Source organism: Prionailurus viverrinus, chromosome B3 (genome assembly GCF_022837055.1).
Source record: "Prionailurus viverrinus isolate Anna chromosome B3, UM_Priviv_1.0, whole genome shotgun sequence".
Taxonomy (NCBI): domain Eukaryota; kingdom Metazoa; phylum Chordata; class Mammalia; order Carnivora; family Felidae; genus Prionailurus; species Prionailurus viverrinus.
Genome location: NC_062566.1, coordinates 115,921,080 through 116,064,271, shown reverse-complemented (window position 1 = coordinate 116,064,271; position 143,192 = coordinate 115,921,080). Strand labels below are relative to the sequence as shown.

Genomic DNA, 143,192 nt, shown 5'->3' with positions numbered 1-143,192 from the left:
AACATCAAAAGTAAGGCTCACAGATGCGAAGTGAGTCAAGTTGACTACAGGACCATGAAGCTATGGTCCGCCAGTCCCTTCTGACCAGGAGAGAAAGCCCCTCAGCCTCTTCAAACAAAGCCTGGGGAGCTGTGAGGACAAACTCGGCTACTCATCTGGTGTAGTTTTTTGGGAAAGGATTGATCTACACCAGGCCAGCCGGGTCCTGCATTCAGGGCGGGGGCTCTGCCTTCCCTAGAATCACTGACCGGAGGTCCTAGCACCTGCTGTGCCCTCCACCTGGAACTCCCCTCTCCCACGCCCTCCTCGCCCTTGAGGTTGTAGCTCTGGCCACAGACCCCACCACCACCATCACTCTGAAACACGTCAACTCACGAGCCATCCATGCGCCGGGGACCTCCGCCTTGTAGCAGTCACCACAGTTGTGCCTTTGCATCATTTGTGTGGTTTTTGAGAGAAATGAATGGCTGTCTCTCCCGGTAGACCGTGAGGTCTATGGAGGCAGCCGCCGAGGCTGGTTTTGCCCACTGCTCTTTCCCTAATGCTAGCGTTGTGCCTGGCGCATAATAGGAGCTTAATAAACATTCGGAGCCTGACCATATCAAACGGACAATATTCAACCATTTTTGACCTGTAGAATGGCAGTTTCACAGGATTCACCCTAATATTAATTGAATGGATGAATACATTTCATTTTTTCTATGCACTGTTTGCTGCAGCATGGAGTTCAGTGCTCAGAGGGTCCGCGTTGGGCCTGTTCCAAGGGTGGGTTTTCCTGAAGTTATAAAGAGCTGAGTATCTGGTCCCTGGTCACGGTCTAGGCTTAAGTGGTGGTCTCCACACTTCAGTGTGCATTGGAAGTAGATTCTGATTCAGTAGCTTTGGGGTGGGCCCCAAGATTTTGCATTTATAACAGGCTCCCACGTGACGCCCATGGGGAGGCAGCCAGAAGGAAGGAGGCCAAAACGCAGACTTGGGACTGATTGTTTGAAAGTCCTCGGGGCGCCTGGGTGGCTCGGTCGGTTAAGCATCCGACTTCGGCTCAGGTCGTGATCTCGCGGTCCGTGAGTTCGAGCCCCGAGTCGGGCTCTGTGCCGACAGCTCAGAGCCTGGAGCCTGTTTCAGATTCTGTGTCTCCCTCTCTCTGACCCTCCCCCATTCATGCTGTGTCTCTCTCTGTCTCAAAAATAAAATTAAAAAACGTTAAAAAAAAATTGAAAGTCCTCTGTGCCCCCCCAAGGAGCCCCCTGCTAAGCTTCCTCTCTCTTTTCTTTTTAGCCAATGCAAAACTCAGAAATTCACTTGAAATGAAAGGGGACTCCGGGTCACCACCTGTTATCCCCATTGTGTAGAGCAGAAGCTGAGCAGCTATCGTGTATAAATGAACTTTCCAGATCATTGAAACTTAGCCCTCCAGGTGCCCAAGCTCTTTTTCTTTTAACTGTCATTGATGGAACTGTTTCTACTGTGATTAAATGCTACCTTGCCTTCTCAAGCCGAGTCAAGTGGACAAAACCTAACTCTTGCTGTCTTTTCTTCCTTCTTTTAAAAAATTGCTGGTGATGGGGCGCCTGGGTGGCGCAGTCGGTTAAGCGTCCGACTTCAGCCGGGTCACGATCTCGAGGTCCGGGAGTTCGAGCCCCGCGTCCGGCTCTGGGCTGATGGCTCGGAGCCCAGAGCCCGTTTCCGATTCTGTGTCTCCCTCTCTCTCTGCCCCTCCCCAGTTCAGGCTCTGTCTCTCTCTGTCCCAGAAATAAATAAAAACGTGGAAAAAAAAATTAAAAAAAAAAATTGCTGGTGAAATATATCATATACATACAAAGAAAACATGCGTATACAGTTTAAAGGATATAAATCAGATAGATGCCAATAGACCCACCACCCAGATAAGAAAAATAATATTACTGTAGTAAGTCAGGAGGTAAGCACATCAGAGGTAAGCAAGACAGCAATTTATACCTTAACCCTGTCCTTGCTTTCCTTTATTTTCTTACCACATATGAATGTAGCCCCAAACAATATAATTGGCTTTGTCTGTTCTTCAGCTTCCTATAACTTGAGCCCTACTTATGTATTTTGTTGTGAGTAGTTCCTTCTGTTGAACATCTACCATTGTGTTTTTTAGTTTCGTGCGTGTTGCCGTGTGTGGCTATAGTTTGTTCGTTTTCTCTGCTGTACAACATTCCGTTGCAGACCATATCAGTGCATTGATTCATTCTACTGCCTGATGGATGGCTGAGGGATTTTGAATACCATTTCAAACAGTGCTGCCGTGAGTTTTCTGGCTTTGTGTCTTCCATGACCATGTACAAAGGTTCTTTCTGTACAGATCTTCCTCAACTTCCAAAGGGGTTATGTGCAGATAAGCCCATCATAAAGACAAACATAAGATAAATGGAAAATGCACTGAACCCTCCTAACCTACCAAGCATCATAGCTTAGCCTCGTCTCGAGTGTGCTCAGAACACTCCCATTAGCTTGTAGTTGGTCAGAAATATCTAACACAGAGTCTGTTTTATAACAAAGTGTTGAATATCTCAAGTAATGTATTGAATACTGTACCCAAAGTGGAAACATAGAACGGCTGCAAGTGTTATCAATTGTTTTTCCTTGGGATTGCGCAACTCACTGAGAGCCGCTGCCCAGTATCAGGAGAGAGTATCGTGCCACAGATGCTAGCCCAGGAAGAGATCACAATTCAAAATTCAAAGTACGATTTCCACGGAGTGTATGTGGCTTTCAAACCATCATACATCGAACTACCGTAAGTTGAACTACCGTAAGTCAGGACTGCCTCTATGTAGTAGAGGAACTGCTGGGTCAAGGATTCTGTTCGTGCTGGGCTTCACCTGGTGCTGCCACACCAGTTCCCTACGTGGTCATTCTCCCATCAGCAGATACTGGCCCACTTTTTACATTTTTCCTAACTTTCCGTGGTGCTCAGGGTTTTCAAGAATAGCACTGTCTTGGTCCGTTTGGGCTGCCATAACAAAATACCAAGGACTGGGTGGTTTATAAAAACAGAAACTTATGTCTCATCAGAAGGTCAACCTCCGGGCAGCCTCCCCCTCCCCTTCTTTTATTTTATTTTTTTAAATTTGTTTATTTTGAGATAGCACAAGCGAGGGGGGGGGGGGCAGACAGAGGGAAGAGAAATCCCAAGCAGGCTCCGTGCTGTCAGCACAGAGCCCGATGCAGGGCTCGAACTCACAAACCATGAGATCATGACCTGCGCTGAAATCAAGAGTCAGATGCTTAACCGACAGAGCCGCTCAGGCACCCCCGCCTCGCCCTCTCCTTCTAAGGTGTTTTTTCAAATATGCTCCAGAATGGAAAGTTCTTCACCCAAATTTTCTCTGGAATTGTGTCTACACAAAGACTAATACTGACTCTGAAGGCGGGTCTGACTGGCTTGCTTCTGCGTAAATAACATAAACTGCGAGGGATGAATTCAGTGACATTTATTTTGGCTGTGAACGCTCTTTTTTGTTTCATTTTGAAGGTTTGTTTCCTCATCAGCTCTTGGTTTTTGTTTATTTTTGCTCCTTTTCTGTCTCCTGAAAGTGTCCCAAATAATTGAGGTTGCCGTATAAATCTCCTCTGGAAAAGTGAAACGCTACTGCTCTTTGAATATGCTTCTAATTTAATTTTATATTAAATGTAATTAAATTCATATTTAATTTTGGCTGCTGGTATGCTCATGGCTTCAACTAGCAGATGGCACATATCCTTGTGACAAGAGGCACCAAATATTCAAAAGAACCTAATTCTGCCCCCACCAGAGGCATCTTTAGAAGCAAGTGTGCTGGAAAAAATCTGACTTTTAAATGAAATTCATGCTTCTCGTTGAGTCTGAGTTAACACATTACAGACGCATCGATGGACTCCTTTGATGGCAAAAACCAACATTCTTGGTGAACTCTTACCGCTAAACAGTATTTTGACAGGGCTAAGACTGTGGGTTACTGACCAACGCTGACAGAGGTGAACAGAGAGGGAATTTATTAACAGAGTATTGGATAATTTCTTGGAAGAGCCGGCCTGAAACCGTGCAGCCAAGAACAGTACCCACAGTCATAAGGCAGGGCTGGCCTAGTGAGGACCTGCCTGCCCTCACCAAGCACAGGGCCTCACTGTAGGAACTCTAGCTGCCTGCTGAGGCTGCCTTGACCAGAGAGCCTTTCCTGGGTACATCCCGGTATATGCTGTGCCCTAGCTGCAAGATGGGCTGAGAAGACAAATACATTATTTACCCTTGGGTTCCACACTACATAATAGAAAACTCAAAATAGTTGTGGCTTGATCAAAATAGAAATTTAGTTCATTCTGTGTAAATAGTTTGAAGGCAAAAAGTGCAAGGTTACCGTTGAGGCTCCTTTGACTGCCTTTGTATGCTTCCTTACGGACAAATGTGGCTGCTTGAGCGCCGGCCATCAAGTCCACATTCCAGCTACCAGGAAAGAGAAAGAATGACCCCCCTCCCTCCCTTTACAACCACTTCCTGGAAATCGCACGCATGGCTTACATCTCAATGGTTGACACTTGATCGTTTGTAGCCGAAAAGAGTCTGAGAAATGTGGTCTCTGATCCAGGTAGCCATCGTCCCCAGGTGAAAATTGGGGGTTCTCTTACTAAAGAAGAGAATGGGTATCACAGGAGATGCCTGGTAGCATCTGCCATAGCAAATTCTTAGCATTTTCGTCCTCTGTCCTGGGATGTGAGCTCTGTTCCCTACCAAGTCTCATAAAAGTGTGGGTGTGTGTGTGTGTGTGTGTGTGTATACACGCACAGGCACATGCACATGCACATGCATGCACGTGCCCACACAGTATGGGGATATTTCTCAAGCACAGAAAGGGGGTTCGGAAGCTAGACAACCAAAAGGAATAAACGGAGAACACAAAATGGCCGGCAGTCCATTACCGCTACCCTTGCTGTAACTATGGGAAGCTACGTGAGTCGCATCACATTGCAGCCTTTGAACAAAGTCATTTGCCAGAGGAAGACTGGGACGTGGAGGAAAAGACATTTGGAGGCACGGCTGGAAATAGAGGCATCCGTGCCAGGCAAATCTTTTCTTTCCTCACAGGTCTGTGGGACCAAGGCAAGAATTCAAATAAAGACCCACATACTGTACGTCTAAATATTTAAAAGCTATTAGGCGGGCTAGCAAATTGTGTAATAAAAGATGTCTTATCTCCTACCCTACCCTCACAAATGTACCCTTGTCAACTTCTGGAAGGCCAAGAGCGAATTTAGAATTGTCAGACTGCTCACGCCAGAATGTGGCAGCACGGGGACAGGCAGTCCCAGATCGGGGCCAGTCTCCCTTTTGTTCCTACCCTCGGTGAGGGGCCTGTCCCCCTGCATGTTCCTAACACCAGCCCGCACCTCCACCCTCTGTCCGAGTGCCCCAAGCGGCCACCTCTGGGCTACTGGCCGCACAAGCCACCCTCGGGAGGACAGATCGTGGTGCCAGGCCCACATGGGCCCTGGAAGCAGGCGTGGGCCTTGTGGGCAGAGATTCTAGGGTCCCGAGGACCAGAGGAGCGAGGTTTAGACCAGGGTGGGTGTGAGCCTGGGCCTTGGTCTGGTTGGGCCTCTCCCCTGGTCCTGAGGATGTCTCACTCCAGGGATGCAGAGGGGCCAGGCAGGGATCTCCAAAGGTCAGGGCTCTCTTCCCTGCCTCTCGGGGTTGTACTAAGTCATGCAGTCGTGCTGGCCCAGCAAGCCTCTCCATAAAGTGAATTCAGAATAATGAAAAGTTATTTTGAGAGTTTTCCCTGTTTGATCTGGGGACTGGAGATTGCCTCTGGATTACAGACCATGGGAGGGGATTTCTTTAGCTGTGACTCTGCACTGGGGACACGATTCAGCACTAAATGTATGTCTCCTCACCTCCGGAGACGAACCCAAACTAAGACACCACAACCAAATTAAATTTTTTTTTTTTCAACGTTTATTTATTTTTGGGACAGAGAGAGACACAGCATGAACGGGGGAGGGGCAGAGAGAGAGGGAGACACAGAATCGGAAACAGGCTCCAGGCTCTGAGCCATCAGCCCAGAGCCCGACGCGGGGCTCGAACTCGCGGACCGCGAGATCGTGACCTGGCTGAAGTCGGACGCTCAACCGACTGCGCCACCCAGGCGCCCCTGCCACAACCAAATTAGAACAAAACAGGAATCCCTCTTCCGCCCTTGACACGCTCAGACTGTTTCTCTCTGCTTCCTCCTGCTCTGACACCCTCCAATCAGGCTCTCTCCCATCATCCTCCTGCTTTTCCCTGCTCGCTTTCTTCCCTCCACCCTCCTTCCCTGGCTCGAGTCTTAATCCCTGCCATAGCGACAGGGAAAACAACATAACAGTGGGGCAGATGAGAGCCGAATTTCAGAGCCCCGCTAGGAAGTGTGGGCTAGCGGGACCAGGAATTTCCATAATGATACACACCAGGGCAAGAGCTTGGAATCTTGGAGAGGCGATGAGGAAAACTTGGGGGTTGGAGGAATGAGGGACATCCCAGGAGCCCAGTGGAGGTCGATGTAAAAGGGAGGGATGGTGCCCTGCAAAGTTGGTAAAAAAAAATTAATCTTGTTCCCTCAAAGGCCGTACAGCCCAGGACCACCCCCAAATACAGTCAACACTCTATGGGATGAATTATTAGCCGAGGGAGGGACGGTGGGGCGCAGACATCGGGAAAACCGAAATCCCTCTTCAGAAAGGAGCTAACGTGTTCCGATCCCGGGAAGCGGAACCCCAGCATACCGGCCTGGCAGGGCGGTAAGGGGTTAACACTCCCAGGGCACGGAAACCCGGGCTGGATTGGGAGAGTGTGGCCCTGAACTTGATTTATTTCAGAAGCACGGCAGGCCAACGAATGTACTTCTGGCTGCAAGACTCGACAGGTGAGAAAAGAGAAAGGAAGGAGGCCTGGCTTCTGCTTCCTGGAAAGGGGGTGTTGTTTCTGATCTCCCGGGGAGCACACGCACTCCTCTCGTAAATGTATATGAGGCCTGATTCCTTGGCTCGCTCTTGTTCCTAGTGGCTGCCTCCCCGGCGTTCTGGCCCTCGGGCCGCCAGCACCTGCCAACAACAAGGAAGCCGGGGATCGTGGCTGCAGCCTTTGGAGGCTACTTATGAAAGAGACGACTCAGCCCTGGGGGCAGGGGGACGGCGCAGCAAACACCCAGCTCAGCAAGAACCGGCGTGCTATCAACTCGATCCAGTTCGGCACTGACCAAGTGCCAAGCCTGTGCCACATCCTGGAGATGGGGAGGCGGCGAGGCGTGATGGGGAGAGGGCGGGCGTGCCCACAGGGAACCGGAATCAGAGGCATGGACCCTACAAGGGAGGAGACCGAAGGGTCTGGCGGTGGAAGCGATTTCACGGGGGGTATGTCGACGGAGGCAGGAGGAGGAAAGAGTGTCTCCATTCCCACAGTCAGGTGAAGAGGCTGAGTCTGCCTGCCCTCGCGGCCTCTTATCCAGCCAGCCCAGCTTCTGTCACCTGAGTGGCCCTCCCACTTGCCCCTCTTCTCCTGTCTTGGCTCAGGTCCTCACTTCTGGCCTTGGTCTAGGGTCTGCACTCGGCATCCCAAGACCACGTCCTACAACAGCGGGCTCATCAGCTCACGCCCTGCTTGAAAACCTTCTACGGGAAGAGAGGCAGCAAATGAGGCTGTAAGGGGGCCGGAAACCGAAATGCAATTATGGCCATAGAAATATGCAGGTCTCTGCGGTTGACAGGTGGAAGAAAGGAAAATAGAAGCTACAAAGCAGCAGGAGATGAGCACCTGAAAGGAATGACCAAATAGAGGCGTAAAAGAAGCCCAAAAAAAGTCACCAAAAAAACCCACACCTATTTTCTTTCCCCTTATAAATAATTATATGAGATAAAGTTTGCAGGAACCATTTAAGATTACTTACAATAGTAATATCTGCCCATGTGAGTCTTTAATAAGCACGTGATGTCAAAAGAAAGAAAGAAAGAAAGAAAGAAAGAAAGAAAGAAAGAAAATCTTCTATGCTTTCCCCCTGCCCCTAGAATAAAGGCTAAGCCCCAAGGTCTCTCACACTGTGCCTAAACCACCCCAAGCCCTAGGAGTAGAGTTTGGTAAGTTTGGTTCAATGGCTCAACAATGCCATCAAAGCCCCAGCTTCCTTCTGGACGTTCCCTCTGCCCTCCACGGTGTTGTCTTCATCCTTCGGCAGGCTTCTCTCACGGTGACAAAACGGCTGCAACAATTCCTGGCCTCACACCTGCACTCCACATCATGTAGAAGGAGAGAGAGAGAGAGCTTCTTTCCCTGAAGCTGCCAGCAAAGCCTTCTCCAATCTCTTGGGTTAGAATTGGGCTCATCCTTAGGCAAGAAGCGATTTTTGTGGCTGAGTCTATCCTGGGACTATTCACCTCACTTCTAGGGCTAGGGTGGAATCAACTTCCTCAGAAGCATGTGGGAAGTGTAGGGAAGGTGGATGCCCAAAGGCAAATGGGGTACTTACCAAGAGGAAATGGATGTTGAGGGGGCCACCACAGTGTCCACTGCAGCACCCTTCAAATCCCCTCAAATCCCACCCAGCTATGTCCTACTCCCAAACATGTCGTGTTCTCCAATGTCTATAAACCTCTGCACATGCTGTACCTTCCACTCAGGGTGCCTTTTCATTCCTCTTGCTCAGTGAACACCTACTCATTTTTTAGCCCTGCCCACCATCACCTTTAGATACCCTGATCACCCCATGGACAGAATCCAGGTTCTTATTCCCTCTCAGCATAATGCAATACTTGGCACCCAGTAGGTGCTCGATAAATGCTTGTTGACTGAGTGTTGCTGATGGGACAGTAGCATTTCCAAAGTCTACAACGAGGGACTGGTGTGCCTTCAAACTCTCGCCCTCTCAGTGCCTAAACTGTAACGAACGTCAGCAGAGTTGTACGATGCACAGCAACCACGAGGAGATGATAGAACCTCCGAGAAGCTCAGGTAAAGAACCGTTGAAAGAGTTTGTCCAAGGGTCTCCAGTGTCATCCAAGAGAGAGGGCTCCCCCAGGGCTGGCGGGAATGTTCTTAAATGGAAAGGGCCATGAGAGCCTGATCCATTAATCTTCCAACCACTTAGATTATCCTACTGGGAAGAGTTTGCAACAGTCAGCAGACCCAGGCACTCCCATCTGGCTGGCAATTACAGTCTCGTTAGCTCTTAATAAATTGGCTTTCCGGTTTACCATTCGAATCTGCATTTCTTCAGTGTGAACTGATCTGAGACCAAAACAACCAGTTGATTCTCGATATATGCCCTCTGTCTCTTCTTTGGTGACAGAATCCTCAAATTTTAGCTGGTCACGTGGTTACTTAAACCACAGCCTATGCTTCTCAGGATCCCTTGCAGCTAGTAGGGCCATCCGACTAAATTCTGGCCAAAGGCATGTAGGTGAAAAGTAATATATGTGAAACTCCTTAGAGTATCATTAATAAAGGGTTTTCTTCTCCTTCCTTTTTCCCTTCCTGCTGGCTGGAATGTGGATGCCCTGGCTGCAGCTGAAGCAGTCATCTTGGCCTGTTGAGGGATTTGGAAACAAAGCCCGGCATGGTGGGACAACAAGATGTGAGATAAAAGCAGCAAGAAAGAAGCCTGGGTTGAAGACTACCCTTAACGCCTACATAAGCATTTGTACAAGAGAGATGCGTTCCTGTATTAAGTCACTTCCGACATTAGCAGTCACCCCGAATTCTAGCCTCATACCATCCCCTGGAGCTGTCCTGTCCTGTACAGGTGGCTACTGAGCCCTTGCAATGTGGCTAGTACAAAGTGAGAAGTCCACACTGCGTTTTGACCTCATACCGGAAAAAAAGAATGTGAAGTATCTCATTAATACTTTTATACCGAGCGCTTGTAATGGTAACATTTTTTTTATTTAAAAAAAAATTTTTTTTAACGTTTATTTATTATTGAGAGACAGAGACACAGAGCATGAGCAGGGGAGGGCCCGAGAGAGGGAGAGACACAGAATCCGAAGCAGGCTCCAGGCTCCGAGCTGTCAGCACGGAGCCCGACGCGGGGCTTGAACTCACAGACCGCCAGATCATGACCCGAGCCGAAGTCGGTCGCTCAACCGACTGAGCCACCCAGGCGCCCCTGAAATGGTAACATTTTAAATATACTGGGTTAACCCATCCTTTTTACTTTTTAAAATATTACCTCTAGACAATTTTAAATTACACGTATGGCTCAGCCATGTTTCTGTGGGATGGTGCTTCCCCGGCATTCGTCACCTTTGTCTGAACCGATAATATCAAACTATTGAACCACATAAAGCTGGGAGATGATCAGAAACTGAGCCCATACTCACTCACCAAGGCCCAGACGTTAACTTTGCCCTGGCTTTGTCATCTGTCGGTCTGTCTTCTGCTCAGGGCATCCCATCACCCCATTTGCTAAACTCCCTTATCTGCAACGAGAACAGATGTTAAGCTTGGCCCGGAGCATGGCTAGGCCTGGAAAGAACGAGATGAGAAAACAGGAGGTGATCAGAAAATTTAAAAGACGTGACTCTGGGATCCAGGCTGCGGTACGTGGCTAAATGTTCCCACCAGTTTATCACTCTAGTAGCTGCTTCAGGTAAGCCGGTGCCAGCCGTGTTTTCCTGTATTCGCCTGGCTCTCCAGATTGCAGGGCGCTGATTTGCTCCGCAACCCCAATTCTCTGGCCAGTTCAAGAAAAGTCACGGATTTTCAGTTTGTACAGCCTTTTCTTGTTGTAGGGACAGGAATGACAGAACCCATGCTTTTTACGTGCCACAGCTGCATCTAGGATTCTATTGCATGGTGGGGTTTTTTTTGGATTAAATTCAAAATTCATAATAGTCCCGGCCTGCTTGGCATGGGTTCCAGTCAGCCAGTATACAAGATCATAAGGACAACAGGGCCCAATGGTAGGTACCCTAAGTCATGTTCTAAATACTCCTTTAAACAAAGCGAAGAAGCACACGTACGTGTTTTAAACCCACCAAAATGATTTAAATTTAAGTTTGGGCACCCAAGTTTTAACCCTTCTGAACAACTCATCCCTCTGGGGTTCCAAATAATTGAGGTCTTATTACACAGGCTCAAAATAACTGAGTGAAGAGCTTCTAAATCAGGTTGAAGGCTTCCTTTCTTTTCCTTAGTTATTGTTTAAGAAACTCTAATTTAGAAATGTATGCATGAATCATGTTCTATGTTAATGACCCCTGGGCCAAACTCGTCCTGGTGTCAGGAGATTGGGCCTCAGTCCCCTACTTTGGGAATAGGCGCCCGGCTCCTACTCTGACCTGGAAATCTGCTCAGGTCCTTCTGTCTCTAACAGGCAAAGCGGGCCTCACAGAATTCCCTCACGTCCTCTGGGAGCTGGGATTGCTAAAGCAGAGTTACCATAGCTAATGTGCTAATGAATTCACGAAGCCGCCTAGCGGAATGAGGTTATAGGGAGGTGTAGGGAAAGTTCCTTTCTCTGTTTGTTTAAAAAAAAAAAAAAAGGCTTTTTGTGAGTGAGTACACACACACACACACACACACACACACACCCTAGGCCTCTAACCTGGAAAAAACTTTCCCTTCCAACTGCCCCAAATTACTCAAGGTGATTTTCCCACCTCTGAGAGCTCAGAGTTGTCAGGTTCTGGCCTGATTCTGCTCTTCCCCTTCTGGGATCCAATTCCCTTTCTCAAAACGCAGGTTTCTTTATTGGTCTCATTTGCATGGCGTTCCTCCCTTTTGACATCAGTGCCTTCTCTCTTCTCATAGACTGAAAGCATGGCAAGAACAGGGCCCGTGTCTTATCGACTCTTGTATCTTCCACAAACCTCACTCAAACGCTCAACAAATGTTTATTGTTTTGACTTACTCCTCCAATAATAATAATAGCTACCACGGATAGAGCCTTTATATTCTAGGCACTTCACGTGGGCTAGTTCATTTACCCCTCCCAGCCAACCCTAACGTCACCCCCACTTTAGGGAATCCTGGCAGACAAATTGGTTAAGTATCTGTCCCCGGGTCACAGAGCCGGTAAACCATGGCAGAGCTGAGATTTGAACCCAGATCTTTATCTGGCTCCGTTGACTATTTCCTAAACCATTTGGCTACATTGCCCCATGCGACGTACAGAAAGACCTTGAAAGGGCTTATCAGCGTAGTCCCCCGAAAGCTACTCTTGGCTGTCATAGCCACAGAACCACAGGCGAGGCTTAACTTTCCGCTGGGTGTTTGCAGCTCTGTCTCTTGAACGAGCTCCGTGGTGTTGCTCCCAGCCGGGCGGCCCCTGCACCGCTGGGAAGGCCTAGGACTGTGTGGAAGGAAGGCATCGTGGGGATGAGAAGCTACAGCTGATTCCTTTTCAAATTTGTGATCCAGCGGGGAAGAAAGCAGACTTACGACACTTGCAGAGCAACGACATTGTCATGGTTAATCGTACGTGTCAACTTGACTGGGCCATGGGATGCCCAGAGAGCTGGTTAAACATTATTTCTGGAAGTGCCTGTGAGAGTGTTTCTGCATGCGATTAGCATTTAAATCGGCGCGCTCAGTAAAACAGATTGCCCTCTCCAGTGCGGGTGGACGTCATTGAATCCAGTGGGGGCTTGAACAGAACAAAAAGTGGAGAAAAGATGCATTTGCCCTTTTTTTTTTTTTTTAATTTTTTTTCAACGTTTATTTATTTTTGGGACAGAGAGAGACAGAGCATGAACGGGGGAGGGGCAGAGAGAGAGGGAGACACAGAATTGGAAACAGGCTCCAGGCTCTGAGCCATCAGCCCAGAGCCTGACGCGGGGCTCGAACTCACGGACCGCGAGATCGTGACCTGGCTGAAGTCGGACGCTTAACCGACTGTGCCACCCAGGCGCCCCTATTTGCCCTTTTTTTTCTTGCCTGTCTGAGTTGGGACACTGGTATTCTTCCGCCCTTGAACTGGGCTTTGCAACATTGGCTCCCCTTGTTCTCGGGACTTTCTGACTCCAGCCAGAATTCTACCCCGTGTCCTTGAGTCTCCAGATCGTGGTTTTGTAGAACCATGTGGGGAGAAGCAGGACACCCCAGGCCTGCAGGTCACTTTGTTTTAGCGGCCACCATCATCTGTTGGTCCTTTTCTTTTTTTTTTTTAAGTTTATTTATTTATTTTTGAGACAGAGAGAGAAAGAGTGAGCAGGAGAGGGGCAGAGAGACAGAGGGAGACAGAATGCCAAGCAGACTCCGCACCGTCGGTGCAGAGCCTGATGTGACGCTCCAACCCACGAACCGTGAGATCATGACCTGAGCCAAAATCAAGAGTCAGATGCTTATGGGGCACCTGGGTGGCTCGGTCGGTTGAGCGCCCGACTTCAGCTCAGGTCGTGATCTCGGGGCTCGTGAGTTCAAGCCCCCGGTTGGGCTCGGTGCTGACAGCTCAGAGCCTGGAGCCGGCTTCAGATTCTTTGTCTTCTTCTCTCTCTCTCTGCCCCTCCCCTGCTCGCCCTCTGTCTCTCTCCCTCTCTCAAAAATAAACATTGACAACCAAAAAAAAAGTCAGAGGCTTAACCGACTGAGCCACTCACGCGCCCCCATCTGTTGGCTCTTTAGAGTTAAGTGCCTTTTGTCCTTGTCGTGAAGTGTACACATTTCCCAAAGAAAAGTCATGTGTCGTGTAAGCAAAAAGATCTTTTCATATGAGTGGGGAGACCTGCAGTCTAGCCCCATCCCAGTCACTATCTCTGTAGATAACAGAGATCCCCAATCCCCGGTTCCCCTCTGAAATAAAAGGGTTGGACTGGCTATCTCTGAGGACCTTCCCAGCTACAAGAACCTGCAGTCTTTCATTACAGGTAGGCTCCCTGGACAGCCTTCCTCTGGGATCTTTGGATCCCAGATCCAAATGGCAGATGGCACCAAAGCCCAACCCGAAGACTTTCACAGATCTGAGTTTAAATCATCTCTGCCATAGCTTTACCGGCTCTATGACCTGTGGGCAGTTATTTAACCAACACGCGCACCAGTTTCCCCATCGCCTGAGCACTAGTTTTCGCCAAGCCGGCTCTGGCCAAGGGCAAGGAGAACCTGGGCCTGTGGATTCTGCCAGGACTCCACCAGCTGCCACAGGCCCAGAGCTCCACATTAGCAAAGCTTTGTTTTGGAAAGGTTCAGGGAGACATTTATTGATACAAGCTGGAAGTTGGTTGGTCACATTAAGAACTCAGCTTCCCCCTTCCCTTGGTCCCACTGGCTACAAAAGGAGCTTTGTCTGCCGTGGGGCAGCCAGTCCAGGATGTGACCACCAGACAGAACTCAACTTTAATAGGCTTCAATGTCTGCTCAGAAACACACAACTCCAAGCTTCTGCGCCTCCAGCCCCCTGCATCCAGCCGGGTCTGGCCTGGCTCTGAACGGTAGGACCTGGGATGAACACCAGCTTGGTCCGTCCATCCCATGCCTCCCATGCTTATCCTGAATATGAACAGAAATGGCCGGGAACACAGCCGGGTGAGTGGAGGGACTTTCCTTTCTCTGTGGTTCCCTCGAAGGTACTGTTACAACGGCTGCCCAGGGTCTCGCCCAGGTCAGGAGAGAGAATGGTGCATGAATGGGATGGGTAGAACGCTGTCCTCAGAGGCTGCCTCATCTTCTCTTCCACCCTCTCTCAACCTCCTGCCTCACCTGGTGCCCAATCGGCCTCCATCATACCTGAGGGCTAAACTGTGAGATAGAGAAAATCTGTCTCAGGCACCCCCCTACTCTGCGGATCCTCTTCGCCTCAGGCCCCTCGGGACCTTCACACTCTCTTCTTACACCATTCCAGCCCACGTACCCAACCAACCCTCTACTCGCCTTCAGATACTCCAGTATCCTGCTATCAGGTAGAGCTCATTGTTGGAAAGTGATCTTAAATCATACTGCGCTTGGGCTCCTGGCCGGCTCAGTCGGTTGAGCATCCGACTTCGGCTCAGGTCACGATCTCACGGTCCCTGAAGTCGAGCCCCCCCCCCCCCCCCCCGCATCAGGCTCTGTGCTGACAGTTCAGTGCCTGGAGCCTGCTTTGGATTCTGTGTCTCCATCTCTCTCTGCCCCCCACTCTCAAAAGTAAATAAACCTTAAAACATTTTTTAAATCAAACTAAGCTAGTCGTGATTTCCCTGTGGGCAGGGATCATGTCTCTTCCCCCTGCGTCCCCAAGCCCTCCACAATGCCTGGCACACCAGAGTCATCTAATACATTTGAGTGAGTGAGGGAGTGAATGAGGGCTAACGTTACCAAATTAAACTTAATGTGATACCCCTCCCAGAGGTATGTGCATTTTGTCCCTCTAAATCCCAGCGGAAGAGACATTTGATGACAGAACACTTTCCCACGGCCATCAGACCTCACCCAATAGGTGGCTGCCCTAAAAGTAACATTCGCCCTTCCGTGGGGTGGGGGTGGGGGTGGGGAGGGGCTGTTTGGGGCGGTGGTTGGGGGGAAGCTACACTGGCAGGAGAGAGGAAGGAAGCAGTAGTTAGTTTTTGGCTCTCTGGAAACATGGCCTAGAGGCATCCTGGATTCTGCCCAGCCGGCAAAAAGAGGATTATTCAACACTGTGGCTGCCCCAGCTGCAGAGAGAAATTGAAAGAGTTTGGTCCGTCCATAGGCAGCCGGCCAAGTCTGTGGCCACAACAACTCTAATAGCCAGTGGAAAGGGGTAAAAGCCAGAGGAGAGAGTGGGATTGTGCAGAGCTGAGATCAGGGCAGGATGTATGGCAGAGGGAGCCCTTGAGAAGGGAAATGGGTTTGTGCACACAGACACTATGCCTAGAAAGCCTTTCCAGGCGGGGTCAAGGCCTGATGGCTGCAAGACACAGGTGTGCTGGAGTAGAGCTTGGCAGGGCATAAGGTACAGGAAGAGAATAATAGGAAATAAATTTGAAAAGGTCAATTGGGATCCAATTATGGAGGGCCTTGGGACATGCTAAAGAGTTTGAACTTTCTTCCACAGGCGATGGGAGCCCTTTAAGATCTCTTAGCAAAAAAAAAAGTAACTTAATTAGGAAAATAAACCAAAAATTGCTCAGCACCAAAGATAGGGCACACGACCAGTGTTATCATATATAATCCTCACGGTGATTCCATGACGTAGGTGACATAATCCCCATCTTGTAGTTAAGGAAATTGCAGTACAAAATGGTTAGGGACTTGCCCAAGTCACACAGCTAAATCCTCATGCAATTACTTGATATTTCCTTCTTGTGCATGCCTTGTGGATAAGGGAAGTGAAAATGTACTCCAACGAAACCAGAATGAACATAAAAGAACAAAAGGGCAATGTGAAAATACAAGAAATGGTGGAATTAACCAAAGGGTCCGATGGGGAAAAAAAAAATCCCAGAATGATAGCTGTTTAGCAAGCCTCAGAAGAAATTGGTCTCCAATAAAATATCAATAGGTTTCAAAGAGAAAATCTTTTAGAAGATTACAATGGATCCCAAGAAACAAATAAAATGAGTAAAAAGCTAGATAATATTTGGGACATGAGGGCAAAGACCTAGCAGAAACAAGAAAGTAAGAAAGGAAAAACAAAAAACAAACAAACAAACAAAACACTCTGGGAAAAAGCAAACCAAAAAATAAAAAAGTCACGATCCAAAAATGAAACGACAAAAGAGGTAGGATGACTTTGAGCAGACGATGGCACATAAAACAAGAATATCTATTTGATCTTGGGGCTAAGAACATTGTCCTTTGAGTGACACAGCTGTCTCCCCTGGGACACACGGAGAAAGAAGAAATACAATCATAGACCATCACCAGGCCCTATGACATTTACGCACACAAATGCATTACTCTGGTTGCCAGGCACAGGTCTTCACTTTTTAAAATGGACCACGAACAAAGAAGGGAAAGTTTCACTATGATTTTTGGACAGGATATAACATGACTATGCTTGACAATGTAGAAATTAGAAAACAGCTGATAGAAGCACTTAGCAACCTAAGTGTCCATCAGTAGATGGATGGATAAAGAAGGTGAGGTAGATACGTACACAATGGCATATTAGCCATAAAAAGGAATAAAATCTTGCCATTTGTGACAACACGGATGGACTGGGAGGATATTAGGCTAAGTGAAATAAGGCAGACGGAGAAAGACAAATACCATATGATTTCACTTTATATGAAATCTAAAAAACAAACAAATGAGCGAACAAAACAAAACAAAAGCAGACTCACAGATACAGGACACAAACTGGTGGTTGCCAGAGGGGAGGCGGGTGAGGGGATGGGCGATATGGGTGAAGAGAATTAGGAAGAACCGACTTCCAGTTATAAAATAAATACGTCGCAGAAACAAAAAGTACAGCATAGGGAATATAGTCAATAACATCGTAATAACTTTGTGTAATGACAGATGGTAACCAGACCTATTGTGGTGATCATTTCATAATGTGTAGAAATATCAGATCACTACCTTGTACTCCTGAAACTAATATAGTGGTGTATGTCGATTATAGGTCAGTAAAAATTAGCTGAGGGGTGCCTAGGTGGCTCAGCTGGTTAAGCATCCTCTTGGTTTCAGCTCAGGGCACAATCTTGCTATTCGTGAGTTCGAGCCCTGCATCAGGCTCTGTACTGACAGTGTGGAGCCTGCTTGGGGTTCTCTCTCTCTCTCTCTCTCTCTCTCTCTGCCCTTCCCTGACTCTCTCTCTCACAAAATAAGTAAACTTAAAAAACAAAAGCAAGAAATTAGCTGAGAGGGCGGGAGGGGAGGAGGACAGGGTGGTGATGCTGATGTCCTGCTTTATGGGGTAAGGAGTCAAGTACAACCAAGAGCTGATGAAACAGAGTCATCAGGAGAGGAGCTAGAAATGGCGACCGTATCCATTAGAATTCAAGGAAAAAGGAGTTGTTAGGGTGACTAGACCTTACGCGGTTATAGGAGCTGCTTCAGTGGTATATGTGAGCCCACCGCCTCTGTGCCCGGTGTTGGGCCTGAGGTCAGTAGCACTGGCAGTGGAGAGGAAGAGATAGAACCCCCTGGAACCCACAAGGGCAACCAGAAATCCACATCTGTCTCTGTGCCTCCCGTCTCCACGGTGTGGGTGAGCTTCTGGATAAGCAGGTGCCCCCCTCATGGCGCTGCGTGTGCACCTGGCCCAGGACACAGAAGGGCAGAAGGGGGAGAATGAGAAGGCACTGGAAGAGCCCCGGGCAGCGCGCCAACGAGGTGAGCCGGGTGGCGGTGACGGCATGCAAGCTGCGGCCGCATCTGGCCCAACGCCAACCCTCCGTGAGCAGAAATGGCTACTGCTTCGTTTCTGCCTTCCAGTTTTTGCACAAACGTCCCTTCTAGCTAACCCTGACTTGGAGCCACCTCGGGGACGGAATGTGGGGGGGGGATGTAGTTCTTATTCAGTTAAGTTGACACAGTACAAATCGATATGCTCTGAAAAACTCCAAGAGGGACTCGGGTGATTGTTGCAGGGTGGCTTTCCTGGAAGCGGACACCAGGCTGGTTTGGGGTGCATGATGTTTACGAGGATGGACGCCCGTGAAAAGAAGGGGAAAGAAAAAAAAAATGGACAGAGGGAGAAGTCAACTGTGATGCAGACCGACCCGGCCCGAGCACTGGAGTGAGAGTATTCGCGGTGAGAGCCCCCGTTTGGGGTGAATGGCCTTGCTCCCTCGCTGTGCTCGGTCGCTGGAGGCAGGCTGCCCCAGAAAGGGTGTGACCCGGGGCCAGGTGGCTCTCCGTACCTCTGAGGCTGGCCCTGCGTGAGCTGGCAGCTGGTGGCCATCTGCTGACCACACTCCCCACAGCTGGGCAGCAAGTCCGTTTTTGAAAGGAGGTCTGGACGGTGCTTTTCCATGTCCCCCCAAGTGTACATACGAGCGAAGTCCTGCTTTATCAGAGCAGGGAGACAGCACATAATGTCCCCACAGGGCCCACCAGAACACGGCAGAATTGGCGTATGACCTAGAGAAAGGAAGGTATACTGGCCGAACCCAAAACCAAAGCAGTTAAAAGCCATAGCCTCTGAGAGGCAAGACCGCATTCAAGGAATGGAATGGAAATCTGTTTTTAACTATAGGCCCTTCTCTACCCTTTTATTTTTTCTAACCATGTGCATGGAGTCCTTCGATTAAATATGTGTAAAGTTTTAAAAAATGCTTGTCTCTCTGATTCCAAAGCCACATCCCAGAGTCATGCCCCAAGCAGGCCTATTCGGAGGGGACAGACAGAACCTTCATTTTCTCCAGGGGAGGCAGGCGAGCTGTGAGCGCCTGGCCCGGGCTCGGCATGCGATGCCTGGTCCATCCATTCCCAGGGCGGGAAGCTGGCCAGCTCCTTCATCTCATGCCCCAAATGGACAAGCGCCCGGCCCCAGAGTCAGGGGAAATACCAGCCCTTGCATCGTGCCGGATCGGGAGCCTCTCCGTTTCCACTGGCGAGCCGCTGGGTTTGTGATCGCTGAGAACAGGGGTGCCCTTTGGCATATCCGGGCCCCTCCCGAGCTTTAACATCTTTGATTCAAACTCCAAGCAGCAGAGCCCGGCACCCGGAGAATGCCAGCAGCCAGGTTGGCGCAGGAGGATGGGCTTGTCCAGAGTGAAGTACTCCTCGAATTCTAGCTGAACCGGTGATTCATGTAGGAGGGTCAGTGTGCCAGGTGATGGCCCTTCTTATTAAAAAAAAAAAAAATTTATTTATGAATGGAATACAAGTATAGCACAGAAAGTTAGGGGAATAAAGGCAAGTTGGTCTAACTCCACCACCCTAACAGTCATTGCCTGTTCGCTGTATTTCCTCTCACTTCCTTCTCTGCGTCTGGTTTCTTTTAACCTGGTTGTCATCACACTGTATGTAAATGTTGACCCTTGCGTCTTCTGCGAAATAAATATCATACGCATTTTCTGTATTGTTGCCTGGGCTCCAGACCTATCATTTTATTTTCTCTTATTTTTTTTTTTTTAACGTTTATCTATTTTGGGGACAGAGAGAGACAGAGCATGAACGGGGGAGGGGCAGAGAGAGAGGGAGACACAGAATCGGAAGCAGGCTCCAGGCTCTGAGCCATCAGCATAGACCCCGACGCGGGGCTTGAACTCGGACCACGAGATCATGACCTGAGCTGAAGTCGGACGCTTAACCGACTGAGCCACCCAGGCGCCCCTTTTCTTATTTTTTTAAGTTTATTTATTTATTTTGAGAGAAAGAAAGAGAGAAACAGCATGAGTGGGGGAGGGGCAGAGAGAGACGGTGAGAGAGAGGATCCCAAGCAGGCTCTGTGCCCCAGCGCAGACCCCAACACGGGGCTCGAACCCACGAAGCCATGAGATCGTGACCTGAGCCGAAACCAAGAATCGGACGTTTAACCGACCGAGCCACCCAGGCGCCCTCGGAACTGCACGATCTGAATAGTCGCACGATCTGAGGTCAGGGATTTTGTCCCAGAACCTAGTAAGTCACACAGGACCCTGGCACACGGTAGAAAATGAATACACTTATCTTTTCGATGAACGGAATGGGTGGACTGGGCCGTAATTTGTTTTACTTTTCTCCTACTGTGAGGTATTTAAGGAATCTGTTTCTAATTTTTCAAACACGTTGTCTTTATTGCTTTCCTGGACGTCCTTCCTTTTTCCCTTGTTCATTCAATTTCCCCTCCAAAGCCCTGAACTCTGCCCTTTGCCTGCCTCTCCCAAATCACTCGGTCCTTCACATACCCTAAGTCAGCCAGGTGCGTGCTGAGCGAGCCCTGTGCTCGCTTCTGTGAGAAAAGGCAGATCGTGCTGACGGGTGGGTCGCGCAGTGGGACCCCGGGGCCATGTGAGCGGCGCCCTCCGTGTACTTCGGAGTCCGCGTGCCCTGTCGACACCGCTGTCACCATCAAGTACCCTTCATCTTGAAAGAGTGGCCCAGACCCTACCAGTTGTTTCATCTCGGTGCTTATGCTTTTCGTCTGAATTTAAACATTCAAACATCATGAGCACGAAACATAAACACTCAACGCGCCGTGGCATTTTCATGAGGTTCCACTGGGTTCAGTGCGTTCCATTACTTACAATTGTGTAAAAGCTTTTTGACCCAGATCACTTCCTTAGGTCTGGCCCGTTAACAGCCAAGACAAACTTTGTGTTTTCTGAGCACTTTCGAGGTTGGGGAGAATTATTCTGGGCAGATGGTGAGCCCGGAGGGCCCCACCCTCACCCCAGCTCTGATTAGCTAGGCCAGCAGTTTAACTGAGCCACTCAAAAACTCTTGAAGAGGAAAGCGCCCTCCGGTTCCCATCATCTGCCCCCGTGCACCAACTCCCCCCATCCAAACAGCTCACCACGTATCCTCTGAGCATGCCAGGCACACACCTGCCTCTTTCCTTTGTTCCGCTAGTCTAGCTCACGTACCTCTTATCAAGAGCTCCCTGAATTTCCCCGAACAAAAATTAGTCCCTTTTATCTCTATAACCCCAAAGCACTCTTCATATACAGATCATATCACTTGTACATTGCGTGTGTTACGATCAGTTGGGCATAAATGTGTCATCCTACCTAGAGTAACAGTTTCGCCAAATCGTATACACTCCATGCTTACCACAGTACCTGGGAAATAATGAGGGTTAAGTGAACGAGTGACCCTTAGAAAGGGAGACTTGTGTCTTACTTATCACCGTACACAGCTGGTGCCCAATGTATGCACAAACCCTGGCATAGAGTTGGTGTTCAATGAATGGAGCTTGACTGACTTAACCTGAACTTAACTAAAGAGAAGTGCAACCAGGCACAGCCAAGACAGGCCCCAGAAGGCATGACTCACCTGGTGCCAAGCCGGTCCCGTTACACCAATGGGATTTTCAGAGTCTGTCGATCCCATGTGGCCAGCTAGGCCTGCCCGGCAGATGCGAGGCTCCTGGGACAGTTGGCAAAGATTGTCATGAGCTGGGGGCAACCACACCGCACGTTGGGCTCCCACCCCTTTCCTCTCACCATACGCCCTCCCAGGGCTCGACTCTGGTTCCCAACCTCCGTCCACTGACTCAGCCCCTCAACAGGAAATTACTGGATCGCTTTGTATTTGGGGCTCCTTGCGTGCTAAGCACAGGGCTTGTCACTAAGGTAGAGCAGTCAACTAGACGGGTAAGGTCGCTGCCCACACGGCACATAACGCCTAGCAGGGGACCACACTAAGGTGAGTGACCCCAAAGTGACCTGCTCGGGCGTTTCTGTCACCCTGAGTGTAGTGTCTGCCTTCAGGACACCAGTGTATCTTCTCTCCTGAACTGGGATTCAGAGAAAGTGAGTACCAGTCCACCACCCGAGTCCCAGACCTACCTGCCCCTGCCCGCCATGAGCGTATCGTTTCTCCTCTCCACACTTGTCCCTCATCTGTAAAATGATGTCAGGGACAACACCTGTTCTGCCTGCCTTTCAGGGTTAGATGAGGACTAACAAGATATGTGAAAGGGCTGCGTAAGCTGTAAAGCCATAAATCTCATTACTGTTAGAGTTAAGATTATTATTCCTGTCTAACACTTCCTCCTCATTTTCCCTCCGATCGTCCGTGGCGCCAACGTTCTCCCAGTCCCCAAGCCTAAGGAGAGCTGTTGTTTCTATCTTTCCGTACTTTTTCTCCCCTTCCTCAGACACCCCAGCTCCTTTCCCCCGTGGGCAGTGCGTTCTATGTGGCACACGTTTCCGGACTCGCAGGCCTCCATCCACAGTGTTTGGCTCAGAGACGGGCACATGACCTAAGCCCACTCGTTGGAGTCCTTCTGGGCTTTTCTCACTAAAGATACGAAAGAAAATTGTCCCCTTCTGCTGAGAGAGTATAATTCTGTGGCTCCGGCAGCCACACACCCCATCATGTGGTATCAAGAGGAGGAGAAAGAGAAACACTATCCCAGATCAAGCTCTTCCTAAAGCCCGCTCTATCCCCGGACTTCCAAGGCAGCCAAATAAAGATAAACTCTCCTTGGGGCGCCTGGGTGACTCAGTCGGTTAAGCGTCCGACTTCCGCTCAGGTCACGCTCTTGCGGTGTGTGAGTTCGAGGCCCACGTCGGGCCCTGTGCCGACAGCTCGGAGCCTGGAGCCTGCCTCGGATTCTGTGTCCCCCTCTTTTTTTTTGCCCCACCCCTGCTGGTGCTTTGTCTCTCTCTGTCTTTCAAAACTGAATAAACATTTTTAAAAAATGTTTTTTTAAAGATAAACTCTCTTTTACTCAAGCTGCATTGAGTTGGGTTTCTATCACTTAAAAATGGAAGATTCCCGAACAATGCAAGGCTCCAAAGTTAGGTAGTGTGTTCCATTTGTCCTTCAAGTCCCAACATTTGATCTATTAGAGCTTGTACCAAAGTCCCTTCTGCTACGTGTTTCCCCCACTGTCCCGGACAGGTTCCCTTTGTCTCATACCTTGGGGTGGCCTGGTGGGGAGAGCTGTGAGATTAGAGCCAGACAGAGCTGGCATGAATTCTCCTTCTTGACTTACTCATCGGGCATGTGATCTTGGGCTTCTCTGGCCCTCAGTATCCTCATCTGCAGAGTGGGACAAATAACCCCTACTATGGATGGCTGCTGTATAAAAACTTGTCCATGAGGGTCCCACAGAGGCTCAGTAAGAGGTACCTATTATTGCCATAATAATACGGTGGTCTCCTAGCTCTGTCAGTAGGAGAGGTAATACATTCATCCTGTTTTCAGCTGGGACCTTATTAACTTTCTCAGCTCAAACATAAACACATGACGATAGCTCCGTCTGGGAAGAGGCCCAGACAGCTGAGGCTAGAACAAGAGATACATGATGCTTAGGCAGGGGTGGTCCCAGCACCAAGGAGAGGGGTCCTGGGTCACCAAGTTCCAGCCACCACAGCAGCCGACCAGAGGCGAGTGCCCGGCCAGGGAGAAGTCCCGCCAGGTCAGGACAGGGCCAGGATCAAGGAGAGTCCTCTGCTGGTGAGGTCGAGGGTGGGGTCAGGGCCGAGGAACTTGGTATTCAGGAATGACTCTGAGTGTGTAGTTTGTAGGCGGTCTGCAAAACCCCAGACTCGGAGCCCACGCTTTCTTTCCTCTTCTTGACCACCGGTCTGGCTTATTGTTCCCGAAGAGAATAGAACTAGGAGTCTGGTGCCCGGATTCCAACTTCATTTGCAGTTGGTGAGCTCTGTGACCTTGGAAAGCGGCCTGCCCTCTCTGCGCCTTGGTGCCCTCCCTATAGGGGGGGACGGAAAGGGGTGGCAGATGTTCTCTGAGGTCCCTGAGAGAGCTAACATTCCGAGTCCAGGCTGCCCTCGAACCCTAAGGGGTTAATCAGGCTGGACATGGCCCCTACTACCCCCGACTGCACCAAAGGCTTTATTTTTTTTTTCCAGGGTGCCCAAGACAGGGCATGGGGAGCGGGCAGCCTCCCAGTTTCCACAGATATTTATCCTCAGAGAAGCGATGGCGTGTATGCTGAAGGTGGGTGACCCTGGGGCCCTCTCCCCTCCGGACTCTCCAGCACTGGACAGTGCTGCCTCTGTGACACCTCCACGTGGAGAAAGGTGAACCAGGAGCTAGGGGGTGAGCGTCCCCGCTTAACAGCTTTCCATTTGTTTACCAAAAAAATATTGTTCCACCATAAAAATTCCCAAAATAGTTCCTTCCCTGGCCAGACTGACTGGCGGGCGCCCAGCTTGGGAGCCCAGCCTCGCTGGAGACAGGCTCTCAGGGAGGTGAAAGTCGCTGGGAAGGTTGGGGGCTCCCATCTGAGGACCACCAGCCCCGTACATCCTGTGGGGTGGGACCCAGAGGGTTAGAGCCACAGAGTCGTCTCTCTGGGGACGCTGGGCAATGATGGGATTTTCCCCCCCCAAAGGCTCGGCAAGTTTCCTTTCAGCTAAGAAGGGTACCCTCTGCTCTGGGGGGAGAGCGAGCGGTCTCCTCAGCTGGAGGTACGAACAAATGCTTTGCTCCCTGCTGGAACATTCTCTCCCTCACTATTCTGGCTAGCAGTCTTCTCATCCTATAGCTCTCGACTCAAATGGCAGTTTTTAAGAGAGCCGTCCCTTAAAGCCCTCTCCCCAGAATGACCCAAATTAGGGCCTCGGCTACACAGTCTCCTAGGATTCTTCTTTTTCTTCTTTTCCCCTTTGGAGCACCTGCCATGGTTTGTACTTAACAAACATCGGTGTCTTTCCCACAGCCTGTAAGGTTCCTGGGCAGAGCACCGTGGTGCCTCACACATAGCAGGTATTCAGTAACTATCATTCCCATTTACAGACTATTTCAATAACTTGCTTGAAGCTCAGAAAGGCCCAATAACTTGTCCAACATCGTGCGCTCTACGAGTGCCACAAGTGAGATTTGAACCCAGGTCTGCCTGACTCCAGAACCCACATCTTAACTCCACTGACCCGCTCCACACGATCAGCAAGGCTGGACAAGTCACTGGCTGAGAGGGCACCGAGCAGCCATGACTGTGTCTTCTCTGTCACCTTGTTCCTGCTTCCAGAACAGGGAAGAAGGAAGGTGTGTGGGCTGCCCCCAAGAAGGCTGGATCCTTATGCCACACGCCCCACATCTCACAGATGCTTCATAACCATGTGCTGGGTGTTCGGTGAATGTTCCCTCTGCCCGGGCCCCCAGACATCTCTCGGTGACATACCAGTCTTGTGGACACCTGTTTCTATTTGGGGATGAGGGAGTGAACCAGAGGGGTACCTAGAAAGGATTCAGTTCCATACCTCCAACCTATCTCTCCTCCTGCCCTCCGCCCCAACCCAACAAGAGCAGGACCCCAGTTAGGAAAGTGACCCACGTTGAAGAGTTGTCCTCGCAGAAGCCTGTTGCTGCAGAATCCCAGAGCTTCCTAGGCTGGGCTCCCCAGCAAATGAGGGCAGGAACCTTCAGCACCCTCCTAAAAATCCCTGCCTTTGTAATCAGACCCACCCCATTCCTACCACCCCATACCTTCCGGCTTTCTCAATCCTAGGCGCGGTGGCCATAAATTCGTATTAGAATCTAATACATGACATTTAATTTATTAAATAAGTCTACCTTAAAATATAATGCTGATTTTGTTGATCTACAGGATGCAATCTGGGTAAATATAATGGATTGCCTTACAACCCCGGGTTTAAGATAAGCCCTCACACCACATTGTGGGAAGAGAAAGAGAGAGAGAGAGAGCGAGAGAGTGAAGAGTGCAGATGTTTCCTCAGGCCCCATTCCGCTCGGTGAGTACAGGCTCCACAAGGTGAGGAACAAGATGGCAGATATTTCCTCAGTGACTGGCTTCGGTTCTCACTCGACCCCTGAAGTGGATTCTGATTGTAAATATGTGCATCTTTTCATGCATCTTGGCCCCTGAATGCAAAGCAATTAGTGTGTGATGCACAAAGCCGTGTATACCCTACCTTAATAGGGGAGCTATCTTCCAAAATAATTTTACTGGGCATGACTTTCTTCTTTACATACTGACTCTAGTCAGTAGGCAGGTGGTCACCTGCCGCCACTGGGCACCCAACCATATTGTCATTCACATCTGTTGTGGGGAAACTGGATCTTAGATCTAAACAGGAGAAAAACAATCTTCTGGAATCCCACCACTATCCATTTCAGAGGGTCTTTTCGTAAGGCAAATGTATACAAATGAGTATTTATTATATCCTTATCTCATAAAGAAAAAAATGGGAAACAAGATGGCCTTTTGAAATTTACAAGTTGAGGGGCACCTGGGTGGCGCAGTCGGTTAAGCGTCCGACTTCAGCCAGGTCACGATCTCGCGGTCTGTGAGTTCGAGCCCCGCATTAGGCTCTGGGCTGATGGCTCGGAGCCTGGAGCCTGTTTCCGATTCTGTATCTCCCTCTCTCTCTGCCCCTCACCCGTTCATGCTCTGTCTCTCTCTGTCCCAAAAATAAATAAACGTTGAAAAAAAAATTAAAAAAAAAAAAAAAGAAATTTACAAGTTGTGATTTTTTTTTTCTCAAAGTCTTTTCTTTAAGGACACAGGGGACTTGATTCTCTCCTTTTCAAACTCCCCTCCATACTCTGGGCCAATTTTTTTGCGCTGTTAATATTTGTACCAGAAAATCTCCTTGACCTTCAATTCAAAGCAGGTAAGAGTCAGAATCAGTCCCAATGGAAAAGGGGCCACACTAATGAGGCCTAATCTTTTCTTTCTTTCCAATTTGGCCTCCAGTTGGTCCTGGAGGGGAAGCAAGCCCACGAAGACTGAATCACTTCCATAAATGACACGGCTGTTCTGCTCACCTCTAGGATACCGAGCTGTACCCAGTACTTGAACCATGTGTGAACAGGTAGGCTCATTACCATTCCCTCCTGTGACCAGACAACACAAGGAGAACCAGAAGGGATATTTAGAATGAGACAGACCCATTGAACAATGTGGTGTTAGGGGTGACCACCCCCCACACAGTTGAAAATCAGCATATAACCTTGAATTCCTCAAAACTTAACTGCGAATAGCCTACTGTGGACTGGACCCCTTACTGATAACATGAACAGTCACATATCACATTATTTTGTATGTTATACGTATTACATACTGTATCTTTACAATAAAGTAAGCTAGAGAAAACATTATTAAGAGAATCATAAGGAAGAGAAAATACATTTATAGTAGTGCCCTGTATTTATCTGGAAAAAAAAAACCCACGCATATACGTGAACGCGTAGAGTTCCAACCTATGTTGTTCAAGGGTCATCTATATTTAGAAAATGAATACCCTTCTTTACCCCATTCAAACCATTGTTAGCTTCAGCTTGTTTCTCTTCCCAGCGGAGAAGGAAGATAATTTGAAGAGTAACAAGGTTCAGTGTTGAGTGCTAAGAAAAAAAATGTTCAACACACTACGTATTTTTAAAGGGCCTGGTCCCATTTCACTTTGCTCTCCTCACTACTTGGTGGTTGCACATCTAGTCCAAGACTGGCTGAGGATTTGCAAAATCCGTGGTTTTGATTAACTATTTGGACTTTGATCTTTGAATGGAATTAACCTGAAAAAGAAAAGAGTACTGCTTCGATGAAAGAAATCACCAGTCTCTTGCTTCCCTGAGTGTAGAGGTACTTCCATGCTATGGCCAAATGACTACTGAGGAATTTAATAATTACCTTTCCAGTTAGAATGGCACATATTCACCGTGCAGATTCAAGAATTTGTTTAAAAATGCAACTATAAATAGTGCAGGTACTTCCAGAGTTTCTAACATCAGTCTTGCAAATTTCCTGTGCTTATGAATAGCCTGTTGTTCAAGCCACCCGACCACAGTCAGCAAATGGACTCGCGTGAGCTAATGCCCCTTCACTACCTTTGTATTTATTTAACCATCTTGTTCCCAAAATAGTTCAAGATGAATACACGCAAGATACATGCAAGACAATGAAGGCAAAACAATAGGTATGTAGGGAAATTAAAGAAAAGAAGGAAACAAGAAAAAAAAGATGGAGATACTCACAGCAAGCTTTTAGCTCTGTAGGTTGTGAGTTCTGTACACTTGCTCAAGATTGCTTGAAATTTTAATATAAGCAATAAAAAAGGAGACATGGTCAGTTGTAAGATCTCTAGCATCCACAAAATAAAATCCAGGTATTTAGGAGAAAAACAACTATTCCTAGAACAAAGACCTAGGAGAAATTTCTTCCACAGCTGCTTATAAAGAATGTTGTATTCCTTATAAGGAGCTCCATAATGGGACAAAGAGCTCCATAATTTTGTCTCTTAAAACATCCCTCAATGTAGGCAGACAGCTTCTTAAGAAATCTGAATTTTTTAAAAGCATTTCCGCTGGAGACCGAAAGCACGTGGTTCAGAGCCACAGCTAGTGTGATTCTTGGATAGATTTTAAGAACTAAAAGAATCGACGAACTTTATGACCTTCAGGCCATCCTCATCAAACCTCATTTCTCTAACCCAAGCATTCGCCAGCACCATGAGCACGATGAATTTATGGTCGCTTTCTCCCCCACCAGCACTCATGAGGCCGGGCAAACATTGTTCTGCTTTCACATGAACCAAGCCAGGCGTAGGGTCAATGTCGCTGGTGGACAGTGCAGGGAAGTGACTTCACCTCATCCCACCATCCCCTTTCTTCTCTTACTGGGAAGACTTGAAGTGTCAATATCTCCCCTTTTCTATTGCCTTTGCCATTCAAGGGCTATTTGAGCGCATCTCAGGACAGCTTCTCCCACAGTACTGCCTTTAGACGAGTGAGACTCATGCCCCACTCAAAGTCTCCCAAGTCCCCCTCTCTTGCCCCGAACCCTATATCTTCTTTTTTGGATGCTCTCCAATCCCTCTATCCACCCCCTCCCCTGCCCTGTTCCCACTCCCCAAATGTATGGTGGTGACCAGATGTCCCAAAGGGCTCTGGACTTCGTGTCTATCAAGTTGTTCTGGGCTTCTGGCTGGGTTCAGGTTTCAGAAAGACATCAGGGAAAGAGGATCACTCCTACTGGCTAGCAGGACTGCATGGGATTTAGCTGCCAGAATGGTGCTGACACGCTGATTTGGGGTGACTCATTCCCATTAGACACTGGGAGAGTTCAGGCCCTGGGCTACCACTGACCCTTGGGCTCGAGCCATGTGAGTGGGTTGTGCATTAGCTCTCTCCTCCTCCCCTCCCCCCCCAAAAATCAGTGCCAGGGGACCCATGCACTGTAGGGTGTCCCCGCTCACATACACGGGCAGTTCATTTGCCCACTTTCTTCTATCTCCTCTCTAGTCTCTCAAGAGGGAAAATGCCCTAAACATGCCTGATCAACTTAAACAGTGGGGCTAACAATATCTTGGAGAAGGAAGAGAAAGTCTAAAAGCCAAGTTAACCATATTAAAAAATCAGGACCATCACTCCCAAAGCCCATATGTAAAGGTCCCATCCAGAATCCTCACAAAGTCTTCATCTATCTCCACGTCTAATAAAACCACTCACCCCTACCACCAACATTCATGATAATTAAAAAGGAATTCTTATTTGGTTTTATAGTTTTTCTATTTAAGCACTGATGGTGAGAAAGTAGTGTTTCATACCTACATTAATTCCAAACGGGCAGCATTTCAACTATATATGAAGTTAAACAAGTTTCAAGGATTAACGAAACCACATAGCCATATATAATGTTGTTTTTAATGAGAAAATATATTCCCGGTTCCCATAACCACTTTATAATTGAACTTCTGGTATAGACATTTGGGTGCTTTCTATCCAGTATCGCCTGTACATGCAAAAAAGCAAGACTTGGGAACACTCACCACCACTGGCAATGACTTATTCCCGAGCATCTAAGGAAGATTCTTCCGTAAATGATTCTTCCAAAAGATGGTCACTTCTAGAAGAAACGAGTTCTTCCAGAAATTCACTTGAGATATCTGATGAGACAAAAACTATTACCGCAAAAATTTCTTTATAGGGTGCATGCACGTGCCCACACACAACCACACGGATGCACACACACCACCCCCCACCGCCAAAGATTTCCGAGATGTGGGAGTTGGATCAGGTGTTAAAGTAAAACAGATTCAGGTTCTGTGATATTGACATTTGTACAGGGGCTGTAACGTCCCTCCAGGGAAGTGACACAGGCATGGGGGAAAGTTGTATTCTTTTTTTTTTTTTTTTTCAGGCTCCTGGGAATATTTAAACCTCTTACCAAAAAATAAAATTAAAAAAAAAAAAATATATATATATATATATATATTGCTTGTACTTTTGATCATGAAAATACAGGCCTTTATCTGCACGGCATTGAATTACTATTGATGGGTCAAGTATAAACAGGGAGCAGAAGAGCAGGGAACTAAAGGACAGGCATCCCCAATTCCAGACCAGTTCTTCCACCCGCTGTGTGACCCAAGGCTAAGGTGGTTGGAAACCCTCTTGGAAACCCTCAGTCTGCTGCTCTGGGAAAGGGCAGGGGGAGGCCAGATTCATGTCAAAGAGTTCCCCATGCTGAACGCCCAGGAGTGGGCCTCTCGGCCGGCCCCGAGCCATTGTGAGCTGTCGTCGTGACGGCTCAGTCCAAGGCTGGGCACCTCGGACCAGTCTCTTAGACAAGAAGGGAATCCAGCTGCCACTTAGGCAAAGGCCTGCACCCTCTCACCTCACTCCTCCTGCTCCAGACCGTCGGTGGCCTTCTGTGTCCACAAACCCGCAGAGTTTCGTGCTGCTGAGGATAAACAGAGTGATGTCGCTACCCTGAAACTCTGAGGATCGGCTGATGGTGTCATAACAAAAGGCAGAAGAAAATTCAGGAAGCTTGTCCAAAACACACAGCAAATCCACGGCATGATGATCCCCACTGCAGGGCGAGCTGAAGGCATTTACTGAGACTGATGATTCTCTTTTCTCACCTGCCAGCGCTGTCCTCCTGGAGGCCCGACAGCTTCCACCTCCTGGAGCAGCTAGCGCTTGGCGGCCCCTAAGAAGGTTTGCTGGCTGTGGTGTTGGCCACAGAGCAGTCAGAAAAAACCCCTTGTAGGTACTGGTGTTCGTGGAACCAAAAGGCAGCCTCCAGGATTAAATAGGAAGAGAGGGGAGCTGTGTGAGGTGGCGTGGATGGGGGGGTGCGGGTCCTCTGGATGAACTGAGTTACGTTTCCACAATTCTAATAAGCCATGGATGTGTTTCTGCCGCATACAGGCCACACCAGGACTAAGAACACAGAACTAGGGGCGCCCGGGTGGCTCAGTCGGTTAAGCATCCGACTTTGGCTCAGGTCATGATCTCACGGTTCGTGGGTTCGAGCCCCGCATCGGGCTCTGTGCTGACAGCTCAGAGCCTGGAGCCTGCTTCACGTTCTGTGTCTCCCTCTCTCTCTACCCCTCCTCTGCTCATGCTCTGTCTCTCTCTGTCTCAAAAATAAATAAACATTAGAAAAATTAAAAAAAAAAAAAAAGAACACAGAACTAGGCCTACATCTGAGGCCAAATAAACTACTCTGCCCTGGACTATAAACCCCAAGAGGGCCAGGGTTTGGTCTGTCTTACCCACTGTTGTGGGCATAGCATCGCCTGCAAGAAGTCTTCAATAAGTATCTGTTGTACGTTTATTAATTAACCAGAAAGCAAGTAGCATCTGCATGAGAGGAAGTCTATTTTATTTTTTTTTTTTTAATTTTTTTTTCAACGTTTATTTTATTTTTGGGACAGAGAGAGACAGAGCATGAACGGGGGAGGGGCAGAGAGAGAGGGAGACACAGAATCGGAAACAGGCTCCAGGCTCTGAGCCATCAGCCCAGAGCCCGACGCGGGGCTCGAACTCACGGACCGCGAGATCGTGACCTGGCTGAAGTCGGACGCTTAACCGACTGCGCCACCCAGGCGCCCCGAGGAAGTCTATTTTAAATGAACAGTGAACGGGGAGCATCGGGCCAGAGCAAAGGACACTACCACAGTCACGATTGAGAAGGAAGTGGAAAAAGGAGTACTTTTTATGGCAGATCAGTGTTGCCTTCCCAGAACCATAAACATTCACCCCAGAAATCTTACGAGCCACCTTAGGCTGCTGTTGGCCCCCGGGAGCTCTAAATACATTATATAGTATGTAAGCTATCAGCTCTTGGGGTGTGACAATTTCCCATACTCTGGAAAGGCCCAGCCTAGGAAAGGAGCCCCTCACCAGCTGAGGGCTGGGCAGTTCACTCCAGTTGTCCTTGGGGCAACTTCTGGCCAGGCCTGAGCCCTCGTTCTCCCTGAACCCAAGGCAGTGGAGGGCAGCCGCAAGAGTGGAGGAGACGAGGAGAAGCCCAAAAAACTTCCCTTTATCCACTCCAAGCTGTCACCCAACCCCACTGTCCTGAGTACATCCTCCCCAGGGTCAACAGGGGGCAGGGACAGAAGTCCCCCCAGATCATCCATGGATGGTTCTCTCCTCTTTGGCTTGTTGCTACTTTCTGGAGAGAAAGTTCTGGGAGCTGTGATTGTCCTGTACCCTTAGAGACTCACACACCGAGAGAGGTGTGAAGGTGCTGGCATCAGCTGGTGCCGGTCACGGCAAGCAAGCACGCTGAACCCCCAGCCTTGTGAATCTCACAGCCTGTGAAGGCTGGTTGGTCCGGCCTTAGGGCTTCTTACACCTAAGAGCTGCTAGGAGGCTGCCAGGAAAGGGTGTAGGGGAGAAATATCTACTTCACTATCTCCTGAAATGGGTTCCAGGGCCCAGTGTGGGCAAACCATAGACCTTTGAGGATTCAATGAGATAATGCACGGGCAGAACTCAGCGCAGCGCTTGGGAAACAGGCATGCATTCAATAAATATTTATTAACAGTTACCGTGTGCCAAGTACTGTTCTAGGCACTAGGGATGCAACTCTGGTCAAAGTAAAACCCTGTTCTTCTGGAGCTTCCATTTCACTAAGAGAAGCAGATACTACAAAAACGATATACGTCACATGCCACGGGAAATATAAAGTAGGGTGAGGGGCTGAGAGGCTTCCGTCTAGGTAACTACCAGCGCACCCAGCGTTAAGAGGGCTGAGACTAGAGTAGGACGCCCTCTAGGACAAGTGGCTGTGCCTTAACGCAAGGTGGGAGGTGATGGGGAGGGGAGGAGAAGGTGGGTGATCGTTATCCGTTCCTCTACAGAAAGAGGGTTTGGTAGAGTTCAGATGAACTTTCCAGAAGCCCTTCCCTCACCAGCTGCGAAGGAGTCCTTGGTTGTCCTGAAACGCTTCCTATTAAAGATCTCCAGATGCCTTAAACCAACACGGCAATCCCCTATGTGTAGGGAGGGGAGGAGGCTCCTCCCCCAACAGCCGTATTGCCCAGGTGCTGCCTCAGTTTCCCCAGGATGATCAGTCCTTGGAAGTCTAAAAACGAAACCATTCAGATCAAGTTCTCAGTCTGGCACTTGCTGACATGTGTCCTTGAATGGGGAGATTACTTAATCTCTGTGAGCCTGTTTTCTCTTCTGCAGTGGGGAGATTAGCACCGGTGCCTATCCTGTGAGGTGTCCATGAGGATAATGAAACGTGATAATCCAGGAAAGCCCTTGGCACAGAGCCTGGAGCGTATAATGGCCTCAAAATATTTGCTACAGGGGCGTCTGGGTGGCTCAGTTGGTTAAGCGTCTGACCGGCTCAGGTCATGATCTCACAGGGTCGTGAGTTCGAGCCCCACATTGGGCTCCGCGCTGACAGCGTACAGCCTGCTTGGGATTCTCTCTCTGCCTCTTCTCCACTCGTGCACGTGCTCCCTTTCTCTCTCTCTCTCTCAAAATAAATAAATAAACTTTAAAAAAAATGTTTGCTACCGACTCCAGGCCCCATCCTTCATCTCACTGTATACCAGACCCTGGAGCTTTTAACCTCTCCGGTGCCAAGGTGGCTGTAGCTGTGAGATTTTCCAGCTCCTACCCAAGAAGCTGAGATCCAAAGACCCACTAGCCGTGCATCCCTGTACTAGAGGAATAGGAAAACATATTGGAGAACCAGACGGAGACCCTTACCCTCCTGGAAAGGCACTGACCCTCAAGAACACCAGCTGGTTTTGCCATCTAGCTTCTATTCATGCTATTTTCGAGAATAACTCCCTGATTTCCCCCCTGGAGAACCTGCTCCCACACTCCCAGTCCCAACACTTCAGATGGAAACTCCTCCAGGCTCCACTGTGGGACACGTGACCTGGGTCTCAACCAACCAGCACATTCCATTCTCTTCATCACAAGGATTGCTCCAAGGACTGATCATGGCCGCACAAGAACTAGTGAGTGCAGGCCTAGACCTTGGCTTGTGGGAGAACGTGTGTTCTTTCTGCTGCTTTCCTGCTGAATCGAACCTCAGAAGATGTGAATTAAAGCCAATGTAGGTTTCTTCTTCCGTAAAATCAGTGTGTCTCAACTACTGAATCTTATTTTTTTAAAGCATATTTATTTATTTTTGGAGAGAGAGAGAGGGAGGGAGGGAGAGAGCAGAGGAGGGGAGAGAGAGAGGGACAGAATCCCAAGCAGGATGCTTGGGAGAGAATCCCAAGCAGACTCCATACTGTCAGCGCAGAGCCCGACCTAGGACTCGAACTCACAAGCCGTGAGATCATGACCTGAGCTGAAAACAAGACTCAGATGCTTAGCCAACTGAGCCACCCAGGCACCCCTCTACTACTGTGTAATTTTAAATAAGGAATACAATCCACAAGCCAAAGGATCATTTGCTACAATATGTGTGAAAGCCTTTTGCACACAGCAAAGTTAGACGCAAAACGTCAGTTAATGATATTATTATTTCCAACCCCCCTAAAGTCAGGCAGGCTGTGAGATGAGTCTAAGCTACCATTTACTGACTCTCTTCCTCTGCATCACGTGGTTCACATACATGACTGGGTGTTACGGAATGTAATAGCACCAATGGTCCTTTGGGGTAGGAATTACTTAAGGCCCATTTTATGGATGAAGAAACTGAGGCTTATTCATTTCAGATGTGCCCAAACCCACACGGTCAGGGCACCGTGCAACAGCTTTGCTTTATGTTACACACTCATTTGACTGGAGGAACCGTAGCATATAACTCATGTAGCCCCCCAAGACCTGACCAGATTCTGGGTACAAGATGAGGTCACGTTAGCAGTTATACCCAAAGTTAGCCGAGTCCTGGCCCCTTTCTGCTCACAGGAACCTCACGCTACCCATCTTTTGTCCTTCTCCCTCTCCTACCCCAGACACCTGTATGAAAAAGCAACTCCCCATTCCCTGTCTCCTGGTGCGAATCACTCCAAGGGATTCCAGGTTTCAGAGATGGTTGGTTTCTCTTCTCAGCCCCTCCCTGCCTCCACCCTCACACTGTGACTTTCCTCTCAGCTCGTCTTAGTCCGTGGAGAAGTAAGGTGCTTTCTGGCTCTCTTCAGTATATGAAGTATAATACCTCTGGTATCTTCCTCCACCCTTGGCCTTGAGTGTCTCTCTAGGCAGCTCCTACCGTTCTGACCACACTCTTCCTCCTGTCATCTGCTGACTCTGGAAAACCACAAAGATTCTGTGCTGGACCCCCTTCTATTCTCCCTTCACAGGCTCTTCCTCAAGCAAATCACTCCTCTCCTGCCTCAGTGACCACTTCTGTGAGGACAGGTTCTAACCAAATCTCACGCCTCTTTTCAACTTCCCATTGAACTTCCATTTGGATATATATCCCCGTCACCTCACAGCCTTCATGCCGAGAAGGGGTCCAAAACCTCCCTGACGATCAGCTCTCTCTCTTCCAACCCTCTACATCTGTGGGCATGTCTGTCTGCTGCCAGCTTATGGGAGGACAATCACAGCCAGGACTCTCCCCTTACTGGTGATGCTGGTTTCCTCTCTCTCCCTCCCCAGATTCAAATGAGGTGTTTTCTGTTTTGTTTTGTTTTCAGATGAGGTGTTTTGCAATAGGGTAGCCAATGGCCACTCTGTAGCAATCCAACAGCTCAGTGACTTCACGCGGTATCGGCTTATTTCTCACTCTTGCTCCAGACCAGTGAGAAACTAAGGGTGAGGAACTCTGTCCCACACAACAACCCAGGGACCCAAGCCCCCTTCACCCCAGTGGCTCTGTCACCTGCTGTGGCCTTGGAGTCCTCCACTGCATTCTCAGCATCCCGCTAGCAAGTGAGAGACAAAGGCGAGTGGGATTCGTCACAGGAGATCTTTTAGGGGCCAAGCCTAGGGTCCCACATTCCATTGGTCAGAGCTCACTCAGGCCCCCACCTCATTGCAGGAGAGAATGGGAATATAGCCTAGATGTGTGGCCAGGAGGAGAGAATGTGGGGTTGGTGAGCACACAGCTGTAGCCTAAAAGTAAAGGCTCTCACCTTACCACCTCCGGCCCCAACTGCTATGGTTGCTGCTGAATGTATCTTCTTGGAATCCCTCTCTCCAATGTATAATGCACACTGCCTCCATGGTATTTAATCTTAATGGAAAAACGAAGCATGTTTTGCCACCCATGGGTTCAGGAAACTCTTTCACTGTTCTTCACCGCCTATAAAATTCAATTCAGTGCAATAAATATTGTTTTAGCATCTCCTGTGCACCAGATTCTGGGACCACCTCAGTGAGCAAGCTATGTCCTTTCCCTGAAGGAAGTCACTTCCCATCCCTGAGAGGAAGTAGTCAAATTATAAGAAGGAAACAAAAAAGGCCCAATCTTTTGACCAAGGGAAGTTGACATCCATTGTCTCTGTTTACCCGGTATCCATTCCCCTTTACTCTGGCAACGGCACTCTGTTCTTCCATTGGGGAATCTCTTAGCTTGGGTTTCTGCAAGAGCAGACGCTGGGTGAGCAGATTCGAGGGTGAGTGGTTTACTTAGGAGGCCATCTCAGGAAACACCAGCAAGCAAGCAGGAAAAAGTGAGGGAGGCAAGGGAACTTAATCCCACTGGGGAATTCTGAACCTCGGAGAACACGAACCTCAGGGCTTTCCCACCCAAGAGACAAGAGGGCTGGAGTGTGTAACACCAACTCCATCACTCATTGGTTGAGGGCTGCTCCTAAGCGGTGTTAATTCCCTGGCACTTCTGGCCAGTCTTGAACGTGTGAAGGTGGACCCCGGTGGTCACGGAAAGCCCTCAGGCAAAGAGAAGCAGATGTCAGCTGGAAATTGAACCAACATCTACTGAAATGGGAAGGGCCAAAGGAATAAGGATGAGGCACCAACAGCATCTGTGACAGTGATCATCCTTCCCATATGGTCACTGGTCAGTGACAGACCCTGTATTCCCCTGGTATTAGTTATGGTTCTGATGGGGGTAGGGAGTGGTTGCTCATGACCCAGGAGAGCCAATCCGCAAGACTCAGTCCTGAGAATTCTGAGCATTCTGCTAGAAATGTTGGGCAAGAGATTGCTGAACCAAGATGATGTAAGCCTGGAGTTGCCAGGAGCCACCACATGAAGAAGGCCTGCTGGAAAGTGAAACCAACACGAATGAACCCAGAGCTGAGGCCTGACAACATCCAGCCACGTCTCAAACTCATGCCTTGGGCTTTTTAACTCGATGAAACAACAAATTCCCTTTACCTTAAGTCAATTTGAATTGGATTTCTACCACTGGAAATGAAAAGTAGTCCTGACTGATACATGGGGCAATCGAGATTCTCCAAAGCAGGGTCCCAGTTCAAGTTTCTATTGCTATATCTCCCACAATTCTCCTACTCACCCCTGCACGGCCTCTGGGCTTATAACTGACCATTCCTCCCACGGATCGTGTTGACCTACATACTTTGTACCCACTCTGAACAATGTTCACCTCATCCCCACCACCAGGACTGTCTGTCTAAATCCTACCCGGTTTTCAAGGCCAAGTTAGGGTCGTGCACTCTCCAAAAAGCCATCCTGACTGCCCAAACCACAGCTCTCCTCTGAGCAACTTCATTGCCATTGTCTGCACCATCCGTTTGGTGCTTTTCATAACACGGCTATTTCCATAAGGTTGAAGTGAGTCTATTTTTCCTGGCTCCCCCATCAAGACCAGCAGCCGTGTGTTTAACTGTTTATGTCTTTCATAATGCCCGACCTGGACTAGTATTGTAGGGTGCAAAGCAACACCCTGGTGATTCAAATCCCTTTTTGGAAGTATCTTAAAAATAAATGGATGGTGAGGACAGTTGGCTGTGTGAAGAATCTAGAGCACAAGCATTTCTTACTTCTCCATTTTGCCAAAGACCAACTGAGTATAATTCTACGGAGGGAGGCCCACTTCTCCCACACTGTGGGGCTCTTTTCTCACGCTGCCTTTTCCTGAGCGTCCCAGGCCACAGCTCGCAGACCCCTTGCAGCCGATCCCTCCCATTCCTCGCTCTTTGAAAGGTTTTGTTATAATCTCTCCATGTTTTAAGGATATTCACATTGATTGTGCGTGTGCTTGCCTGTGAGTGTGCATGTGTGTGTGCGTGCGTGCGTGTGTGCACGCGTGCGTAGGCATTTCTCAGCCTCCCTTGCTGCTGGGTACAGACACGTGGCTTACATTTTGCCATTTCGATGCACACACATGGGACTTCGATTTGGAACAGGAGGGATGCAGGCAAATATTCTGTGGGCCCGGCAGGTTTGCCGAGGGCAGCAGCTTCCTACCAATCCAATCCTGCAGTGTGGCTCTGGGAGGTGTTCGTAGAGGTTCAGCCTAGAGCCCGCTCCTCCCGCCCTTCTGACAATTCTGCGAGCTTCCCAGTGTCCTCAGCTACCTCCCTCCCTGCCCAGAGCAGCTACGGTGATCTCCGTTGCCTGCAACTGTGCACGCCAGCTGATGCAACCTCGATGGCTTTCCCCACATCCCACGCACGTATCAAAGTGATGCGGCCTCGTCTGGCCGATGGCCGGCTTCAGTTCTTCCAGAGGTCAGAATCCCTGGAGCATTTGGATTTATCTGCTATTTCACTCTTGGAAAGAAGAGAAAGGGGGTGAGCAGCGAAACCAGATGGCCCTGGAAAATCTGCCCAGGTTCCTGGCATTCCGGAGGCTTTTCCTAGTGTGAGTGGGGATTCTCCCACTCACCCAAAAGGTGACTGTTAGTTGACTGGAAGGTTTAGCTAAATGAACGTAAGACCACTGTGTGTCTCCTACAGTTTTTATGGCATCAGAAAGTCAAGAGTTAAAAAAAAAAGTGGAGGGGGAACCCCACCTCCCTTTCCTAGTGTGAGGCTGCCTCTGGCTCTACTCGCCAAGTTCCTCTGGTTCGGTTTCCTCTTGCTGGCTTCTGACTCAGCTAATTTTCCCCTTCTTTGGGCCTCTTGAAGACCTTTCTCAGCTCTCTCACCCCTGCTCCTGCATGGCTGCCTAAATCATATTTTCCCCCTGGAGTGCCTGGTAACTTCCCAATAAAACTTGACCATGTCTGCGAGGTCTGGGAGTCTGGGGCTGGGTTGGGCTGGGCTTCATCCTTCATAAATGCCCTTTCTCTCCTCCCTGACCCTGAATTCTAAGGAAAACCTTTCCTCCCCCCGCTTCGCACTCTCTACTCCAGCTGGCTCCAGACGAGGTCAAGAATTCCCCAATCGGCAAGATGGGCTGCCTGTGTAAACTTTATGGCTTCTTTGAGGGGTGCTGCCGGGGATGAGGGTAACAGGCCATGGGGATTCCTCGATTCTTCTACTGCAGAAGCATGTGCATGCATGTGGCCACCAAAGATGCTCCACAGAAATTCTCACCATCGCCCTCCTAGTTATTCATTCATTAACATTTATTCCCTGGAGAAACTGCTCTGGAGTGAAACCCTAAAAGAGGGCAGGTCCGGGATGGCTTGCCAGGGTCTGTCATAGATAGGCTTTTGTAGACAAGTCCTGGCCAACAGCTTAAGGGGAAACAAGGTCTCGGGAGGCCCCTGGCTGTCTGATCATGTGACCCCCTTGGCTTCGTTACAAGGACGTCCTGTTCCTCTTGGAGTGATGGCTCTATTGGGGAAGTGACTGTGTCATATCTGGGACAGGAAAAAAAAGCTATTTCAAGTCCTGAAGTAATCGCTCAGTTAGTGCAGCCTTTTCAGGAACTGCCTGGACAGTGGAGAAAGACCAGTCCTGAGGGAGGGTAACCAGAAGCCAATGTTGCTATGGCAAAGGCAGACCACCCTGAAGGGAGAAGAGGAGACAGACTTGCCACATCACTCCTCAGCTGAGACACATTTCTGGAGGGCCATGAAGTGATGACAGGTGGGCATCAATACACATGACCCCCAAACCAAGATGCAGAGGCCTCTCCACACTTCTAGGTCCAGGGAAGGATGGGAATGTCCTCATGCTCACAACATCCTTGGGTTTCAAAAGCATACGGAGCAGCAGGCTGGCACCTGAGGGCTGGGAAGGTCTCTTCTGGACTGGTTAGTGTCCCCTGTGTGCAATGAGAGACTCAAAAAGCCCTATGGGTATATTTTCTTCAGGAATCCTGGGAGTTAGACCCAAAACTTAATCATTTCCTTATCGCTAGGGTAGACTGAGGGAAACACGGGTTATATTCAGAAAGTTCACAGGCCCACACCTAATGACCAGTGGTTTGGCCACCACTCTTTTGGAAACTAAAAGGGGGAAAGGCTGTACTTCTGGAAAGATTAGCTGTGTTTTCAGTTTCATGCATTTGTCTGAACACTGTAGGTGCTCGACACGTATTTATGGGAGGAATGGGCTCGTGTTTACATGTAGCATTTTTATGTTAGTCTACGTTCTCAATTTCCTCGAGAACAGAGGCCCATACATCTATGAGTCTCCGGTTGGTAGAAAGATCCTGAATCTAGATTTCACTTCTCAACAATCAATTAATCAATCAGGTTAATTTGCTTCATGGGCCTGACAAATAAAAAATAGAAGCAGTGGAAGGAAGAAGTGATTTACTACAAGTCTATAGAGCTCTTGGTTTATTTACCTCCAGGAAACTCTGGCCTCACCCAAGGGGTCTCTACATTATCATGCAAAATCAAGAATAACATTGCTGTCAGAAATTCCAGGGCAGCTGCCATTTTGAGCATCTAGGTTGGAGACGGTAGATATTTGGTATGATTGCTAATGCTTTGTATCCTGTGCCCATGACAGACATCACTAATCAATCATTATAACTCTATACCTAGAGGCCTTCTCAGCACCGCATTCCAAGCAGCCACAACCAATCAACTAGAATTCACACAGAAAAAGAAATCAACTTGTCATCCTTATTCTCTAGCCCATGATGGTTTATGATACGTTTATATCCTAAATCTATCTGGAAATTCTCACGGTACTCTTTATATAATGACAGTGAACACCAAAATTACAGAATTACAGATCTGAAAGGGACCTTAGGGATCATCTAGTTTAATTCAAAAGACACGATGAGCCTAGAGCATCTTATACGGCAAAGTGGGCCACTGAAGTCCAGAGAGGTTAAGCAACTTGCCCAAGCTTAGAGTTAACACCTTAAATGTTAACAAGCTTAAATGCTAACATCATTAACAATCCCTTATGTCTGTACAGTGCTTCAGAGATGAAACAGTACTTCTACCTGAAACATCTCAGATGATCCTTAATTCATTCACCCAATAAACATTTATTGAATTCCTATTGTGTTCCATTGTACTGGAGATCAGGAAATCGGCACTTAGCGGGGCCTGGGTGGCTCAGTCGGATAAGTGTCCAGCTCTTGGTTTGGGTTCAGGTCACGATCTCAGGTTACGATCTCATGATTCGTGAGTTTGAGCCCGACGTCAGGCTCTGTGCTATCAGCTCAGAGCCTGCTTCGCATTCTCTCTCTCTTTCTGTCTGCCTCTCCCCTGCTCACGTGCACGCCTTATACACTTGCACTCTCGGTCTCCCCAAAAATAGACATCTTTTTTTTTTTTAAAGAAAACCAGCAGTTAGTAAAGAAAAAGGAAAAACGGGTTTGCTTCATTTGTTATAGTTACGTGGGGAGCCTTAAAATAATCCCATGACCTGGGCAAGACAGACACGACCCTCCTCAGTCTTTTAGGTACTAGTGCGGATGCCAGTTAAGAGAGAACATGACGCTGATTAAAAAAATGGTAGCTCCTGGATTCACACGATCCCTCAAGTTGCCACTTTTGAGTGAAGTCACTGCTCGGTGACACGCAGGGACCAACGTTGCAGACCCATCAATCATTTCTTAATCTACTCTCTCCCCCATTTCAGAATGCACAGGGTATGAAGAGACGGTCCTGGATCTACCTCTCTATTCAGGAAAAGGTGGTGAATTCTCCTGCCTGTCTGAATAATTTCAAAGGGGCTTTTTTTCTGCAGACCTGTGACCTCTGGCCCTGCAGCCCACACGGAGTGGCGAGGAATACAGACATGGGAATGCAGAGCCCTGGATCCTGTCCCCCTTTCTGGCTCCAACCAGCTAGCTCATCTTGGACAAGTCACATTGTCTCTCTAGGCCTCAGTTTCCGCATCTATAAGGAAAATAGGTTGAGTCACAAGATCGCTAAGCCTCCTTCCCCTGACATCTGACAATTCTGCCCGCCCAAGGAAGAGACAAGCTGCTCAGCCATATTTCACCTTCTTTGACCAGATATCGTGTGTCACAGCTGTCTCTGCAGCCCAGACCCACCAAGCAAACAGCAGCCTCACGAAAGGTAGCGAGGTCTAGCAAAGCCCAAAGTCCCAAGGTGTAACTAATCATGGATCCAACTGATCACGAAGCAATCAATTCCTCCTCACACGACATGGTTTCTTCTTCCTTTGCACAGCGATAACGACATGATCAAAGGTGAAGCCTCATACGGAAATGCCTTGAAAATATTAAGATGCACCCATCAACAAGGGGGAAAAAAAGCTGACCTAGGTCAGCTTTTTGTTTTGGAAAACAGCATTTCGACAGAGACCTGTAAGGCGAAAGACAAAAAGAACTATACGAAAAACACTGTATTCTCATTAGAAATTGTTTTCGCAGGGATATGGATTAGTGATTCTGAAACTACGTGTATATTAAGGGGAACAAATAAGTGTAGGAGTTGTAGACAATGGGAGCCCATTTGGCATTGTCAGAGTAAGAAGGGACAGTGAGGAAAGGCAGGAGGCCAGGACAAACCCAGTGGTGCTGGATTCAAGTTGGAGGTATCAGCGGGAACTCGTTTTTATTTACATATATAGAGAGACAGGTGTAGAAATGTCGATATGTGCCTATACGTCGGCTACTCTACATTCATATGCTTCCTAAAGCAATGACCCAGTAGCAAAGAACATACCCAGCGCTCAGAACTTGATTTCCAAATACCATCTTCCCAATAAAGGAATCAGGGCCCCCTGGAGAGAAAGAACTGATTTTAACGCAGGGAAAAGAGCCTGAAGCGTTGTATAGTGTCAGAAGGCAAGGTAATGGGAAACCAAATGGAAGCATGTCAAAAAGACACAGGAACCAACCCGAAAGAGATCCTAATGACCAGAGCTAGAACAATGTGAGCAACAATTTGAAAAGGTACTGGACTGTAACTCAAATGATAAAATCGATGTCCCTGAATCCATCCTGATATAAACAAATAATTTAATAAATAAATAAATTACCGGGAAGAGACAAATCTTTATAGAGGAATTCCAAATTAGAGATGTAGATTCTCCCCCCTCCAGGGAGTGGGGTTTCAGTTCCCTCCCTCTGAGTATAAGCTGGACTTAGTGATTCACTTCCAATCCGTAGCATCTAGAAAGGGGAAAACAGTAACTTTACAGTGGAGAAAACTGGCAGAGCCGTCCACCCATGTGATCAAGGTTAACCTCACCATTGATTAGTCATGTTGATATCACATACTTCCTGATATAGGGTGGAAAGCAAGGGCACTTTGCCTCTGTGGTATACCTCCAGAAAATCCATAACTCGGGTCTAATCATGAGAAAACTTCAGAGAAGCCTAAATCGGGGGACATTCAATAAAATACCTAAAAATGTCAAGGTCGTGGAAAATAAGGAACAACAGAGAAAGCTTCACGGATCACAGGAGACATGGTGCGGTATGGTATCCTGAAACAGAAAAGGGACATTAGTGGAAAAACAGGGGGGAATCCAAATAAAGTCTGTAGTTTAGTTCACGGTGTTACACCCTCGTTAATTTCTTAGTTAAGTAACCCAGGGAAATGTTATCTGTAAGAAAGCGTCATTACACCTGCATTTAGAGGTAAGGCTGGAATTCTAGACCACTAACTGCAGGGTGCCACAGATGTGACAGTGGCCAGGGACCAGATACACCACCGTTTGGAACCAATTCAGGGAGAGGACCCAGGTAAAGGGAGAGAGGCCTGGCTGTAAGCTACTGCCAACGAGGGTGGGCTCTGGAAAGCTGTCTGAGGCCTTCCTAGACCGAGTGATTTCTCAGTGACATTAATAAGCTTCCTGCAAGAAACCACTTGTGTTCCCTCCCTCCGTTCTTACCTCTAGGCAGTCATTCTATGGGAAGCTGTTTCTCTCAAAGGGGCCCGGGTTGTGATCAGAATCTATTGTCAGAGAGACAGACATTTCCTTCTCCCACGCGAATGCCAGGCGGGGGTTGGTGCCAAACGGTCACAGGACCCTCATTTTCTGCAACAGTGATTGCTTTGTGCGAAGGGGGCAAGATGCCAGGGCAACTGCTGGGGAAACTGCCTGCTGCCCAGCATTGCAGGGCCCCAAACGTTTGGGGAATTTCAGACCGAGGCCAGGGGAAGAAAGAGAACTTGACCGCGTGATCCCCGCCATCTCCTGGGAGTACTTGCCAGGGAGAGAATGGTGAGACACTGCTCATTCCTGACGTGCGGATGAAGGAGCAACACCGGTGGCCCGTGAGCACAGTCCGTCCAGAAGGGACAACGTCTGAAGCTGAGGGGCCTCCAGAAAGCGTCACCGGGTTAGCCGAGCTTTTCGGGTGGAGGGGTTAATTCATTTAACTGCTTAACTTCCGTAATTTGGTTCTGATAGAGATCTTTTTAAAGCTCGTTACTCACTCCCCCTGCCTCATTAAGCAGAGCTTACAAAATATAAATTAACCTTTCCTGGGTAGTCGAAGGCGGTCGTGATGAACACCAGTAATGCCACGGGGCTGAGACACAGAAGTGCATTCAGCGTTTGGGACATTTGCTGAATGGGTGGTGATCTCAGCAATGGCCCTGAAAGTTGCTTTTCTAAAAGAATCCCTGACATCAGCTTGTTTTTCCTGCAGAAAAGTGCAATGCGTGTTCCCTCTTCTTCACAAAGGCAAAACAGAACATTGGCCCCAGAAGTTGTGTGACCTTGGCCAAGTGATGTCATCTCTTAGTGGCTCAGATTCTTCATCTATAAAATCAGGAATAATGTCATGAAATTAGATTATGCATGTTTAGAACACGCATGAGAAGCATTAGAACAATGCTAAGAACAGTGTCCACTCATCACGTGAGAAGAATTCAATGCGTTCATTATTCCTGTTCGCTGATGAAGACAAGTCCTCAGATCCGGTCTATTCAGTCTATACATCCCTTTTGCTGTGTGCTCACCAACATCAGCTAGCTGATGGGACCCCACGGCCCTGGACCGCCCCTGGCTTCATGTGGCCACCTGTCCTGCTGATTCTAACCAATGCGGCTCACCTCCAACCCGTGCCTTGTCTAGTACGAAAGGGCAGAAAGAGATTTCCCCGCATCAGGGTCCTCACTGGACCACAGGCCCTCTTGCAATCTATCCTGCGACGTCCCGGAAGGAAGCGCCCTGCAAATATGCTCTCGGGACAGCGGCAACAGGCTGATTGGCCATTAAACAACCGTGATGTCTGGGAGAGGAACAGAGTCGCAGGTCGGGGCTCTGGGCGCTTTCCCCCTGGATTGGAGGATGGGTGCAGATGGATCTAGAAAGCCCCCTCGGGAAGCAGGGGGAGGGCCCAGGACTTCATCAGGAATTGCGGGCGCTGGTTTGGGGGGGGGGGGCGGTGCTTGGAGCGGGTCAGAGCAGTCGGGGTACCGGCTGGCCAGCCCCGATCGCGATCACCCTTCCCGCCAAAGACCTCGAGAAACACATTCTCGGGCCTCGACGTTCGCCTTCCCACCGGGGATTTCACTCGCAGCGCTCCCAGCTGGGAGGAAGTCGGGCAGGACCGCACCCTCGGCAGCCTCGCCCTGCGCCCTGAGCCCTGCGCCCTGCGCCCCGGGCCAGGCCCTGCCCCCACCCCGGAGGCTCCGCCACTCTCCCCGCCATTCACCGATTTACCGAACCCCCGAGGACCCGCTGCTTCCCCAGGTCATCCCCGCGCTGCCCCCGCCGCCCAGCAGGGGTGCGGGTAGGCAAAACCGGGGAGGTCGCTCTCCGCCCGCTACAGGGCGCAGGAGCGCGGTTCCCACCCGACCCTGGGCACAGGCCGGAGCCCCGCGCAGACCCAAGACTGGGGAGACTGGTGCCCCGCAGTACCCCTCCCACGCGAGGACCAACCCCTGCGTTTCTGCGGCTTTCCTTCTCCCCTGCTTTGGCGGATGCCATCCTGCAGACGCCCCTCCCCCCCCCCCCCCCCCCCCCCCCCCCGCACCTGCCCGACTCTGCCAAGGTCGGGAAGGAGCTTGCCCTACCCTCACTGCCAGAGCCCTGCCCCTCTGTGTTTGGTACCGCCCTCTTTCCTTGTAAATACGGCCGCCTGCATACCTACCCCTACCCTCGCTCCACCAACAGTAACTCAATGAAGGGGTGAGCAGGGGGCCAGGCAGGTTTGGGGGCGCCCCTCTCCTGGAAACCTGCGATCATTTTTGCCCTCCCCTTCCTGTTTTTCTTTCTCAATATCAGTTCCTCTGCTCCCACCTCCTTCGGTCTCCGTTCCCTGCCCTATCCCTTCTTCTGGCTTGCTCTCCTTTGGCTGGCTGCCTGCTGCCTGCCAGAAACGCCCAGAAGAGCTGAGAGGGCTCCCTTGGTCCCCCCCAGAGCTTCTCCCGGCCTTCACTCTAGCTCCTTCTCCACTTGGCTTGGCCCATGTGGTCTTTTTTTTTTTTTTAATGTTTTTATTTATTTTTGAGACAGAGACAGAGCATGAGCAGGGAAGGGGCAGAGAGAGAGGGAGACACAGAATCCAAAGCAGGCTCCAGGCTCCAAGCTGCCAGCACAGAGCCCGATGCAGGGCTCGAACCCATGAACCGTGAGATCATGACCTGAGCCAAAGTCCGATGCTTAACCAACTGAGCCACCCAGGCACCCCAACCCATGTGGTCTTTTTTTTTTTTTTTTTTAATTTTTTTTTTTTCAACGTTTATTTATTTTTGGGACAGAGAGAGACAGAGCATGAATGGGGGAGGGGCAGAGAGAGAGGGAGACACAGAATCGGAAACAGGCTCCAGGCTCCGAGCCATCAGCCCAGAGCCCGACGCGGGGCTCGAACTCCCGGACCGCGAGATCGTGACCTGGCTGAAGTCGGACGCTTAACCGACTGCGCCACCCAGGCGCCACCCAGGCGCCCCCCATGTGGTCTTTTTTAAGGAACCTGGTCTAGGGGTGCCTGGGTGGCTCGGTGGGTTAAGCATCAGACTTGATTTGAGCTCAGTGACGTCATGATCTCACGGTTCGTGAGTCAGAGTCCAGGTCGCAGAGCCTGCTTGGGATTTTCTCTCCCTCTTTCAGCCTCTCTCTCTCTCTCAAAATAAACAAATAAACTTTTAGAAAGTAAAGGAATCTGGCCTATCCCAACCTGAACATCCAGAACTGCTATCTGAAGTACACCTCTGAATGGTCATAGGATTTTCTGGCTTTATCAAACACCCCCCCCCCCAATGTTTTCAAATGTCACCTGATGGGGCACCTGGGTGGCTCAGTTGATTAAGCATCTGACTTCGGCTCAGGTCATGATCTCAGGTCATGATCTCACTGTTCGTGGACTTGAGCCCCTCATTGGGCTCTGTGCTGACAGCTCAGAGCCTGGAGCCTGGAGCCTGCTTCAGATTCTGTGCCCTGCCCTTTCTCTGCCCCTCCCCTACTCGCTCGCTCTCACTCTCTCTCTCAAAAATGAATAAAAACATTTAAAAAAATTTTTAAATGTCACCTTATGAATTAATGTTCATTTTGTTGGGTATGATAATGATAATGCAGTTCTATTTTTAAGTCACTATCTATTAGAGATATATTTGTTGAAGTATTTGCAGATGAAATGTTCGACGGGAGGGGAGCAAGCTGGTGAGGGCACGGATAGGAGGGAATAACCTCCAGCTGAAGTTTCCTGAGATTCACTGATGGGTCCATGAGGGTTCGTTATATACCCCATTGTCTACTTTATCCTTCATAGAAAGTTAAAAAAAAAAAAAATAGTGCTCTGGCAATCAAAAGAGAGAGAAATGAGTAAATAAAGAAAGGCAGAATGCTAATAATTCTTGAAGCAGGGTGATAAATACATGTGGGTTCATAGCATTATTTTCTCTACTTTTTTGATATATTTGAAAACTTCCATGATAAAAAAAAAACATCTTAAACATTTGAAAAGATGTCATCTTATCATGGACACTTCAACTGTGTAAATCTGCCTCCTGCCCTTAGCACACACTGCCTGCATGTTGGCAACAGGTGTTTCCTCAAAGGCTTCATGGATCTGCTGCCTTCTCTCTCAGATGAGCACACTGAAATGCTCCAGAAAATGCCCCAAGGACTTCCTTGCTGGGCGGTGCTGCTTTTATATCTCCATGGCTTTGCACATGCTGTTCCTTCCATCTGAACCACCTTTCCTGACCCATCTACCTCTTCCTTAGCCTTGGCCCCTCTTCTGTCAAGCTTTCTATGATGTTCCCAGGCTTTGAGCCCCTACTGAACCTTGTACATGCCTCTGTGTTATACCATTTACCTTGAATTCCAATATTCGCTTATATGCCTGGCTTAGACTTTTAGACTTTCAGGTACTCAAGAGCAGAGATTTTTTTTTATGCTTATTTACTCATTTTGAGAGAGAGAGAGAGAGTATGTGAGCAGGGGAGGGGGGAAGAGAGAGGGAGAGAGAGAATCCCAAGCAGGCTCCAAGCTATCACCAAAGGGCCCAACATGAAGTCAATCCATGAGCTGTGAGATCATGACCTGAGCCAAAATCAAGAGTTGGACACTTACCCGACTGAGGCGCCCAAGCGCTCCAAGAACAGAGATCATTCTTTATTCGACGTTCCATCATCATGACTTCAAATACCATCTGTATACTCATGACTCCCAAATATTTTCATAAGCCAGATTCTCTAAGCACCAGAGCCATAGATGCAGGTCCAGATGCCCCCTGAACTTCTCCCCTTGGAGGTACTAGGCCCCCAAAATTCAGTGAATCCCAAACTGAACATGTTCTCTTGCCCCAAAACTTACTCCTCCTGTTATCCCTAGCAGGTGGACGGGACCACTCTCCATCAGTCACTGAACCCACACATCTGAACTTCGCCTGTACCTCTCCCTTCCCTTCACCTCCACACCTGGCCAACTTCCGTTTTTCTATCAGGCTTAGCTTAATCGTCACTTCCTCCTTGAACCTCCAAGTCTAGGTACGGGACTCTTACTGAGAACTTCTTTACCACCCTATGAAATGGCACTTGGCGCCGTATGTTAGTTGCCTCATCTTCCCCACCTGCCGGTGAAGCTAGGGCCCATGCCTGTCTTGGCCACAGCGATCTCCCCAGCACCTGATGCAGGGCTCGCATGTAGGACATTTAACCCATATTCACCACTAGTAAACTTTGTATTCATGGACCTAGCACATAGCTCAAAAAAATATTTGTCGAATGAATGAATGAATGAATGAATGATTTTACAGCCCCTAAAATCAAACAAGCAAAAGAATTGGGTTCTAAAAAGCAGCCCGTGGCTGCTCCTGAGTGGCTCGGTCAATAAGCATCCGACTCTTGACTTCAGCTCAGGTCATGTCTCATGGTTCATGAGTTTGAGCCCCCACGTCGGGCTCTACACCGACAGCGCTGATATCTGGGAGCCTGCTTAGGATCCTCTGTCTCCCTCTCGCTCTGCCCCTCCCCTGCACGTGCACACGCTCTCTCTCAAAAATAAACAAACGCTTCGTAAAGCTTCGTAAAAATAAATAAAAAATGAATAAAAACCAGCCCCAATGCTCATAAACAGCATTGAATCATGAAACTATGCTCCCAGGAAGCTTTTTTTTTTAAATGTTTATTTTTGAGAGAGAGAGAGAGAGAGAGAGAGAGCGCAAGGTGGGGGAGGGGCAGAGAGAGAGGGACAGAGGATCTGAAGGTGCAACAGAGAGCAGAGAGCCTGACTCGGGGCTCGAACTCACAAAACCACCAGATCGTGACCTGAAGTTGAGTGCACTCGGGCGCCCCCCCCAGGAAACTTTAGACAGACCAATTAGTACATCCACTCCTCAAGGCTGCCCTACACCAAAGGTCAACTCTTTTACTTAAATGAGTCTTTAGGCCCTCTTCTCGTAGTGAACTATTATATTAGAAATAACCAAGGCACTAGGAGGGTGAAAGCTCCCCGTTTTAGTGACATACTCAGCTGGGGAAACTAAACGCATGTCGAAAAATCGAAAGCCAGATCCTGACTCTGCCCCTCCCTCACTTCCTTCATGTTTAACTTTTCCTCCCTATTACCTTCCAGGACCGTAGAAAGACTGGCTGAAGGCTGTAAAACAGAAGCTATGTAAATAAGGGAAGCATCTGATGCTCTGGTGCCATTTAAGGCCACAGCTGTCCCGCAAAAGCCACGGGGCACTGCTGTTGAGTCAGGTGGCTGGGAGGGCCGACGAGGGGGGCTGAGGGGCCCCTCTCCTTAGCTGTCAGATGCCTGCGGGGACACTGAGGCCCTTCAGCTTCTCCATTTGTCATTTGCAGCAGAGCCAAATGCTCGGGTCTCTGGGGACCCGGACAGGCTGCTGCAATTTTTCCCAAGGGTTTCAGCTCAACCTGGGTGAAACCTTGAGAAACCAACAGGGAAAGAGCCATCAGTCAGATGCAATTCAAGGCAGCAAAGATTTATCGGGCATGCACATACATGAGTCCTTGGAAGGAATACTAAAGAAGTCTATGTCCCCGATGGTGCCCTCAAGGGGCTGAGCCCCGTGGAAAAAATACAGAGCGAAGCACGTGAGGAAAAAAACCAGGGGACGCAGAGGCAGCAGGTCATCAAGTGCCACATTACGCGGTTCAGGCTTTGCGAGGATCAAAGAGGCAAAAGAGTAATGTGACCAGGAGAAAGCAAGGAGGGCCTCGTTGTAATATCTGATGTCGGATGCCCGCTGGGGGCCAAGTAGCACATATATTAGCGCTTGGTCGTTACAAACCTCATGAGATAGGCTCCGAGAGGCTAAATAACTTGCCCAAGGTGACAGAGCTGGTGAATGGCGGGCCCAGGGTTCCAACTCTAACCTCAAAGCCTGTGTTCCCGACCACCACACATATATGGCCTCAGAAAGGGTATTGTTTATTATTATGATTGAGATCCTGAGCTGACACCTTCACACATACCGTTTTTTTTGTCACCGTCACGCTATCCCGAGGAGGGAGGTATTACCACTCCCGCCTGACACTCGGAAAAACTGAGGCTCACAGAAGTTAATGTGCCCCAGGGAAGGGGGAGAACCGGGAGACCCCTAAGTGCCATGCCATTCAAGCTAATTCAGATAACTTGTGCATATCCATTCTCCACCCCACCCCCACCCCTGATTTTTATTTGAGCCACAAAGATTCTAGAAACACAAAGGTACCATTTTAGGAGTTGGGCACATTCAGATACTGTGGATGATGAGCTGTCTTTCAAATACGAATTGATAAGCAGTCTTTTTGCAGCTCAGTAATCCGCCCCGGGAAGGAAGCACAGCCTCACGGGGACTCACTAATGACCAAGGTCGTATCCCACCAGGTCCACACTGGCAAGTATCACCATGAAATATGACGGCTGAGCCTTTGGAGAGCACGCTTTGTATCACGCACTGTTGCAGTTCCTTGACGTTTTCCGACCGCCACCAACTTTTGTTGACCGTTTCAAACACCGCCATATCCCCGGGCACAGTGCCAACCCTTCTCTCCACGAATCCCATTTTGTGGATGAGGAAACTGAGGGTCAGGGAGGCTAAGTGACTTGCTCCAGATCATGCAACTGGTCAGTTGCAGAGCCAGATTTCCTGCCCCCGAGGCCAGAACCTGAGCTTCCATCATTCTCAGTGACGGTTTGCACCTGAGTGGACAGTAAGGCTCTTCTTCAATTTTTGAAAAACTTAAAGCTGCAAAGGTGCCCTTTGTTGATACAAAAACGCACAAAGGGGTATTTGTCCATCTCGTTGACAACCTTTGTAACTTTTGATGAGTAACCTAATCTCTCTGGGCCTCAAGCCCTGTAAAACATGGGTAAGATGGCTTCCGCACCCTAAGGCTGTTATGCGGACTAGGTGAGATAGCATATAAAACGCCTAACATCAGGGGCGCCTGGGTGCCTCAGTCAGTTAAGCGTCCGATTTCGGCTCAGGTCAGGATCTCACGGTTTGTGAGTTCGAGCCCCGCGTCAGGCTCTGTGCTGACAGCTCAGAGCCCAGAGCCTGCTTCCTTTTCTGTGTCTCCCTCTCTCTCTGCTCCTCCCCTGCTCACACGCTGTCTCTCTCTCAAAAATAAATAAAGATTTTAAAAGATTAAAAAAAAGATACAAGGCCTAACATCATGCCTGGCATATTGCCAGCACTCGATAAATGATACTTATTAGCAGTGGCGATATTTATTGTCTACTGTTTCCCAAGCCTTATGCTGTGTGTTATAAACAGTGTTTAAAATAAGATTCTGACATCATATATGGAAGATACATACATACATATATATGTATATGATTGGAAGTATACAGGTGAGCAGTCTAGAGTGACATAAACCAAAAGAGTAACAGTAATTATAGGAGGTTTTCATTTCCTTCTGCATCTGTATACATTTCCCCAGTTTTTCTATAAAAACCATGAACGGGTTGCTTTTGTAATCAAAATAAAGAAAATCTTGGGAAATCCATTGGAAGTGCATTTCATTTTGGAGTGAGAAGAACACCGTATGTCAAAGAAGCCATGAAAGTTTGAAACATTTTAAAAGGTGTACTAGCTTAAAAGCCCCAGGACGGAAGAAGTAGCTTTTCCCCACAAAGCTGAGCAAACCCAGCTGCCTTCGCCAGCAGTTGCCGTGACCCCTGGTTCTAGAACGAGACACTTTTAGGATGGGAAGAGGAAGGCTCTCCCGTGGCAACCGCGCATCTGGTGGCTGAAATCTCCTCTTTAGTTGTTCTGAGGCCAAGCCCTGCCGGACCCGGCGCCCTCCTACATCCTGTCACCCCTTCACCCTGACGCGTGCATCCTTCCCGGGTGGGTGGCCACCTCTCACACCGATGCAGGTGCAGCAGCAGCAGCAGCGAGTGGCCGTCTGCAGCTCTCCCCACCTGGGAAGGCAGGTCCAGCTGCTGAGGGGGGACCCACCTGGGCCGGCTAGATAGCAGCTTCCGCGGACCCAAAGGGTAGCCTCTGAGAAGGGAAGCTAAGAGAAAAGGACGTGGCAGAGCAGCGCGGGGTGGGGAGGGAAGGGGTCCTGCGGCCGGAGTGCTTCTGCTCCCCAAGGAATCTCCCATTCCCCGTTGGATCCTCACCATGCACTGGGGTTGGGAGGGGGAGGGTAACTGGGAACTCGATCTCGCAGACGGAGTGTTGGGAAGTTCAGAGCCTCGCTCAAGTGCCACAGCTAGTGTGAAGCGAAGCAAGCACTGTTTCAGGCGGCACCGGAGCAAATGTTGCAAGAGCGGTGAAGGCTGTGGCAGATGGCGGGGGGGGGGGGGGGGGGGGGGAAGGGTTAGCGAAAACAGGGCCAGCTTTTCAGCTCCGGGTGGGGGGGCAGGTGGGGGGGCAGCTGTGCCGTGCCTGAATCCGGGACCCACCATGGCCGGCCGCGTCTTCTGGCTGTTTTGTGAAATGTCTCGGTTTCTGAATGTTGGATTCATTTCATCTTAGTTAGATGAAAGCATCTGAGTGCCAGCCAGAACGCTCCTCCAGGCCTGGTGTGGCCGGCCAGCTTGCACCCTCGGCCTCGGGGGTCGCCTGGGTTGCCCAGCCTGCCCAGTCGTGCCATTCGCGCGCGCTGTGACCAGGGGGTTTCAGGCGCCCCTGGAGAAGAGGGGACACTTCCCATTGGGCCCGTAACCCCAGAGAAATAAGAAAAATATCCGGGTTTTCAGATTACCGGTGCCAGAAGATGGGCTAGGACCAAATTCGCCAGGAGAGCAGGGAGCTGGATTTGGTATCTAGGTCTCTCTGACCACAGCCCCTTTATTCTTGTAGGCAGAGCCGGTCAGCAGACATTGCTTCAGGGATGACGATACATCCACTTATACTGGGCGAGATCCTGGGGATAAAGTCAGGAACAGAACAGAAAGAATCCCGCTGCATAGAGTTTACAGCTGAGAGAGGGGAGGCCAAAAATAACCAAGGGCGTGCTCCCCCGGGGGGGAAAGGCCCAGGAAGAAAAGTTAAGCAAGCTAAGGCAGACACAGCACAATGAAGGCCACACTGGTCATGAAGGCCTTCTTGATCAGGTGAGATACGGACAGAGACCCGACTTCATCGAAAGCCATGTGGGTTTCTGGGGAAGAGCAGGCCAGGAGCAGTAGGTGCAGAGGCCCTGAGGTGTGGGGACATGTGATGCAGGAGGGAGCCCTGAGTCAGTATGTCTGGGGCAGAAAGGAGAATACGAGGAGACGAGGTCGGAGGAGGTAAGCAGAGGGAGGAGCGCGCTCCGTCATGTAGGACCACGTTGGCTCTCGTCAGGACAGGTCCTAGGGATGAGACAGGAATGAGATCTGCCCTCAGCCCTCAAAGCTTGCAGCTTGACCCCGTGACCACTGTATCCTGCTCCGATCCACCTGTATATTCCTGGCATCCGGAATTCTCCTCACATCCCCATTGGCCTCGGTGCCATTTGGCTGCAGGAGGGACGCTTCAGGGAACGCACTCAGCACAGGGCCACTCTCTGGATCCGGATCGAGAGGCAGCGAGAAGGGAAAGCATGTGCTGGCTGCCCACCGTAGGATCGGACGCGCGAGACTCCATGGTGAAATGCGCACCCCCACTTCACAGGCTGACACGGGGACAAGAACCATTACCTTCCATTAGGTCCCAGAAGTGCTTTTGTGGTCGCGTATTCGTGCAACAGGAATGTATTGAGTGACTGCTGAGCACTGAGTCCTGACTAGGACTTGAGTAGCCACACGTGAAGGGGACGACCATCCCCACCACAGAGCCCCCAGGCCTGAGGGGATACAGACGAGCAAACGGGCCACGCGAGCACAGCAGGTAAGTTCAGCAATGGGGGCAGAACAGGAGACACTGGGCCGGGTGTGCTGGCAAATGTTTGACGACTGGCTCTCTGGAAAACTATGTGTGGGTTTATGAATTTTACTGCTATAAAGGATGCACAGCACATAACATGCCAATAATAACAAAACATACCGTACTCTTTATTATAAGCTTCATACAACCAAAATGGGTTTTTGCAGAATGCTTTTGTTGATTTTTGCTAACACTGGGGTCTGGAGCCAATCTATCGTTGGAACTGAGGAACAGGTGTGGTTCCACCAGAGTATTTGCTGATATTCTTGTTTATGCTAATAAGAAAGAACTGAGATAAAAAGGTATGTTGGGATTTCACTTATTTGTCAGTGACGGGAACAACTTCTTTGCCGAACTGGATGGTAGTTTTTAAATTACCAAATGCTGGGGCGCCTGGGTGGCTCAGTCGGTTGAGTGTCTGACCTCGGTTCGGGTCACCATCTCACGGTTCATGAGTAGGAGCCCCGCGTCGGGCTCTGTGCCGACAGCTCAGAGCCTGGAGCCTGCTTCGGATTCTGTGCCTCCCTCTCTCTGCCCCTCCCCTGCTTGTGTTCTCACTCGCTGTCTCTCTCTCTCTCTCAAAAATAAATAAACATTTAAAAATAAATAAGTTCCAAATTAATATCTCCTCAATTTTTTTTTGTGCAACTCACAGTGCAATGGCTACAAACACCCTTTCAAGTTTAATCTGCATTTTCTCCATCACGTCCTTACGTTTGGACAATCAACAATCCCCCATTTAGAGTATTTGCTGTTTTTCATGGTGTAAATATACACACAAAGGCTGATTTCAAGCTGTCAGTGTGCTCTGGTCTGAATATTCGTTTCCCCCCCAAAATTCATATGTTGAAATTCTAAGCCCCAAATTGACTGTATTAGGACGGGGGGGGGGGGACCTTTGGGAGGTGGTTAGGTCATGAAGGTGGAACCCTCAGGAATAGGATTAGTGCCTTTACCCAGAGGCTCCTGAGGGATCCCTTGCCCCCTCTACCCTGTGAGGACGTAGGAGTAAGAAGGCACTGACTCTAAACCAGGAAGGGGGCCCTCACCAGAAGACAACCAGGTTGGTGCCTTGATCTTGGACTTCCAGTCTCCAGAACTGTGAGAAATATATTTCCGTTATTTTTAAATGACCCAGTCTGGGGGTGCCTGGGTGGCGCAGTCGGTTAAGCATCCGACTTCAGCCAGGTCACGATCTCGAGGTCCGTGAGTTCGAGCCCCGCGTCAGGCTCTGGGCTGATGGCTCGGAGCCTGGAGCCTGTTTCCGATTCTGTGTCTCCCTCTCTCTCTGCCCCTCCCCCGTTCATGCTCTGTCTCTCTCTGTCCCAAAAATAAATAAAAACGTTGAAAAAAAAATTTTTTTTAATAAAATAAAATAAATGACCCAGTCTGATGGATCTTATTATAGCTGCCCAGACAGACTAAGACCCGGTGTAATATACTAAACGAAGATTCGGGAAGAGGTGCCCAGTCGCCTACCAAGTATATGGTATTTTCACCATGGAGATGCATGAGACATAATTTCAAGAGCATCGGCAAAAGCAAAAGGTGCTAAAGCAATTAGGAAATGGTGAATGTTTAGTATGTGTTACCATATGTGAATTCTTAATAATGTCCGTGTTTAACAACCCAGCTCGCAAGATTGCTGAAAATGGAAGGAACAGTCCGTTCTTTCAAAGCGCAAACTGTAGGCAGTCAGGCCAGCTGAGACCAAAGGGGCGGGGCCTAACAAGGCCCAGTGGGCCCCTGTGTTCAGGCTAAGGAAAGGCCTAGAAGGGGAAGATGTCGTCTCAGCAGCTGAGCAGGGAGAGTATTATTGAGAGAGAGTCATTCTCTTTACAAGGAATTGATTTGGCCTTGAACTGGGGCAAAAGCCCTCCAAGTCCAAGGCATGCTGCAGCCCTGAGGCTTTAAAGGAAGGGGGAGGGGGCGCCTGGGTGGCTCAGCTCGTTAAGCATCCAACTCTTGATTTCTGCTCAGGTTGTGATCTCACGGTGGTTCGTGCGCTCCAGTCACTCTGCGCTGTGTCTTTCTCAAAGTAAATAAATACTGGGGCGCCTGGGTGGCTCAGTCGGTTGGGCGTCCGACTTCGGCTCAGGTCATGATCTCACACTCCGTGAGTTCGAGCCCTGCATCGGGCTCTGTGCTGATAGCTCAGAGCCTGGAGCCTGCTTCGGATTCTGTGTCTCCCTCTCTCTCTGCTCCTCCCTGCTCATGCTATGTCTCTCTCTGTCTCAAAAATAAATAAAAACTAAAAAAAAAAAAAAAAATTCTCTCAAAGTAAATAAATAAACTTTAAAAAATAAATAAAGGAAGGGGGAGGACTGTGTGTGATGGAGGGAGGGGCTGGGAGCTCCCAGGGGATCCAGGTGGAGAGGGAGGCAAAGGGCAAGGAAGGGTGAGCTGAGTTGAGTGCTGGGCATGGCACAAGGGGCCCAAGCCCTAGAAACTCAAACTTCAAGAAAAGCCACACCACAAAGAGGAAAAACACTTGAAGAGTTTAACTTCTTGTGAAAAATGCAGTGAAGAGACTGAAACTTGTGTCAGGGTTCATGCCCACACAGGCCCAGAAGTGAGAGAGCTCGGGGTATCCCAAGCACTGAAAATGGTTCATCCCCCAGAGCCCAAGGTGTGAGGTGGGAATGGGGGGTGGGGAAGATAGAGCCCCCAGAAGTCGAGCTGACGGTGATGGATCCTGATTGTGCAGCTCAACACTACAGGTGTTTTATTCCCGGCCTCTTGGCCTCCCTTCCGCAGTCACTCCAGGCGTGGACACCCAACAAGTGACCCAGACCTTGCGGGGGCCCCCACCAGAGTCAGGCTAATGCCCGTGCTGGGGAGGCCTTGATCTCCTTCCCCAGACCCCAAAGGCGGGGGAGTGACAGGACTCAGGCAAAGCTCCTCTGAAGGGACCACTAACACCTGCCCCTTTGCTAACAATCATCTCTAACGGGTCCCAGGGCCCCCAGAGCGGGGACAGCAAGGATTTTCCCCCCAGCTGCAGAATGTCCTCTTCTTGGTCTCTTGAAACTCACCCCACGGTGACACAGCAGCTCCAGGCAGTGACTAACCCGGGTTTGAGGTGAGTCTTTCCATGATGGGGCAATGAAGCTTTGGAAAAAGCCCCCTTCTCAGGGGGGGTTTCTTCTATCTGCAGTTGGCTCATCCTGAAGTCAGAATTCTTGCCTTCCTCTTCCCCATTTTCTAAAGTCCATGCATACCCTGTTCCTGTGGGAAAAGAAGAGGGGCCGCTCCTGTAAGCTCCAAAATCCAGCTCTTCGTCGCTCTATTTGCCCCCGAGCACCTACCTGCTCGTCTCCTGCCTCCCGGGGGCTAGAGCCACAAGGCCTGTGACCACTACATGCTCCCGTCTCCCAGGAGCCCATGGTCCAGTGGGCAGGGGGGACAGACAAACTGACAGTTGCCATGCACCGTGACATGCGTCCTCACAGAGATCCGCCCGGGGCCCTCAGGGTGGCCTGGAGACTGGGGTAGATTGGGAAAGGCTGCCCAGAGCGGGTGGCAGGGGAGTCCAGAATTAAACACGGGGTTGCATTAGCCTGGCTGAGAAGCACGGGTAGGACACATGGAACAGACGGAACGGCACAGGCAAAGACATGAGAAAAGAAATCACATTCAGGCTCTTATGAGTGGATTTTGGTGCGATGGACTAGATTCTCGTTTACATTTCTACACCCCGATGAAGTCAGGCATGGCTACGGGACTTACTTGGCCAATGACATTTGAGCTGACGTGGCACCATTCATTTCCAGACAGAAATGCATCGTTCAAGAGCCAGGGCCCTCTTTCTCTACCCCTGCAATTGCGGAAACACACTCGTCAACATGGAGCTTCTACAAGAGCCTGGATCCCTGAGTCACTATAACGAATGGAGCCCCCTGCTGGTCTGAATGGCCATGTAGTGTGAGCAAGAAATGAACTCAATGGCTCATTTGTTACTACGGCATAACCTAGCCTGTTCCTAGCTGATACCATTGGCCTGGCTGCGGAGGGTTTATCCCGGGGCGGGGGGGGGGGGGGGGGGGGGGGCGGGGGGCGGGGGGTGTCAGATGAGCCTGCCTATGTATGCGGTCAGCTAGATCCCCTATTCTTTCTCCAGATCTCAGACAGCAGCACAAGCTGTACATAAGTGGATTAGAATCCTAGCTTTATCATTTACTCCTTCTGAGAGTTGGGGAAGTTTAGTTAAATCCTTTGAGCCTAAGTTTATCCATCTATAACCGGAGAATAATGAAAATAAGATTACCTCCTTCCCAGGGCTGCTGTGTTTCCTGAGTAAATCAATGCTCGATCTTCCCTCTCCCCAGTTTTGACACTTGTCAAAAGTGTCACGAAGGAACTTGTTCCAAATGCAGATTCCTGACCCCCCCCTCCCACCCTACACCTACCGAGTCTGAATCTCTGCAGGTCAGGCCCAGCCATCTGTGCTTTCAGAAGGCACTCCGGGTAGGGTTTTTGCGTGTTGGAGTTTAGGAACCACGACCTTTAAAGTTTTGATTGACAGTCAAAACCTCTGCCCCGAGAAAGGATCGTTGCTTGGAGGCTGGCTTGGCCTGAGGCCAAGAATCTTCAGACTGCCGCAGATCAGGTGGCCACAGTGCCTCGGACAAAAGCCAGAGGCTTAAAAGCTCTGTATTACTTAGAGATCAGGTAACGTCACTTGGAGCCAGCTCAGTGTGTACAACTCCAGCATTAATCAGCCCTCTGCGGCAGAGGCCCAGATCTGTGCTGAGCTTTTTATGAGGTGTTCTTCTCCGAGGGAGAGCTTTCAGGGATGCACCCCCTCCATAGCCCGGCCCAGGGAGGCTGACCCCTCGGGGATGTGGTACCAGCCCCTTTTCCTTCAGGACGAGGCCGATTCTTCAGAGAATCGTGTAAGACTGAGACCAGGAAGAGGGCTGCAAAGCTAGACCCTGGTAAAGTAGCTTCTGAGGGTAGAGAGCTGCCCAAAGGCTGCAGAGAGATGCTTTAAGCTACCTGTAGTAGCTTAAAGTACCAGGCCCAGCTGCCCTCCTGGCCAGCAGCTTCCTCCCAACACATGCCACTGTCATATGGCTCTCTTCCTAAACATTGCTCCAAATGACACTTACGCTCAAGAACACACCATGGCTCCCTATGGCTTCGCACCCATGGAATCGGGTGTTAACTTCTTGCTCTGATTTTCAGACCCCTCCACGTCATACTGCACCATGCCTTTCAGTCCTTCCCCCCACTACGTTCCCAGCCTACTAAGTTCTCTCTTCCCTCCCTTGCCACGGTAACCCACCTGGGAGGGGAGTTCAGACCCCTCACCTGTAGCAGATGCTGCCGGTGCCCCACCCAGACCCCCTTTCCTAGGCCGGTGTGGCCATTCCCTGCCACCCTCTACAAGTACAGGAGGCCGCCCTCTTGCCTCCACGCTGCACAGCTGTCCATGGGACCAGGCCGAGGTTATACTTCAGTTGAACCCCATCTTTGTGTGGTCTCTTCCCTCCTCCCATCCCGTTTTTCTCACTTCCTCACAGACTTTTTCTCCAGACAGACGCCCTCATAAATCACCTGCACGAGAATTTATGTCTTGGGCTTTGCTTCCAGGAAGCCTGAGCTACGACTCCCCTGTCATTCGAGAAGTTACCTTGAGGCAACAGTGGCTTCGAACTATATGCCCAGGCAACCTATACCAGAGGTCACAGAACAGAAAGGCTCACAGCCCAAATTAAGCCATTCATTTATTTTATTTTTACTTTTTTTGGACAGAGAGAGAGAGAGCAGGGGGAGGGGCAGTGAGAGAATCTTAAGCAGGCTCCACGTTCGGTGTGGAGTCCGACACGGGGCTCGATCCCACGACCCCGAGATCGTGACCTGAGTGGAATTCCAGAGTCAGAGGCTCAACCAGCTGAGCCACCCAGGCACCCTGAATCACACCATTTATTAATCAATTTAAAACACACAGTGGACAGGAGGAAGGTAAAGAGACAGGACAGGTGATCACATTTAGGTGGAAGGATCACCCTGCCTGAGTCCGGGGTTACAAGCATTCATGTATCTTGTCCTCTCTGCCACAACAGCCTTCTCTCCTGCTGGTGTGGCTACGGGGGTCAGACCCAAGGGCAGGCCAAGGGTGATAGCTGGAGGCAGTGCCCGAAGTAAGCACACAAAGGGCCTCTACTGGGGAAGGCCAAGGACAAGTATACCTGTTCACACTGCGGCGCCCGAGTGCATCTGCTGAGCAGCTGTGGGTTTTCTCTGTTCCTTGGAGTGTCACCAGTGAGTGACCAACACAGGAGTGACATTGCTTCAACCTGGACAAGACATGATCCGTGCCTCATAAATCCTTAAGATTTACTTGGTATTCTCATTCCTTGTCTGTAAGCAACATTCTCATTTGATCTATATTCCACCCATATACGTTCTATTTATTCTTTCTGTGTCTAAAAAATCTCCTAAGCTACTTGCTTCTATACTTACTGTCTCTCATTTTCTATAGCAAAACTGAATATTCATAAATAACACGGCAAACACAAGACAGTTCCCTTTTCCAGAATTACCATCTCCTACCCATCGGTCTAAAGAGCTTTGTGTCACCCCAAATAAAAAACCACATCCTTTAGTAACGGAACTAGGACTCAGCTCAGGTTTTGAGCACTGGTCTGACTGGCTCTAAGGCCATTGTGCTGGGTGATGTGTTGTTTGGGAACATAGCCTGTCTCCCCTACAGATGGTAGGGACCTGCCCCCCCTACCCCCCCCCCACACACACATGCACACAGTGCTTGAATGATGTCGTGGGGTTCAACTGAATCCATCAGCATTTTAGAGACAGCTCAGCCAGTTTGCTTTCCTGCGTCATGATCACTGCTTAAAAAGCCAGAGGACAGGGGCATCTGGATGGCTCAGTCGGTTGAGCATCCGACTTCAGCTCAGGTCATGATCTTACAGTTCACGAGTTTGAGCCCTGCGTCAGGCTCTGACAGCTCAGAGCCTGGAGACTATTTTGGATTCTGTCTCTCTCTCTCTCTCTCTCTCTCTCTCTCTGCCCCTCCCCCACTCATGCTGTCTCTCTCAAAAATAAACATTTAAAAAAATTTTTCTAAATAAAAATTAAAAAAAATTAAAAGCCAGAGGACAGAAACAAGCTGCCCCCTCCAGCAAAGCTATGAACAGGGTAGGTGCTAAACCCTGGTTTTCATTGGCCAGATTCAGCCTGCGAATAACCAGTGTCCCGATATCTCTCCGGATTCAAGAAAGCAAACTCCTGCCCCCGTGCGACTATAAAACCAGGAGCCTCCGTCCGTTTCCAACTGGTCCACCCATCACAGCACTAAAAGCTGAGCTTTTATATGTGAAAAGTGCTTGCCAAATTCCCAGAATAGCCGTGGCAGGAAATTGAATAACAAGGTAAAAGTGTAACCCTGCACTACACCGTTAATATTGGAGGGGAGAGGGTGGGACAGTCGATTAAGAAAGAAAAATCTTACTGTTGGCCGGTCAAGCTCATACACAGAGCTCTACTTGAGGCTCAAGCCACCAATTCCAATCCACACAGAAGTGACTGGAGACGAGGATTTGAGAAGGACCCCCCGCCCCCGCTCCACGGAACAAACCTTCAGCTCCGCAAAAGGTGTGGGGTCTTCGTTCTAGCCATTCTGCGCTGCCCCACGGGGCCACCCTTGCCCAGTTAGTAGGAAAACCTCTCCCCTTTACACACTTTCTCTTCTTTGCTCTATCACTCAGGAGGCTTCTGGATGGGGAGGACGACGACGATGATGGTAACAGCTCACATTCACAGAGTCATCGGTTGGGTTCCTGAGAAGAAACCCTGAGACCAGCGTGCACCGTGTGCTGCCTGGATCGACGCGCACAGAAAGGGAGGAAAGAAAGGATTGGGCAGGATTGGGCAGAGGGAGAAGCAGAGCTGAAATGGAAACCCAGCAGAGGCCTCCATCAATCCCACGGAGCGTTCCAGGGCTCGCGTGACCTTCCAGAGTTGTCCTGAGTTGAGGCAAGGGGTTCAGGCCTTTATAGCAACTCATCATACATCAGGCGTTGAATGTTTCCCAAACACGGAGAACGGCGTCTAGCACCTAACAAGCGCTCAAAACGTTGTGAATGAATGAATTGGTTCACAAGGGGAAAACTCCATTGCTGCATGTTTCAAGAACAACTGGGAGTCTGGCTCCACTTGTCTGTGCTCTGCCCTCTTCCGTGGGTTGGCTTTGCCCTCGGGATGGCTTCCATCGAGGTCCCAAGATGGACCCAGGGCTACTTGTATCTGTGCCTTTACCAGGAGGAGAGAGAACTTCACCATTAGATCCATCCGAAGACCCAAGTCTTCTCAACTCAGTCGGTTGAGCGTCCAACTTCGGCTCGGGTCATGACCTCGCGGTTTGTGAGTTCGAGCCCCACGTTGGGCTCGGTGCTGACAGCTCGGAGCCTGGAGCCTGCTTCGGGTTCTGTGTCTCCTTCTCTCTCTGCCCCTCCCCCACTTGTGCTCTGTCTCCCTCTATCAAAAATAAATACATAAATGTAATAAGAAAAAAATTTTTTAATGAAAAAGAATAAAAGAAGACCCAAAGTGCCACACTCCACACTTCACAATACGAACCGATCACCGAGGTAACAGGACTGAGACTGTGCTGATTGTTAGGACATTCAGGACACCCCTTGACATCCCACCCAAACCCAGAAAGCAAATATGAGTGCTGGCAGGAAGTGGGGAGAAGAGGAATGAATATCGAGTAGGTAATCAATGAACAACCACTGACCCTTCATCCCATGAGCGTCCAAGCCCTTGAACCCTCTGCTCCCTTCCCCGGGGTCTAGCTTCACCTTCTCCTCATCCCCTGCCTAAATGACCCTCACCTACCTCCACTCTGCAGCTGAGGGTTTGGGGTCATTGGCTACCCTCAGATCCTGTGGGAGAAGGGGAACAAGAGGAAAGAAGTCCACTGAGAGTGGGGTCTAGACTTGGGAGCTTTGAGTCTAACGCAATTAGATTAACCACTCTGCAGAGCCTCAGATAAGCCCCTGTGGCCACACTAGGCAAAATATGCCTTACTCTCTCCCCCCTTTCCCTGCTTTATTTTCCTCCAAGCCCTTATCTCTGTCTGGACTTCTATTGTGTTTATGTTTATTTAGTTGTTTGATGCCTTTTCTGCACTGGAACAGATGCTCCGCGAAAGCAACTACTTTCTTTCGTTCACGTCTGAGTTTTTGTCATCGGCAAAACTCATTTGTGGATGGATGGATGGACGGACGGACGGACGGATGGAGAACCGCTGGCCTGTGTTGCTACGGTAACGGGCTCAGTCTCCTCCTCCACCTTCAGTGGCATCGCCAGAGACTTTTTCGTTTTATCCTCCACTCCAAAGTGCCAGGCCTCAGGAAGGCCAACTGGAGAAAGACAAGAGAGGAAATGTCATCCTACCTCAAGTAAATCAATCTGTCCTTCTGAGCCAGAGAACATCTGATCCATAGATATGGGGCCTCTCTAAGTGGTCCCCAGTTTTAGAGGGGAAAAAAATCAATGAAACTATTTTTTCTGTACAGATTTCACAAGTGTGAAATGTAAGATTTCGACAACAATCCTTTTCAACTCTTAATCATCATTAAATTGATAGAAATCACACATCATTAAATTGAGCCTGGCTGGCTCAGTTGGTAGAGCATGAGACTCTTGATCTCGGGGTTGTGAGTTCGAGCCTCACGTTAAGTGCGGAGATTACTTAAAAATAAAATATTTTACAAAAGAAATCACACATGCACTGTAAGGCCAGCAATGGCCACCTGTCTCACCGTGGCTAATGTTTAATTGGAAGGTGCTGATTGTCACATGGTTCACAGGCTCTTCACCCACAGAAGGACGAGGACAATTCTATCATCTTTCACATGGTGATCTGGGAGCGCCGATTAAGAAAAGGGAAAATAAAGGGGGCGCCTGGGTGGCTCAGTTGGTTAAGCGTCCAACTTCGGCTCAGGTCACGATCTCACGGTTTGTGAGTTCGAGCCCCGCATCGGGCTCTGTGCTGACAGCTTGCTCAGAGCCTGGAGCCTACTCCGGATTCTCTCTCCCTTTCTCTCTGCCCCTGCCCCGCTCACACTCGGTCTCTGTCTCTCTCAAAAATAAACATTAAAAAAAAAAAAAAAAAAAAAGACCAGAGGATTTGAGGCCAGCCTCGCCGGTTTCCAATCCCAGACCCTCTTCTTACTATCTGGGTGGTCTAGAGCAAGTTGATTGATCCTCTGTGCCTCCACTTTCTCATTCATAAAGTGAGGCTACTCTAGGTAGCTACTGTCCAGGACTCTTGAGAAAATGAAGGAGTTGCCACGTGGGAAGCACTAGGACGAGTGGCCGGCTCGCTGTGGGCACCGAGTAAGTGTGGGCTGTTGGAGCGTGTGGTCTGCAATGTTGAAGACATCAGTCACCAGGCAAGCCTCCGTCACTTACACAACCCACTCACATACACGGAATGCACACATAACACGCACAACGCATCCATAACACCTGTAACATACAACAAGGAGAACAAAACACACAAGACACAGGACGTACACGCGTGCATACATAACACAGCCAGGCGTTTTTCATACTCCGTGCATGGCGGTTTCATGCAACCTTGCAGCCAAATCCCTGCTGACACACGCCCGTGAGACTCGCTGCTCTTCCCCCCGGTGGGCCAACGTGACATCATGGAATGCCACGACAGGGCAATTTACCAATTGCTCGTTCTAATTGCTCCCGGAGCAAAATACTCCAGTTTTGTCTCACAAGCTTCTCGGCCACAGGGTCTTCTCCAGCGTAGTGTGGTGCTCTGGAGTCAGGCATGAGTTCAAATCCTGACATTACCACTTACCAACTGAGTGACCAGGAACAAGATGCTAAACTGCTCTGGCTGTGATGCGGTTCTCATTTTATGGAGGCGGAAACAACCAGAAAGAACAAACTGCTGCCCGTGACTCTCATGTTATCCACGAAAAAGATTTACCTTGCACGGTTGCTATAAGAAATGAAAAGGTAAGGTGTGTACCTCATTTCATTTAGTGCTTCACACACGCTGATCTATGCCAACCTAACAGGTGGTGGCGGTGGTGGTGAATGACGTTTTCTTTAAGCGGAAAAAAAAGTTGCTTGGACTTAATTACTCTAAGCTGCTTTTCATGAACATAACAGTAAAGGAGACCCATGGTGACTTGAGTCCCCCCAGCACATGTGGGTTCCAGGTCTCACAAACTTTGACCCAGCATCGTGTCGTAACGGTACCATTTCCCTTCGTGAAATTCGAGAGGTGATGTTTTGACATTGTTGCCTTTCATTTCCTCTTGATGGGTGGGCTTAACTTGTTCCTCAATTTGGGCGAAGCAAAAGGGAGAAGTATTTTTTAAATCGCTGGGATAGCCCAAGTCGGTCCTACCTTCTGGCCCCTGAGAAGGAGCCCCAAATTCTCTCCTGCTCTCCTAAGGCACTGGGGCGTTTTCCAGTTCCTCTGATGGCCAAATATAATACTTTCCTTAGTTTCCTCCAAAGCTCCCCCATTTCAGCTTCAACTTTTCCCCCCGACACTTGGGTGCCTTAACAATGAGTTTTGAAATAATATCTTAACCATATTTCACGTTCTTGTGGTGCATTTCAGTTCACCAAGTGCTTTCACATCCATTCTTCCTTAAGGGCTACAGGAAGACATAAGTCCTCTTTATGAGGACACAGCTGAGGCTCAGAGAGGTGAGTCAGCCTTCAAATGCCACCGTCTCCCGCTACAACAAGAAGACAGTCTTTAATCGACACTTTTCTTAAAACTGCGGTAAAATAGGGGCGCCTGGGTGGCTCAGTCGGTTAAGCGTCCGACTTCAGCCAGGTCACAATCTCGCGGTCCCGGAGTTCGAGCCCCGCGTCGGGCTCTGGGCTGATGGCTCAGAGCCTGGAGCCTGCTTCCGATTCTGTGTCTCCCTCTCTCTCTGCCCCTCCCCCGTTCATGCTCTGTCTCTGTCTGTCTCAAAAATAAATAAATGTTAAAAAACAAATTTAAAAATTAAAAAAAACTGCGGTAAAATATGCGTAACACAGAATTCACCGTTTTAATCATTTTCAGGTGCACAGTCCAGCAGCATTAAGCACGTTCCCATGGCTGTGCGGCCATCGCCACCGCCCATCTCCAGAGCTCTTTTCATTTTCCCAAACTGAAACTCCATACCCATTAAACGCTAACACCCTCCTCCCCTTCTCCAGCCCCTGAAACCACCTTTCTACTTTGTGTCTCTATAAGCGTGACTGCTCTGGGAACCGCGTGCAAAAGGATCCATACAGTGTCTGTCCTCTGGTGCGGGAGACACTTTTGCGGCAAGATTTCTGGAGGACGTACTGGGATTCCTTCCCCCACTGTATTTGTTTTGCTAATATTGCACATCAGCCAGTGTCTATTTTGTGTGTGTGTCAAGTGTCAGACTATTAATATCCAGACATTCATGGGCCAGAACACTGAGTGAGACAAGCCTCTCTTTCTGCCACCTAATGACCCAAGTGTGACACATCAGCCACATCTGCAATGCTCTGAGGGCAGGAGGGTGTCTATTCCTCACCCGAAAGTAACCTACCCTCGTGGACACAAACACCTGGTAGGCCCTGCCCTGCAAAGCACATGTTTTCTAACATTTGGTTTTATGCTGAATGCTGTTTGTTCCTCTTGGGCCTCCAAGAAATTACTTGACTTGTGGAATCAGCAAAAAGAAAAGAGGGGAGAAGAGGGGAGAGGAGAGGAGGAGAGAAGGGAGGAGGGAGAGGAAGGGAAGGGAGGAGAAAGGAGGGGAGGGGGGGGAAGGGAAGGGAAGAGAAGGGAAGGGAAGGGAAGGAAAAAGAAAAGAGAGAAGAGAAAAGAGAAGAAAAGAAAAGAAAAAGAGAAGAAAAGGAAAAGAAAAAAAAAGAAAGGAAAGGAAAAGAAAAGAAAAGAAAAGAAAAAGGGCTCCTGGAGAGGGGCATAAGACATTTTCATGTTCTACTTCTGAGATTCCCAAAGACTCCCTCTCATCCACTGGCCTCTGTGTGTTGTTGTTGTTTTGTTTTGTTTTGTTTTGTTTTGTTTTGTTTTGTTGTTTTAAAGAACTCTGTGATCTACTTCAATTCATGTTTTGCCAAGAAAGCTAACACAGCTGCAAATCCTCTCTGCCCTGAAAGCCTTCCAGCCTTTCAGCCTTTCCAGAGGCCTCTTTGCTCGCTCAGTGGCCACTTCCCTCCCTCCCGGGCTGGCCAGCCTCTCTGAGCCCACTGTTCCCCAGGCCGCCCACCAGCTCCTGTGACAAGGCACTACTCTCTGGAAGTGGCCGTGCCTTCTCTGTGGGTTTCCATTACTTGGAGAAGCGCAGCCCCCTTGGGCACCCCAGCCCCCCTCCTTAGGCTTCCCCCTCAGAAAACTGGCTCAGCTGCCGGCTGGTAAACTGGCTGGCTATCACCATGACAACAGCCTGGCCCAGAGCCTGGATGACGCCAGGCCTGACTCCCCTCCCAGCCTCACCCAAATCTGTTTGTTCAAGTTCCAGCTGCTTTTGTTGGGCTCCGTTTTGCTTGTCAGTTTAGGGCAGCTCCGCTGCTGATTGGCTGCAGGGGCTGGGCTTAGCATCCCTGGGATACTAACCGGGAAGTCAGCTCCCTGCCTGGGCAGGGATTTCCTGGCACCCTGGGGTATTTCCCCATCACAGTAACAAGATCTAGAAGAGCCTTTCAGGCAGGACAGAGCCCATAGGAAGCCGAGGCATCAGATAATCCATTAATGCTCTGATCCCTCTGATGACTTCAATCAAGGACACTCTCGCCAGCCCACTGTTGGCTCTGAGATGCCATACTCATGACTAAAAGCCAGCCTGGGGCGCCTGGGTGGCGCAGTCGGTTAAGCGTCCGACTTCAGCCAGGTCACGATCTCGCGGTCCGGGAGTTCGAGCCCCGCGTCAGGCTCTGGGCTGATGGCTCAGAGCCTGGAGCCTGCTTCCGATTCTGTGTCTCCCTCTCTCTCTGCCCCTCCCCCGTTCATGCTCTATCTCTCTCTGTCCCAAAAATAAATAAAAACGTTAAAAAAAAATTTAAAAATAAAAAAAATAAATAAATAAAATAAAAGCCAGCCTGTTGTTTGATAAAACTAAAGAAGCAATACACCATGTTGATGGAACCGTCCAGCTGTGGATTAACATCAAAAATAAATAAAACCAGGAAGAAGAAACACTTAGGTGGATTTTTGAGGAACACTTTAAGTGAATATGGCAATAGACATCCAAGTGGATTTTCAAATCATCACTTGGGGGTGACTTTGCTTTTATTATTTGTATAACTACAGAAGCAAGAATCTGGAACATTGTTGGTGACTAATTTGAAAACACACCTGTAGCCTTTTGTCATTTCATCAGGTTTTTATCTCCCAAATAACTCAGTTTAATAACTTGCTTGGCCTCCGGGGCTCCTGAGTTTACCCCCAGATTCTCTGGTTTGTGATATAAAAGGTGCCCCTCGTGTGTCGCCCTTTGCAGCTGTGTCAGGGCAACCCGCCAGGCTATAGAGCTACTTAGCTTGGCTTAGTCTTGGTACTTACTGAGCTATTTTTTTTTTAACCTTTTTATTTATTTATTTATTTTTGAGACAGGGAGAGACAGAGCATGAACGGGGGAGGGGCAGAGAGAGAGAGGGAGACACGGAATCTGAAACGGGCTCCAGGCTCCGAGCCGTCAGCACAGAGCCCGACGCGGGGCTCGAACTCACGGACCGTGAGGTCACGACCTGAGCCGAAGTCGGCCGCTTAACCGACTGAGCCACCCAGGCGCCCCCTTACTGAGCTATTATCGTCATCATTAACTCCCACCAATGGCTGTTTTCTGAGGATCCTGACACTCTTTATAAAAATTACATCATCGATCCAACAAATATTTAACAAATATTTACTAAGTCTCAATTGGCCAGGCACTGTGCCAGCCACTAGCGATAAAATGATAGACAGACACAGCTCCAGCCCCTTGGTAGTAGCTTCTGGACTAGTGGGGGAGACAGACATTAGTCAAATAACCACACAAAATGTAAAATTACATCTGTGCCATGTGAGTGAAGCCATCTCAGACACTCCAGACCAGCCCATCTCCCAGTTGAATACCACAGAGGACATCAGTCTTTGCCATATTGAGCAGAAGAACGTCCTGGCCAATGCCTGTCTTAATTCCTAACTCACAAAATCATGAGATACAATAAACTGGTTGCTGTTTTAAGCTCTGTTCTCCCCCCAAATAATTACATCTGTATTAAGTGCCTAAAGCATTAAGAGAATGTGAAATAGAGGAAATAAACTACATTTTGGCCACTTTGCCTAGTTAGAAAACAAGAGTTAACATAAGAATTTAGAATGATTTGATCACCTAAGTCCCAGAGTGGAAAGCAAAGCCCCAGAGATGCAAATGCTCAATCCCCCAGCCCTGCAGAAAGAGCCTGGGGTTTCCTTACACTAAAACTTGTTTGCTGAACAGCGCCCTCTTCTGGCCTGGAGCCCTTTCTCCTGAAGCAGCTACTTCCTACTCGCTGCTTTTAAAGGGATTTGTAGAATATGATGTCCACTCCTTCCTCAAAGGTGTGCTGAGCGCCCAGGCCCTGGGAATACAGCCTGATGAGACACAGGCTCCCCACCCTTACGGAGCTGACAGTCTTTTGAACCTCCTGACATCTCTGAAGAGTGTAGGGCAAACTTCAGAACGCCTACTTGTCGGATAAGAAACTGAGTCGGGGACGGCAGATAAAGCTTTGCTACACTGTTGATGATTTAGGACTAGATTTTAGGGTGCAAGGATGCACCCTGCAAGGGTGCAAACCTCCCACCGAACATTAGATTGAGCCCAATTTCCGCAGGCTCGGTAGCCACACTCTGCCTCATCACCCTCTACTTCTTGAGTTCCCTCCTGCTTGGGAAATCTCTTCATGGTCCCCGAACCAGGGGACCCCACGTCTACACCGCTGTGGCCTCAGGTGCCTTTTCCTGCCACTTCATCTCTGCTATGGTTTCCCCAAAGCCAGCCTCAAGTCTCCATCTTCCCAAAGACCCTCCAGCCCTCCCTGACATCTTGCCCCTTAGTGCCCCCGCTACTGTAACATACATTTAGGAACAGACACCCAGGCAGACATCTCGATGTATATACCTTGTCCCATCGAAAGCACAGCCTTTGGAGGGATCAGACAGACCCGGAGTTCAGATCTGCCACCTACTAGACTGTGACGTGAGGAAAATTTCATCACCTTCTCCTACGCAACCAGGCTGTTCTGAAACTTACATATGTTTTGAGCACTTGGCACATAGTAAACACTCAGCTTGTATGTCTAAGTCCTTTAACGTGTCCAATCTGGTCACCTGCTTAAAAAGCATTACGACCCTCGAGGCATCTTCTATAGCCTTGGGCGCGTGTAGAGAGATATAGAAACTGGGCGCTGTGTGGAGAACAGGGCTGATACAGAAGGCATGCTGCCTAAGGCCCACAATATTTTCACAAATCCATAGACATGATTTTATTTCCCTTAAAACTCAGGAGAAAAAAATTAACTTTTATATCAAAAAATGACACTACGTTATATATGTTAACCTATTTGTCTTCATACCAATGCAGTCATAAAATATAATTTTCAATTAATTTTTATAGAGGAAGGAGCCCACAAAGGCCAAAGAGTCTAGGGCCCATCAAAGTCATTATGCAGCCCTGATTCTGAAGAAAGTCCTCTGCTATTTAAAAAAAAGAGAAAAAGAAAAAGTGGGAAAACCAAACAGTGCAAAAGAAGAAAATCGCTCACTAGCCGAGTGTAAGGGTCTCTCCAGCCCTAACATTCTTCGATTCAGAGAATTCCTTTTGCCTCAGCATGGCAGGATCCTGTACAGAGCACATTCTTAAGAGTAAATTTCCTAACGCTTTCAGAATCTGCGAGTCCATCCACTTTCAGCAGAAGATCTTGTCCCCCAAGAATTTGGTGTGCCTTATAAAATCCATGTATGCGCGCTTTATCTACTTGGTCAAGGATTGCCATGCCCTCCGGTAGCCGACAGAGGGCGCAGCGATTCAATCTTCAGCGTGGGTATCACAGCCAGCAAGGGGAATAGAAAGCCTTGCTGTTCAACAATTGGGGCCTGACATGGGAGATTGTTAGAGATTCAGTATCTTGGACCTGACCCTAGGGAGGATCCTAGACACCTGCGATCCAAATTCACATGTTAAGAAGATCCCTGGGTAGGGGCGCCTGGGTGGCTCAGTCAGTTAAGCATCTGACTTCAGCTCAGGTCATGATCTTATGGTTGGTGAGTTTGAGCCCCGTATTGGGCTCTGTGCTGATGGCTCAGAGCCTGAAACGTGCTTCGGATTCTGTGTCTCCCTCTCTCTCTGCCCCTCCCCACTCGCGCTCTGTCCTTCTCTCTCTCGCTCTCTCAAAAATAAACATTTTAAAAAATTATAAAAATTATATATACAAACCTTAAGGTTTAAGAAGCACTGATTTAAAGCTTCTAGCCTGAGAAAGGGAAGCCCACTTCCTCAACAGGAAGAAGGATGGGAGAGGAACTGGCCAAGGCATCCCTTGCAGCCCCCAAATCTCCTATTCTTTCAGCCAATCAGCCAGCATCAATCAAGATGGGACTGAAGCCACAGGAGGGATATAAAAGCATTCTATAGGTCACAAAGCAACTCGCTTCATCTTCTTCCATTTCAATAAGTACTTACTGAGTGCCTACTATGTCCTGGGCATCGAGATACAACAGTGAGCAAAAAACAGACCCTGTTCCTACCCTTGGGGGGCTCTCAGCCTAGCGGGGACACCAAGGATGAACCGTCACACACACGACTACAAACCTTGATGTGGTTGCCATGTGGGTGCAGAGGGCCATGAGACAGTCACAGGAGGGAGGGGAGCCGGTTTATACCAAATGGTCAGGGAAGGTCTCTCTGAGAAAGTGAACTATAAGCTCGAGAGCTGATGATGCCTAAGCCAGGGAAAGAGTAGGAGCTCCTGGCAGGCGGAAGAGAATGTACAGAGGTCACGCAACAGGGAGGAACGTGGAGCATTCAAGGAACTGAAAGAAGGAACTGGCATGGAGTGAGGCAACAGGGAGGGAGGCAGAAAGCAGCCTGATGGGGCCAGAAGCAGAGGACACAGGCTCCACGCGTGGACGCGCGCGCGCGCGGGCGCACACACACACACACACACACACACACACACACACATACTGCAAAGCGACTGGCCCACGGCCCTGTTTTGGAGGGTCCCTGCTGCAAACATCCATGCGAACAACTCACCCCTGCCCACTGAGTCCCATTCTCCGCGACGGCTCACCCTCTCCTCTGCTAACCTCTCCTCACCCTCCCCACCACCAGCCATCTCTCTGTTACCTGTCTGCTTCTACCCTTCCCGCTCCAGCGTCTCCACCATTTACCATTTAAACCTGATTGAGTTCTCCCCCAACTTGCCAGGGCAGCCAGACCCCAATTTCAGGACAACTCCTTCCCCTGAAGGAAAGACAATCCCTGAATCAGAAGCTACAAGTTCACTGAAGGCTCCGTGTATGGAGGGATCATCATGTGCCGGGCCAGCCCCCATTTTATACACTTTTTCATCCGATCCTTACAACCGGCCTTCACTAGATAGCTGCTATCATTCCAGCTTTGCAGTTGAGGACATTAAAGCCGTTCTGAAGGGTAAGTAATTTTTACAATTACACAGCTAGAAACCGTGTGACCCTGTACTGACGGCACAGGTACATTTCGAAAGCCTCCAGAAGGAGCACACTCCTGGCCCACCCCAAAAGAAATCATCTTGAATGTGTACAAATAATCAGCTGCAAAGATATTTGTAGCCTTGTCTAGAACAGCAAAAAAAATGTAGAAATCGCCCAAAGGTGGGGCGCCCTGGGGGGCTCTGTCGGTTAAGCATCCGACTTCGGCTCAGGTCATGATCTCTGGGTCCGTGGGTTCGAGCCCCTCGTAGGGTGCTGTGCTGACAGCTCGGAGCCTGGAGCCTGCTTCGGATTCTGTGTCTCCCTCTCTCTCTCTGCCCCTCCCCCACTCATGCTCTGTCTCTCTCTCTCCGTCGAAAATAAATAAACATTAAAAAAAAATAAAAAAGAAATAGCCCAAAGGTTATATTTCAACAATGCAGAATTATTTAAATTGCTGGACGTTTATAACTGGAATCCTATGTAACCAGCTATTTAATTTGATCACATAGAAAAATATGTTTATGGGGCGCCTGGGTGGCTCAGTCGGTTAAGCGTCCGACTTCAGCTCCGGTCACGATCTCACACTCCGTGAGTTCGAGCCCCGCGTCAGGCTCTGGGCTGATGGCTCAGAGCCTGGAGCCTGCTTCCGATTCTGTGTCTCCCTCTCTCTCTGCCCCTCCCCCGTTCATGCTCCGTCTCTGTCTCAAAAATAAAATAAACGTTAAAAAAAAAATTAAAAAAAAAAAAGAAAAGAAAAGAAAAATATGTTTATGATCTATGGTGTAGAAAAAGCAAATTACAAAACATTATTACAGCATGATCCTATTTTCATAAAAACCACAGCATAGAAACTACAAGGCATAAAAGTAGAGTGTATAGGAAAAGTACAATCAAAAGTAATGACGGTTGTTATCTCTGTGATGAGACTACAGGTGATTTTTTACTTTCCTTATTTTGATTGTCCGAATTTTTAAAGGTTTCGCCACGAGCGTCTATTTCTTTTCGAAAGAGAGGAAAAGCAATAAAATAAAAATGAAGAAACTCAGGAGGCGTTTGAGCCTTCCCATTTATTATCTATTAAAAAACAAACATATTGCTCTGCTGGGAACATTTTAAAAAACATGTTTTCTTCTCACAAAAACAAACACAAAAAATCAGAGAGAACAAACAAGCAAAAGGAGAGAAACACATTCCCTCCTCCCCACAGACACCCAATACCAGCACCTTCGTGACTCTTCATAAGTCCCGTTTTTTAACAGATAGTAAAAAAAAAAAAAAAACATTCTGCTCTAGATGCCAGTCCCTGGGGCCCACCCTGTTCCCAGCGTGAGTTTGGAATGGGGCTTACAGATTCCTCCGAGATACCAAACAGCCCCTAAGGTGGATTTGTCCAGGTCTCAGACTGCATCTGGGATTCCAGAATAGCAACTCACTTAGTGCGGACCCTGCTGTTGGGGATCACACAATTCCTCGTGGGTCACAGGCGACAAGAGCCATCAAGTGTGAGGACCATAAGAGTGATTCCCAGCGTGTTTGCAATTGCAACACCCTATCATTACTGGATTTTGCAACCATCCTTCCCCTTGGAAGAGAACTCAAAGGAATACAAACAGCATTTGCATATTCCATTTAGTACTTTTCCACACATGCAGCTGAAGGGAAGTAAGGTTAATCTGGCTTTAAGACTATCACAGCCCTCCTTCCCCCCCACCCCCCACCCCTTGGAGAACTGCTGGCAATCAATCCCAGTGTCCTTGGACAGGTTTGGGAATGACAGCTCTGAGGAGCTGTGCAGACAGGTTCTGCCACAAGGGAGGCCACACCAGGCCGGGGAGCCCAGGTCGCAGGGCAGGATGTCTCTGGGCCATTCCCACACATACACACTCCACAACAATAGGTTTCTAAGGCCCACCCTGCCCACACCCTCTCTTATTAAAGTCCCCCCTCCTGGGAAGGGGAGCAGGATGGCCCTACAGCTGCTGGCGCCTAGCCCCACTGGGTCCACACCCTCGGCGCAGCCCTCGGGCACAAAGTGTTCCTAGAGCTGATGTGCAAGTCAACCATTCCTGGATTCTTCAGAGGCTTCGATAGCCAATCATGGCCCAGGCCCAGGGCCTCCCCTCCCACCCCAAGCTCCACAATGGAGCTGGTGTCACTACTGCTGTTCTATATGCTCTTCCTTGAAACTTCAGAGATTTTGGAGACCCCATTCATACACACACACACACATATATATATGTGTGTATATATATACATATATATATATATATGTGTGTGTGTGTATGTGTATGTGTGTGTGTGTGTGTGTGTGTGTGTGTGTGTATGGCTCCTCTCATCAATAATAACTATAGGGGTGCCTGGGTGGCTCAGTCGGTTAAGCGTCCAACTTCGGCTCAGGTCATGATCTCTCGGCTCGTGAGTTCGAGCCCCGCGTTGGGCTCTGGGCTGACAGCTCAGAGTCCGGAGCCTGCTTTGGATTCTGTGTCTCCCCCTCTCTCTGACCCTCCCCTGCTCGCACACTGTTTCTCTCTCTCTCAAAAATAAACAAACGTCTAAAAGAATTTCTAATAATAACCATAGCTTCTCTTTACTAAGCTCCTTCTATGATAGGCATCTTGCAAGCATGCAGTGCACGCAGCAGTCTTTTGAGGTGGACACAATTATTCTCATTTTCGCAGATAAGAAAACTGAGGCTCCAAGAGAGTCGAGTGATCTGCCCAATGTCACACAACTGCTAACAGAGACAAGAGTCAACCCAGACCTGCCTGACCCCAAAGCTCATGCGCTGTCCTGGAAGGCTAATGCAGAGGGGAACCGAGAGATCATATAATATTCCCCATCCCATTTACAAGACATTTAAGATGGAAAATTCATTTACAAACTGTTAGCTAGCACTTATGTGCCAGGAGCTTTGGAAATATCAACTCAGTTTATCCTCATCGTATTGCTAGGAGATGGGTGCTTATTTTTACAGATGGGAAGCTGACACACAGAGAGGGGAGTACACTTGCCTAAGGCTGCACAGCAGATGGTAGAGACTGGATATAAACCTGGCCCTAGAGCCCCTGTGCTGCCTCTCTGAACCCAGGAGCAGAGGCCCTTCCCTCCTAATTCTTCGTCCTTTGGCCTTTCCACATCACCACTCTCCTCTCTCTGAGAGTCCACTTCAAACTTTCTCATCCCTCTCTGTGTGGTGATGGTGTTCTCTTGTGAAATTGCTTGGTGAACTACTTATTGTGCAAGGCTTTATTTGATTAGGTCACTATTTAGATTCCTCCAAAGAACTCACAGTTCTAGAAGGTTTGTCGAAGCAAAGGCTTAGCGTTGTTTTGGGTTTTTTGGTTTTGTTTTGTTTTGTTTTGAATGCAGAGATTAATCAATTTACCATTTAGTCAACAAGGGCTTATTGGGAGCAGTTTCTGTCCCCAGCCCTGTACGGGGCAATACGGAGTCTAAGAACACAAAGACACACAAAACATGGCTCCCACCCTCAAGAAAACAACACTAATGACATCACATATAAGTGTGCACTCTGTGCGGTGGGTCTGTATACAGCCGCATTCAGAAGATACCTAGGAGACGAAGGTCAGAGAAGTTGTGATGAAGCAGGTGGAACTTGAAATAGGGATTGAAAAAATAGGGGCAGGGTTTGGATAGCAAGAAGAAAAATACAGTCCAGGCAAGAGAAAGAATGCACCAGATCCTCAGAAATAAACTAGAAAGAGAAAAGGCTGGGGTTGTTTTTTTGTTCCTGCCAAATTTTTCTATTTCTATCAGCGTGAACAAAGAGCAAATACCTCCTCTAGCCTCTACCGTGACAGGGCTTCTGGAATCGGAGAAGGGCGCTGTGCCTCATATGTCCACCAGGGGGCAGAGCTGCCGCTTCTGCCGCTATAGCTCCGAGTACAATCAGAGGTGAAGGATTCCAGACTTCTCAAATCAGCAGGATGACTGAGGCCAGCGGTGGGCACCAATCTTCTTAGTCTGAGCTGCCTTCATACACAGTCTGGAAGTGAGGGAAGAAATAGAATGTAGAATGTAGGAGGAATTGGTCGAGATTGAAAGGGGAGAGAGAGAGAGACATTGAAGAGGCATTCCCCTACAGAATCTAACCTTTATGTACCATGAAAAGACCTTCCAAGGGCTGAAAGGGGTTCCCATGGGTTCAGGCTGCATGCCTTCTGCTGTCGTCTTAGCTGAGAAAAGTTTAATGCAAGGCTTGGGGTCACTATTAAAAAAAATAACTAACGGCTAGTCTAAGCCTGGTTTCAGGACAGCCAAGTCACGTTCTCTGGACAAGAGCAGCCATTCCAACCACTGTAAGGAGGAACGCTTGTGGCTTGGGAAGTACACACGTCCCGGCCACCACCACAGGCCCTGGTGTCAGGCTGTGGCTGCGTGAAGCAGCAGGTGTGCCACTGTTATCCGTTAGGAGGCCTGAGGTCAGTACTTAGCTTTACTGCACGCCCCCTCATCTGAGCCGGGCAACAGGGTCCTGAAGCCACAAGAGCACACAGGCGGTTAGAGGTGAGATGGAAGCCAGAAATCCTAGCCTTTATCTGTCTCTAACTAGCTGTGCAAGTTTGGGTGGACGAACCAACTTCTCGAGAGCCTGAGTTTCCGCATGTGTGAAATAGAAGGGCTGAATGGGGGGGGGGGGGGGGGCAGGGAGAATGTGGGATGTACTTTCCTGCTCTGAAATTCTGGAAAACACACAGTCCTCTGGTCAGAAAACCGGGGGATTGGTGGGGGGTGGGGGGCGCGACTGAGCAGCTTGAAGAGATAGCCCCTTGCCAAGCAGTCCAGTCCCCAGCAGTGGCCTCTGCGGCACTGCCCGCCCCACCCCCGCCCGCAGGGCCCGGCGATATACACCCACGGCTCCCTCGGAGACTTCTGGAATCTCACTGGATTCCTCCCAGGAATGCTTATTGCCCTTTACATCTGCAAATCGCTTTACATCAGCAGCCCTGCTGCGCGATTATTAATCATCGCAATATTCTTCCTTCCGCCTGGAAGAGGAATTGCAGGGATCCGGATTTATGAAGGTGAAATCCGAAGGTAATTTGCCTAGGATTCATTCAATAATCAGGTAACTATTTTAATTAAGCGCCTCATACGAGCAAGGTGCAAAGAGCCACACAAATCCAGTTACCATTGGGATCAAAATTGCAGGGGTCCTCAGCGGGCTTCACTGACATTCCAATTATGTCATGGGGATAGGGAGTAGTTCCAAGGTGAGGGACGGTATTCCCTCACAAGCCTGATTGATACTGCTGCAAATATTACGATCACCCCCCCCCCTCACCCCCACAGTTCATTTTACCACGCCAAGTAAAGAGAAGCGACCTTCCCAAGGTCACTTATCCCCCAAGGGGCAACACTGACCCAGAACCTCTGGCTACAAAGCTTTCCACTGCGCCATGGGCGAGAATTTTAAGTTCGACCCTATAAAATATAAAATAGAGTTAGGCGAGGGATGGCTGTTTCCATGATTTCCGGCACAGAGTGAGAAAATCGTGATCCGAGCTCACCCACCCGGGACAGATGAGACAGCCCCAAATTTTGTCTGCAGCCTCAAAGAGTCAAGTAATGTTTACAGACCACAGAGCTCATCCGATCACCCACGCCCTCTCTAGGGGTCCCTAACGCCTCCGCCCCTTGCCTCACCTCGGGTCTGCGGGAAGGGGCGGGAGGGGGGGCGCGTGACACAGAGCCGCCGCCAGCACCCTGCGGGGGCGTGGCCGGGAACAGGGGGCGGGGCGAGGCGGGAGTCCGGTTCCCAGCCTCCTCCCGACGGGCGGCTCGCGGGCTGCGCCAAATATGGGCAGAACGGAAGCGGCGGACAGACGTCACGGCGCCGGGTGGGGGCCGCGCTGCGGGGCCTGTGACGGGAGGCGCTGACGGCGCCTACGTGTCACCATGGAAACCAAACAGTAAATAGAGGACTCGCGAGCTCCTGGCACGGCTTGACCCTGCGACCGGGCCAGAAGCAAAGGACCGGAAGCTGGGACGGGCCGGGACAAACCTGGGCCGGGCAGACGCGGGCAGAGGAGGGGACGCCGAGAGAGCACCCCCTCGGGAAGCCAGCTATCCCGCAGCCCAGGATCCAGCAGGGGTGGGTCTAGAATAGAAAGAAGCCCTTCTGGACCAGAAGAAGGCTTCCTGTCCTTTTTGAAGGGCTTCTATTGGCCTGCAAGGTTGTTGGGGATATTGGTTTCGTTTTGTCTTTTCTTACTAGCGGCTAAGAATTCAGGGATCGGAGCCACATTACCCGGCTCGGATACCAGCTCTGCCACTCCACTCGGATGATCTCGAGGAAACCGCAGTCATTCTGTGCCCCAGATTATTTTATCTGTAAGATTAATAGCAAGACTTACCTGCTAAGGTTGTATTAACGAGTTAATGTAGATACTAGTATGTGGGAGTGTGTGTTTGGAAGAACCTGGCCCGTGGTGAGCCAAATCAGTGCTAGCTATTTTTATTCCTAAGCAGCAAAACAGTAGCTTACCAAGTATTAGGCAGCTACTAAATCACAAGATTGTTGTAATGTTTTGTTTTCTTGATCGTTTTTCAGTTTTAAAATGAATAATTGTAAAGGAATTTTCCACTTTAAAGCTAATATTAAAATTTAGTGAAGTATTGCCTGTATGAACTGAAATGTATATTTACCAAATAAAAATATCACACGTCTGTTTGCACCGCCTCACAGTATTAGATTTTAAACACAAAAACTCCACACGGTCATAAATAATAACAGAACTGAAGTCACTCAAGTTCGATTTCTCATTCACTATTGTCCGTGTTTATTTCAAATCTATTTAAACACAGTGCTGTGTACTACCATAGGTTGGAGATGTGCATTGCACCCAAAACAGTTTCAAATGACTCTGAACCATTACAAACTTACTCTTGAGATGAAGGCATATAGCTAAGTCCACGTGTTGGGGATCAACTATTAGTATAACTGAGAGTTTCCTTCCATGTAGCATACGACGCATTAAAGGATCAGTGATTTTAAAAATGAAGCTTACATATGCATTATGAAAAGTTGACAGTAATCCCAGCAACTGTTTACAACTCGAAGCAACAAGAGACGTTCTTTTCAGGAAATACTTTGTCACACCTAAAGTCGACAGTTCATGGCATTAATAAAAAAGCAGACCAACTTTAGTTGGTTTTATTAGTTTTACATTCTCAGCACTTAATGTGACCTCTTGTGGATGAGAGGCCCTTGGTTGACCCCCCCAGTAATTCCTACCTCCTGGTGTCCATGCCTTTGTGTAATTCCCTCCCCTTGGGTGCAGGTGGAACCCAAGACTTGCCTCTAAGCAATAGAATATGGCAAAGGCGATGGGATGTTATTCCTGTGATAAATAATCTGCAATATTTATATATTCACCTGTATCTATTTCTTTTTTTTTTTTTTTAATTTTTTTTTTCAACGTTTATTTATTTTTGGGACAGAGAGAGACAGAGCATGAACGGGGGAGGGGCAGAGAGAGAGGGAGACACAGAATCGGAAACAGGCCCCAGGCTCTGAGCCATCAGCCCAGAGCCCGACGCGGGGCTCGAACTCACGGACCGCGAGATCGTGACCTGGATGAAGTCGGACGCTTAACCGACTGCGCCACCCAGGCGCCCCACACCTGTATCTATTTCTATATAAAGGAGATATATACATCCATTTTACCAGCACAGACTACTAGGTTCTCCTGGCAGGCTTGCCGAAGTGGGCAACCATGTTGAGAACACAGTCTCTGTGATCTGAGGGTGGCCTCTGGCCAACAGCCAGCAGAAGGTCAGGCCTTAGTTACAAAATCATGAGGAAATAAAGTCTGCAACAACCAGAATGAGTTCAGAAGCAGACTCTTCTCCCTTCAACCATCCGGCTGAAAAGTCAGCTCAGCTGACACCTTGACTGCAGCTTTATGAGACCATGGACAGAGGACGGAGCTTACCCATGCAGTCCACAGAAACGAAGAAATACGTGTGGCTTCTGGCTGCTAAATTTGCGATAATTTGTTGTGCAGACGCAGAACCCTAATCCGCCCGCTTTGCCCGCCCACACAGCTCCCACCTCGCCGTTGTGGTGTAGCACCTAGCACTACATACACTTCTCGGGCCTTCCATCCTAAATGGTGGGGTATGGGCCCCTGCAGTGCATTTCCACCGTGGTCACCTGATGTCGTCAGAGTTTTGAAGCTGGAAAGGGAGCTCCGAGATTTTTGAAATCCGCTCCTGATGGGGTAATCTCAGAGGGGGCTAGAGGCTCACCCTAAGTCACATAAGTACATATTATTTTAAGTTTACTTATCTTGAGGTAGAGAGAGAGAGCACAAGCAGGAGAGGGGCAGAAGGAGAGGGAGAGAGAGAATCCCACACAGGTTCTGCACAGCCAGCACAGGAGCCCAATGTAGGGCTCGAGCACACAAACTGTGAGATCATGACCTGAGCCTAAATCAAGAGTCAGACGCTTAACCGACTGAGCCACCCAGGAGCCCCACAAGTACCTACTTAGGAGCAGATTTTAACATTCTAGCAAAACAGTTCAGCACGTCAGACTTCATAGTCACAAAGAGCTCATTTCAAATCTCTGATCTGCTACTTCATAAGTGTGTGACCTTGGGCAATGTGATATTTTTGTAGCTCATTTTCCTCATCTGTAAGATGAAGATCCTAATAATATCTGCACCATCGGGCTGTGGTGCGGACTTAACGAGAGCATCCATTCAACAAAATAATTATCGTATGCCCAGTATGGGCCAGTTACTAGAGGTCAAATGCTTAGCGAAGCGAATACAGTCCCTGATTTAGCATTGCCTGTGAAGTGCATAGCACAGCCTGGCATATAACAAGCACATGTGAAATGTTAGCCATTATCACTATTATATCCTAGGGCTCCAGGTCCGATCCCAACCACGTGCCTCCAGACGAGCTCCATAAGCTCACATCATAGAACATCTAGTGTATAAGTGAACTGCCTACACCACCCTCCCCCGCCCCCGCCCCCGGGTATCCCACAGGCTTGGCAAACTCCAACATGGAACTTACTTTCTTATTCCCCAAACCTACTCTTCTTCCTGCAGTCACAGTCACACAGCCTCCATGTATGTCGAGCCCGGTGAACCTGGGAGTGACTGGGATTCCTCTCCCTCCCTCACCTCCCACATCCACTCAGTCACCAGGTCCCAACAGTCCTACCCCCTAATTACCTCTTGTTCCCTCTGCAATCCCACCACCACCGCCCCGGTCCAGCCTACACACAACTGAAGCAAGTAAATACCAGGCTCTTCATGATCTGGCCACAGTTACCTCTTCCTGACCTATCTCCAGCCCCCTCCGCTTTGATGCTGCAATATTAATGTAAACGAAATCAAATGCACTTCGGGGATGCTCTATAATCACATCCCCCTCCTTTCCTTCCTCCCCCCTCCACCCATATTTTATAGTCCAGCAAAAGCAAGTGTGTTGTTTCAGGAGTGTGTGCCTTTACGGGGATATCCCTCTGCTTCCTGAAATCCCTCCACCGGCCACTCGCTCATCTGGCAAACTCCATCCATCTTCAAAGCCCAGCTCAGAGATCACTGGCTCGGAGATGCCCCCAGATAGAGTTCATCACTCCCTCTTCTGCACAACTGTTGCATCTGATGTTTTCACCGTTACGGTGTATTATGATGCACATGTTTACGTGTCTTTCTCCCTTACTAGACCATGAACTCTTTGAGTACAGGCCTATGCCTTTCTCATATCTGAAACCAGCACCTGATAAATAATAGACGTCCAGAAACTTTTTATTGAATTAAATGAAGCCCATGCTTGCCCGAGAGGGTAAATATTTTCTCCCCTGACCCCCATCTCCCTTAATTATAGAGATAATAAATAATAGCAAACACTTCTATACTGTAACAGGCACCCAATACATACTAACTTTTTTTAATACTTGCAACAACCCCAAGAGGTAAGGTACAATTATCCCCCTTTTACTTAAACTAAGGTGCAGAAAGGTGAAGTAACTGGCCCAAGGTCAAGGAGCCAGGATTCAAACCTGAGTCGTTGCTCTGAACCACTCTGCTATATTGGATCCAATTCCTCAAATCCAAATTCACTTATATTGTTTTGGTAATTAAAGCTGTGATGAGAGTCTCGTAGTTGATCAAAAAGCCTGCAAATCAATCATTGCTTCCGTAGATCTGACTGCACACTGTTCCCCCAAAGTAAACATGGCGGCCTTCTGCTCCTCATCCTCTGACAAGACCTCCTTCTGAGGCCCTGCTCCTAATGTAACCATCGATCAAACCCCTCCGGATTCTTATTCTAATCAACTGATTGGACCAAGCAAAGCGCTGCCTTCTCAGTGTGAGCCGAAAGTAAAAAGGGCTTATTAGTCAAGAAGAACTGATGGCCATCAAGCCAGGCAGCCTCCTTGGGACAGTGGCCAAGAACCCTTTCTGCTCTTGGGCAAAGGAAAGGCAACTTAGTGAATGAGTGTGTGGAGTCATTGAAATGAATTGCGCTGAATTAAACCCAGTTTATGCTTCTGTCGCTTTCTCCTGTGTGCAAAGAAAGTAGCCATCTATCCAGCCAGTGTCCTTCGGGGATTTTGAACGCATTCATCAGGATTCAATACACTTTATTACCAACTGCTTTTCCTCAGGTCTGGGCATATTCTTGATGATTATGATGATATGATGATAAATGATGATTATGATGATAAGATTGATATCAGTAATGATAGTAATAACAGCTAACCCTTATTCTTCTATTCTTTTTTTTTTATTTAATGTTTTTCTTTATTTTTGAGGGAGAGAGAGAGCAAGCAGGGGAGGGGCAGAGAGAGGGGGACAGAGGACCCAAAGCGGGCTCTGCACTGACAGCAGTAAGCCCAACATGGGCTTGAACCCACGAACCCCCAGCTCATGACCTGAACCGAAGTCAGAAGCTCAACTGACTGAGCTACCCAGGTGCCCAGTCTTCTATTTTAATGCAAACTAAATTGTAGGTTTTATAATTTAGCATACCAGTTTGTAGGCACTCCAAATGGATTTGTGTGATAGTCTAAAATTTCATGTGGGGGCGCCTGGGTGGCTCAGATGGTTAAGCTTCTGACTCTTGGTATCAGCTCAGGTCATGATCTCACAGCTCCTGGGTTTGAGCCCCACCTTGGGCTCTGTGCTGGCAGTGCAGAGCCTGCTTGGGATTCTCTCTCTCTCCCTCTCTCTCTTTCTCTCTCTCTCTCTGCCTCTCTCCTACTCTCTTTCTCTCTCTCTCAAAATAAATAAATAAACTTTAAAAAATAAAATAAAATTCCATAAGAATAAGGGTGAAAACCATAATTTTGTTTGTTTCTTTGAAGATGGTTATACCAGGGTGCCTGGGTGGCTCAGTGGGTTGAGCGTCCAACTTTGGCTCAGGTCATGATCTCTAGGTTCGTGAGTTCGAGCCTCACATCAGGCTCTGTACTGACAGCTCAGAGCCTGGAGCCTGCTTCGGATTCTGTGTCTCCCTCTGTCTCTGCCCCTTCCTCACTTGTGCTCTGTCTCTGTCTCTCAAAAATAAATACAAGCGTTGAAGATGGTTATGCCTATATTTACCATACGTCCATTCTTCATTTGATGTTGAAACATTTCTCAATTTGTAAATTTGTCTCGAAGCGTCACTGACCTGCAGTATGCTTGTATTTTGGGGACCTCTTAAAATTCTTTCCCACTCTAGCTAGTGCCCTACCTTAATACTGTAGAACCCTTGACAGGAATTTTTTAAACAAAAGAAATGCTTTTCTATCCAGGAAGAAGTCCGTGAGGTACACAGCTTTATCTTCACTTTTAAATTCTACTTATCTCCCTTTAGATTAATTTTGTAAATTTCACCTGCCTTCATTTATTCATCTATCTTCATTCATTTAACAAGCATTCGAGTGCCTAATAGATACTGGGGAAACAGAAGTGATCAAGACATAAGAGATCCCTGCTCACATGGAACTTACAATGCAGTGGTGAAGAAGGGCCAAAACTCATTAAAAACGAAAAGAAAACATAAATTAGATGTTGCGGACGGTGACATGTGCTATGGAGAAACAAAGCAGGATGATAAGACAGAGTCATGGAGAGGAAATGTGTGCATAAATCACTTCAGATAGAATGATGTGGGAAGGGCTCTTGAAGGAGGTATCCTTTGAGCTGAATCCTGAATGACAGGAAGGAGCCAACCTGGGGAAAGAGACCCAGACAGAGAGGCAGCAAGTGCAAAGGCCCTGCAGCACGATCAAGCCTGCTGTGTGTCTGGAATGGAAGGAAGGCTGGTGAGCAGGGGCTGTAGGGGAAAAGGACAAGATGGGGATGTGGAGGAGAAAGGTTCTTCCCCTATAGTCAGCATGGGACTGACAGCTCCTTCATGTGAATAGCAAAACAGCACACCTTAAAGCGATCTGATGTTCAGCATTCAAATGATCCTCAATTCTCATTTGTTTTTTGATTATTTGACTATTCTGTGCTTCGAGGAAGCCTCAGACACAGTTTAAAGGTTGATTTTTTGTTTTGTTTTAGATTTTTTTTTGTTTGAAAAACACTGAAACTTCAGGTGCTCTCCTAAGAGTAATCATCCGAGAATTTTTATTTTGCCTCAGTCTCCCTTCTGTCCTTTAACTAAAATGGCATAATTGATTTGCTTTCATTAACACCTAGAAAGTTGCTGTTGACACGAAATTATTGTTCTTAGAACAAATGGCTAAATGCTACCTTTTAATTTTAGTAATTGAGCAAGATGCAGGGATGTGCAAAGACAGTACAGAATCTATAATCCACCATTATATAGAGATAAATATTTTTTCTTCTATTCTTTTTTTTATCTAAAATTAATTTGGAGCTGGAAACCCAATGGCAGGGTGTTCACTTTGAAATTGAATTGGGCAGAGGTCAGAGGAGCCAAGGATAGAAGTGGGGTATGTGTTTGAAGCCAGACATAAAAGATGTGAAATCCCCATTGCTTAATATCATAAAAGGGTCTGGAACAGGAGAATTTAGAGAATATGTGTGGAATGTACTTCTGCTCATGGAAATAGTGCAGAATGTCTGCATTCGGCCACCAGGCCGATATTTATTATCCCTGTACTAAACCCCAGACACTGAGACAGGTCTGGGGATCCATTGATGAGCCAAACCAGACATGTTCCCCCATAAGAAAATGACCCTCCCATCCTCATTCCCATCCCCTTCTATCATATGTGTATCTTTTGTATATTGTGGGATAGTTGTTTTGTTGATACCAGTGTGAGGTCGTATCTTGTGGGTAGAGCTCAGTCTTTCCCAAAAAGAAGTCGACATTCCTAGTATCCGTCATCCATGGGAATTGTTGAATCCTGACTCAGGAAAGGAAGATTTGGAAAGAGCCCTTTGGCTGAAAGAGAGGGAATTCCTTTCTTCTCTTGATCCCATGAGAATAGTCTGCAGGGAGCTGGGTGAGATGTCAACCCTATGGAGGATACTCTGTCCTCCGAGAAGCCTGGTAAGGGATTCCTTGTGTGCAAGTACCTCTCCCTGGACCTGTAATGCGGTCTTGTCGATGAAGCAACCTGTTCTTCCCTGGGTCATGGTGAAATAGAAGAATGGTCTGTGTCTGGGCATAGGATAAGGCTGTCAGAGGGAAAGCAATGTTCTTTCTCTATAGTCAGCGTGGGACTGACAGGGGTCATTAGCCAGGTCCCGGGGGAGCAGTTCAGCTTCCAAAGCTGAGGTCCAGCCACCCTTCTCCACCTGGGAAATCTCCTTCTGTGGGTTGTTATTCCTGTATGCGAAAGCAGGGGAGGGGGGGTGGCTAGCTTCTTTACAGGGTATCTCACCTTGTTATTTCAGATCTGGGTGTTAATTACAGTAATTTTGTAATTAGTCTAGGCTGCATTTAAAGGCTACAGAAAATTTACCCTCTGAACAGCAAATAGGGAGTCTAAAGCCACTTTCATTACTGCAAGACAGGCAAAAGTCATATGCAGTCGTATGTGATCTATCAGTGTTCTCAAGGGCCTAAAGCAAGTGGGGTTCGAATGTCAATTATTCTGCAGGCACAGGGAGACCGTAGGTGAGAACATCAACCTCAATGGAACTGTCATTTTCAATTAAAACTTTCAACTTGACTGAGTGTGACACCCCATAACCACCCAGTGATTTTCATTATCACCAAAGCATGGGGAGGCTGGCACCGACGCTCCCCTTCCACAGAGCAGGTGTGGGGAAGCATGGCCTCTGGCTTCCACACATGGTACCGGCCTGGTATCTGAGAACAGGGTGGGGAAGGGCCCCGGCTCTTTTCTTTGTGGTTTGTGCATGTGCGTGTCAGGGCCCCATTACTAGAGGTGTCCCAGACAAAGGTCATGTTCTTCTTAAAGATTCTAAGTTAAAGCTTATTCAGAGTCATGTTGACTTCTCCTTAATGAGCTGTTATGTAACTTTTTATTTACCGACTGATCAACCATTATTTGAACTGTTCAAGATCTCTTGCAAATTCTCAGGGCCAGTTTTCTCTTCCTCCAGTGTAAACAGAATGGCAGGCTTATGATGTTAAAGAAATGTCAGCAATTACAATGCATTTATTACCGAGGGATAGGACAGTAGCCCTCCTTTCCTTGTGAGAATAAAAATAGCCCAACTAAATGTATGCTCGAGTTAAGGCCTGAGTTTTGTTTCTTTTTTTTTAGACCAAATATTAAGAGGCAGCTCAGCCTTAGGGATAGGATAAGGTATGAGGAAGTTAAGATTCGATCTCACTGGTGGAACACTGAGAAAGGCATGCATTCTAAACTTTCTTCAATTTGCTCACCTTGAAGGTGAGAGTAACCCCTCACGTAATTTTGAGGGAATAAAAAGTTAAAGTGGTTTGTGCAAAGCTCAATTCTGTTTGCTTAAAAGGATTCCTTTAAGATCGAGACCTTTCAGTTTAATATTGGCACAATTAGATTTAAATATTTCCCCCTTGGACTTGCAAAACAGAGAAAGAGGCAGGAAGACGCGTTCCCTCGAAAGCTATATAGTACAGTCAGTTGCTACCCCAGAATCTGCTAGGGAATCTTAGCCTCGCCAGATGAACCCATATTTGTAAAATATTCCCAACATCAGCTTTAGAGTTTCCCTTTCCTTTTCAATAAGGGATCAAACGAAGGGGCGTGTCCCCCTCCAGGAGCTACCCTTCTTGACAAACTGGTCTCTGATACCTTTCAGGATCTTACAAAACTTCCAGAATAAAGAGCACAAGTTTGGTCGCATTCAACTTAAATGCTTTTATTGACAATGTCTTTGAACAATAAGCAAACAATGCTTAAATTTTTCATTCAAATTCACTTTCCACATGTCAAAAGACCTCAAGGTAGAAAAAAATAAAATAAAAATATAAATATCTGAGAATCCATCTTAATAAATAAATTAAAAACACAATAAAACGTTTTCATGGAAAACTGTTAATGTCAGAACATTCAGACCACCTCAACAATGCATGATCAGTAACGTTACGATGAACATTGATGTTGAAGAAAAAACTACAGTACATGGATATAGCTATTTATTTCTATCTACCAGAAAATAAAGTCATATCTTTTCTTAGTTTAATATTGGTCATTGCTAATCAGAACACACTATTGCCGGAACACAGTACTTATTGTTAAAATCAGCTGCACTAGATACAATTCGAAAATATCCAGCACCAGGTTAATTCCAATAATGAACCCAATAGATTAGTTAATGCTATGAGAAGACTAAAGAGAAAGAGATAAGAGACACAGACCCAGGCCTGGCTCAACATGCTACTAACTACCAGCTCTCAGATGTGTCACTGGGAACAATACACACTCCATGCGTTTTGCTACATCTCCGGAAGAGGTAAGGACTTGAGCCCACACGTGGATGCTTTCAAGTCCTTGAGGCCCACAGCCTGGTGTGTTTCACGCACAGATAAGGTCCTCCCTAGGTCTACGGGAACCCTCGAGGGAAGACGTGTTTCTCCTCTCTGTAATGCACCGACTCGGGCAGTGGCGCTCGTGGGTGCCTGCTGCCTCCCCTCCCCGCCTGCTCACAGGGCCAGCAGCGTGGGTGAGCTGAGCGAGTCAGAGGAGGGTTCGTTGCTGCTGCTGCCCTTGCGGTGAGCAGCCCCGCAGCTGGGGAAGGAGTCAGCCTCAGGGTAGGTGAAGACGAAGGAAGACGTGTAAGTAGTGCAGCTAGGAGTACAGGTGACCACCGGGGTGCACAGAGGCTCCAGCTCTGTGGCCATGGGCCCCATCCCCAGGGAGCCACCATGCAGGGGCTCCCAGTCTGCTGCATAGAAGGAACCAGACAGGTCCATGTCTGGCACAGAGCGGGCGGTCTCGGAGCCGCTGGGCCTGGACGATGCTGGGAACAGGAAGTCATCAAAGGGCTCGGCCTTCAGCTCCATGCTGCTGATGCTCTTGACCGGCTCCACGGAGGGCTTGGGCTCAGGATCATTGAGGAGGGGCAGGGTGAAAGCCTCCTCCGACTCGGGGGTGGCAGCTTCCGGCAGGCCCCCGCTCAGATCTAGGGAAGCCACAGACATCTCTTCCGGGAAGCCCAGGTCATCGGGGATCTTGCAGGCGGGTCGGTGAGCTGCCAGGATGAACTCTAGTTTTTCCTTCTCCTTCAGCAGGTTGGCAATCTCAGTCTGCAAAGCAGACTTCTCATCTTCTAGTTGGTCTGTCTCCTGCACACAGAGGGATAAAGCAAAGCATAAGACACAGGCTTACTCAAGCTCCCCTATACCCAGTCGCCAACTTGCTCCCAAAGTTTGAAAAAGGAGTGACCCGCCCCCCCAGGATCTACCCACCGCTTGCAGCGTATCCGTGAGCTCCCGCCTCCGGTTCCGGCACTTGGCTGCAGCCATCTTATTCCTTTCCCTTCGGATTCTCCTTTTCTCTTCTTCTTCTGGGGACAACTAGAAAAATAATGTTCAGAAAGGCCAACAGTCAATGACAAGGTCTGCCATCAGCTCTGTTCGGCCACCCCAGGGAAACTGGCCCTTGGCGCTTCTCAGCTTCCTGGCACCTCGGCTGGGAAGCCATTTCCAACCTGCCGTTGTGGGCTAGGTGTGACTGGCATTTAAAATCAGGACAAAGAGCCCGGTTCAAAAGCAGAAGGTAGGAACCTATTAGGGAAGAAACTATTGCAGTACTTCTTGGGGCAGGGCTACCAGAGTCTGGCTTGGGGTGGAGATGGCTTGGAGCCAGGGGTCCCCGTTCAGGATGCGCGGTGAATTGCATCCGTGGCTTCGCCCTATCTACTGTGCTCCCCGTCTCCATCTACGCCAACCCATGCCCCCTGCTGAGAGAAGGCGCAGAAGAACTCCTCACCTGTTCCACTTTGCCCCTCCTGCCAATGCTCTGAGCTCGGCCTCCTGCGGTCACGGTCTTCACGACCCCGGCCCTGGAGTAAGCCCCGGCGGAGGGGGCGGGGACTCCATAGGGGTGGGGGGCTCTGGTCTGAGAAGGAGCCACGGAGGAGACCAGGGTGGGCTGCACCAGCCACTGCAGGTCCGGGCTGGTGGAGATGGCAGTCACCGTTGGGATAAAGTTGGCGCTGGAGACGGCCAGATCCGTGCAGAAGTCCTAGAACGAAGACAGGAGGGGGAGCTGACGTGAGTGAGCAGGTTCCGGACACCGGTGGCGACAGCCGAGTTTCCAGTGCCGCATGCAGCAGGGAGAGAGAGGGAGAAGCGTGCCCTGGACTGCTCTCGTCTTTTTATATGCCCCTCATCTTGGATGGAAGGTCTCCCCGTTTCCTCCCAAGAAATCCGCAACGCAGTGCCCTTCTCCTCCACCCTGCTGCTGCGTCCCCGTTATCCCTTCGGCATCACCCGCTTGAAAGGGGGTTTGTTATAAATATCCCTGACGTCTGCGCTGACGCAGGCGCCGCTCCGGAGTCTCCTGAATGAACTCGCTTTTTATCAATGAAACTGCCTTACACACCCGCCTGCTTCACCCTCCTCCCCCGCCCCTCCTCCCTGCTCCAGGCAGCTAGGGGAGGGGGAATCGCCGCTTTTTGCCGCCTCCCGGAGGAGCCAGGATCGAGTTCGCGAATCTTTGCTTGGGACCTGTTTGCCCCAGCTCATGTCAGAGACCAGTCAGAGAGCGCGGTCCCAGGGCAACTCAGGATGAGCCTGCCGCGGGAGAGGAGGACCGATTCTTACTATGACAAGCGTGCGTGCACTCGGAACAAGTCCGGGGCTCTCCGAGATAGGGCTGCTCCGGCCGGGGCAGCCTCCCTCCCCGGCCCAAGGGGTCCCCGACTCGTCTCCCCGAGCGTCCCGCCCCCCGTGTCTCCTCCCCGGTGATCCCGAGCCCCGGGCCCCGCGGCGACGCGAAGCCAGCCTCACCTGCGCATTGACAGGAGAGCCCATGCTGGAGAAGGAGTCGGCCGGTGAGTGGTAGTAGGAGAGATTGTCCCCGGCCGGGGAGGCGCTGCTGCAGCGGGAGGAGGACGCCTCGTAGTCGGCGTTGAAGCCAGAGAACATCATGGTCGCGGTGAGTCTAGGCCCGGGCGAGGGGCTGAGGGGCAGAGGCAGGTAGGAGCTGTGGGGCAGAGCTGGGTAGGAGCGCGGTCACTGCTCGTTCGCTGCGCCGCCGCCGCCGCCGGCTCTGTCTCGACTTCTGGGCTGCTCGCTGCAGATGCGGTTGGAGTACGAGGCGCCGCAGCCACTGCTTTTATAACAGCATTCTATGAATGAGCAGCCACACGTCATGGGCGCGACCATCGCGGCGCTGGGGGGGTGGCGAGCGGACCTGGACACCTCTGCTGCCTCCTTGCCGCCTCCGCCGCCCTCGCAGCCTCCCGTCTCCCGTCTTGGTGCGTTTCCTTGTCTCCTCAATGCTTAGCAATCTAGGACTTAGGGGTCTCACGGACCCCCTAAGATGAGGGACTCCGGGGATAGCTCCCCCCACGGCCGCAGGGAACGGCCGTGGAAACCTGCTGACGCAGATGTCCTAATATGGACATCCTGTGTAAGGGGAGGGGGGATGGATTGACGGGAACTGCTCGCGGGCTGCAGCCAACACCAAGGGTGCAGCGCGGGGGGAGGCGGGGGCCGCGGCCGGGGGAGGGGAGGCGGGAAAGGCGAGGAACGCGAGCGAACATTCGCACCTGGTTCAATGCGGACCCTTGTTCCCGGAGCGGAGTTGGGGGATGGGGTGGAAGCGACTTTTTACCAGTATACGGAACCCCGGAAACGTGCTGGGGCTAAGGTAAAGGAGAAACAGGTACAGAGCCCGAGGGCTTAAGCCTGGGCCCCCGAAGGAATGCGCCTCCCACCCCCCCCAGCACCACGACATTCCAAATTCTAGCCCTAATTCAGTACAAACTGTGGAAGCAGACCCTTAAGCCCCCACTCTCGAGCAATACTAGGACTGTTACTGCATTTGGAAGCAGAAAGTCCGGAGATCCAAAATAAGGGACTACGATAACCTACTTTACCTACGATGCTGGGCATTTTGATTTTAATTTTTTGTTTGTTTTTAAGGAAAAAACGCATTTTTTTTTTCTCGGCCATACTTAAGGATGTTAGTGTTACTGTCAAATCTCTGAGACACTAGCCAGTAAACATTGTGCAGAACCTCCACGCAAGGATGTCTGATGGGTTCGTTTGCCTCCTTCTGAGCTGGGGCCCGAGGAATGGGGTGGGGGTGGGGGGATGTTATGTGGGCAAGGTGGTCAGTTGGGAGTACCGGGTGGAGAGAGCTCTTGGGGGAGCGCAAGTCCAAGCTGGGGAGTCAGATGTGGTTCGGTTCCCCCAGGAAGCTGTGCTTACTGGGAGCCCACAAGCGGGTGATTTTCCAGCGAGGACTTGGAGGGGGGAGCATCGGGCACGCTGGAAGGACCGTGGCCAGCAGCGCCCAGGCCGGGGACCTCGGCCACTGGGACCTAAGACGCGGCCCCGTGGCCTGGAAAACGGGGTTGGGGCGCCTAGATGCTCGGGAGTGCGTTGCGCCCCCTGACGCCCCCAGCCTCCTGCTCCGCTGCAAAGGACAGCTGGGGTCACATTGCCCCTGGTTGGGTCCCAGCGCGCCGGCCACCTCCGGGACGCGAAGCCGCAGATCCCAGCAGAGCCTCTGTGTCCCTTCCCCCACTCTTCGGGCCAGGGGCTCACGGAAAGGGGCGAGGCGGGATCAGGGCAGCGGGCGGATCCCTCGGGGAGCGCGGGGAGCCGGACCGCCGACCTGCCTCCAGCCGCCGCACCCCGGAGCCAGGCGATCCTGCTATAGATAGTAACAGGGAAGCGGCTGTTTACAGCAACACTGCGCCGCCAGGGCTGTCTCCAGGCGACGCCGCGCGGCCGGGCGCGCCGTCGGCCGGGCCAGGCCGCCCTCCCTACTCGCTCCCCCGGGGCCTCGGCCTCCCCGGCCCGGCTGCGGCCACTCCCGCCTCCTGACATCATCCTCCGGGTCCTGGGACTGCGTGCGGCTCGCGCGCCGCGGTGCGCTAACCTCCATTCTTAGAGATGAGAACCCGGCGGGAGCTGGGAGGGCAGGGAGGCGGGGATTCGTGGAACTGGGCCACTTGCTATTTTTTGCATTCCCTGTCACAGGCAGAGGTGAAAACAGAATTTCATCATTGTATGGCACTGGTTTATGTTGGTGGGAATTTCGGCGCCCCCCAACCTCCGCACTTAAAAAAGGAGAGCGAGAAGGAAAAACATAATACATAAACACAGACTTTTCCGAGCTGCCTTGAATCGTGAAACAATTCTCCGGCCTTCAGTTCTCCTAATTCTATCATCTGTCAGGCTACTTCACTGTTCTTGATTATTTACCAAAAAAAAAAAAAAAAAGTCATGAAGGCCAATCCATTTCTCTTATTAGCTTGGACAAAGGAGGTCAAGCTTTAAATTCCTGGGTCTGGCCTTGCCTTCCCTTCATAACTGGATCTCAGGCCGCTTAAGAGAAAACCTAGAATGACTTCATTTATTTCCCCTTCAGAGTTTGAATTAGCTCAACTCAGCACCTAAAGGATGTGTCAAGATTTTATATCCCAGGATTTATCTCATATATCACTTTATCCTGTCTTTGCCAATAAAAGGAAAGGGGTCTCTGAATGAACCTAGCCCCTCCAGATAGCTTAACTCTTTCCTTCCCGGCACCCTTACCCTCTGAGAGTTGGAGATTTAAACCCATCCTCTGAAAAGGACAGAACCATGAATTCATAATTCTTTTATTTATTCATCCAGGAACTACTGACAGCCTCCTATGGCCATGCTCTCCTATGAGTTCTGGGGGCTGGCACTTACTGTACAGAACAGAATGGACCTGTCCCTACCTTCAGAGACCTTCCAGCTTTGGGGAGAAGATCAGCAAATCAGGGGAGAATTACACAGCAGCAGCAAGCTCTTTGACAGAGGTAAGAACACAGAGGAGGGCTCAGAGACCAGTATCAGAGGAAGTGACTACGGTACAGAGATGGGACCTGGACCCACTGTCCTCTGGGAAGTGACATGATAAAGATTAAAATGCCAGAGCATCTGAATCTCTGATCACCCTAACGTACTCTCACATCTGAATCTGCTCATGGTATCCGCCTCAGGACTACAAAATCACATTTTCAATGTGGAGCTCACATGATGTAGCCTTAAAATAGAGGGAAACCAGAACTGATGCACGAAATTATCTTTGCCATTAGCCAAGGTCAGGGTGACTTTGAGACAGATGTGCGTGTGCCTCTGTGAACATAGTGCTGCCTTCTAGCAGGGCAGGGGTTCTGTGTTCGGGACAAGTCTGAGCATATAAAACCAAAACTTACGCACTTTGTGATTATCTATGTGCGGAGTTCCTCCTCTGTGGGGATCCAGAAGTGAAGAGGAGGTTAGAATCCCGTGTCTGATTTTAACCCAAACTGACAACAAATATATCTTTCCTCAACAGTTGCGCCTTATCAGATAGAGACTTTTCCTATTTTGTACTTCTCTGGCATTTGAATTAAGAGACCTGACCCACATCAAGCATTTGTTCAGCAACTCTGGAAGCCAGTGCACATTGTTTAGCCCGGTGTTATTGCAACATTAAGTGAAAGGCTGCTGTCTGTACTGCCTACGTAAATGCTGCCGCACACAATCCGTCCCCAGCATGCAGAAGTAGTTATTTATTTGGGGAAGTGTGGTCTAGCGGTGAAGGGTTGTGGTCAGAGCACGGGACCAGAAGTCAGGAAGATGTGTATAGCAAAATCAACCCCTTCAGGGACTTGGGGAAGTCGCTTCTTAGATTTATTCAACATTCCCATGCTTTGGCCCTTGTCTTTTTCATGTACTGATATTCACTTAGTACCTAGCCCAGTGCCTCGCCTGTAGCAGGTGTTCGATGAATATCTCCTGAATGGACGGCTGAATGAATGAATGAATACCCTCATGCAAGCAAGGCAAATATTGTCCTTTATGGGTACTTAGAAATCAATAGATAAGGTTCTTTAAATCTTTGGAAAGGCTGAACAGGCTGTGTCTTTTATTCTTGGGTATGAATAGGCAAAAATTGGGAAAGAGAAAATAACAAGATGCTAGGGCTATTTTCAGCTGTTGCAGGCTCTAGGCCTAAAGAACACCCCAGTGGTTCGTGATGAAAGATCAAACTTGCCCTTGTTATTGAGCCCCATGATAAAGACAGCCAGTGCCCATACATAAATGCCACATTGTCTGCAATGACAATGACCATGTTACCACCACCCTCTAATTTATTCATTCTAAATGTCTGGACCCAAGGAGGGGCAGGACTCACACACACATGACACCCAGTGGAGGGCTTTAGGGGTCAAGGTTACTCACCCTATGGCTCAGACAGTGAGCAAAAAGACTGCTCCTATTTTAAAACAGCGGAGGCACAGGATTACCACCACCATCGCTGCACACACTCACGTACAAACACACTGCCCTCCCCCCTCCTCCCCCCCCACCCCCGCCGTGGCCATGAGGACTAATCAGTACTAGGGATTTAGCCTCTTTGGGAAAAGCTGCATTCCTTCGGAACAACCCTTGGCTTTTTGACAGGAGATGATGATTCAATGGGATCCCCGTCCTCCTGCTAATGCGAGCATTTAAACAAAGCTCAGTGTGGTCCCTGGGATACGCTCCCTCTGGAGCTGAGGACATTGGGGAATAGTTATAGTGCCTGAGAAGGAGACATTTCAGCCCAAGCTTGCAGCCTGTCTCACCACAGCCTGCATCATTGGACCCTCATTGTCAGTCGTGCTGACACTTCCTGTAGAAAGCAGAGCTCACCGCGGGCAGACCGGCAAGTCTTCTCCAGGTCATTGGCTCCTCAGCTGTCCTGAGCTGAACTTCTGCAGCTCTGGTGGACTTAGCTGCTAGACTTTCAGAAGAAGCCCATCTAGGTCACTACACCTATAGGAAAACAACACACCCTGACTAAACACTGCAGCTGCAGGACTCCCATCCAACGGGGAAAATCCCAGAGTCAGCATGGGTAGGGCCAGGCATGGCCAGAATGGGCTAGCACGTGACGCGCTCCAAGGTGTTAAGACATCTCAAGCATAGTTGATACCATTTTATCTACAGCCTTGCTCAGCAAGAAAGATCCTTAAAAGAGACGGTAATAATTGTGACGACAAAAAAAAAAAAAAAAAAAAAAAACCCAATCTAAACCAGGAAGGGGCACGTGGGCGGCTCAGTGGATTTAGGCGTCTGACTTCATTCAGCTCAGGTCATGATCTCTCTGTCGGTGAGTTCGAGCCCCGTGTGGAGCTCTCTGCTGGTGCTCGGAGCCTGGAGCCTGCTTCCGATTCTGTGTCTCCCTCTCTCTCTGCCCTTCGCCCACTCAGGCACGCACGTGCTCGCTCACTCGCGCGCTCTCTCTCACTCTCTCAAAAATAAGTAAACATTAAACCAGGAAAATCCTGGCCAGTATGTAGGCATTCAGAGTTATGCTGCTTTCTGATCTATAGATTCGAGTTTCATCCTCAGATATGAACACTTTTTGTCTTAGCTCAGTATCTGCTTGTGTCCTACCAGAAAACTCCCAGCTGAGGTCTGATTTTCTCCGCTGTTATTTCACATGGAGTGTCAGTGAGTTAGAGATCACTGGCTAACATCCCCAAAATGACTTTACTGAAGAATTTCACCTTCAGACTCTGGCCCGCCGGAGATTGAGAGGTAATCAATGAAGACAGGGACAGGTCACACGCTGCAAGTCTACTCTCCCACTTAGTGGGGCTCTGAATTAAATCATAACACTAAACCCTAAACCATCAATCCCTTCAAACCTGTTTAGTGGCCAATTTACAGAATCACACTGTAGAAAAAAAATTTACATTCCTTACTGAGGTCTACCAAATGTAGGTCCCAGCCCCTGCCTAACCCTCCGACCTCATCTTGAAACACTTTCTCTCATCTCCTCCACTCCAGCCACGCTGGCCTTCTTCCTGTTCCTCAAACCTGCCAAGCTGGGTCTGTAGCTGAGACTTTCTATCCATTGCTCGCTCTTCCCCCCACATCTTAACATGTTGACTCTTCCGCATGATCAATGCCTGCTCAGATATCAAATTCTCCACGAAGCCTGTCCCGTCCCCCGTCCAATGTGGCATCCCTCAGTCACTTTCTGTTACATTACCTGCTGTCATTTTCTGTCCAGGACTTAGCACCATGGTACCCTATTGGTTTTATTTACGTCGTTTTTCATTGTCTGCCTCTACTAGGCCATGATTTCCACAAAAGCAGGGGGCTTATCTGTCTCATTCGGTAGGAAACTACCCTTGGTGCCTAGCTTCGTGACACTAGAAAGCATTCAATAAATGTGTGAGGAAAGAATGAACATTAAACAGAAGCTCAGAGAAGGCAGCGTGGATTTCTCTCTTTGGAGAAAGGGGCTCGATGGGTGACTTCTTACCTGTACTCTTCCAGAGGTGAGGGGAACCAAAATCCTGAGCAGCACCTGCTTTATCAGGCATAATAATATAAATGCTTCCAAAGCCCATGGGTACACCCAGTCTTAGAACTGCATACACCCATCATATTTGCTGTCTAAATGCTTCCATTACCTGTGGTTTTAAATCCACAACCACCCCCTTCAGAAACAGTGATCAGCACAATGAGACAATCTGTCTGGGATAGGTTCTCCATTCTTTCTTTCTTTCTTTCTTTCTTTCTTTCTTTCTTTCTTTTTTTCTTTTTGAATGTTTATTTATTTATTTATGAGAGAGAGAGAGAGAGAGAGAGAGAGAAAGAAAGTGGGTGGGGGCGCCTGGGTGGCTCAGTTGGTTGAGCGTCCGACTTCGGCTCAGGTCACGATCTCGAGGTCTGTGAGTTCGAGCCCCACGTCGGGCTCTGGGCTGATGGCTCAGAGCCTGGAGCCTGCTTCCGATTCTGTGTCTCCCTCTCTCTCTGCCCCTCCCCCGTTCATGCTCTGTCTCTCTCTGTCTCAAAAATAAATAAATGTTAAAAAAAAAAAAAAAAGAAAGAAAGAAAGTGGGTGGGGGAGGGGCAGAGAGAGGGAGACAGAATCCCAAGCAGGCTCCTCGCCTTCATTGCAGAGCCCGATGTGGGGCTCAGACTCAAGACCCATGAGATCATGACCTGAGCCGAAACCAAGAGTTGGATGCTTAATTGACCGAGTCACCCAAGTGCGGCACGCCCCCCCCCCCACAAATCCTTTCTTTTTCACAAATTCAAGTTAATACTACAGGTGACTTTTTTAGAAAATATTTGGGCATGAGGTTTAAAAACCTAACTTTTTGTTTGTACGTTTAACAGCACGGGGAATAGGCCGTAATAAAATTTTTATGGCCCCGATACCAAAATGACGATGGTACTCTCCCAAGAGGTTCAAAATAAAAACAACATTAAATTGCAAAATAAAATTTTATTTCAAAAGCTAAAACTCACAAGTATGCTGAAATAAGGCCAGGATGTAAGTTCATGCGGGAGGGAAAAATTGCGGGTTCCCCAGTGCCAGAAACAGTGCCTTGCACAACAGCAAGGTACTCAATAAACAGAATGATGGCTACAGTTTTCCCAGTTCTTTCTTGAAGGCCCCTTACCCCCATCCCTGGCCCTGCCCTGGCCCCAGCACGTTCTTACTTGGCTTCTTGGGCAATCTAGCCATGACTGGGCATGTGGCTAGGGCTCGGTCAGTATTTGTTGATTGTAAGACTTGCACTGGACAGGACTGGAGTATCGCAGACCACACGATCACCTGAGGCCTGGCTGCAGGGCCTACATCAGCCCTATCTGGGCTGGAGCTGAACTTCAAGGTTACAACAGAGGACCACGCACTCCTGCCCCATTCAGATTGCTTAGCTCCGTGGATGGGATCAGCCGACAGCATTCTTCATTTGCGCAGTTTGGCTGAACCATTCTATTCCTTCTTCCACATTGATCAGGTGGTTTGGAATCAACTGTGGGTAACCTGCCCAGAGGGTGTCTGCGGGTGAAGAATCTTCATTTTCCCCTGGCCTCTGTTTGTCGTGAATGGCACAGTTCACAGGAGGCGGGACTTTGGGGGTTCATTTGCTACTATGACTTTGCCATCCAAGTCTAGTGTTCATCCAGCTGGTGTCTGTCTGAGCTTGGAACGTGGAAAAGAGTGAAGCAAGACGTTGTGAAATAGGCTGGGGAAATGGAGAAAACCTGGTGTTTTCAAGTAGCACTCCACTCATTGGCCTGCCAGATCAGCAGGCTTACCAAACAGCAGCTCCGAGCCACCGTGAATATTTCAACACGTCTTACCCGTTTCTGGCCCGTGTGGTAAGATGACCAGAGAAGTACACAAAACCCCTAGCAATGGAGAATACCGAAGAGTTTCAAATGAGGTGATTCTAGATTGTATGTTTAGATAAAGCAGCCCCACGGTGTTGGAGATTAATTTAGTTGTGGTGTTCTGTTTTTAGTGTTTGTTTATTCATTTTTGAGAGAGAGAGAGAGAGAGCACGAGCGGGAGAGGAACAGAGAGAATCCCAACCAGGATCCGTGCTGTCAGCACAGAGCCCAACACAGTGCTTGGTCCCACAAACCAAACTGTGAGATCATGACCTGAGCTAAAATCAAGAGTTTGAGACATGTAAGTGCCCCAATTTAGTTGTGGTCTTATCAGAAATCTCTATCCTACCTTCTACTTTTCCATTGCTTTCAGAATCCCTGCCAGGGATGAAAGGGGCTTCATTTACCTCAAATTATTATTATCTTGCATAAGAACCAGAAAATCACCTGCAGGTACTAGGTAAGACCTCTACAAAGTTAATTTTTTCATGACTCAAATTGTACAGGGACAATTATCCTATTCCTTATTCTTCATTCAGTATCTTTCTTGAGTATCTACTATGTGCTAGTCGCTGGAATCCATAGTAAACGGACAAGCTTCCTATTAAAGCAAAGCTCGTAGTCCAGTAATAAACAAGAAACCAAACCAAAATATCAGATAAAAGCGAGCAGGTAATTAAAATGGACAGACATGTTGTGAGTGTTTGGATTAGGTGGAAGGAGGTGACTTTTGTGATGAGAAATAAATGACAGGAAGGAACCAGCCACAGAAGCAGAGCCACCAGAAGCAGAGCATTCTGGGCAGAGGAAATGCTTCCCAGTGTAAAGTACTGGGAAACATAACCATTGATTTTTTCCTCCCTCTGAACCCAGCAACCCTCTGTCCTTAAAATGCGCACCACAAGCTCTAGTGTCTGAGTTGCCCCCGAACCATCTCTCCCTCCCCCGGATGATAAACACCAAATTTTGGATCAATGGTACCAAATTTAGAAATGTCCCAGCTCTTCCCGGTTTACTTTCCTCCCTAGCCATCACTGTACTTCAAACCAGTCATGGACAGTTAGTTCTATTTCGTTTTTATGCAGTAACAACCTATATAGATCCTTCTGATAAGTGGCTCCACGCTAACGTTGATGTTTGGTAAGATCTCTCTCAACAGCTTAGAGTCTTCATTCAAAGCCCCGAAAAACAGTGACGCAGATTGCCCTAGACCAGGATCTGAGGTCTTCCAGGACCCTTTTTCACAGGAATTTGAAAACAGGCACATTCCATTTTGCCCTTTGTTAGAGAGCTATTGACAATAAACAGAATTCGGCTCAGAATTTGTGCTGTAAAACAGCAGAACGCTGAACAAACCACTCTTTCTCACCCAGGGCAACACTCCCCTGGATTCTGCTGATACTTACACAGGGTTTAAGTAAGAACATTTGGGAAGTTTATGGGAGACTAAAAGTCTCAACGCATTAGTTTCTTAAATTCTTTGTTATTTTGACTGCACCGAAGGCTCTTCCACAAGCCATTATCAGAATCCGCCCATCTTCGGTTCCCGTAAATATTATGTCTACCCAGAACTATGTGAACTATTTCATAGCTGGAATATGAGCCAGGCTGTGGAACTTGCTGGTAGGAATAAGAGGAGCGTTGAAACCTGAAGGTGAGAAAATTCAGGAGGCAGAGGGCACAGTGAGCTAAAGGATTATGTATGTTTTGGGGAAAGAAGACAGCTCAGCCCTCAGAGACGGATTATTATTCAGCCCACACTTGATTATTTAAACCCAGCAGCGAATGTTTGCTAACACATTCCTGGGGGCACGAGGGTGGCTTTCATTACAACAAGTAAAAGAAGCTGCGTTCGGGCCTCAGCAGTCATCCTTGTAGCTGATACTAACTATTCCAGGCAATGGAGAGCAAGGAAAACTGAGGCAGCAACTGTCAAACGTTGGTGATCTCCTGGAAAGGAGCAAAGTAGGCAGCTGCTGCCATGCCTCCTGGAGCTGGGGACTAAATTCACTCCGGTGGCAAACCTCTGATGCAGGACGTGTGTGAAAAGGCATTGTACCACGGAAAGCACGAATTAAATGTGAGTGTTAAACCTGTGTTCTCTGCCCCCATCTCCCGCTCTCCTCCTCAGCTAAACCTACTCTTATCCAGGTTTCAAACTTGGAATGTTGTATCCTGAGCACCCAGCTTGAATTAGGAACCCTCTAGAAGTCTTTCGCTCACCCCAGGCTTTGCATGTATAGCACTTAACACTGTTTCTAATAATGAATACTTATTTAGAAAACAATGGGGCTGGTATCTAAGAGATCCGTTCTACAAGGGTTGGGATCTTTGGGATCTGATGAACCCCCAAACGCCCACAGAAGGCCTCGTATGAGTAGGCCTTAATTGTTGATTGAGTTTGTTTGGTGTCTGTCTCTCCACTCCGGAAGGAGAGAAATCCTGCTGATTTCACCCATGATGGACTCGCAAGCCCATAATACGGTTTCTGGCCATGTATCGGCTGCTCAAAAAATAGTTCTCGAATAAATGGAAATAACAGTAGCTAATATTTATTGAGTGCTGCTCAGGGATTGTGCTGAATGTTTTACAGATATCGTTACGTTATTTAATATTCACCAAAGTGCCATGATACATTATTATGCCATTTTGGCTGAGTAGTTTCAATACATCTCTTTAAATAATGACCTTATAATTCACTACTCCACAATAGATAACTGTGCTGTTTTCTCCCCAGTATAGTAGGTAGGTAGTGCCCTGGTGACCTGAATAAGTGAATTTATTTCTCTAGGTATCTATCAGGGAGTTACTGATGAGAGAGAAAGTCTCATGGGCTTTAATTATTCTTAAATTGCTTAGAATTAAATGATAGCCTCAGCTCCTGTTTACACTGGGTTTTGGAAGGAAAGCATATATAACATATATAATAATATATATAGTGATATCTCTACCAGCAATATATACAGTGCTATAATGCTGGTTGCATTCGGTTCCTATACAGCCGCAGAACACGTAGAGTGTTGCCACTTCTAACTAACTGAGCTAACCTGCCAAGAAGAGCGTTTCCACTTCTGCCAGAGGAAACTGCAAGCAGGAAAAAAGTATGGCCAAACCTTGCCCAAGATGCTGGTTAAACTGGCTCTGCCAGTGTCTCCTGCACCTGCCTGGGACACCAGTTGGAAGGCAGGCTTGTTCCCTCCTCCAGGGAACATGCCGATCTTCACCACTCAGCCCCATCTGATCTTGTTGAACAGGCGTAGAGCAGTCAAAATCCCACCTCCTCATGAAAACCTGGAAGTGTTTGGGTGGGTGGGGCCTGGTCCAAGCAAGGATCAGTCCAACTGGAAACAAACTGACCCACCCAGACTGGGTGTAATTCCAAAGGAACTACGCAAAGTATTATATTCCCACCATTGTATTGCACTCTTACCCATCCTGGTGAGATTGTGTCACACCCCTTTGCCACAGAAACTGGTGATCCAAAGGCACGTGGTTTAAGAAGTGGTCCGTTTGATTAGGAAAATGAATCCACCCTTGAATTCGATTTTTACTTCTCCTTGATGCCTCTGTCTGCTCTCGACCACTGTCAACGATACGCCTTGGAGACTAAAGAAGGAATAGAACTGTCAGAGGAAGATAGGGAAAAAAATGACAAAGCAAGGAGTTTTCACAGAGCTATATGCATTCAATTTAAAAGAGCTGTCCCTAAGTCTTAGATTATGTCTTTCTGACTTTTGTTAATGTTAAAATGTCCTCTTACTTATAAAATGATGGTGATAACAAATGGTGATTGTTTGGTAAAATTGAGAGCTGACAACCTATGTCAGTTCACCAACTTTTTTTTTCTTTTAGAGAGAGAAAGAGAGAGAGCGAGCGAGTGAATGGGGAAGAGGGGCAGAGGGAGAGAGAGAATCTCAAGCAGGCTCCACACTCAGAGCAGAGCCCAATGCAGAGCTCGATCCCGTGACCCTGAGACCATGGCCTGAGACGAAATCAGGAGTCAGACACTCAACCAACTGAGCCACCCAGACATCCAAGTTCACCAACTTTAAAAAAAAAATTTTTTTTTAATTTATTTTTGAGAGGAAGAGAGAGAGAGCACAATCAGGGGAAGGGCAGAGAGAGAGACACACACACAGAATCTGAAGCAGGCTCCAGGCTCTGAGCTGTCAGCGCAGAGCCCCACACGGGGCTCAAACTCACAGACTGGGAGATCATGACCTGAGCCCAAGTTGGACGCTCAACTGACTGGCGCCCCCACCACCCCCCCACGCCAGTTCACCAATTTTTTAAAAACCTTGCCAGCCCCTAAAATCCAGCCGTGTGGGAACCCCTGGATTGCTGTAGTGGCCTCAGAGGCTTTGGGTAAGGACAGGGAGAAGAGTCTCTCCTTTTCATGTATGAGTAGTGCTCCAGATCTGCTGGGTGGCCTCCAAGTATCCTCTGTCACCAAATGGCACAACTTGGAGGGGCCACTTTGATTAAAATGAATAATGTTCCCTAGGCTCCCAGGATCCTGTTTTTCAGACCCACCTAAGAGCCCAGTGTTCTCATGTGGTGCTGTCTCACCTGTCAGGGTGGAACATGTCTGATAACCTAATTTATGTTAAACTTTAGGAGTTTACTGCTCACTCATCAAAGAATTTGTATTTTCAAACTAAGACTTGAAGAGAGTGGTAGATGCTGACTCCAAAGGCATATTCCACTGATAATGGAATTTTAGGGAGAGTGAGGGAGCATGCCCTGACATGGGATGTATCAGATCGCACAGGTAGGCATTCATCCAGCCTGCCTATGAATGACACCCAAGCCCACCTTGACACTGTTCCACGTATAGGTCACCTTGTCTAGTAAAACATTTTTAAGCTTGAATGCCTTCTGCTTTATGGTTTTCAAAGCCCTTTCTTGAACATTCCCTAGTGTGACCCTCATAACAGTGCTGAGAGGTAAGCAGGGAAGGTAGCAGCATCTTTGTTTCGTTTTATAATTTGTTTAATGTTTATTTATTTATTTAGAGAGAGAGAGAGTGAGAGAGCATGAACAAGAGTGGGGCAGAGAGAGAGGGAGAGAGAAAATCCCCAAGCAGCATCCACGCTCAGCACAGAGCCTGACGTGGGGCTCGATCCCATGACCACGAGATCATGACCAGAGCTGATATCAAGAGTCGGACGCTCGGGGCGCCTGGGTGGCGCAGTCGGTTAAGCGTCCGACTGCAGCCAGGTCACCATCTCGCGGTCCGTGAGTTCGAGCCCCGCGTCGGGCTCTGGGCTGATGGCTCAGAGCTTGGAGCCTGTTTCCGATTCTGTGTCTCCCTCTCTCTCTGCCCCTCCCCCGTTCATGCTCTGTCTCTCTCTGTCCCAGAAATAAATAAACGTTGAAAAAAAAAAAAAAAAAGAGTCGGACGCTCAACCAACTGAGCCACCTAGGTACCCCACAATATCTTCACTTCTACAACTGAAGACAGGAGGAGTGTGAGTTGAAGAGCTCAATTTCAGTCACAGCTGGGATGTGCAAGAGGCATGATGTGCACTTGAGTCTTGGAAGGCCAGGTGGGTCGCTGCTCCTCCGGGCCTGAGACAAGCCTGTCTGCTGTGGAAACCTGGCAGGTGCAGGCTCCACTCAACACCAAGATGGGAAGGTGCTGGGGGGAAATAATGCCCATTAATGTTAATCAAGCATTTATATGCCATTTGGTATTCCCACAGTACCAACTAATAACCACTCCATCATTATAATTCTCTTAGGGCTGAGCAAACATGTAGGGTCAGTAAGTTCTCCAGGTCCCATGTTACAGGCGAGGAAATATGCTGGAGGAATTTAGTCCTCTTGCCGTTTGAGGAACTCAGCAGCAGAGCAGGACATCGCGGTCTTTAGGTTGAATTTGGTCAGCTAAGCGGAGCAGCTCAGACAAACCCCGGGGGCAGGAGGGTCTGTGTACGTGTGTGTGCACGTAGACACATAGGAAACCAACTGTTGCTTTGAGTACCATCGAAACTATCATCTATTTGGTATTTCCCGGATTAAAAACTCCCCTGCCACACGCTATGGCCCACAACCATGTTTGGGTCATGGTCAAAAGAACGAAAAGAAAGAACTTAAGTCAAGGGGTGCCTGGGTGGCTCAGTCGGTTAAGCGTCAGACTTTGGCTCGGGTCATGATATCACAGTTTGTGGGTTCGAGCCCCACATTGGGCTCTGTGCTGATGGCTCAGAGCCTGGAGCCTGCTTCAGATTCTGTGTCTCCCTCTCTCTCTGCTCCTCCCCCACTCATGCTCTCTCTCTCTCTCTCTCCTTCATAAATAAATAAATAAAAGGAAGAAAGTTCCAGAACTAAGTCTGGGGGATGGAGAAGGACATGGAAGCTTTGAGGTTGTAACTGGTGCTTTTCAACAGAATCATAAAATCCAGCTCATGTGCTAGAGTCAAATCTAGGTACTTAGAAATTCTGTCATTTTCCATCATACTCCCCTCTTCCTCGTCCACACTGAGAAATGCCCTCAGTCACCCCTCCTAGCTTTTCAGGTCCATCTTCAAGGTACAGTGTAAATATTGCCTCATTATTACTCTTTCTTTGCAACCCAGATAGATAGGCTCTCGGAGACCAAGATGCTCTGTATTCCTAGAAATGTAAAGACAGATGATAGAATTCAGAAGGGATGTTTGATGGTCTAAAAATGATCTTATATCAGACTTTCAGATATGCCTTGGCAGCATCAGGACAGGAGGGAGACTTGCCTGGCAATTTAATATATTTACCGGGTAAATAGTAAGCACTTGCAGTCTCTGTGACTTAATCAGAATGAAGTTCATTACAATAAGTAGCTGTGCCCTTTGGTCCTATTTGTACTGAGCAGGCTTCCAATTTCATTCACATCTCCAAAGGAAATTGTAGGCTAGAAGCTGGCCAAGGAGTGCCAGGGAGGACACTTAGCAAGGATATTCCCCAGAGCAGATAAAGGGGACAGGAGGTGGTGGGCTGATTAGAGCAGAGAGAACAAGATGCCCTTCTTATCAATTCCAATCTGTGAAAGTAATTTTACTTTCTTATTTTTAACTTGAGGCTTGCATCAGTGTCTCTCTCTCCCTTTCTGGGTTTTGAAAACATATTATCGGGTCATCTAAACCTTTTATGCAACATTTCAGACTTGTATGTGCATGAGCTGGTGAAGATTTATTATATTTGACACCATAACTAAAGATTTTAAGGCATTCTTTTAAGCACAACTTGACTGAAACCCCTGAGGCTAGATCCCTATCTCTTGCCAGATATTAACTTGGCTTCACTGGTGGGAGCTCAGGGTAAGGTTAAAACTGTTTCTGGAGACATTATTTGTGCCTCCGAACGTTTAACTCCATCAGTGTATTACTTTCATATATGAAGAAATCTGAGATTTTCAGATCAGAATTCTCCCCCACTCCATCCACCCCCATCTCTGTCCTCAATTTATTTCTATTTCTTTTGGAGAAGTCAAGTGCCCCCCTCCTCGTTTCGAATTAAAATAGGCAAAGAGAAAAGCGTGAGATTCGAGGAGTCCATGAATACAAGTACCAACCCCTATCCTTTGGGATCCTTTGGTATTTGTTCAAGGTACAAGCAATCTGGGCATCTCTGGGTAGGAATACGGATAAATGATGTCATTCAACAGAATTAGGACCAGACGGGAAACCGTAGCCAAATCCTGCAGGGGGTAGCACTGAATCCTGGCATTAGGTACGGAAGGCCCTGACTGCTCTGGGAGGGTGAACAAGTGTAACTGTGAAGGCAACACAGTCTCCGGGATGAGGCTGAGAGGGGAATAGCATTTTTGAGCTGTGAAGTGGGGGAGGGTCGGGGATGTAACTCCAAATATTGGGCCGTGACAGCCGCCAGGCCTGAGGGCCGTGACTCTCACAATGGACTTGGTCACAAAGGGCCTATGTCATCTTGAGGCTGTATAATCGGTAAATGCAAGCTGCACGTTGAGCACGTTTTCTCCTGGATCTCATCCTTGGCGACGGATCCAGACCTCAGCCTCCAGGATCTGTTTGAGAAATAAACAAATGGGAGACAAACAACCAAAACAGCAACACGGTAGAGCTGGCGCGGGCGACGAAGCTCCGCCTTTGGAAGACTCGGCCAATCAGAAGCCTGTTGCTGGGGCCTGGTGTTTGGCCGCCTGACGTTCCCATGGAGACGGAGGAACGTTACACACTAAACACTGGGCGACGTTGACGTCTATGCATTATATCCATGGAGACGACTGAGTAAACGTCATCCCCGCACTTCCCCGCCCTCCCGCCGCGCCAGGGGCGGAGGGAGCGACGCAGACGTTGCGGTCACGTGCTGCAGGCTCCGAACGAGGTCTGGTGGGCGGGGCCTGTTGCCATGGCTGCAGCTGGGCGGCTGTTGTTGTTTGGCGCTGGAATTAGAAAGTGCTGAGACTGCAGTGGAGCCAGAACCGATTCTGGAACAGCGTCTCCCGCCCCCGGGCCAGAGAGGGTTCCCCAGCCCCTGGAAAGCCAGGACACCCCCAAGGCTGTCCCAGCACGCCTCAGCCCCGGGTCCTGAGCCAAGATCTCTGTGCTGCCTGTGACTCCAGACTGAGGGCCAAACCTAGACCACTCCCTCCACGCTCAGTTGGCGGTAATTGTCAGGGTGACCTCCCAGACCGCAGCCTCCTCCAGCCCACAGAACAACCACTGGCCAAACTGCCTGACCCAGGAGACAGGAGCAAAACCCAGCATAGAGAACTTTCCCACTGCTTGCAGTCGACTCCAGAATCAAGGGAATCAGAAGTTTGGATGTCGTTTGTACTTTAGTTTTTTTTTTTAACGTTTATTTATTTTTGAGACAGAGAGAGACAGAGCATGAACGGGGGAGGGGCAGAGAGAGAGGGAGGCACAGAGGATGTCGTTTGTACTTTAAAAGCAGCACATTATCGTGCCTTGGCGCTTTATTGAAGACTTGAGGGAGGCGATCTAATAACCCCGTTCAAGGAACAATCCTCCCAAAGGGAGGGAAAATTTAGAAATCCAGGAGGGCTGGATACTGAAAAGTGGGAAGGCCCGAAGAACCCAGGCCAATAGGAAGTGAAGCTTTTATTTCTGTACTGCTTAGTTTTGTGTTGGGTGTACAGGCTAGCGGAGTGTGACAAATCTCAGGGTGCCAGCCTCCTTTCTCCTCACACGAGTCTCTGGAAAGTTATAGGAAGAGTGCAGAACAACTGTAAACAAAAGGAGAGTCAGTATCAGGGGTGAGGGGTTACGATGACTGTATGAAAGCAACTGCTCTATAACATTGGAATGATAAGGCACAGCTGAAGGGTCTGAGACTTTGAATTTTACCCAGCCTAGCTGCATTTACATTGTGTCTCATTTTTTGAGGGAAAGCAGAGGGGCTATTATGTTCTTGAATTAAAAATAAGCCATGGCAGGGGCGCCTGGGTGGCTCAGTAGGTTAAGCGCCCAACTCGATTTCGGCTGAGGTCATGATCAGGTCATGAGATGGAGTCCTGTGTCCGGCTCTGCTCTGATCTGAGCAAGAGCCTGCTTGGGATTCTCCCGCTCCCTGCCCCTCCCCTGCTCTCTCTCTCTCTTAACAAACAAACATTAAAAAAGATAAGCCGTTGGGTGCCTCCAATGGCTGGCTCATTCGGAAGACCGTGCAACTCTTGATCTCGGGGTCGTGAGTTTGAGCCCCACATTGAGTGCAGAGATTACTAAAAAATAAAACAGTAAGGCACATAGCAAAGTCACAAACATAAAGTGCAGGGCTTTAAAAAAAAATAGTAAGTCATTGGGATGAGCACATGGTGTGTGTTTCCAATGGCAGAAGCATAAAGAAGGATTTCATTACAATGAATGGCATCTGGGCTTGATCTGGGATCCCTCCAATCCTCCGCCGGAGCACACCCAATCCCATTTTCCTCTGACAAATCAGCACCTCCGAGTTCCCTCCCTCTTACTCCTTGCTAGCCCTGCCTGGGCTCCCATTCGGATATTTTACCACCTGCCCACAGAGCATATCCGTTCTCTTTCAATATTCCTTTTCTCCATCCTCTGACCTACCTATTACTCACTTCCCTGACACCCTTCTCTAAACAGTTCTCCCTTAGTTCCCTTCCCACTCTGTTGCCACTCCCCAAGTGTCTACCCAGTTGATCAGCACTCCCCAAACCCTTGTCCCATCCACCCGTCTCCACCATAATGTTTTTCCTGTCTAGTCCTTACTAAGCAGGGATGGCAGCCTTTTGTAAATGTAGGGCCAAACGCAGGAAGAAGGGCACAGTGAGCAGAATAAAGTCATCATCGGCACCTCAAAAAAAAAAAAGTCCCCAGACCGTAGTTGAGATTCGTGCCACGTATCCAAGCATTAGGCAGATTTTGCTTATTACGGGACCATGGGCTAGGGAGCGACCTACTAGTTCTGACATTTTCAGGGGAGTCATGATAATTTCAACCTTTTTCTGACAACTGATACTCAAGCTAAAGCCCCTGGGAGTTTCAGTTGCCCTTTCCCCACCCCTAGTACTGCACCTAAAGCATAAGGCAAATGGAAAAGAGGCAAACCTCAAGTTCAAGTAAATGGGAAGTCCTGTCTTGAGGGTAGATTAGATTGAATCAGTTTGGGCCTGGTAATGAGGTGGCTTGTTGTTTTGTTTCAGATGGGAAAGGAAAGCATTGCTATGATTTACCCCGAGGCACATAAGTGACCGATCTTACCACCTAGAAAAAAAGTGGTTGCTAATGTCCCTACTTGAAACTCAGAGTTAAGTTAGAATGAGACCGTCTTGTTTACTGCGAGGTCCTCTCTCTCTCTTTCTCTGTCTCTCTCTCTCTAGGTCTTTCTTCTAATTCTTCTGGCCAATCAAGGTCCCAGCAAGCCGCTGACAGGGTGAGAGAAGGGAAAAAGGCAAGATTTATCTAGGCCTTTGATGTACCAGGAGCGTCTAGAGTGTCCTCATCTACGGTATCTCATTTTATCCTCTCTACCTCCCTGTGAACTAGAGCTTTTTATGCCCATTTTGACACCTGAAGAAACCAAGGCTCCAGCAATTAAGTAACTTGCCCGAGGATGGAGTACAGAGCCAGGCTTCCAATCCAGGGGTCACTTTTCAGAGCTTTTGCCCTTCCTGCATCCTGGGACGAAGTGGAATACAACAGAAAACCTCTACTGGGATCACATGGCAAGTTTACTTCTCTCCGGGGAGACTCTAGCCCTTTTTCCCCAACCTACGAAAAAGAAAAGGCCGAGGGGAGACTGAAGATCTTTTGTGAGATCTGCTAGAACTTCATGAAAAGGTGCTGACACCACAAAGCAAGAACTTGGATCCCATCCCTGCCTCCTGGGATTAACCTATATTTCCTCATTGGCCCATTGGCCTGAGATCCAAGAGACAAAGAGAGACATGCCCCAGAGCACAGGCAGCAGAAAAGTTCGGGCGAGTTCTGGAAGACTCTGACCTGCCCCAGGCTAGGGAGGGCACTACCTGGAGAGTTCTGCCAGATTCTTCTGAAGCTGTCACTTGGGCCTGGCCCCTCCTCCTTCCCCTCTCTCCTCCCCCACGTCTGACCCTGCAGAGAGGCACGTCCAGCACGAATTCCTCCGAACCTCAGCTGCCTTTAGGATTTTAATGTGTCTAAAGAGTTCCCTTCCTTGACAAGCGGCAGCATTAGTCAAGTTGAGTGGGTGGGAAGGGCATTTCCCGTCAATCCAGGGCCCCGGAGGGAGGGGAGACCCTCCTCCCTCCCAGCCTCGGCAAGCAGCTCCTGCAGAGATCCACGTGGGTGGCACCTGAGTCCAGAGGAGCCAAAGGGTTGCTTGCTGGGCAGGAATGCCCACAGCCCGCACCTTCCTCAGCCCTCCTAGCACCTCATCCTGTCTGGACCCGTGGAGGGGGTGGCGGTGCCAGGGAGTGGGTTCTCCTGTGTCTGACTCCAACAACCGGTTTATTGTGATGATTCTATTTGTGTTCCCTGTGTTCTGTTTGACTTGGCAGCTCAGAGGGGAAAGGGCAGCAGGTTCACTCCGGTTTGTACTGGGTGGTTCCTGCAGACACACCCAGGTATTAAAGCAAGCGGCTTGCACTGGGGATGCCTTTACCTGGGGGCCCTCAGTGTGCAAAAGCAAGGTGTGGGAAGTATTTCCTCTTTATGGGCCAGCCAGGTGTGGCTGGCATTTTACCTATTCCTGTATTACTAACGTCATTCAGATTCAGGTCAAAGGGCAGGCTTACCAGACTCCCATCATCCTGGGATCCAGGACCAGGGGATGGTTGATTATGTCCATTTGGGCTGGATAACCCTGGATACCTAGTACCCATGGGCACCATAACTCCTGGGTCTAAGACAAAAATCCAAAGCCTGACAATTGGGTTCTACTTTGAAATCTAGACTCTCCTAAACCATCCAAACTAAGGACTCTTCTCAGACAAGGTGCTAACATTCAAGGAGACCAGACTTCAAGGTCAAATACTTAGTCTAGAACTCTGGATTTGCCCACTTATTTACCTGAGCCTTTATCTAGTACTGAAATCTCTAGCACGTGGGAAATAGCAGCCAACACTTAGGCTACAAGGCGCCAGGCGTTGTTCTCAGCGTTTTTATGAAAACTCGTTTAGGCTTCAAAGCAACCTAAAGAGGTGAGTAGGTGAGTACTGTTATCATCATCTTCTTTTACAGACGAGGCACAGAGGCACAGAGAGGGGAAGGAAATTGCCAGAGGTCGCCGGCTAATAGGCAACAGTGCCTTGATTCCACAGCAGGTAGTCCGGCTCTGGAACCCATGTGCTTAACCGCTATGTGGTAGAGACGTTCCCAGAGGGCCCACACTGTGTCAGGGGTTAGAGATGTCATGGAGAGCAGACACAGACGCAGCCCCCAGTCCCTATCCCTGTCAGCTTGACACTTAGGAGGCTCCCGAGTCAACTTGAAAGGGCCTTTCTATCAAGCCTAGAAACTACCCTCGCCCTTCATCCTTTACTCGAGGAAAGACAGGCATTTCCTAGGTGAAGGTGACAGTCATGGTCATCCAGCCAGGTCAGTAAAAGGAAGTGCGCCTTCAGAAGTGCACTGGCTTCCACGGGATCCTTACCTGCCCCGGGCACAAGAGCAAAACCTTGCACAACTACACTCAGGTTCTGTCAGGAAAGAGCGTTCAACTAGGTAGGCAGGCGTGTGCCTCTCTCCGCTCCTTTGCACACTGAGGGGTGGCAGAGCCAGGTGAGGGGGCTGAGTCATGTCCAGCAGGCAAGGCCACAGAGCCCTTCCCTGAAGAAAGTGGCCCTGACCTAGACAGCCAGGTGATGAAACCATTTCCTCTACCAGAGAGGCCCGACCACATGGCTGCAGGGCCTGGCAAGGCCACAGGCTTTGTTCTCCAAGGCCACTCCCTACCGGATGTGATAATGTGCACTGTGGACTTGAGACACTTAACAATTATTTCTTCAATGGAGACGAGGTGTAGATAATTACCATTGCCCACAGTTATTGAGCTCTTAGCGTGCTTTTGTGGCTGATATGGATTCATTTATTTAATCCTTAAAACAACTCTATGAAGTAGGTTCTGTTATCATCTCCACTTGCTGGATGAAAAATGGAGGCTCAGAGAAGTTAGCTTCTCCAAGTCTCGACGGGCGATAACTGAGATCCATACCCAGGAATGGCTGACTTCCAAGAGTGTGCTCTCTTAACTATCTAAAGCAAAGTGAGGACCCGTCCTCTGAATCAGTGGGGACATGGGGACAGGAAGAAGTCTTGAGACATTTCCATATTGGACTGGGGGGTTCAAGGCCCCCAAATCCAGTTTACTGGGGATCCTTGGGTCCTCCAGATGTGTGATCTGATGTTGGCCCCCAGATTCTGACTGGCCACTGTAGAGCAACATGGGCCAGAGGTGGTTCCAGTAATTCCCTCAGGCTAACTAGATCCCATATAAAAGCCTAAAACTGGGCTGGAACCTTGCTGACCCTCCAAGCATAGAGCAGGATGGAGGCAGAGACTACCTAAGTCCAAAACTGTGAGTGTCATATTTCTGGGTATTTGCGCAGACAGGGCTTGGGTTCTGTGCTATGACTGGAAGTGAGGCTTGTCCATCTGGGCTTGGGATCTGTGCTGTGACTAGGATGGCATCCTACAAGGCCAAAGCCAAAACCCTCCAGGCACCTTTCTATTCCTGGCCCTTTTATAGCACCTCATTTCCCTCCACCTCCTCCCAATAACACGTAAACACACCTTGGTATTATTTAATAACACCGGCCCTGGAGCCAGACTCCTTGGGTTTTAATCCTAGCTCTGCCACTTACTTGCAAAATATTTCTCTTCCAAACTGTCTTAGCTTCCTGTACCTCAGTTTCCTTGTCTGAAAACGGGGATGACAATAGTCCCTTCCTTAACAGCGCTGTTAAGAGGTCAAAAAGATAATGCATGGGATGGGTATGGTAAATGCTCAATACATGTTAGGCATTGTTATTGTTGCTGTAGTTTCTTCCCTCTTTGCGTCCTTTTTTCTCTGGATATGAGAAAATCTTGTTGACAACTGGCTGTAAGCTATCTCCAACTGGGTTACTGTTTGCATTCCTCCTCTCATATCCTCTGACTGTCAATCCTTATGTAGTCCTTCCTGAAGAGATTCAGGAGTGGGTGCTCCTAGAATGGGCAAGAAATCCCATTAGATTAGGTCAGGGATCTTTGGGTAATTCCTTAAAGCCAATTTTCTTGACGATTTTAATGGGTCCACTTGGGAAGGCGGCCAAAGCTATTAATTTGTAACAGCTGCTGAGAAATCACTGTCAACACCTCGGTATAGATCCTCTCTGTGGGGCACAGGAGTCAGGTCGAAAGTCATGAAAGCTAAAATAATTAATGAGCAACAGCAATGTAGAGGATCGCTAAATCCTATTTGTGAGCTAAAATCCTAACGATTTAATTAATTTAATTCAATCGTAAATTAAAGGGCAAAACAAATAGCCCTTTAATAAAAACACCCCCCCTCCTTGGCTGAGTCCCCCCGGAGACTCTCACCTCCTCTTCTTAGGCTATCATCTCAGTCTGATGACAAACCATGTCTTAATAGACTTAACTTCTGTTTGACTTCTAACCTAAGAGCAGTACAAACCCACGTGCCTGCTAAATATAAGCTGATGATGACACGGGCCTAGGATAGAAAGTGAGCGACCCAGTGGGTGAGTTAATGCCACAAAGGAGAGTCAGGGTGAGGGGGTACCTTAGCTCACATCTGAACAAAGGAGTATATTTCCTGTGAAGTCTGATGAGAAAATGAAAAAAAAAAAAAAAAAAAAAAAAAAAAGGTGTGGTTTGACTCCATCACACAAAGTTACAGCAGGTCTTGCCCTGGCGTAGAACTTTAAAGACCTGAGCAGCACATTTGTGGTTTGGTGGCTTTATCCGATTCTGGGGCTGATGCCTGCTGCTTTTAGTTCATGGCTGTAGAGTTTCCAGTCCCCTTTGGGGCTCTTACGTGATGGTTTCAGGTTGGCCACATATCTGTCTCCACTATTCAGATGGAACAGCCCCAAGGTCCCCCCCCCCCGCCCCACAAAGAGACCAAGTTTACAACAGGGGCCTCCCATGTGCCCGAGCCTGCTTTATCTGCCTCATTTCACTCATGACGCCCCCTTCCCAGGTTAGGAAACTGAGGCTTCATACAAGTTAAATAAGCGATCCAGGATCATACAAGTAGAAAGGTGTCAAGCCTGGATTCACACCTGAGACCATAGGATGGGACTGCCCAGATTGCATGCTTACCCACCAAATTATACGGCATCGCCGTATCCTTTCCCCATCTACACCATGGCTTGTGCTGTGCGTTGCCCTTTTCTTCTGCACACCTACGGAGGGTGTCCTGGCCATTCGGCAATTTTTCATCCCTCAAAGACCTTCTTTAACGTTCTGCTGTCCCACCCATTCCAGCCCAAGGAAGTCTCTCCACCCTCTGAACTTTTTTCTGAACTCCACCCTCTGAACTTCTGGCTCTGAAACATACATGATCCTGTGTGATTATTCAAGTGTCGTATTGCACAGGCTCTGTCTCCCAACTAAATTACAAGCCTCCAAAAGTCGGGATCACTGCAGTCCCCCCAGCACTCAGCCTAAGATCTGTGGACACAGTAGACACTCACTAGGTGTCTGAACAAAATGAAAGAAAACTCAAGATAAATATTCCAAATGGTGCCTCTGCACAGAGATCATTTTCGGCAAGTGAGAGTCATTTTGAGCCCAGCTGCTTTCATCTATCAATCTTTTCGGAGTGCCTGGCCAATACATAGGTGACGAATAAATATTCGAGAATAAAACAAGGAATGAAACTCCAGCTCCCTCACCTGTGGCGTGACTTGGGCAAATTATCGAAAATCCTCCAAATCTCCGTTTCCTTCTGGAAAATGGGGGACATTCTTGGAGCGTTTATGTGAGATCAGAGCCATGTGAGGCATGCCCACTCACTCACAGCCCTTGGCACACTACAGCTCCTGTGATCACATTACCACCATTACTGTTTTCTAAACCTTCCACGGGGAATGGTTCCAGCCACTCAAAGGTAAAGGACTTTGGTCACTAGTCTACCAAGGGTGCCGTGGAAAATTGCTGCAGGCGATGATCAAAACAATCCCAAGCAACCACACGATCCACAGACTTCTGGCATATTGCTATTTACCAGGTCTCGGGGGTTACGTTTTGTTTTTGCTTGTGGCCAAATCGGAACCCCCATGGTGTCTTCCCATGGAACTCGGCGTACCTTTACTGCGACGGGGGAGGGGGGTGCTTTTCCTTTCTTTATTGAGAAAAGGAAACAGGAAATCGAATGTAAAACCCTCCGACGGTTAGTGTCACACCGAAAGTTGTGAATTTAACCACACCCCCGCCAGGAAATGAAAGTACAGTTCTCACAGTGATGTTCCCTCTCCTTTCGAGGCCCACACGGTGTTTTTCAGATTTTAGTTAGATAGTGTAGATCAAAGGGCTGAACTTGGGCACGGGTTGTCACTGGGTATTTGTTGATTTGCGCATAGATTAGCACACAGATTTGAAATTGCACAGGTGGAGAAGGGACTTTCACTGGCTCTGTGACAATATGGCTCCTAGCAGACGTCACAACCTGACGGGTCCACAGACTAGATTCTGACCCACAGACATATTTTTCTGTTCCAGCCCACAGTCTGGATTTACAGCCTCCCTAGGAGGAAGATGGTGATAGGGGGTGACAGACGCCCCCTTTAGGCGGGCACTCGTTTCTGGTTTGGTGAATCAGCCACTGCACTGATCTGCCTTCCCTGCCCTGCCTGCCCTGGGGGGCGTTTGAAATTCCAGGCTTCTGTCCAATGTCTAAAAGACAGTCACAAAGCTGCCACTCCCACGGAGACAGGTGTAGGTTTCTGACACCTGAACTTCTCCAGTATATGCAAGCCTTTCCTTCTCACCTGCTCCTCCCTGCACAGGCCTCCTGATCACTAGTCCCTGCTACTCCCAATATAGACAGTTGTTCATAATCTGCCCTAGCCTGGGCAAGTTTGCCATTTCTTCGCTTTACACAAGGGTAAGTGTGGATGGGAGGAATACCTCCTAGGAAATTCTGGAGGAGCAAGTGAGTTGAGGAGCTATGGCCCCATCAGATCTTCCTCTGAACTGCACAGTTTCCTTAGTTGATGGCATAGACCTCTTGTTTTGCCACCCAACACTCATTCTTGCTTCTACCCGCCACCCCAGGGATCACCCCTCCCCGCTCCCAATCCCCGTGTTCTCTGTGGAGTTGACCCTCTCCCTCGAGAGCTGGGTCCTCGAGAGCCTTGCCTGACAGAGGATCGCCCCTCAGACTTTCCGGTTCCATGAGTGGCTCGCTAGAAACTAGCCCCTAAACCTTTCCATGTATTTATTCTTTGTATTCAAACCACCGTAGGTTCAGGCTACACATTCTTTTCACAATTGTCTGTCTTTACGACCGTCACTCCATGTCACTCCCCTGATAAGAACTTCAAGCCCTCAGAACTGCTGGGAAAACACTTCTGGACGTGGGTGACTTTTAAAGGTGTCGGCCCATTGAGGTGTTGGGTTGCCCCCAAGGTCTCCGGCAAACAGGAATTACCCCCACATCTGAGGGGGTAGCGAATAGACAATAGGTGGCCGTTAGCCTTTAGGATACTGTCGTGCTTTTAACCTGTTGGCCACTGACTGAGAGATGTCCAGGCGTTACATGCTCCTTGACGGCGAAGGACTATGCCTTAGTCTCAGTTTTATTTCCACAGCCTAGCCTGGTATAGAATAAGTGCTCAATAATCATATATTGAGTAAATAAAGGGATCACTTGCTGAATACTCTGGGTCAGGGCATCAAGAAATAAGACTTACTCTGAGTCTTCTGTGGAGTTGCTGCTAAGCCCTGAGAAACATGACTGACCTGGATCCATAAGCATTTATTAATGATGAGGCCATGTTGACGTTCGTACAGGATTTCCACATAGTTTCATTCTTATGCATTGAGGTAAAACGCACACCTCGTATGCCATCATCAGACAGTTTGAAGAGGGCACACGCTGGTACAGAAGAGTGGTTACAAGTCTGGGAGCCGGAGTCAGGCTGCCTAGGTCTAAATCTTGTCTCTTCCGTTTACTAGCAGTGTGGTCTTGGGCACGTACCTAATCTCTCTGTGGCCTCATTTCCCCATCTGTAAAATTTAGGTAGTAAGGATACCCATCATGGGGGCTCCTGGGTGGCTCAGTCGGTTAAGCGGCCAACTGCAGCTCAGGTCATGATCTCACGGGTCGTGAGTTCAAGCCCCGCATCGGGCTCTTTGCTGACAGCACAGAGCCTGGAGCCTGCTTCGGATTCTGTGTCTCCCTCTCTCTCTGCATCTTTCCCACTCATGCTGTCTCCCTCACCTCTCTCTCAAGAATAAACAAACATTTTTAAAAAAGATTCTATTTTTAAGTAATCTCTACACCCAACATGGGGCTCAAACTTACAACCCTGAGACTGAGAATCATATACTCTGTGGACTGAGCCAGCCAGGCGCCCCACTCCCGTTATGTGACTTTTCATATTTTTTTCAGTTGTTTAAAAATGTTTGTTTAAGTAATCTCTACATCCAACGTGGGGCTCGAACTCACAACCCTGAGATCCAGAGTCTCACGCACTCCCAACTAAGCCAGCCAGGCACCCCTCATGTGACTTCTAAAAAGAAACCAAAATAAATTCCAAGTATGAGATCTTCTACAATTTCTCACTCATCATGCCCCATAAACCTGAATGCACTGCTGATTTTGAAATATCTTATATACTGAGCACAGAATATCTTGTTGTAACTTGTTCTGATCCCTGGAAGGCGTTCTAATTCATTATCAGTTTCTTGGCAGGGAAAACACATGCCTTTCCCAGTGATGGTAATAGTACCTACTACAGATAATCTCCTTACTACCCACCCACGGTGTAAACTGAGTCCCCTCTCCTCCTCGTCATCAACTGCAAAATCTTCTCCCCCTTCCCCTCCGTGGCCCAGTGTCATCTCAATTAGAGGGAGCGCCTTTAACCCCTGCAGCTGTCCTAAAATTGTGGAACTGCCAACAGATGGCCTTTCCTTTCTGTTCCCCCAGGCTCCCATTCAGGCAGGCTCTCTGCCGCCCCTCTCTGTCACAGCAGGGTGAGTGTCTGTCAGGATTGAGGAGCCTAAAAAAGGCACTGTTTAAAATTCTGCTTTCCCAGAAAATGCCAGTTATGTTGTCACCTCCCCCACAGCCAGTTTATTCCTGGGTTAATAGCATTATCATTCTAATATCACGGGACAATTCTGAGAACAGGGACAAAGGACTCAGGACAACGCATGTGCACACACACACACGCGCGCGCGCACACACACAGAGCCGTCTTTGGAAGATCAGTAGGTAGCTTCCAACACGGAATGAAATGAAAATATTTGGGGCAGCGATGATGCCTTGAGAGCACAGAAAAAGTAGGCTCTAATAAAGCCCAATAAATGAAAATGTGAGTATTAAGACGGATGAATTAAGCGGCGATGAACAGTATTTCCTGTATGAAAGGTGTTTTGGGGGTTTAATGAAAGAGCCGCCCTCACTGCATTTGAAATCTGATTTATAGTATGAGACCCCTTCTACTGCTGTCTCCGTTTCTTCAGAAATATCTAAGTGCCCGCTACCAGCAGAACTGCTGAGCGAAATGCCCTGACCCGAGCTGGCCTGGCCTAATTCGGCCAAGTGTGAGGCGCTCAGCATGCTGGCTTCTGTCCTGTGCCCGAGGCCAGCCTCTCATGAGCGCGGCCTGATAGAAGGAGCAGCTGGCCCGGTGGGCTGGAGCTGTAGATCCTGAGGGTGGTGCCAGAATCACCGCTACCTCGGCGGTTCTTGGTGTGACCACAGGGCGCGCGTGGGTGGAGGCGGGACACTGAGGTCCAAATGCAAGTTGCGCCCCTCTCCCACCACAGATGCGCGGTGGGGCGGTGGGGCGGAGCGCAGAAAAGGCAGACAGGAGCAGACTGTGGGGAGGGTGCTGAGAAATGCTAGCGCAGACAGCACGCTAACTGCTCCACCCCCAGCCACAGGCCTATTTGCAAGACGCAGCACTGAGGCCAGACGGGCCCTCTGCCTTCGGCTTCAGAGCCAGACGCCTACAGGCCCCCTGGTGCCGTCCGTGGTCGGATTTCCCAGGACCAGATTTCCTTGGGGCCAGATTTCCCAGATTTCCCTCTCCTCTTCAACGTCGTTGACATGTCCTACCAACCCTGTCCCTATCCCTACACCTCATGACGTTTGGGGAACTCGTAGTTCGGAAATGTGGCTTCTGCTCGGATTCAGTCATTCATTCAGCAGACACTTGTTGCAGGCTGAGCAGTGGGCCGGGTCAGGAGCTGTCCAGTCCTCGTCTTCTAGAAGCCCATGGTCCCGGCGGGACAGACTGCAAGGCACTTAAGCACTCTGGCCGAGGGAAGCAAAGATGCCAGAGGAGAGCCTGGTGTCTGATCCAGGCGTGGAGGGGTTAACACAACTTCCTGGAGAAGGTGATGCTTGATTTGAGGCCTGAAAGAAGCTCAGGGGGCGGAGAAAACTACCCGGAAATGCATTCCAGGTAGATGGAACAGTCCATGCAAACCCATGGAAGACAAGAGAGTTTAGCACATGTAGGGGATTGCAAGCAGCCGAAGAAGGTTTAAGGTGTCAGGGGGTGGGATGAAGGGGGTGAGAGGAGACCCCCTTCAGGGAGGGTGGAAAGGGTTGTTATCTGACCTAAGCCAGAGAGATACGCAGGCCCCAGCTCATGGAAAGCGTATGTGGTTTCTCTGGAGAGAAAAACGAAGAGCCTTTGAAGAGATCTACACAGTGGGGTGAGCAGATTTGGGTTTTAGAAAGGCCACTTTGACCGTGGGGGGTTGGGGCAGGTAGGAGAGGTCGGGGAGCAGTGAGGACACCATCAAGGAGCCAGAGGCGTGAGTTTCTGCCCCCAGCCGGGAGCAGAGAGGAGGGGCTTAAGTCAATTATTGACACACAGTGATTAATTTACACCTTCCCCTTTCCTAGCTTCATTTCCCCATCAGGCCTCCACCAGCCCCACTCTGATTCTGGTCCGGTTCCCTTTCCTGCTTCCTAAGCCACTCCCTTCGCTGGAAAGCTCTAAGGTGCAGGTCCCATGTAGCAGGCTGGTCTACGTGAAAAGTTCCTGAGCTGCTTCTCCTCAAAACCCCTTAGAAGTGCTTTGGCCAGTGCAAGAGAAGTCTCAAAAGCAGCTGAGAAACAGTGCCGTGGTCAAGTTACTAGCAACGGGAGCCCCACCTGCTGTGGTAACTGCTGGTGACGGGAAAGCCCAAATGAGAACCATGGTCTCACATTCTGTCAGGCTCCAAGAGCCGAGCTGCCAAATGAATCTTCACGCCCTTGGGTAATGCCTTACGAGCTCCATCATGTCAGCCAGAATATACCCTGGAGATTATATATGGGAAACACGTAGCTCACCAAGAACAGAACATCTCCTTTCCCTGGCTTGTATCGGGGGACGGGATAAACACCTGTGTGATAAGGTCATCGAGCTCTGTTAGGCTTATCCTGGGTGAATAATTTATATCTTGGGAAACTTGGCTCTTCCAAATTCGTAGACTAATAAGCTATATTATTTTACGATTTTGTTGTCTATTCCTTATCAAAATTGACATATCTAAAAATATGTTTTAAGTTTACTTATCCATTCTGAGAGGGGGTGGGGCAGAGAGAGAGAGAGAGAGAGAGAGAGAGAGAATCTCAAGCAGGCTCCACACTGTCAGTGAGGAGCCCAACACGGGGCTCCATCCCCCAGCCGAGAGATCATGACTTAAGCCAAAATCAAGAGCCAGACGCTTAACCGACCGAGCCACCCAGATGGCCCTAAAAATATTTATTAAGGTTCAATACTGGGAAGTACAAGGATAAATTAGATGTCACACGTCGCCAACATTTGCAAGCACCTGTCTTTACACAGTGGCCACAATACTAGCACAAGAAGGGTTTTTGGATCTATACGGAAATTTTTCCAGGTAAAATCCGCCCCCAAAGATGTGGGAAATACCATATCTTGCCGTCAACCCATCCACACATGCACGCTTTCACATTTGTGGGTCCTGCTGCCACTGCTAATTCCTGCCATTCAGAGGCAGAGCTGTTTGTGTATAATTTATGAAACTCTTGGGCTCCTTCCAAATGAAAAAGAGTTACTGAAATAGAAGTTCGTCTTATCACCATGCCAACCGCGGGCCCATAACATCATCTCACAAACATGCTCCGTCCTAAAGCCCAAAGCGCACGCACTCACGTTCCTCCATCAGAAAGAGCTTTCCATTTCCTTCAGAAACAAACCTCCTCATACACAGTCCCCCAGCTCCCGGTTGTATCTGCAGGCCTCCTCCCCGCAGTGAGCTGGCAGGAGAGTGCACACACATACACACACACACACACACACTCTGCCAACACACACCTCCCTCCTCATTCCCCAAGAGCCCCGGGGGTGTGTGTGTGAATGTCTGAACTGATGACATATTGTGACAGAAGGAGCAAGAGTGAGGCACAGCCACAAAGCAATGCAGGTCACAGCAATAGGCTTTATATAACCCAGAGCCAGGGAGAGACCCAAAATAGCAGCCTCCCTGCTGCTCGGTTAGTCTCCTCCATCAACCGGGGACAAAATTAGAGCGGGCACTGACGCGCACCTGCGTCTGCAGTGGGACTCCAGGGAGACAGTGAGAAGCCAGCTCGACTCTCTGCCATCGGCCACGCACACTGCCAGATCCTTCAGGCCCCATCTGTCACCAGACAGAGGGGGGTGTGTGCGTGTGCGCGCGCGTGTGTGTGGTGTGTGTACTCGGGCCGTACGTGCGCGCCACGTGGAGCCCTGCTCTGAGAACATTTCAGAGGAATGGCCAGGAGCTGGTGCAAGGAGCTTGGCTGTATGGGGCTTTGAGAAGGATGTTCCAGGCCTCTGGGGGGGGGGGGGGGGGCGGGGGGGAGTCAGTTTCCACACACTCTTGTCCTTCGCAGTTCCTCTCCACTTCCTTCCACACCACCGCTCTCTGGCCTATGTGGGGTCAAGGTTGGCTGAGGTCAAGGATAAAGGATAGCCGCCCTCCCCCGCCCTTTAGCACCCCATTCTGCAAAACAAACAAACAACAACAAAAACGAAACCCCACCGTGTCTATTGAAGTTCAACCAAACGCACACAATCCGGAGGTCAAAAGCTGGGCCAAGAAGTCAAGACAAGGGGATGAGGCTGGATGAATTTGGTTGACTATTCTGAAGGCCTCCTCAAGGCCTTGGCCTCATGTGGAAGCCATAATCCCTGCTCACAGGTGTGATGGGCAGAAATGCTGGCCAGCTGAGGCAGCTGGCTGATTTGGTTTCTCTTTCTGCTTGAGGAAAGGCAGGGCGAAAGATTTTGTCGCTCCCGCCCCCCAAAATGTATACTTATAGGTTTGTCATTTTGATCGCTGAGGACCACATATAAATTCCAAGGGAGGAAATGCAGACGACCCTCAGAACCAGAGACCAGAGAAATTACAAGAATAGTACGGAAGAATAATACAGAATCAAACTGGGTTGTCTTTTTTTTTCAACGTTTATTTATTTTTGGGACAGAGAGAGACAGAGCATGAACGGGGGAGGGGCAGAGAGAGAGAGGGAGACACAGAATCGGAAACAGGCTCCAGGCTCTGAGCCATCAGCCCAGAGCCCGACGCGGGGCTCGAACTCCCGGACTGCGAGATCGTGACCTGGTTGAAGTCGGACGCTTAACCGACTGCGCCACCCAGGCGCCCCTCTTTTTTTTTTTTTTTTTTTTTAAGAAAATCATCATCTTACCCTATTACCTCTGAAATTCTGCTAAGCATATGCACATCCACTCCGGGGGAGTAGGGGTGTTTCTGACCTTTGAGCTGTCTTTTAAGTAAATACTTTGGAGAGAGGTAACATATTAAACCACTTCACACTGAGGTATCAGAGATGTGTCAGATTCTTTTCCTTTTAAGGTAACCTGAATATATCCTGGAGCTCTCAGGTGGCCCAGGATCTGCACAGTATCATCTCCCAAAACAAAACCACTTGTACGCGGGAGAAATAATCCAAACTGCTTTAAAACCAGCTTTAGGGGGGGCGCCTGGGTGGCGCAGTTGGTTAAGCGTCCGACTTCAGCCAGGTCAGGATCTCGCGGTCTGGGAGCTCGAGACCCGCGTCGGGCTCTGGGATGATGGCTCGGAGCCTGGAGCCTGTTTCCGATTCTGTGTCTCCCTCTCTCTCTGCCCCTCCCCCATTCATGCTCTGTCTCTCTCTGTCCCCAAAATAAATAAAAAACGTTGAAAAAAAATTAAAAAAAAAAAAAAAACAGCTTTAGGAGACCCTGGGTGGCTCAGTCGGTTAAGTGGCCAACTTGGGCTCAGGTCATGATCTCACGGTTTCGTGGGTTCGAGCCCCGCATCAGGCTCTTCGCGGACAGTGCGGCCTGCTTGGGATTCTTGTTCTCTGCCCCGCCCCCCCCCCCAGGCTTTTTCTCTCTCTCTCAAAGTAAATCTATAAACGTAAAAAAACAACTGGTTTTAAAAATGAATTCCCATTTTTATTTAAATATTGAGAAGAGAAAAAAAAGATCTGATCGGTAAACCTAGCCACGTTTCTTTATTTTTTTTATTTTTTTTTTAAAGTTTTATTTTTATTTTTGAGACAGAGAGAGATAGAGCATGAATGAGGGAGGGGCAGAGAGAGAGAGGGAGACACAGAATCGGAAGCAGGCTCCAGGCTCCGAGCCATCAGCCCAGAGCCCGACGCGGGGCTCGAACTCACGGACCTCGAGATCGTGACCTGGGCTGAAGTTGGACGCTTAACCGACTGAGCCACCCAGGCGCCCCTCTTGATTTTTTTTTTAAGTTTTTTCTAATGTTTATTTTTGAGAGAGAGAGAGGGAGAAAGCGAGCATGAGTGGGGGAGGGGCAGAGAGAGCGGGAGACACAGTCAGAAGCAGGCTCCAGGCTCCAGGCTCCAGGCTCCAGGCTCCAGGCTCCAGGCTCCGAACCCGATGCGGGGCTCAAACTCACAAGCCTTGAGATCATGACCCGAGCTGAAGCCAGCCGCTTAACCGACTGAGCCACCCAGGAGCCCCAAACCTAGCCACGCTTCTGAACCTTCCCACTCTTCTCCTCTCTAGACCTTGTAGCTGCTCTGAGTCCCCTAAAACTTCCAGACACCCAGCCCTCATGGATTTTTCTCTCCCTCTTCCAACTTCTTCTCAGTTAGCTCTTCATTTTTGTGTAGGCTGCCTAGCATCTCTGGCTTCCTCTAGTTCTCTCCAATATGCTCACTGGTTGTCTTCTACACACACACACACACACACACACACACACACACACAAAGGAGCATCCAGAAGCTGACTCAGTAAGCAAGACTCTGGTCCCCCTTAGAAGCCTGGGCATAAGGGTTCAGGAAGAGTGTGGGTATGCATCTTGTTAGAACAATAGGACTATGAGGCACTGATGGGTGAGGTCAGGGATCCCTGGAGAGAGACCTCCAGGGAAAGGACTTGTTTTTCTGACATTTTTTTGTCTCTAGCCCACCTTGTCTGGTTTCAGGAATTGAGGCCAAGAACTCATTGAAAGAGCATGGTGTTCATGACTTAATATTCTATTTTTTTCTCCACATTGGCCCCCACACCCCTGAAGTCTATGGCCCCACTAGACAATTCGATTGCCACCGAGCAGATTTCGTCATGCCCTTGTAACTTTATGTATGGTCTTCTGTCTCCATAATGTTCTTGCCACTCTTCTCTCTCCCCTCCCCAACAGCCTCCCTCCCTTGGAGCCCTGGAGTGCTAGAAGCACTTAAATCCATTCTTCAGTACTCAGCATAAAGGTTGTGTGCCCTGGCACTTTCCTCTTCCTTCCCCCTCCCCCACTCTTGGTATGCAGAATTCTAAGATAGCCCCCAAGTTTCCTGCCCTCTGGTGTACATGCCTTGGATACCCTTGAGTGTGGTTTGGGTAGTGTCTGTGAATATGATGTGATATCACCCCCTTGATTTTGGCAGAAGGGATTTTGCAGATGTAAGTAAGGTCCCTAATCAGTTGATTTGGGGGTAATCAAAAAGGGGGTTATCTTGGGTGGGTCTGACCTAATCAGGTGAGCCCTTCAAAAGAGGGGTTGGGACCCTCCCTGAAATCAGAGAGATTCTCCTGCTGGCCTTGAAGAAGTAAGCTGCCATATTGTGAGAGGGCCTATGGAACGGGTCACGTGACAAGGGCTTGAGGCAGCCTGTGGTTGCTGAGGGTATCCCCTCCGACAGCTAGAAAGAAAAGAGGGGCTTTAATCATATAGGCACAAGGAACGAATTTCTTCCCACAACCACGTGAGCTTGGAAGAGGACCCAAGCTCCAGAAAGGCAGGCAGCCCAAGAGACACCTTGACTACAGTCTGATGAGAGGATCCAGCTAAGCAATGCTTGGACTCTTAACACACAGAAACTGTGAGGTAACACATGTTTGCTGTTTAAGCCACTAAGTTTGTGGTAATGTGTTATGTGACAAATGAGGAGAAAGCTAGTACCAGACCCCTCCTGCGAATGAATTAATCACCCTCTGGGCTCCACTCTTGTTTTTGTTTTTGTTTTTTTTAATGTTTATTTATTTTGGGGGGAGAGAGAGAGAGAGAGGGAGATACAGAATCCGAAGCAGGCTCCAGGCTCTCAGCTGTCAGCACAGAGCCCAACGCGAGGCTTGAACTCGCGTACCACGAGATCATGACCTGAGCCGAAGTCGGCTTGGCCAACTTAACCCACCGAGCCACCCAGGCGCCCCTGGACTCCACTCTTGCCACTGTTATAAGCCACCCTCGTCACATGGCATCATAATTAGCCCTGCACAACTGTCACCCCTGTCACCTCTGCAGACCCCGTCTCAGTCCTCTTTGGCCTGACACCCGGGATCTGGAGGCTGGTAGGGAGCAGTGGTAGGAAACAATACATGCTTGTTAAATTCATATCATGCAAAGCCAATCACTTTGATCTCCTCTCACCGGATATTTTAAGCAGAGGCAATCTTTTTGCCCTCCTGTGTAAGCCTGGCTCAATTCTCCATGACATTTTGTGAGTATATAAAGATTCAATTATTAATGTGATGCATCTCATAATAGCCCCTAAAACAAGCTATTGTTTCAGATCTTCCTACTCGCGTTAGGCTATCATGTTTCTCTTGGATGTTCTGGGAATATCAGATCCCCTGTAACCACATCTTTAAAATCACATATCATAATGCTAATCCTTAGTGGGCTGTGAGCAGCTGGCCAGCTTACACTTAAATACTCCGGTCCCAACTCTTAGCCAAACTTTGTCTCTCCCAGGGGCCTCTAGGACATCCCCCAAAGCACACCAGAGCACCTCTGCTGAACTGTTGGCCAACAGCCTCTGTATCTCCTGTGAATGGTATCAGTTTCATTGTTGCAAAGACACTTATACGAGCCGGTCCATGTGTCCTGACTTTGGTTTAGAAAATGCAGTCGCGGAAGCCACGTATGGCCCTAGAGGCAGGCGACAGGTCTTTGAGGTTGATTTGCCTAATTCCTACCCTGCCCTCATGTACGCATGTGAACACATACACGGACACAGACGTACATGCATACCCCGCCCCTTCGTACAGGCATACGAAATACCTGTAACAGGGGACACAGTTTCATATTTCTCTCTATGTAAAAAGATCCGTGGAATGAAAGCTCCTGACTGGGACTCTGGATACCCCCAAAGCACACGTTTCCTTTGCCACCATTTTGCAACCCTGGCCAGAATTTCCTTTGGCCTTAGAAAAAAAGAAGGAGGAGTTTCTCACGGATCAGGGAATCCAAACCGAGGACCCTGGGGCAAGGACAGGAGAGAGAGTGAGGGTGGCAAGGCAGGCATCTCTCTATGCCTTTGCTTCAGACATTCCTGATGTTTACTGGGTATAGACAACCTTACTCTGAGTGGTTCCCTTGCGTGCAAAGGGGGCATGATAATCACTTAGCTCACGGGATTGTTTTAAGGATTACATGAAACAGAAACAATGCATGTAAGATGCACAGCCCAAAGCCTGGTTTACAGAAAGCCATCCGGTGCCCTTTAGCTAGTATCATCATTTGGTCCGTAATCAGGCTCCAAGGGGGTCTTTCAGGGTCTCAGACATGGGGTGGCAATTGACCTGCCTCCAGAGTTGCTGGCTGTTCCTCAGATCTTAGGGTCTCTGGAAGGTAAGCAGGTCTTGACAGACACCTCATTACAGCCTGTTCCCCCGTCACCTCACCCCCATCCGGGAGTGGCAAGGAAGGCATTTGGCAAGAAACCCAGGAGCGAGACAATACGCAGCATGATGAAACAGGAAGTCTGGTTTCATCAGAAGCCACTCATGGAGAACACCTAACTCAGGCCGCTGATTGGGCGCTGAGCCATCACTCAGCTCAAGCTTCAACAAGAAGCTTTGTCTCAGTGCCCAAAAATTAAAGAACATGGCCCTTCAGGTCACCAGGAAAATAGATCTGGTTGGAGACTAAGGGCTCATCTGAGACAGCACAGGCTTTGACCTGGGTTCAATTGTTTTGTTGTTGTTAGCATTTATTTATTTTTGGAGAGACAGAGAGAGACAGAGCATGAGCAGGGAATGTGCAGAGAGAGGGAGACACAGAATCGGAAGCAGGCTCCAGGCTCTGAGCTGTCAGCACAGAGCCCGACGCGGGGCTCGAACCCACGAGCCGTGAGATCATGACCCGAGCCGAAGTCGGTCGCTTAACCGACTGAGCCACCCAGGCGCCCCCGGGTTCAAATCTTAAGTCACCCCTTTATTATATGACCTTGGGCACATTATACAACCTCTCTGAGCCTCAGCTTCCTTATCTTTGAAAGGGGAAGGTTAATCGAGATAACATGCAAAGAGCCTAGCAGGAGGCCTGGCCCACTCCATAAATGTGCTCGCCCTCCCACTTCCCCTCCCAGGTGTCTGGGACACCCCTCCACCCCTTCCTTGCTCCTGGCTGAAGACAGTTGACCACTTCTTGCTACCTGGGATGGCGTCGGTTCTTTATTATTTGCTATGGCTACACATCTGGCCTTATCACCAGCTATTGACTTCAAGACCCGGCTGCTCTCTGCTCCACCTGGCTCCTTCCTGCCAGGTGGCTTCTCCTGACGCAGTTGGACAATGACGAAGGGTTGGGCCAGGTCGCATGGTGACACCAGGACTGAGGTGAACAAGTTTCTGCTTGATATTCCAAACTCAGGGGAAGGAATGACTTTAAAAATGTACATGTGGGGCGCCTGGGTGGCGCAGTCAGTTAAGCGTCCGACTTCAGCCAGGTCACGATCTCGCGGTCCGTGAGTTCGAGCCCCGCGTCAGGCTCTGGGCTGATGGCTCAGAGCCTGGAGCCTGTTTCCAATTCTGTGTCTCCCTCTCTCTCTGCCCCTCCCCTGTTCATGCTCTGTCTCTCTCTGTCCCAAAAATAAATAAACATTGAAAAAAAAAAATTAAAAAAAAAAAAAATGTACATGTATGCTTGTGCGTGTAATGCACACCCCCTTGGTAAGCACAAGGTGCCCAGACACCATCCTCCTTCTAAATGCCCTGCCTGGTCCTCCCTCTGCCATTTTCGTGCTTTCCATGATTCTCTTCAGGATTCTCCGTGGCTTCCTCTTCCCCGGGCACTCCTAAGTGTTGCAGTTCCCGGGGCTCCACCCCCGGCCATCTTCTCCTCGTCCTCCATATGCTCCCAGGGGGCTCGTGCCCAGGGCCATCACCCCGAACAATTCGTACTTGATCGCCTAATCCATCTGTCCCATTCCCACTCCTTTTCTGACCACAGATTTGCACGTGCGGCTGCCTCTGGAACATCTCCACCCGTGGTTCCACAGCCCTTCAGGCTCAATCCCCTCAACACTCACCTAATTCTCCTAGATTTTGCGCCCCAGGAAATGGCACTCCATGCAAAGCCAGAAGCCTAAGCAAACCTCCAATTACAGTCCCCAACCTCTGTCAATGCAATGTCCCTACTCACTCTTGACTGGATTCTCTCCTTTCCACCTCCATCCTGCAGGCTGTTGTCCTTGGTCTCCCCGCTTCCCCTCCAATACTCCAACCACTGCCTGAACAGGCTCTGCCTCCCCGCTTCATTCTCTATAATCGTTCTTAGAGAGACCTTTCTGAAATGCAGGTCTCCTCTTAAAATCCCTCAAGCTCTCTTTGTCAGTCAGGGCCCTGCCAGGGAACTGAAATCACACCAGCTATTTTTTTTTAATGTTTATTTATTTTTCACACACACACACACACACACACACACACAGAAAGAGAGGCAGAGCCAGAGGGAGACAGGGAATCCCAAGCAAGCTCCGCGCTGGCAGCTCGGAGCCCGACGCAGGACTCGAACCTGACCTGATCTGAAATCAAGAGTCAGACATTTAACTCACTGAGCCACCCAGCTGCCCCCACAGGGACCATTCTAACAGAGTTCAGTTAAGATTTCAGATTAATTTTTCAGATCAATTGTTGATGAAGTCTAAAGTTATCAAGGAGGACACTGAAAACACAGAAAGTTCTGAAGTATCACAGGAGCGACCACCACCACCCCCAGGGCTGAAAGAACAAAGGGGAGAGGTTGGGATAACTTATGCTATTACTGTTAATGCTATTAATGCTATTAATGTTGAGAAACAAATGGGTTTGACATGCAAACCCTCCCTGTGTCTCCCACTTATCTCCCTGGCCTCCCCTTGGGACACAGCACTGCCTTCCCCATCTTCTGGTCAAGTCTACAGTCATTCTGCTCTCAAACTTCCAGAATTTTCTACCTGTGCTGTGACCACCTGACATGGAATGCTACTCTCCAGTCTTTTCTGGTAATTCATCCCTCAAGAGAGGCTCAAGGAGGCTTCGTATCACTTTGAGAGCCTTTCCTGACCACGTCCCCTGCTTCAGGGAGGTCCAGCGGCCCCCTTTCTTCTTTTTTTTATTTTATTTTTATTTTTTTTAATCTTTATTTATTTTGAGAGAGAGACAGAGCATGAGCAGGGGAGGAACTGAGGGGAGGGAGACACAGAATCAGAAACAGGCTCCAGGCCCTGAGCTGTCAGCAGAGAGCCCGACGCGGGGCTCGAACCCACGAACCGTGAGTTCGTGACCTGAGCCGAAGTCGGAGGCTTAACCGACTGAGCCACCCAGGCGCCCCCAGCGGCCCCCTTTCTTAAGGATTTTTCATGACATCCTGCTCATGTCACAGTCGTATCACACTGGGTTCTCATTGTCATGTTGGCCATCTAAGAGCTCTGTAGGGCAGGACAGGGGCAGTCCCTTTGTCCTCTTTGCATCCTCAACTTTCAATGCAATGCCTGGCACATAGTATGTGCTTAATACATTGCTGAGCGTTAAAATCAGACCCCCTTCGCCTCTCACATATATAATAATGTCCTGCCTGCTTTCCCCATCATATCCATCCTTGCTTAGGGCAGCTCTGATCATATCTGTCCAATGATCAAAAAGATCTTCAGTGGCTCCCCATTGTCTGAGGAATAAAGTCCAAACTCCTTAGCCTGCTGTCTGGTGCTTGTCTCTGACCTTCCTATCTAGCCTTATTGCCTGCTACACCTCTGCACAATACCATGTGCCCCTCCCATGCCAGGCCACCCACTATTTCCTCAATACCTTGAACTCTTCTCCCTCTGGATCAGAGTCCACCATGCTCCCTTCACTAGGAACGCCTTGGGGGGCTACCCTTGCTACCCGGTTGCGATGCTCCCCAACTCCAAAGCCTAGTTCATTGGTCACCCACTTCCAGAAACCTCCCCCCGCACTCCTTCAGCGGCGGGGGATGGAGTCCCAAATGTATAATAGGACCTTCATGTCATTGTGGGGTCTGGGTCCTGCTCACTGGTCCAGCCTTCTCTCTTTCCACTTTCCTCCTTGCTCTGTCTGCCCTGGAATGCTAGTCTTCTCTGGGCCCTGGGATGCAGGAACTGAGCCACTGAGCCATTGTGCAAGCCGTTCCCTCTGCCTGGGTGGCCGTCCCTGTCTGCCCTTCACCTCCCTCTCTTTCCTGAGCTCCAGAGCAATTGAGTGCTCTTTCTTACACACTCTCTCAGCACCCTGTGTTTGTCCTTCTTCCTCAGCTACTGTCCCTATGTCTATAGGCTAGATCATACGTTGCACGAAAGCAGGCCCTGTGTGTGCCATTATACCCGTGGCACTTCGCATAGTGCCTGACACACTAGATGCTCAATCAGTGTGATAAATGCTGATTCATTAACAGTCCCCCTCATTTACAGCGTTCCTCACTAGCCTGCAGCAAAGCAGTTATGGGTGTATCTTGATTACCAGTTGGCATACCTCTCCCCATCCTGGTGATAAGCTTTTTTTTTTTCTTTTAATGTTTATTTTTGAGAGAAAGAAAGAGAGAGACAGAGCGTGAGCAGGGAAGAGGCAGAGAGAGAGAGGGAGAATCTGAAGCAGGAGCCAGGCTCTGAGCCGTCAGCACAGAGCCCAACGCCGGTCTCGAACCCACAAATTGTGAGATCATGACCTGAGCCGAAGTCGGATGCTTAACCAGCTGAGCCACGTAGGTGCCCCGGGAGATTTTTTTTTTTAAGAAACTTTTTATTTTGGACATTTTCCAAGATACACAAAAATCAAGCGAAGAGCAGAATAAAGCCCCCTTTCCCCATCATGCTACCTCTACAGTCATCGACATTTGATCAGCCTTGTTTTATATACTCTCCCTTCTTTTTTCTCTAGATTATTTTAAAGCACATCTCAGACATCATAAGTCAAACACTTCTTGAAGGTTGATGTGTCTTGTTCATTTTCACTTTTCACATAGCCCACAGCTCAGCAGCTGGTCCTTAACAGATGATAAGTGCACATTAAATTCATGAACTAGGAAAAAACGTCATTCATTCATTCATTCATTCATTCATTTGCTAACTTATTCAACAAAGACTTCTTGAGCAACCACTATATGCCAGGCACTGTTGCCATTGGGGATAGATCCTAGTGGGAAGATGCAGGGAATGAATGAATGAATGAATGAATGATGGCATTTTTAAAGTGACTCATAGTGCTAAGTACTATGCAGATCATTAAGACAGGACGGCAAGAGCCCAAAAAAAAAAAAAAAAAAAAAAGACAGGATGATGTGGTCGCAAGTGATGGAGCAGCTACTTAGAACAGGTGGTTAGGGAGAACCTCTCTGGGGAGGTGTCTCAACAGAGTCCTGAATGGCAAGAAGGAAGCAACGTGAGGATTGAGGGGAGAAATTACACCAGAAGTAAACAGCAGGAACTGCAGGGTCTCAGGGCAGAGTAGTCTCACAGTTGGGGGAACAGAGACAAGTGTGGCTGGAGCAAGGAGGTCGGGAGAAGTGGCCAGAACAGAGGTCTAAGGAGCAAGCCGCCCACATCCTGTAGGGATTTATAAGCCAAGGCAAGAAGCTTGGGGTCTGTTGCAGGTTCGCTGGGAATCTATTAGCAGCTTTTGAGCAGGGGAGTGTTGTGATCTGTTTAGAAGATCATTCTGGCTGGGGTGTAGAAAACAAACTATAAGAGCAGCAGGCCATAGTTTAGGAGAGAGTAAAGGTGTTTGAGACCAGAGTGGGAGCCGTGGGGACGGGGAGGCGTGGAAGACGCAGGAGAGGCTTGGAGCCAGAGTGGGTATGTCTTGCGGAGGGACCGAACGTGGAGGTGAGGGAAAGAGTCAAGGACGTTTCCTCGATTCCTCGGAGGAGAAAGGTCATCACTCTTACAGAATGAGGCCACAGTAGTGTGGCCGTAGGTGGGGCCAGCTAGGATCACACAGTTTAATTGTAGGTTTCTGCACCCACCTCAGTTTCCTCTTTTGTTAACTGGGCATGAGGATACCACCTTGAGGGTTTGTTTGTTTTGTTTTGTTTTTTGAAAGTTAAATGAGAAGGTGCGTAAAGGGCTAGCGGTGTCCCGCACTGAGTCAACACACAAGGAAGGTGAGTTCTTATCCACTGCCCCACCCCAAAAACACCCTTCAGCCCGTCAGCCACAGTCTGTCTGAGGATCCATTCTGGGGAGTGGGTGGACTTCCCTCTCTCCTCTGGGAGTGTCAAAATTCCCAGGGAGAACCCATTCACCCACTCACTTGTTGGGTAATTCTTGTACTTTTGGCGGGTCCAATAGGAAGAGGCTGGGACGGCAGGGAAATTGTTGCCTGAGGGCTAAGGTTTTCTAGGATGAGTGAGACCCAGAGGGGCAAGAACGCGAGGGAGTGATAAACGAGGGAGACACTATTTCTCTGTCCCACGTGGGACACAAGGATGCAGGAACCCAGGGACCCTCAGCTCTTAGCAAAGTGTTCCTCCCCCACCTAAATGACTCCTGGAGCACAAAGAGCCCCAGGAATTTGTTGCCCTTAACCAAGAGCCCAGGAGCAGGGGCCAGGGCATCCAAGAGTTGCTCCTCCCATTATCCCCCTCCCCCAATTAAAAAAAAAATTTTATTTATTTTTGAGAGAGAGACAGAGCACAAGTGGGGGAGGGGGCAGAGACAGAGAGGGAGACACAGAATCCAAAACAAGCTCCAGGCTCTGAGCTGTCAGCACAGAACCTGACGCGGGGCTCGAACCCACGGGCTGCGAGATCATGACCTGAGCCAAAGTTGGACGCCCAAATGACTGAGCCACCCAGGCGCCAACCCCCCCAATTTTTAAAGTTGTGTGTGTGGTGTGCATACATGTATACATGCACATATACATGTATATATCATATCTTATAAGTTCATATATGCGTAGAAACACTAAAAAGATATACACTAAAATGTTAATGGTGAATTTTCTCCACGTGACTGAAGGAGGAATGATCTTCATTTTACTCTTCGTGCCTTTTTGTATTTTCCACAAGGCAATGCTTTCCAACGAGGACAAAATATTATAAAGAACCTCTAAAATATCTGTCTCTCAAAGTGTTCCGAATCTTCCCGGATTCGAATCTGTTTCTGAAACTGTCTCCGTAGGGAGCGTTCGGGTGGCAGTGAGACTAGCGGGCGTGCGCTCACACATTCATTCATTTCATTCGTTCTCGGGTTCGATGGCTATTGGCTATTTGAGTACATTATGGGTGATGGTGCTGAACCCTGTGGTAACACAAGACACATGAGGTGCGGTCCCTGTCCCCAGGAGCTTTTCTTTTTTTTTTTTTTAATTTTTTTTTCAACGTTTATTTATTTTTGGGACAGAGAGAGACAGACCATGAACGGGGGAGGGGCAGAGAGAGAGGGAGACACAGAATCGGAAACAGGCTCCAGGCTCTGAGCCATCAGCCCAGAGCCTGATGCGGGGCTCGAACTCACGGACTGCGAGATCGTGACCTGGCTGCAGTCGGACGCTCAACCGACTGCGCCACCCAGGCGCCCCCCCCCCCAGGAGCTTTTCAAATTCAGATTTTAAAAGCTTAAAGCCGAATACTGCAAGGAAATGAATGAGAGAAATGCAGAGAATAAAAATGTCCTGAGGACCAGCTGACTTCCAGCTGGAGGCTTCAGAGGTAGTTACAGGCAAGAAGCGGGATTGGAACTGGGCCTTAAGCGGTAAGTAGAGCTTGGATAAGTGAGGCGGGTGGAAGGGCATTCCAGGCAAGGTGAATGGCATAAGCAAAGGCACAGAGGCAGGAAAGTATTCGGGGTGTTTGGAAAACAGCAAATAAAGTCTGCTATGTTTCTTGGCTGCCACAGAACAAGTACAGGTTTATTTAATTAATTAATTTATTCATTCATTTATTTATTTTAGTTAATTAATTAATTAATATAAATATATATACATAATTGAAATAAATAACGTATTAGGAAAAAACCTGCTAGGGGCGCCTGGGTGGCTCAGTCGGTTAAGCGTCCGACTTTAGCTCAGGTCACGATCTCGCGGTCCGTGAGTTCGAGCCCCGCGTCGGGGTCTGAGCTGATGGCTCAGAGCCTGGAGCGTGCTTCACATTCTGTGTCTCCCTCTCTCTCTGCCCCTCCCCCATTCATGCTCTGTCTCTCTCTGTCTCAAAAATAAATAAAAACTTAAAAAAAAGAAAGAAAGAAAGAAAGAAGAAAGAAAGAAAGAACCTGCCAGAGGTAGAGGGTTTCTCATCAAGAGAGAAAACCAAATCACTCAGAATCTGGGGCAGCACTCCATTACTCTTAAACAGGTGACCAAACAAATCAGCCCCCTGTGCGTACATAGGCTGCACGTCGTTGCTTGGGCACAGAGAAAGGCGTACAAATATATGTCCTAGGTGTCGACATTCATTTGGGTGGAGGAGGGTGCAGGCAAGAGAGAAGAAAGGTGGAAAAAGGAAGAAAGAAAATGAATGAAAAGTTTTAGAGAACATAATTAGGAAAAGCATAAGAAAGAATTTCTGCACAAATATGTTTGTGGCAGGCATCCTTTTTTTTTTTTTTTAATTTCTTACAATGTTTATTCATTGTTTTGAGAGAGACACAGAGCGCAAGTAGGGGAGGGGCAGAGAGAGAGAGGGAGACACAGAATCCGAAGCAGGCTGCAGGCTCTGAGCTGTCAGCACAGAACCCAACCCGGGACTTGAACTCACGACCCAAACTGTGAGATCATGACCTGAGCCGAAGTCAGATGCTTAACCCACCGAGCCACCCAGGCGACTCCCAGGCATCCTTTATAATGGCAAAAATGTGAACAACTGAAATATTTGGGTATAGATTTTAGTTGAAATAATTATGGCATATTTGTACCACAGAAAAAGGTTTTAGGGGCGCCTGGGTGACTCAGTTAGTTAAGCATCAACTCTTGGTTTTAGCTTTAGCTCATGGTTCTTGAGATGGCAAGGGTTCGAGCCCTGTGTCGGGCTCTGTCCTAAGCATGGTGCCTGCTTGAGCTTCTCTCTCTCTCTGTCTCTCTCTGTGTCTCTCTCTCTCTCTCTCTATTTCTCTGCCCCTCTGCTCGTGCCCTCTGTCTCTCTCTCAAAATAAATAAGTAAATAAGCTGAAAGGAAAAAAAAAAGAAAAATTTTTTAGTCCTTAACAGCGATAGAGCACATGACTCGATCTCAGGGGTCTTAAGTTCGAGCCCTACATTGGGCATAGAGATTGCTTTTTAAAAAGTGATAGAGCGTATATAATTGTTAAAATGAAATCGTGTTTAGGAGACATGTTTTAAGTGGAAAAATTATGTAATAGTATGTATATGAGCCCAGCTGTTTTGCACATGGAAGGTATTTCAATAAATGGCCGTCGGTGGCTATGGGATTATGTATTTTCTAACAATTGCTTTTTTAAGATTTGGAAAGTTAGCAAGAACTCTAAACTGCTTTTAAGTTACATTTTCTTATTTACTGGATTTGATCCCAGGCGTTATCTTCCTGCTCGTAATTCATCTACTGGCCCCCCTGGAGCCCTCTGGCAAGGACTGCAGTCAGTGCAGCCTGTTTCCTAAAATGCCCCACACGCAGAAGACTTGTCCCGCTGCCCGTCCTGGGGCTTATTCACAACAGATCTGCAGCCCCAAAATAAACAGCCAGGGTGTTTCCTCTTCCTAAAGGGGAAGCAGAAACCCCTGATGAGCAGAGGGAAGGGTGAGCCCTGTCTAGACCATCATCCAGGGGGAATTCTGTCCACCCAGTTCCCCCTGGAAATCCCCGAGGCCCGGAGCAGCTCCGCTGACTCAGGCCACCCATTCGAGGGCGTCTTAGAGCCCAGCTGACCTTCCCTCTCCAGCACCCAGCTCGGTCCCATCCCCCAGAGCAAATTACCCCAGAGGCACTGTGGTGCAGGGTGATCTTTCAGAGGAGAATTTGCTCTCAGATAAGGTAATGGGTCCAATTAGAGTCTCCTTGATGGATGGGCCTGTCAGGTCCAGCCTTGGGCCCTGCCTGGAGATAATTCTCTCCTCCCCACCCCGGGAATGCAACTGTCTGGGTCTTGGCCAGAGAGATTCAAATAACAAAGAGACATTTCAGGAGTATCGGTAAACAGGTTCCACTATTGTTTCTGAGTAAAAGAATTAACTATGGGCAAGTTGTCCCTCAGGAGACATTTGGCAACCCCTGGTGACATTTTTGGCTGTGATAAATGGAGGATGTGTGTGTGTGAGGTTGGCATCCAGTGGGTAGAAGCTAGGATGCTGCTATGCACCCCAGAATGCCCAGGAAAGCACCTTCCTTGTCAAAGAATCATCCAGCCCCAAATGTCAATAGTGCCGAAGGTTGACTAACTCGGGTCTAAGTTATGTTTGTGCTTTACAAATGCAAATAAAAGGGGTTCTGAGGAATCCCCAGACTTGGGGATATCTGAAAAGGAAGGCCTGTTGGGGGAGAATTTCCCTAAGCAGCATTATTTCCAAGCTGCTGGTCCCCATCAAAACATGCTATAGATCTATTTCAAAAGTTTTTTTTTTAATGTTTATTTCTTTTGAGAGAGAGAGAGAGAGAGAGCAGGGGAGGAGCAGACAGGGAGACACAGAATCCGAAGCAGGGCCTGGGCTCTGAGCTGTCAGCACAGGGCCCCAGGTGGGGCTCAAACCCACAAACTGTGAGATCATGACCTGAAGTTGGAAGCTTAACTGACTGAGCCACCCAGGTGCCCCTATTTCAGGAGTATTTTTAAAGCAACTGTCCTCGGGGAGCCTGGGTGGCTCAGTCGGTTAAGCTTCTGACTTTGGCTCAGGCCCTGATCTCACACCTCGTAGGTTTGAGCCCCACATTGGGCTCTGTGCTGAGCGCCTGGAGCCTTCTTCGGATTCCCGTGTCTCCCTCCCTCTCTGCCCCTCCCCTGCTCACACTCTGTCTCTCTCTCTCTCTCTCTCTCTCTCTCAAAAATAAATAAACGTTGAAAAAGAATACAAAATAAAGTGATTGTCTTCTAAGAACCTAGGAAAGGGTAGAGGACGGAAGAGGAAAGACTTGGTTTATAGCCACTAGCTTTGCTCTGATTCTGAGCATTTGGTAATTAAAAGTTCCTTTTGTCAGGAACCCAGCAAATAAACCAGTAGAGTAAAATCCGTATTTTTCATCTTAATCCTTATAATTGTCTGGAACCTTGGAAATATCTTTGACTCTGCCTGAAAAAAAAAAATCACCATAAAAAGTGAGCTAGAAATTTAATAACCCTTGAGTTTATTTAACTCATAGGTGGTCAAATGTTTCTGTGTAGAGAGCAAGATGGAGTCACTCATGTCAAGCAGAGGCCCGTTTCGAGCAATGACACAGCAGGTAAGGGCACTGCAGCTACCAGATTATCACCGAGACCAAAGTCAGCTGACAACTCACTTGGTACTGTTAAGCAGAAGCAGAGGAGGTCTGCAGGGACCCAAGATCAATTAAATCCCTTTTAAAAAGGGGAAGATTTTTGCAGCAAACGGTCAGACTCTTCAGACATGACCCCTCTTTGATCACTTCAAAAAGGCAGCTGTCACTGAAGGCCCTGCCCAGTTGATCTCGGAACAGAACTGAGATCCTTCACTGCCTGTACATAATAAGCCGTAAGTGCTGAGAGCTGACCCTGACCGGACTGAGGCCTTATCTCAACCACACGCACACACAGATTGACCTCACACTTGGTTTGTTAACTTCCCACCCCTTGTTCTATCTTGTTTGTTGTGTGGCTCGTCTTGTGTTCTGCCGTGTGTGCCTGGAAGAAGCCAAGTTAATCACCCGGCGAAATGTCATTGAGTTTGGGATCCCAAAACTGCTTTTTTTTTTTAAATGTTTATTTATTTTTGTTTTTTTTTTTTTTACATTTATTTATTTTTGAGACAGAGAGAGACAGAGCATGAACAGGGGAGGGGCAGAGAGAGAGGGGGACACAGCATGGGAAGCAGGCTCCAGGCTCTGAGCCATCAGCCCAGAGCCTGATGGCGGGGCTCGAACTCACGGACCGCGAGATCGTGACCTGAGCTGAAGTCGGACGCTTAACCGACTGAGCCACCCAGGCGCCCCAATGTTTATTTATTTTTGAAAGAGAGAGAGCATGAGTGAGGGAGGGGGAGTGACAGAGGCGGACGGAGAATCCCAAGCAGGCTTCCCACTGTCAGCGCAAAGCCCGACATGGGGCTCGAACTCATGAACCCCGAGATCGTGACCTGAACCAAAGTCGATTGCTCGACCCATTGAGCCACCCAGGCACTCCTCCAAACCTCCTTTGTAATTCCTTTAACCTTGCTTTATGACTGAATAAAGCTGACATTGTGGAAAGACACAACTGTGTGCGTCTTCATAGCGTGTGCATGACACTACGGTTGAAGTTGCATCGGTAAAGATTTAAATTAGCTGTGTCGGCAGAAGGTCGGTCAGACCTTCACTTTGCTTCTCCCTACAAATTCTGGGTAATGACTTGGATATTGCGAGCCTCTGATAGCATGCTATTACAGGTTTCCTCCTCGGACTCATTCCCCAAGATCCGATTTGATTCACGGAGCATCTACTGAGCCCTTCCAATGTGCCCAGCAGTATGGTGGTTGCTGAGGACACGCGTAGCGCGCAGGTGCTAATTTGGAGTTAGCCTCTCTAGCATTTTGAGACTAAAGGCTTGAAAAGGTGGTGTTGCCTCGAATGGAAGACGACACTTGGTGAGTAAGTGGGAGCTGGATGGGGCTGGAAGATAATGATGACTCAGGGCTTGAGAGGATCAAGGACATCCCAGGGGAAAATGTTGATGAAACCGTTGGAGCTGGAGGGTTGGATCTCGGGTGAGAGTGTGAGCTCAAGATCTAAATGTGGAAATCGTCCACGTTAAGATGAGTCCACTGAGATGGGCAGAAAATAGAACAGAAGCCGGAGGACTGGACCCTGAGGTGCAATTCATAGTTGAGAGGTAGGAGGAGGAAGAGATCGCAGCCAAAAGGAGATGAGTAGGAACAATTAGAGAAATAGGAAGAGAACCAGGAGAGCACATGGCTGTTGCAGTTGAGATGGGAGAGGTTTTGGTTTTTGTTTTTTAAGAGACAATCAAAAAGTGGCAAAACTTTTTTTTTTATTTAAGTATAATTGACATACAATAGTCTGTTAGTTTCAGGTGTGAGAAACTGTCAACGCTTTATAGCATGAACCCTGAGGAAAGGACCCTATGGATGGAGGGTGTTCTGGTCTACCCAAGCCTGTCCCAGTCTTAGTACTGAAGGGCCCACATCTCAGGAAGCTAGTCAGTCCTGGGCAAACAGGACAGTTGGGGTGTGCAAAGCCTTGAACTACAGTTTAAGTTGGGGCACCAATAAAGAGTTCGGCAGCCAGTCATGTTAATACATACCCTCTAAGACACCGCATTAAAAAAAAAAAAAAAATCAGATTCTGCATTTGCCACATCCTCTGAGCACGACCCTGGCTCAGACACAGGCCAAGGTTAATAAACTAAACTAGCTGGATGCAGTCTTTGAAAACCTTTGAACACTTCTTGAGGTTTTTGGCCTGGAAGCATTTCCTATCATAAAATTTAGTTAGCCAAGCTCTTACTTGGCTCAAGTTCTGTTTCTCTAAATTGCCTTCACTCAAGTGATTGCTTTGACTGGAAACTCAGCTGTCAAAATAAAGTTGATGGCCTTTCAGAAAAGAAAGTAACCCTAAAAACGGACGCACCCGAGAGAAAGATGAAAGAAAATGAGCCCATTCCATCAGACCCATGGATTCAAGTTTTAGGAAATTGCAACAGATTTGGGGGACTACGAGG

General features: G+C 48.9%; 1 protein-coding gene, 2 long non-coding RNA genes and 2 other non-coding genes across 6 annotated transcripts; 2 read left to right on the top strand and 3 right to left on the bottom strand.

The window, feature by feature from the left end:
- Positions 1 to 64,165: 64,165 nt before the first annotated feature.
- Positions 64,166 to 80,057, bottom strand: LOC125167175 (uncharacterized). Its single transcript, XR_007152679.1, has 3 exons — positions 80,007 to 80,057; positions 78,137 to 78,345; positions 64,166 to 65,031 (listed from the first exon to the last, which is right to left on the bottom strand). It is a non-coding gene; the product is annotated as an uncharacterized LOC125167175 (long non-coding RNA).
- TRNAK-CUU (transfer RNA lysine (anticodon CUU)) lies at positions 65,281 to 65,353 on the top strand. The gene has a single exon. It is a non-coding gene; the product is annotated as a tRNA-Lys (tRNA).
- On the bottom strand, positions 68,069 to 68,193 carry LOC125169344 (small nucleolar RNA SNORA17). The gene has a single exon (XR_007153651.1). It is a non-coding gene; the product is annotated as a small nucleolar RNA SNORA17 (small nucleolar RNA).
- Positions 80,058 to 89,584: 9,527 nt separating the features above from the next.
- Positions 89,585 to 92,993, bottom strand: FOS (Fos proto-oncogene, AP-1 transcription factor subunit). The gene is made up of 4 exons (XM_047864300.1): positions 92,700 to 92,993; positions 91,678 to 91,932; positions 91,155 to 91,262; positions 89,585 to 91,031 (listed from the first exon to the last, which is right to left on the bottom strand). The coding sequence occupies exons 1-4, from the start codon at positions 92,838 to 92,840 to the stop codon at positions 90,390 to 90,392; spliced, it is 1,146 nt and encodes a 381-aa protein (XP_047720256.1). The 5' UTR covers positions 92,841 to 92,993; the 3' UTR covers positions 89,585 to 90,389.
- Positions 92,994 to 93,444: 451 nt separating this feature from the next.
- LOC125167236 (uncharacterized) lies at positions 93,445 to 142,198 on the top strand. Of its 2 annotated transcripts, XR_007152714.1 has the most exons (4): positions 93,445 to 93,564; positions 95,544 to 95,713; positions 102,967 to 103,149; positions 141,901 to 142,198. It is a non-coding gene; the product is annotated as an uncharacterized LOC125167236 (long non-coding RNA). The 2 variants fall into 2 exon arrangements; XR_007152713.1 differs by lacking the exons at positions 102,967 to 103,149; positions 141,901 to 142,198 and adding an exon at positions 111,889 to 112,988.
- Positions 142,199 to 143,192: the final 994 nt, after the last annotated feature.

Coding starts and splice junctions, on each gene's coding strand:
- FOS (XM_047864300.1), bottom strand. CDS start 92,840: ATGATGTTCTCTGGCTTCAACGCCGACTACGAGGCGTCCTCCTCCCGC. Junction 91,263..91,677: donor GGAGGGGCAAAGTGGAACAG/GTGAGGAGTTCT, acceptor TTATTTTTCTAG/TTGTCCCCAGAAGAAGAAGA. Junction 91,032..91,154: donor TCACGGATACGCTGCAAGCG/GTGGGTAGATCC, acceptor CTCTGTGTGCAG/GAGACAGACCAACTAGAAGA.